Below are 143,730 nucleotides of genomic sequence, written 5' to 3'. Positions count from 1 at the left end.
TGTTTAAAAAAGAAATTTGAGTGGTTGCTGTGGCACCCAAGTGGAAACAAAACAGATGTAAGCCGATGTAGGCAGTGTGTATGTGATAGAGGGGCCTCTGAGATATAAGCTAGACGTGTGGCATGATGCTCCTCTGCTGTTCAGTGATATAGGTTAAATAAACTCCCCGGGACAACTGATGGCTTGCTGTGACATCACTCAACTGTTGGAGGAGATATTTCTGGCACGAGTGCTGGAGGTTCAAGGTGGCCTTGAAACTTTTTCTTTTTTTTTTAAATGTAAGATTTGATTGTATCATCATGAAATAAAGTGCTGTGGCTAAAAGGAGGGGACTGTTCAAGGCCAAATATAGAAGTCAGAGAGAGAGAGAGAGATCATGGGAGAATGTAATGGGCTTTCTAATGTCCTGTCTTTGCCCCGTTTCATCCAGATGTTTCAGTAACGTGTTTGCTGTTTCTTGCCACCCGCATCTCATCTCCTGTCTTTCCACACACTTTACATATTAGCGCACATGCCTGTTATCAGGGAAGACTGCCCACTCTGTGTCCAGATGAGTAATAGTCTGAAGGGGAGAATAGTACTGTGTCATGGTGAAAGAATGCAGACTTCTTCTGTAGGTAATATTTCTATCTCCTGTAAACATGGAGACTGGTCACATGTGTCAGAGTTAAATGCGACGGTGCCGGCCCACCATACGCTACGTGTAAGGTTACATGTGGCTCAGTACAACGTGGTAGGTTGTCAGGAGTTAATGACACAGCATGTGGCTCCCTTGTCTTGCAGCTGAGATATCAACATGGACTGACCACCCCAGACCTGCAGCAGACACTACCCAACCTGAAGAACTTCCTGGAACATGGGCTGATGGTGCGATGGTAAGAATGACGCAGACACTTTCTACAGTGGGTGCTAAAGATGATTCAAAAATCTGCTCTGTATTTGCAGGAGACACATGCAACTTCACACGCAAGCTGTGTTTAGCTAAATTCAAAGTATAGGCCATGCTCCAAGTTAATAGTTTGTAAAGTTTACTAAGCAGGGCAAATGGACATGGACGGTCTCAATCACGCTAACTTTGGAGTAGACTTTCTTGCTGGAGATCCGCTAACAACACACACATTTCTAAACACACAAGCTGCCAATTTACATCAGTAATGACCAGCACATTTTTCAAAGAGCTGAACTATTAGAAGAATCCGTACATTGTGACAAAAGGACAAAGTCTTCAGTCTGACACTTTTCAAGACTCTCACTTACAAACCCTTTTGTCCCTGTTAGTGATTTTAACCATGAAATGGGCTAAAGTAGGCTAATAGTAGCACTGCTGACAAAAACAAACAGACTCTTTAACACTTTAGAATTAGTCAGCTAATCAGCAATAGTGCCATTCATGTTTTGTATCTTAAACCAGCGGTCCCAGGGGTTGGGGACTGCTGGGCCACGGACCAGTACCGGTCCATGAGTCGTTTGGTATTGGGCCGCAAGAGTTGACGCTCGGGTGTGAAATTTATGGTTTTCAGGGTTTTTATCGTTTTTATTGTTAACTTAATTTCCCTGGCTCTTTTCCCACGTGTTATGAATAAATCGTCTTTCTTTTTGGTACCGGTACTGGTTTTATTTTGTTGTATTTATCCGTGACACCTTAAAGGCCGGTCCGTGGCGCAAAAAAGGTTGGGGACTGCTGCCTTAAACAACAGATTAATACAGAATATACAGCGCAGTAGTCGGCACATTAGTAGGAAATGAAAATAAAGATTTGATGCAGCCATTCGTTGCGCTTGGTTTGTCTCATAGACTGTTATTTACAAAAGACTTTCAAAGTGCGTGCTGCTAAAAGAATACTATGTTTTAAGTTATGATGATGTAACGTCCCTGCACATCATCATTCCCCTACATCTAAAAAAAAGGAGTGGGTAATGAGTTTTGCAGCAGCTACTTTGTCTAGTGGAATGCTTAGATCTCTGCTCCAGTCTTATGGCCTGTGAGTAACCCTTTACTAAAACCTGAGAGTTGGTCTCCATCAGACTTCAGCTCCACTTCCCTATAAAAGACAAAGCTGTCTTTGATCTCCTCTCCCAGGGTCAGCAAAGGGGAAAATGTGTATTACACACATTAATTGAATAATCTTTTGTTTTGAAAGGAAAGACGCCATGAAAAGCTCGAGCTCTCAACTCTGTCCCACTCCCAAAAAATCTTCACGGGAAGTGGAAGAGCCCAAAGATAGATGAGATGAAAGCGTGGGTCTGCTAACCCCGAAGCTGTGTGTGCGTGTGCGCGAGCGCATGGAAGGTTTTAAAGAAAGTGGAAGTCTTCTGCAGCGGTTTTCCACAGCCACGCTCTTGTGTGACAACGAGACCACAGTGACAGAGGCGAGAGTTGCTCTGTACTGACTCAGAAGCCATCAGCTGAGTGAAAGAAACTGCCGTTCCCATCATTTTGAGCAGCACTGAGCCACAAACACATGTTACAGATTTATCTGTCATTAGCACTGTCAGAAGATATAGAGCTTCAGCTATGTTGCCGCAGCGATTAGATGGTTCGGCATTTGGAGAAAATACGTACGAACTAGATTGATGTTCACTTTCGTTTCTGTAGAGTAAATATGAAGCAGCCAGCAGCTGATTAGTTTATTTTAGCACAAAGACTGGAAGCGCACTCTGTCTGCCTACAGGCACCTCTGAAGACTAATAATTGATGGCGTGCCACAACACTAAGTCGTTTTTAAACCTCTCGTACATATTGAGCAAAACTATTTTAGTTAAGTTTTGATATTTTGCCATTTAGCTACTCAATACAGCAGAGTACAACAGGAAATTGTAACAGATATTAGACATAAAGAAGATGAAGAAGAAAGTTTAGGACAATAGTTATAGAGTCAAACAAAGGTAACAATTTAATAAGTATATATGTATATATTTAAATGAAACCTACAATGGTATGCTGTCCATGTTTATGTTCTGGGACTCAACTCCACTGGATTTATGTTGGTGTGGGTTCCCAGCCTTACAGGTCATGGTTATCTACGAGTTTCAGAGACGAGTTTGATGGTGTTTCATCCGAGGAGCTTCTTCAGTTCAAAGACCAAATCAGAAACTCAGACATTTACACTGGATCCAGATGAAACCATAGAGCCCTTTGTTGTGGTCTCACTCTTCGCTTGCAGTCCTAAAACTGAGACAGTGGAGACGGTCAGAAAATGACTACAGCAAGACAGCGCCTTAGAAAACAGAATTAGCTTTACCCCCGATCAGATTTGCACACTGTTAGACCTCTGCCTTACAACCAAATATTTTGAATATTCAATTTCAATTTTTCAATTCAATTTTATTTATACAGCGCCAAATCGCAACAACAGTCGCCTCAAGTCGCTTTATATTGTAAGGTAGACCCTACAATAATACATACAGAGAAAAACCCAACAATCAGTGACCCCCTATGAGCAAGCACTTTGGCGACAGTGGGAAGGAAAAACTCCCTTTTAATAGGAAGAAACCTCCGGTAGAACCAGGCTCAGGGAGGGGCGGGGCCATCTGCTGTGATTGGTTGGGGCGAGAGAAGGAAAACAGGATAAATACATGCTGTGGAAATACAATAAAGGCTTCTACAGACAAAAACATGGATGTGCCACGGGCTCCCCAGTGTCACCCACTGTGGCAAACCTTGTGGAAGTGGAAAGTGAGGCTCTTTGCTCTTTTGATGGGACAGTACCTAACCACTGGTACAAATACGTTGATGACAAATCAAAACCCAAGAAATAGAATCCTTCACTGTTCACATCAACTCAGTGAATAGAAACATAAAATTCACCATACAAAGAATAATAGTTTGCCATTTCTGGACTGTGCTGTGTACATTGAGGAGAATGGAAACCTCAATGCTGAAGTTTATCGGAAGCCCACACACGCAGACCAGTATCGACTCTTTGACTCCCACCACTCTCTGGAACACAAACTTGGAGTAATCAGGACTCTGCATCACCGGGCAGAAAACGTCCCCTCTGAGGCAGAAGGGAAAGAAAAGGAACGCATGTAAAGAAAGCTCTTTAAACATGTGGTTATCCCAACTGGGCTTTCATCCAATCAGCAGAGATGCACAGACACCAGCTAGGGTGAGCAGAATGGACGGAACAACATTGGGTCAGTCTTTCGAGGATGCCAATGTTCACATTTTGGACAGAGAAACCAAATAAAAGAAGTCGATTCTGTTCGTCTGGACGTAGTGTTTGTGTTTGCATAGTTGAAGCTAGCACTGCTGGTGAACAGCGGGCTGTGAGGTCAGAAACTGTCTCACAGTGGTTTCCCCTGAAACCTCTGCTGATAATGACCCACACCCGTTTTCACACATTGCCCTATATGATGAGGAACATGATCAATAGTGGGTCGGGGACCCTCTTAAGGAGCAACTCCCACCAGGGCTTAAATACCTCGGACTCTCCACCGAGCTCTTAGAACTGAAGAAGCTTCTCAGATGGGAGCTGAAACGTCTTTGAGAAACCTGAAGAAGTCCACTTTTCTTTCCAAGCTCCTTAGATTTCCATTGGATTTACATTTCACAAAAATCCTTTTAGTTTATTAGTTTCTACTTTTTAGTTTCTTTCTTTGGATTTTCTGCCTCTGCTCTGACTTTCACAAATAGAACCCGGTCCCTGCGAGCACCACAGCCTCCTCTTCCCATTGTGGAATGAATAAAAACAAATTGTAGGCCTCCCAAAAAAATCGTTCCTAAAACTAGATTCATTCTTTAATCATTCCATTAGGTGTTCCACCTAAATTAAGCGCCCCCGGCTAAATAAATGGTTGCTTAAGTAACTTCTGTAGCCTACTGTTACCCGAACCTGCAGTAACTCACAGGAAAAATGAAAATCTTAAAACAGCAAAAAGCAGCTTAGTAACAATGTATATGCCCACTGTCTTGGCTCAAAGTGTAGTCATAAGACAAACGTTCCACTATTTCACTGATGTAATGTTACTTGTATAACTTCTATAAATGGAACAGCCCCGTCTTTTTTGGATTCGCCCAGATGAAAGTCCAGCCTGACACAGGGCTCTGTTGATGAAAGAATCCTCTGTAAAGTGGTGTGAATGAACAAATCTGTCAACTTCTGACTGCTGCTTGAAAAAAGAAACTATCCACCTTTATTGCTCCTTGTACACCAACCGAAACAGCGTGTTCTGAGCAAGAAGAGTAATGTACGTACATGTATGTTTTCAACGTTTTATTTGTTCATTTGTGTTACTTAGTAAGTTGACCAACACATTTTGTCATAAAAGTACAGCTTTGTTAAGACGCACTGCTGCTTTCTATCCACGTCAGTTCCGGTTCTTCTTCCTGCCGGGTTTAAAAAGGCTGAATTCAGATGGAATGCCTGGAGCTGGGACTCGGCTTATGAAATATGGATGTTTGTAAGAGGCTACATGACAGCTGCAGGTAATTTTGCTATATAGCCTGTGAGAGGCAGGCTAATCAGCTGCCTATCCTCCTCTTTGCCACCTTTTTCTTCCTTCCACACATCCAAACAAGAATGATGTGGTGAAGGCTATGACAGAGGGAACTGTTTCCAGAACAGATTTGGAAACATTTCCCTCCTACATATAGAAATAATTCATACCCACACCACGGGTGCATAGTGGGTTCATCTTGGATATTTTATACAGACCGAATGGAAAAGCAGAGTGCGTGTAAGAATCTAAAAGAGCGTATGTCATTTTTATACAGTGGGCTTCGTGATGCTCATCTGGGAAACTGCTGATCATATCTTAATAGATTTCCAAACAGTTCTCTCTCAGAAACACATCATAACATGTCAGAGTATATACAATGCAGCCCTGGTGAAAAATGAGCAGTATAGTTTTTTCTTTTTCTTTTTTCTCCTCTAATCTCGCTGAAGGATGAGAAACAGTGGGAAGATGGTGAATCTATTATCGAGAGGCATATAGAGACAGCACCAGAAACCAGTTCTTTGTAAACTACACAGTCTGTCGACATCAAAGCAAACACGTTCAACATGGTCCCATTTGCCGCTCCACATCCGCTGAGGGCCTGGCAGAAGTTCACAGGGTCCTAATCCCACTCCGGTGCCTGGAAGCAGGGCTACGTACACGTGTGTGGGGGGAGCAAGGTGTGGCAGGGCGCCTAGCCATGCACATTCAACGCCACAGCTGGTGGATGTGAATCTTCCCCAAACCCCACAGTGACTGAAGTTAGCAAAAGGATTTGTGTTGCATGAAGTACACCGAGGGTTGTGATATTTAGACAGCTGCGCTCCTGTCAGTGCAAAAAAAAGGAAGAGAAATTCTTGAGTTATACACCTAAAATAAGCATTTGTAAGGGACGTTAAGCTTGACAGGTTCTCTGTGGAATTGCTGTATTTTTGATCATTCTGAAAGAACTCTAGAACGTTTCCTTTTTCGTGTTCTCCAAGCATCCATTCCTCCTCATTTAGGAATACATTTTCTCTTTCTCTCACCTTTTTTTAAAAGTTGTGATACCTTTTTGTTTTTGTTTTTTAATATCTTACATTCTGACAATATGTAAGATAAATATAAATACCCCTCCCCACCCCGCAGGGTCGTCTGTGGCCCAAACACCTGAGTTTGGCAGCCACTGACCCAACCCAGGCTTTCTATGCATCATAAGTGGGGTTTGTACATGGCCCGTCATAAATAGTAGAGTACTGATGTTTTGAGGGGACTGGATCGCAGGAAGATGATAGCAACATGCATACTGCATACGCAGTATATCAGTGTTGCAGATTTTGTCTTTGTAATTTCTGTAGCACATCAGCACCATTGAGTAGTGCGAGGATGTTCTCAGCTTTTGTTCCACATGCTGTGCTGTGGTCAGTCTCTGTCTTCAAAGGCCAGACAGTCAATAAGAGCCACTCTAATAAAGCAAAAAGAAAACTTAGCTTCCTCCATACCACGTATCAAGTTTTTAGTCATGTTTACTTTAGTCGTTTCACAGGGATTTCCCTAAACCACATCAAACGCACAAGTCTTATCTGCTGTTGTTAGCTTTGGCCCAAAACCTGTGACGCCACAGCAGCATTTGGATATGATCGGGGGCGTGTTGTGAAGCCTGTCAGGGGATTAGACAGTAAAAAGGCTTGACTCACCAAATTCCTGAATCGCCTTGAAATGTGCCAGGTTTGACAACAGCAGTGGAAAGGAAGAGAGAAGGCAAAACGCTTAAGAGGGAAGGCAGCTATTTCTGGCTTGGCAAGTCAAGTTTTCGGCTTGATGATTTAGACAGAGGCCTGTTAGTAGCCTTTATAATGTGTAGTTTGTTTGAGGATGGGGCCCAGTGAGACTTAAATGTCTCCTGTAGGTGAGCAGCTTGTGCTAACTGTGGACAGCATACATTAGGGAGCAACAGGTCTTCTTCCAGTCAGCGTGAAATGTCAAGCTCCTCTTATGAGTCCAAGCTGCACAGAAAGTTTGAGACCTCAAGCCTAGATTACAGCACCTCATCTTCATAAGTGGTGTACACGTGGAGGCCAGTACTCTATATGTACATACTGTATATGTATATTGTGTCGGAAAAGATGGTGTCATCGGTGTTTATACTGTATGTAAAACAATAACAGTTTGTATATACGTTCCAGCAATGCATTCAGTTGGCAGGTTCCTTCACGTGCTGCAGACTACCGAGAATACTGTAAACAATGGAGTCAGAGCTGCATTATGTAATGACAGCACTTCTAAATTACCACCAGCATCATCTTCACTATTATTGGAAAAAGCCCAAAAAAGTATGTGATCTGACTTTGAAATATGTTTAAACAGAGGTAAAGGAGCTCCGAGGCGTGGAAGAATATCTGTGCGTCACCCGCGATTAGTAACTCATCTGACGTTCTCTTACAAAACTGTTGAATTTCAGGTTAACTGTGGTTCTGATATTTTTATATAGTAACTCTAAATGGAAGTACTATAAAGCAGAATTTTGGTTTACTGCACTGCAAAGGTAGTTTACTTCTTACCTGAAGTACATCTTCATATACTACAGACCTAGAGATCAGTGTCTACTAACCAAACAGACAATAACACCCCATTCCTGGAAATTCCTTCTGCCCTCTGTGCACAGACAGCAGGGTCTAGAGTTTTTAGAGAGGATCTAAACTCTGTCTCCCCCCCCCTGTGAGTACCAGTAATAGATACACATTCATAGACGCAGCTTCCTTCCAAGTCTTATCTATGTTTGTGATTGGTCAGATGCTCCTAACACCACTCCTTCTATGTGAAAACACTCATAATAAGCTCTGGATCTATTTAACAACACATAATTATCCTGTGCTGCTTACTATAAGCACTTGGCATTATTTAAATATGACCACTTTAAGTTCCGGCTTTTCCAGACAACTTTAGGAAGTGTTTTCATGGCATGATTAATCGACACACATTCTCACATATGGTCATACATATTTAACCTAATTGCCAGTATTAAATAGCACGAAATAGCTATAACAGTTAAAATGTTTCACGAAAAGAAAAATGTATTCCTGCTCGTAGGTTCTCTTGGCTGGCTTCCTCCCCGACACACCCAGTCTCCTCTGTTGCTAATACTCTGCCGCACAATTTGACACAAGTAATGACAGTAATAGGAGCCTAACCTTGAAACTGAGTGGAACAAAGTAACACGGTCCAAATACAAAATTCCTCATTCTGTAAAAGACTGTATGGTGACCGTGTGATTTTATGCCAGTGTCAATAATGCATTGTTCTCTGGCATAGATGAAATCGGAGCAGGCAGGTTAAATGGTGAGCCAGCTGGAGGGAGGAGTGGAAGAAAATAAGCGATACTAATTAAAGTCAGAGGCTTCTAATCAGCCACTGCCGAACAGACATCAATCGGTCAAACTAGAAAACATAGTAATCGTTTACTAGCTTTATATAAATGATGCGCGGAAATCTTCAGATTTTTACTCAGTCTTCTTCATTTTCCAAATGTGCATTACAATTCAGTCTGAACAACATTTTCCAATTACTTAAATGGAAAATGACTTCTCACGGCATCTGTCTTTATGTGTTTCCACTGGTTCAGGTTTTGAATCTTTTTTTGAACTGGCTTCCAAGAAGGCCATGATGGTTCCATTTGGAAAGTTACAGATAAGTGTTTGAGATGGCAAATCATTCAGCTTCTCGCTCTGTTCCTTCTTCTTATTGATGTTTCCAGAAAATTAGGTGGTAAAGAGCACATTGTTTCCAATTTGCCCAAATACGCTTTGCCTCAGGACTGACCATGTGCCTGTTGGAGGAGAGCAGTTGTAGCAGATGATGTGTTTTGGTTGACCTGTACTGCCAAGTAAAGCAGAGCCTAGCTCCTGCAGACCACACTTGGGAGGAACTCTTTCAGTGGATAACGTCATTACCTCTTCCCTTTATTGTTTTCTAAACCTGGCCTTGTTCAACGATCCAACGTGTACATCTCCACGTAAGCCTCCAATTAGCTTAAATGTGAGCCATGAGGGACAGTATCTCCAGGTTGTTACAATAAGCAGTTTCATACTGGAGCTTCAGACTGTGAATGTTTCTCATTTACTGCATCACAGGCACTTTGAAGTTTGACACGTTTCTCTTAAAACTAGACGAGCTTCTCCACTCTGCTTAGCGAGGTGTCCTGCCCGTGAACCCTGTCAGGACCACCCTGGCAGGGTGCCTGAGAGGGTCAGACCCAAGGTCCTTTTTACAAGCTGTCATGGGTTTGGTGGTGAAACTGTCCATCAGACTTTTGGGTAACGCACGTGTCAGCCAGTGCTGTCATTACTGATGTCAAATGTTACAAAGAAGACTTCCTCGGTGAGTGTCAGCAACAGGAAAACTTTAATAAGGACGTCTGTTACGACTGCATGTCTGACTGATCAGAGATTTGCCCTCGATTCACAGGAAGGCCCTGCTTCAGCTTTAACCCCGGCTTTTCTGCACCAGAATGGTCATTTTAAGCAGAGTATACGTGGCCTTGGCTATCGGAAGAAGCGGCGAGGCGCCTGTTTAAATAGATTGATGGCTCCAGTTCATGGGCGGGGCGATCCGAAGACTGTTATCTGTGATGGAAGAAAATGTCTGACATACTTGGGTCGGCGCCTGCTGTGCTTTTTCCAGCAAGCAGAAGTTGAATGTATAGTGCTCTCACAGACTGCACAAATGTTTTCTGAATGGTGTGAGGAGACGTGATCTACAAAGAGCTGCAGCTGCTGCTCTCCTGGACCAGGGGAAAGTCTTCTTAGGATTTCCCACTTTCTTCTGTTGGCTGCAGAATTGATCTTTGATCTGTTACAAATACGAACAATATGTTATAACAGATTTTAACAAACTGTGTCAGTGTAAAACCGTCTTTTGACATTGAAAAATACTGTTTGGATTTATTAAAGAGGAGCAATGATAAAAGTTCAGGACTGAAAGTTGTGGTGTCATTTGATTCTTCCATAACTATATGCTTTACTTGTGGCATTAGATTGCTCACTTCATCATCAGGTCAGCTCATTCATAATCCTCTGCTTTGGGAGATTGCACCGGTCATTGTTGAATTGACCTGACTGCATATATGTTAACAAAATTGTGTGTTGTTAGTTGATGGCCTGCAGACGTTTTCATTGACAATATCACATTTATGCAACTTCACTCTAAAATGCCCTGCTTACTATAAATGTGGCCAGAGGTTTACAGTACATATAGTCATGGTCATTCTTTTTCCAGGTTTCCTACAACAGGCTTGAAAAAATAGGCTGCAATTTTTCAACGAGGTCAGGCCCTCCAACAAGCTTAATGTTGGCCTTTTTCACTTATCTGAAGGTGACAGTTTCTTCCACAGCATAGAAAAGTGGTGACACATCCAATTAACATGTACTTGCATGCAGTTATTTGATCTAATGATCTTGGAATCAGCAGTTGTTTAGAAACTTGTGCAAATCATTCATTCTTCTTAGATCTCCTGATCTTGGTCAATCCACGTGCTGTCAAACAAATCCCTTTGATGCTTGCTGGCAAGGAGAAACTGCAAATCAGTCATGATCACTAAAAACGGGTTGAGAGGCCTTGGTATTGGTTAAATTAGCTTTGGTTAAATGCTTGAACCTCCAGCACAAGTGCTAAAAAGATTTGAGTGAGTGTATGTGTAGGCCTGTGTACTTTTGACCGTGTGTGGATCAGAGAAAATGAATCCAAAGTCAAGCAGTTGTTGTCATTAAAGGTGTACAGTGTACAATTATTCCTCCCTGGAAAAAGATCCGTTCAAAGAAATCGTTACCATGACATTCACACCAATGATGAGTGCATGTAAAAATCTGAGCACAGCTCTATATTTTATCTTAAATTTGGTACCGTTATATAGAGAGGCACTTTGTTATTGTAGCTTTTTAAATGTCTTTGCTTATTCGATATCTCTCTTTACTCCTTACAGTGACCAACATCATGTCTCTAGCTCCATCCCAGTGCCCACCAAGTCTCAGCTTGGTGTGTCTGCAGCTTCCGAGCTGGCCTATCCCTGCCACACCAGCTCCCCAGACCGAGGCCTGAGGAACAGAGCGAGTTCAGAGGCTGAAGCAGAGCTTAAATACAAGCCAACAACACCTCCACCCAGCTACAATACAGCCATCAGTGAGGGAAAGTCCCAGGTTGGCCTGGCACCGCCTTCGCCTTCACCGTCACCATCACCATCACCCACACACCTGTCATCCTCCCTTGATCCAAGCAAGGCCCCACTTGACCTCTCCACAAATACAGAAACCAATGTGGAGGAAGAGCAGAAGGAAGAGAAGCAGGAGGCTAGAGGCACAGCGGTGGAGGCAGAAGGACGTAAAACTGCTGAACGAGAGAGCGAAAGACATAAAGAGAACAAGAGTGATGAGATGGGGGAGAACCCATCCAGCAGCTCAATGGCACCAAACTCTTCTGCAGTGCAGGACACTGATGAAGAAACGATGCCCGCTGCCCAGCACACAGGTGCCATGAATGGCTCTTTAGTATTAGAACAGGCGCCCATCAGCCTGATCCCAGAGCTGCGCTGCTCAGTGGAACAAGCTGAGGAGATCATGGGCACAGAGGCCACTGGTTTAGGTCTGGGGATGGGGTTGGGATTAGCAGATGAAGCCCGGCTGGATGACTACCGTTGCATCCCCGTAGACCACGCCGTAGCTGTGGAGTGTGATGAACAAGTGCTGGGAGAGCTGGACATGGCTGGCTTCGAGGAGTTTTCCAGGCGAATCTATGCACTGAATGAGAACATGTCCAGTTTTCGTCGGCCACGCAAGAACTCTGAGAAGTAAGGCAGAGGACCCGAGGAGAGACGAAGGCAGGAAACTTGCACAGATGCTTTTGGAAAAAATGTGAGGCAGGGCATGCGAGACTTGGAGGATATGTGTGGCGCTCGCTCCTTAACCATAGCATAAAAACATCGTAGGAGCTCTTCTGGAAAAACAACCAATTTGCACTTATTGTAAACATTTCCATAATAAACCTTTAAATAAGAAGCAGTTGAAAGTGCAAGTACTGGGACAACAAGCAGTGCTCTTACTGTTCATGCAAACTTTAATATATTTTCCAAACAGATTGAAAACAGTGTTAAGACCTTTTAGATTCACAGAAGGATTTAGCCTCAGTTTAAGTAATCCCCCCTCTGTTGTTCCAGTAAACGGGACCATTACAGTAAAATAGCGCTCAGCCTTGACCTTGCCTCGTTTTAGATCCACAGCCAGAGTGCAGCTCAGTACCTCCACAGCTCCCTCCTGATCACTCTGCTAGTCTTTTGAATTAGTGCGGTTTTTCTTTTTGAGAGTCGGATGTCCCAGTAATTCCACCTTTGACTGTACAAGCAAATGTTAAAATGCTTCCCGAGCCTTCATTCAGGGTGTATGACAGTGGGCACTTGCAGGAGGGAGTACTTGGAAGTAAGTGTGTGATTGTGCACACACCTCACATCAGCATTTCACCATAGTCACACAATCACAGTTGGAGTAATCCCACCAATGACCCCGAGGACACGGCAGTATTCTGCTACCACAGAGCGAGGTGGGAGCTGGAACCCGTAGCCCAGTCAGAGACTTGTTAACTGTGACACGCTGCATCTCCTCGGCTTCGACAGGCCGACCCACTCGTCATTCTCCTCACGGGCTCGAGTTTCTCCTTCAGGTCTTAAATGAGGATCTTAAGAGTGGCAGGTTGAAGCTCTCAGATCTTGGCAGGGATACGGTGTCTTTTTTTTCTCAGCTTTTACCTTTTAAGTTTATCGTACCACATCGGCATAAATTTAATGACATGTCCGCTGATTCTTACATTCAGTAGACCAAAACCTGTCATTGCGTGTCCATCGTCTGTTGGAATGTCACTCAGGCTTACTTCTAACTGTTAATAACGAGTGTCTCAATCCCACCGTCTGTGATTCAGCGTCTGCCTGCTCCCAATGCTTTCTTGCACTGGTATTCAGTTTTTGCATTATTTATGTCTCTCAGCAACTGTGTGTGCAAAGAAATCAATATTTAGTTTGAATTCACTCATGAATGTTGTCAAATGTAGTAGACTGATGTCATAACCAGTATCCGGGTCCAGACTTGGACAGCTGCTTTGCACCGCTGGCCTTGATGAAGATGGACTTTCCACTGGCGGCGCACGTCGTGTTTCCGATGCAGTACCGTGTTTGCTGATTGTTGGGATTTATTGTATTTAAAACTAAAAGGTGAACCATATTAGAGCATTTCCATAACCATACAGTTCAGTAAGTGACCATGTACATATACTTTTGTATGGAGATTTTTTGGGGGCGTTATTAAAGACTTGCGGTCCAATGGCATGGGTGTATGTATCCCATTTAAGAGTCGTCTGTTTGCATTTGTTTGGAATATTTCCTATCAAAAGTAGAAACACCAGTAATTCTGTCTCAAGCATCTCATTCACACACAGAAGCATTCACACTTCAATGGAAGTGTTTGGGGAAACTGGAGCCACCAACTTTCCAGTTGCACAACTGCCCTGAGCTAACATGGGAATGCTAAGAGATTCCAAAGATTGTCCATCCATCAAAATCCCCATGAAGCGATTTGTAATAATCCCTTTGCAGCTGACACTGGACACTAGTGGGCATAAACTGACTGACACAATCTTGGTTTTCCTCGTCCACATCTAAGCACCAGAACTGAGTTTTTGAACATTTTCTCCCTGGAGGTGTTTTTCTCTGCTTTCAGTGACCTCAAACACAGTTCACATGTAGACAAAAGGCCAACATGCACAGCCAAAGCTGTTTACCAAAATACCCGTGTAGGTGCTGACGGTATAATTATTTACCACACCAGCATGTAGAGGTCAGTGGGTTTCCTTCACTCCCACTGCTAGTTGCCTCAGAGTGACAGTAAATTTAAAGGTCTCTACACACGGAGCTCGATGGGTAAAAAAACCCAACAGAAATTCCCAAATTTTCCAGATGTGACTTTGTTGTATAATGTATATACAGACCGAGCTTCTTGTGATTTTGCAAGAAAATTGCAAAAAAGGGTGTTTTGTATTGCAGCCGCTTTTGTCCATATTTCAGGATGTCGGGGGGGCAGTTTGAGCTCTTATTAGCAGAGTTGGAGGCAGAGAAATCATTTCAGGGACGGCTGACCCAGAGCAGCGTCTAGCTGTGTGTCTGAGGTAAAATAGGATTATTTTACTGTTTGTATGTTCAGTACCGGTGCGCTTTGTGAGCAACAAGTGGTCTGGTCTGGCTCATTAGCATGCCAAAAATCCAAAAAGTAAATGCCATAAATTTGTTCCGTGTAATTATTTGGTGGGAATGGCTGCATTAAGAATGGGAAAATATTTTTACTGCATGAATTAATATAATAAAAGCCTCAAGTCTCCACCTGCCCGCTTCCATAGACATTCCAATCTGTGTTGATGCATCACTGCTACGTCCTGTGCAGATGCCTCGCAACACTGTAGACTGCCAACATTTAAACTATCATTACTATAACTTTGGGAGACTATTATTTGTGCTTTCATATCACACTCATCAGACCTGAGGTTGGACAAGAATCCTGGGAGCGTTATGCTGCTACGATCAAATGTTTATTTCAATACAAGTCAACCTGACTTATCTTTACTAGCAGGGAGGCAAATCCCTCCCTAGGTGGGCTTTTCCCAAAATTACTGTGGAATCTTCATGCAGTTATTTACACGTTTCACTGCAGACATGGTCTGGTCATTATCAGTAAGCGGCCTAATAATGTGAAGTTTGAGGAGCATGGTTGGGCCTCTTTAATACATCGCATTATGTAGCATGTTGATATGTTTATGGTTAGTACAACACTGCTTCATAATGTAATGCCAGGGAAATGAGTTCTTCCTCCTTTAACATGCAAAAGCACATTAACCTGGCAGGTATGGCCTTTTAATCTTTTGCACTTGTTGTCTAGAAAACATCCCACGTGAAATATTTCACATATGGCTGCGTGCCATTTTATCACCTTGTGCTTCTGACTGGTTCTTTAGCTGCACTTTGTATTCCTCATTAGTTAGTTATTAATTAGTTATTAATATATTGCTTTCAGGGCCATGAATCATTATTTAAACCTTGTTTTACTCTTGCAGACATCTCAGACGAGCAGCTCATTCTCAAATGGAATTCAACTTGTTTTTTTCCTTTTAAATTTGAACTACGTCTGCATGGTGATACATGATAACACCACAAAGAAAATGTGATTTTTCAATGATTCACTCGACAAACTGTATCTATAGATGTAATGTTCTTCTGTGCAAAAGTACACCCATGGCATCAGTAGCTAGTGTTGCCACTTTTAGCAGGAATAATTCCTGGGGTGTACTGTGCCTTTTCCCCCTTTTTTTGCTCTGAGCAAAAAATGTTCTTTGTAGGTCAAATTTCTGCGAATTCTTTCTGATTCTTCCTTTTGCATGAAACTGTCTGCTCCTGAGCTGATCTTGTGTGACCAGTCCTAAACAAACTGGTAGTTATTTGAAACACACAACTCATTTAGATTCTTTTTTTTTTTCATTCCATGCCAAACTAAAGGCATCCACAGCCTTAACAGCAAAACCCAGTTTTTCAGTCATTTTCCAATTGGCTGTGTATTTGAATTCATTTCAGTGTATAGAGACAGACAGACAGAGACACACACACACACACACACACCTCTCCCACATGTGGTTGTGCAGTGCAGTCAGTGCTTGACGTAAGCCCTTTTGTAATGAAATAAACCCTTCTGCTTTCCTTTACCTCATTATGCACTTAACTGAGTAAAGTGCAGCCTGTGTGGTGGTATTACCACATCATTTTTGTCCCTGCTTCAGGTAATGTATCAATTTGTTCACATTAAGAGCCGGAAAACAGTAACTTAAAGGCTTTGAAGCAAACTGAGTGCCTTTAATTCACATCTCCCCGTGGTTCTTTGAAGCAGATCAATATATTTTCACTTATTACTCATGGAAATTGCTCCTCTTTCAGAATCACCGGCTGGACATTTCATAGTTGTTGCCGTGTCCTCTCTGTTTGCAGCTTTACATAAACCAGTTTCCTTTTTCTCAGTCCTTTAAGCTTCTTGTGGTCCTCTGCAGACTATTAGCTCCACAGGTGTCAGCAGGCCTCAACACTTCTGGGAATGACACTTCATTGAGGCCGAGACGGGACATTTGTGCCACTATGGAAGGCAGATCTGCAGTGTGAGTGTGCGTGCCTGTGCACAGGTGCATGGATTTTAGTTTTGAGAGTTTGCAGGTTATTATTGTAGTTTAAAGTTTATGAGAAAAATGAACCGAGGCACTGAGCATGAGAGTAAGCAGGCCTCGTTCCTCGCTCGCAAAGATGTCCGGATATTTTTGGGCTGAGTGCTCAGCTGAACTACACGGTCTGCTGTACTGTTCATCTTCACAGGCACCTCACAAAATACACATCAGCCAAACCAGCACTGCTGGTTGTCTAAGCCCCTGTCTCTGGGCTTTACACCCCTGTGTGTGTGTGTCTTTGCCTCCACAGCAGTGTCCTCATTAACTCAGATCATCGATTTAAACAGTCTGGTTAAATTGTCCTGTCCGTCAAATCCTCATGACCATGCTGTGACCGAGAAGAATCCATCTTAGCAAATATCATAAGCAGGATAAACAGAGCGCACAGGAAGGAGAATAGCTGCAATAAATCAACAGCTCATTTATACAGCAGCCATATCGTCCGACACACAGTCCCAGGTCAAAGTCATTCACCCTCCCTTTGTCAGTCCTAGGTCTCACTGATACTCTGTATCATTGTCATGACCTGTTTCCCATCACACAGTAGGCTCCTTGTCATTAATCCTGTCACACTACACCTCAGACATGATGAGATTTTGGATATTCATTTATGGAAAGCTGTGGGAAAAAAAAGATCGCACATTATGTGGATCAATCCTCTCCTGAGAAGCTAAAAGTTTACATTTCTGAGTTAAATTGTTTATTATTTTAAGCCGATGACTGCAGCGATTCCTCTGAAGAGAAGTTAAATCTACAAGGAATAGTTCAAAATGAAACCATCATTCATAAATCACACCTTTTTTTTTTAGCTTCACACACTCAGCTGTACTCGGCCTTGCTGTGGATGATTAATGTTAGCGAGTGTTAGCAAACCTTGTTATGTGACGGGTGTTGATTCAGGTGACCAACACATTTTTTTTAGAAACCAGTCTTACAGCACCAAGGAAACTGCTTTCCTACTGCCTTTATAGCAATGTAAAACATCCTTCTGTCACCTGATAGTTTGGTGAACTTTGCTTAAAACAAGGTCAACATACTTTTACTCACATTTTTACGATATTATTTTAGCATTTTCACATCCAAAAGCTTTAGAGTCTGAAATTTTGGTTGAACAGGGGTGTCAGCCTTAGCTTTACTGAGGTCCACGTTGGAAAACAGGTGATTAAAAAAGTTAAACTAAATCACAACAACAGTTGCCTCAAGGTGCTTTATATTGTGAATTAAAGGCACTACAATAATACAGAGAAAACCCCCAAAATCAGACAACCTCCTAGCGACGAGCACTTTGTGACAGTGGGAAAAAAAACTCTCTTTTAACACTCGAGCCAAACCAACTTTATGTGTAAAGTGCTTTAAAAACAGCAAGTGCTGAGAAAGTGCTTAACATAAAAATAAAGTAAAAATAACAAGAAGACCCTCCCTGAACCGGAGGGTCAGCCATCTGCTATGACTGCAGTTAATTTTTGTTGATGCATAGTTGCATGTGTCTTAATTTTTTTAGCAGCCTGCATGGGACAGAAATTAAAACAAAAAAGAAAAAGAGAAAATAAGATGCAGCTCACCTGGAACAAACAATCAAACAATAGTTTTCTGGAAAACTAGAAGTCAAACACGACACAGCAAAACATTCAGTTTTATTTATGCAGTGCCAAATCACAACAACAGTCGCCTCAAGGGGCTTTATATTGTAAGGTAGACCCTATTATAGCACATACAGAGAAAAACCCAACAATCATATGACCCCCTATGAGCAAGCACTTTGGCGACAGTGGGAAGGAAAAACTCCCTTTTAACAGGAAGAAACCTCCAGCAGAACCAGGCTCAGGGAGGGGCGGGGCCATCTGGAAGACAGGATAAAGACATGCTGTGGAAGAGAGACAGAGATTAATAACAAGTATGATTCAATGCAGAGAGGTCTATTAACACATAGTGAGTGAAGAAGACACACCCAGTGCATCATGGGAATCCCCCAGCAGCCTACACCTATTGCAGCATAACTAAGGGAGGATTCATGACTCCACGGTTCCTCACAGTGTTACTGGAGGCCAAGATAAGAGTAAGAATCTGGTTAGATACCATATTTCTAAGATTTTCAGGGCAGAGTACAATAACATCAGTTTGATCTGAATTATGTTCTTTGACAACAGAAACTGTCTCATTGTAAATGGATACATAGTCTTCTCTTCACACCCTGTAAATACTGAAGCATCTCTTTGTGTTTCAGTCTCTGGTAAGTAGCCTGGAGATGCAGTAGAGCTGTGTGATATGTGCACAAGGGGTATACTGCTATGCAGACTATGTACAGTATTCAGTGTTGGCTGTATTACTGAATAGCCTGCATCCAAAGTTTTCAGGTCTCTGGCCAGCATTCAACTCTGAGGTTAAAATTTGCACAAAGACATTTCATTGGTTAGTGAGCTGAGACCTCATACAGCGACTGTAACTCTTTAGCTGGCCGAGAGTCACAATATAGCTATTAGGGGACTGCATTACAAGACAGCAGGGAAATGCAGCAGTTCTCGTGTCCTGGCTGAGAGCTAAGGCCAGTACCGAGTGGATTTGCTCATCTTGGCCTGTCCTGGGTCTGGACCCGGCCGGTCAAAATGGTTCTGGCCCACTTCAGCTGTTTAAGCCATCTAAGAAACAAAACTGGCTGGATGAAATCCCAGTCATCTCTCCAGTTTTTACAGCAGTAAAGCTTCACTCCTCTCTATCACTCACAGTGTTTTCCTTTTAAAATGCGAGCCCAAATCTTTCCCAGCCATTCACCAAAGTCTGACTTTTATGGGGCTGACTTATTCTCTCCACATGGTCCAGTTGCACGCCTTAATGAAACGCAGTACTGTCCAGCTGATTTCACTGCAATGAGTGCATAATTCTGAGTAAAAAAAATAATATCACAATGAGCATGACAGATTTATTGTGGACTTATGAAATGAAAGCCAATCGCTGAGAACTGATGTCATCGTGCTCATGTGTGCATTTCATTGTAAATTCATTCTTGTTGACATTGTGGTTCCCTACAATTACCTTCACATCTTTTGAATGACGTAACTGACACCTGACATGCAGAGGAAGACACAATGAGCCTCAGTAACAGTCCCCCTACAGCTAACAACAGGAAACAATAGGTAAAAACATATCACAGCACGGAGGGTAAGATTAGATTTTAGCCGGGTGATCATTTCAGCTTTTGAGGCATTGTGCTGTGTATGATGTACCTGTTCAGAAATAGGTGTTCTTGCATGATAACATCATGTTTTCTCCTCTCTGACAGGAGAGGGATTCCCTTTCTCTGCATGCCTTTAAGGTATTCTAACCTTGCGATTAAATATACTCCACGTTGCTCCCTGTGTCTGTGTTACTAAGTGAAACTTTGTGGTTTTATTAGCCTGTTACTTAGCACTAATTAATAGATATGCATTCATATTCATTGGATATATGCAGTTTATGGCAGCAGCTCACTAACCAAGCAGTTTTCTTTACCTGCTAATGTAGTGCTGAACTAAAGAAAAAATGTTGAAGCCTGGGAAAGATGTCGCTGTGGAGATATTTATTTTTAATACACTGCCAGTGAAAAGTTTGGACACGCCTTCTTTTCTTTATTTTCATGACTATTTACTTTGTAGATTCTCAGTGAAGGCATCAAAACTATGAATGAACATTTATGGGATTGTGTAGTAAACACAAAAGTGTGAAATAATTCAAAACATGTTTTAAATTTTAGATTCTTCGTAACAGCCCCCTTTGCTTTGATTACTGCTTTGATCACTCTTGGCATTCTCTCGATGAGCTTCATGAGGTCGTCATCTGAAATGGTTTTCCAACAGTCGTGAAGGAGTTCCCAGAGATGCTGAGCACTTTTGCCTTCACTCTGCGCTCCATCCCAAACCATCTCCACTGGGTTTAGGTCAGGTGACTGTGGAGGCCAGGCCATCAGGTGCAGCACTCCATCACTCTCCTTCTTGGTCAAACAGCCCTGACACAGCCTGCAGGTGTGTTTGGGGTCATTGTCCTGTTGAAGAATAAATGATGGGATGCATGTGGCTGCAGGATGCTGTGGTAGCCATGCTGGCTCAGTGTGCCTTCAATTTTGAATAAATCCCCAACAGTGTCACCAGTAAAGGCCCCCCCCCCCCCCCCCCCCCACACACACACACACACACACCACCACACCTCCTCCTCCATGCTTCACAGTGGGAACCATGACTGTAGAGACCATCCATTCACCTTTTCTGGGTCACATAAAGACACGGCGGGTGGAACCAAAGATCTCAGACCAAAGCCCACTGTCTAAGCAAAGGGCAGCTACTTTGAGGAATCTGAAATGTGAGACATTTTAAGAGTTACCATTTTTTTCTTTCCAGCATAATTCCATATATCTTGCTTGATATATTTAATGTCTTCAGCATGTATCTACAATGTAGAAAGTAGTAAATATAAAGAAAAAACATTAAATGAGAAGTTATGTCCAGACTTTCGACTGGTCCATGATTCTACCATACCCATTCACATAGTAGCATATGTAAGTGGGCTGTGGTTGGATTATTTTCAGCTCACCCAGCAGAAAGCCTAATGAACTCGTGCCATGGTTGAGACATCCATTTCACCAATATTCCTCCTCGGGTACCGACACATAATGACCACCTAATCGGTATTCAGCCAAAAGGTGCTCAAGGTGAAGGTCTCATTGAATGTTTCAGGGGCTCTGAGTTATGATAGATTTTGAGCCAGATGAGTCACTGTGCCTTTGACATTGTGGTTTTGTATCACTTACAAAAAAACCCCAAACAAAACCCCCCAAATATATATATATAAGTTAAAGACACCACTGTACTTATAAAAAACATAAAAACCTGAACAGACTGTGTGCAAGCACTTGGTGACAGTGGGATAGAAAAACCTCTTTTAACTCCTGGCAGAACCAGGCTCAGGGAGGGGCGGGGTCAGGTCTGCAGAGGAAGACGGCGTGGAATGAAGTAAGTGTGGACCCAAACGCAGACAACGGAGATGAAGGTGGATGTTGAACAAAAAATGAAAAGAAAACGCAGGGAGAGACACACAGAGGGTAAGGAGGAAATACGTAACAGAAGGGAGACACAGCTGAACCAAATCTGAGGAGACGAGACAGCAAAACTCGTTTAGAAACATTATCCTTTGTTTAGTTTACTTTTTCTTTACTTTAACAAACTGACGTCACATTAGAGTCACACAGGTTTTACTAAAACACAAGCACTGCTTTATATTTATCTCTAACAGAGATAGAACTGGTGAACGTTATAACTCCTAAACATCACCTATATAACATGTAGCTCAGAGTGCTGCTGTGCCTCAGCAAAGCCCCGCAGAGCTTCTAGCATAACTATATGTGCTAACTGTGAAATACTGAATTTTCTCACAAGTATTCAAATAAAAGAAAATACGCCTGCACCCTGCAAAATCTGACAGGTTTAGGGTGTCGTTTAAAAGGTCACTAGCCAAAAGCAGTGGAAGTTACTGCTCCAGGGAGTATACTGCTCCTGGAATATGTTACTGATGGGCAACAGAACTGAATCGTGTACATTTTTTTAATGTCATTTTGGCATGGACTGAAAGTCAGGTCCTACACAACTGTTAATCAGCTTTACAGATTTTATCCCCAAAACAACCATTAAACAAGTCACACGCAAGTCATAGTGTCAGTTTTACCACGCGTGTCCTTTCAGGGCACTGCAAAGCCATGCTACCTTTCAAGTATTGAAAACACATGTTGTGCGAACATGTATCATTACTATGTTGGCTTTAAAGGTAACAGAAAAAGCTCTGTATTTAATTTACTTAAGTTTCACAGTGTGTCTGAGGAGGCTCCTACAACCTACATTCATTTCATTTTTAATGGCCAGCAAGCAGCAAAACAAACCAAAAATCAAATAAAATAAACACGTACCCACTTCTGTTACTACATATAATAAGAAAAGGTACCTGAGCTTTAACTTAGTAACCAGCTTTAAAAGGACAAAAATGTCGCTGCCTCTGATTTGGAGCTTGAGCACCGGCATTATTCTTCAGCACTTTATTCCTCAGCGGGCCTCAGCGCCACAGTGCTGCACTTAGCATGCAGGTGCTTCTTCGAAACTGAAGTACAGCTCTTTGAACTGCTCATTGTCACACCAGCACAATTTAGTTTATCACCCAGAAGCTGCTCTTGACCTTTTCACCCACAATTCCAGAAAATACAAAAAAATCACTGATGTCAGGGTGTCCTCTCACAAACTGAGCCACGCGATATTGTTGTTAAAAAAAAACTGATTTGCAAAATTCAGTGGTTATATTGTTTGTTGCAACAACAAAACTGATCTGGACTGGTAAAAATGCTGCAGCAAGAGTCCTGACAGGGACTAGAAAGAGAGAGGAGATTTCTCCTGTATTGGCTTCCCTTCATTGGCTCCCTGTTAAATCCAGAATTCAAAATCCTGCTCCTCACATACAAGGTCTTAAATAATCAGGCCCCATCTTATCTTAATGACCTTGTAGTACCATATCACCCTATTAGAGCACTTCGCTCTCGCACTGCAGGCCTACTTGTTGTTCCTAGAGTATTTAAAAGTAGAATGGGAGGGAAAGCCTTCAGTTTTCAGGCCCCTCTTCTGTGGAACCAGCTTCCAGTTTGGATTCGGGAGACAGACACTATCTCTACTTTTAAGATTAGGCTTCAAACTTTCCTTTTTGCTAAAGCATATAGTTAGGGCTGGACCAGGTGACCCTGAATCCTCCCTTAGTTATGCTGCAATAGACGTAGGCTGCCGGGGGATTCCCATGATGCATTGAGTTTTTCCTTTCCAGTCACCTTTCTCACTCACTCTGTGTTAATAGACCTCTCTGCATTGAATCACACTTGTTATTAATCTCTGTCTCTCTTCCACAGCATGTCTTTATCCTGTTTTCCTTCTCCCACCCCAACCAATCACAGCAGATGGCCCCGCCCCTCCCTGAGCCTGGTTCTGCTGGAGGTTTCTTCCTGTTAAAAGGGAGTTTTTCCTTCCCACTGTCGCCAAAGTGCTTGCTCATAGGGGGTCATATGACTGTTGGGTTTTTCTCAGTATGTATTATTGTTGGATCTACTGTACAATATAAAGCGCCTTGAGGCGACTGCTGTTGTGATTTGGCGCTGTGTAAATAAAATTGAATTGAAAATGATGAAATGATATTACCGCATTGTGAAGTAGCTACTGTATGAGCTCGTGTCCTCTTAACTGTATGCATAACAGCCTGGCTACACTGACAAATGAGACAAAATTGCCGTACATACAATCCACATTACTGCTTCATAGAGCTCTAGTTTATTTCTAGTTTACCATAATAACCTTGACACAAACCACAGGGGTAAAGTCGTGGCTGCTTTGCTCATGCAGTCAAAAGCATGTTAGAACATGTGTAGATTAATTTTAATCATTTTTATGAAACACAGTCTGAAATCCTCGTGTTGGTAATAATGTTTGGTCAGGATCAACACTGCAGCTGACCAATCACATTGTTATGATGTCATTTGTTTCTTGAAAATACAATTCACAGTTTTTTAAAAAAAATTTGTAGCTTTAATATTACTGGATGAAGTATCTTGTTAGGTAACTGAACATCCAGCATTTTGGGTTTGTCCCAACCCAAGTGTGCATGGGAACGTCGAAACCGAGAGCAAAGCCACATCTTAGCTGTGCAAACACATCCGATAATGGGACACACATGGCCACTGCCACTGATAATCACTAAAATCCGGCTTTTTATAAGGAAATCTTCAAGGTTGTTAAATTGACTCAATGTTCTCCTCACTAATCACCTCGTCATGTGGGTAATTGTCTCATCTTGAACATCACAGGTGCGCCCGGTCTTTAGGACCTAGCGGCATTTATGCACATCTGATGTTCATTGTCCTCCTGGTAGGACTGGCTACACAAAAGAGGTAAGAAGAAGTGAGAAAGACGGAGTGAGAGAAATGAAAACTGTGCTTTTCTAAACGCGTGTGTGAAAGAGAGCCACTCGAGTGTTGAGGAGGTGACATTTCCATTGAGGGAATATCCACCCAGCAGGTGGGACCGTCTCTCCTGTTGGATGCACTCAAAGCCTCAGCACGCCTGGAAACAGTGACTGATTTAACCAGAACAAAGCCTCTGAAATCCTCTTTTCATCTGCCCCTTCTAAACCTACTTGCACACAGTCTTCTGTAATAATAATTCCACGTTCACAGACATTATTATCTCACCACCATCGGTTCCTAAAGCTGAGAGCTCATGTAAGATATGTATCTGGTGGTCACATTTTCAGCTAAACCATTCATCAGCCTGTCAAGTTCATTTCTGACAAACTGTCTCTGTTCTTCCTCTCAAACTCAAGCTCTGTGCGGAAACACAGTTCAACATTTTTAAGTCATTCTGGGAGAACTCCCAGTATTTCACCTTGGACTGAAAACTCTGAGAATTCAGGGAGCCAGTGGGGAATAGTTAAACCTACTGGTGGTGAAACTCTAGTAACAGGGCTGAACGCTTAACACCCTTGTTAACAATTTCAGCATGTTACAGGAACAAACACAGTAAATGTCTGTTTATTAGGAGCAAATAAGAGGAAAAAGATCACTTCACACCAGCAGGGTTTAAGTAATTATTATTAAAATGATTGTTATGCTGAAATGACTGTTTGCTGTCATGCACTGTTGTCATCGAAGTAATTCATAAGATTCGGGAACGAATAAGGCGATCCTAAAAGCTGCGACTGAAGTTTGGATAAAAGTTTTGCAGCTTTGTCAACAGAGCCCGTGATACATCCAAGTACGCGAAGCGCTCATTCTCCAAATGTAGCGTCAAAAGGACCTTTCACAGTCATGTGTTATGTTAAATTGGTAAACACTTTCTCATTGGCACATCCAGTACGCTGGGTGAGTTGTGTTTTTTCCACATCTGCAAACTCCTGAAGGTTTGCTAAGGTCAGAGTATTTTTTTTCAGGTTTTAACTGGATTCTCTTTCTGTAGATCACGCCACTGGGCTCGAGAACTGAGCCAGTTGAGGTGAAGTAGAACATAGTATAATAAGAAAACTGCATTAGCACGGTATCTGCAGCTGTGCGCAGCTCTGTACGTCCCCAAGTCTGTTTGTGGTGTCTGCCACCTCTTACAGAAACAGCTTTATAACCTTCTCTAAGATCATTGCTGACATCTTCCCTCCCTGAGTGCTGCAGACCAGCAAACGTCCGACACTTGCTGATGATCAGTTAATCAAGTGCATTTGACTAGCAGATTAAGGTTGCATTTAGCTCATTTTAAGACACGCTAAGGACCCAATTATTTTTATTGTGTCCCGATGCATAAAACCTTAGAATGTAAATTGCGTGTGCTTTCTTTTTACCACCACTGTAAATCCAGAAAATCTTTCCAGGGTGAAGATTTTCACCCTGAAAGGAGTTTTTCAAAAGTTCTGTTTGAGCCCCGTTTATGTATGGAAGAAAGGCCAAAGCGCCCAAGAACAGTACCAGCACTATGAACTGAAAGATGGCCAGCACATGCAGCCTTTTAAGCCTTTACAAGCTTGAAATTTCCTTTTTCTTTTTTTCCGGAAAGAGCCGGTGTGACCGGTGGGCGAGACTAACATAATTCCCAAAGGTTGTTGTGTTGTGTTGTGCTCGGCCTCTTGTGTCGGTCCACGGTTGGCATCCTTCTCTCACCATTTGTCACATTAGGGGTGGATTCATTCTGCTTGTTTTCTCCCTCTAAAAATTTAGTTTTATTTTAATGAATGCATAAAAAAATCTTGGAAACTGTTTGTATTCCATAAAAATGTCACTTAACTTGCCAGAGGCCATTTATTTTTGCTTAAGTAGAGAGGAGGAAACGCATTATGCATAGCTTGGCTTTAATAACAATAAATCACAAGGTGGATTTGCAGACAATAAAACTGGATGTTGTGTTTCATGGCTGCAAAAGTTTGAGTATATAGTGAAACAATACTCATTACTCTCTCATTGCCTTCACTTTAGTTCATCCACCACAGAAATCCTTTGGCTTAATGTCACAAACACATTTTTATTACTCTGTCAGTTCCTTTTAGTCAAAATGCTTTTGCAAGTGCAGTTAATGGTATTATACTGTGTCCCTGTAATCAGGGACTGTGAAAAGCTCAGGCGTTACTGGAATACACCTGTGCCACGTCCACATCTCTGGTTCGGTGTAGTAGCTTAAATAGCATAAAGTTCCTTTAAGTGTCTGAGTGTATACATCAGGACATCAGGGGATACTTCTTTGTTGCACCTTGTCCCACTGCAGCCAGATGAGAGAAAATGTAAAAAGAAAAGCGATTTGGCACATTTGCAACATGACTTCTCATATGGAAGAAACAGGAGAAAACCTGGGAGAATTTCCATTGCCTCAACAATAAATGTTTTACAGTTCCATGCTCATATGTCAGCTCTAACGTCCCAGCAACAACTATGCAGTAGTTGTGTCGCAGTAACATTATGATAAAAATGAATTACCGTACCTTTTGTTGAAGAAACAAGCAAGCGAAAAACATTATCCAATAACTATTCTGGCATACTCTATAATTATAGTATCAAAATGTTATGGAAATTGTACTATTTACAGTACGACTGAAATAAAATACTGTTATTTGTCTGTGTAAAATAAACAAAAGGGTGTTTGTATTTTGAAATTTAAGCAATGCAGTGAAAACAAGAAGCACTTTACCAAACCGCCACCAAAGCAGCTCTGGGCAGTATTCACTTTTAAAGCAGTCGTACTGTGTTGTGGATTATTTTGCTTCCTTTCTTCTTTTTAAACTTACTTTAAGAAGACAGCAGTGCAGCAAAAACAACAGGCTTTTTTAATTTGGTGTTTGAAAAGCTTTTGAGCTAAATGTCTTCATTATTTTTTTATTTATATGGATATAGTACATGCATAGCATTCATTTTATTGTTTAGTCAGATTTGTTCAAATGTGTGTAATAAATATCAAATAAAAAAATATTTTTGCAAGTTTATTGCATTTAAAAAAAATCATACTCATTCAGGAATGTTGTAAATGGCTATAACCTGTTACTGTCATGTATATAACAAAGTCATCATTTATACTCGTGGCACCATATTCCTGTTACCTATTGTCATTTTAAATAGCTTTATGTATCCTTTTTATCACTTTGACCTTCACATCAATCTATTGATGTAATGAAATATTTTTAATCCTTATATGGTTGACAGTACACACAACGCTAAAATCATAATTTACAACTTAAAGTTGTTGTTTTTTTGGCCAATAGACCATGAAGTTGACCTTAAAGACCTTGGTGGATTTCAGTGGTTTGTTAACATCGCCCCACTCTACAGACCTACAAGGTTTTATTCAAAACCTTTTGAGCTGTCATGTTTACAGACACAATGATGACACACAAACGCTACAAAAACATAACCTCGTTTTGGAGCTAACAATAAAGAGCAACAATATACTATACTATAATATAATGTATATTTATTAGTTTTCACAGTATTATTACTAATAATAATGTGAAAACAGTATCTGAAGCTACAATTGAGTCATTACTATTGAATTCTTCTCCTGTTAAATGATTGTAAAAGTAGAACCAAGTTAACATGTAACCAAAGAAAAATCTAAAAGGAGCAAATCAAAGACTGAGACAAGACGCAACATTAATCATCTAATTTTAGTTTTACTTTGTCAGGACATACAGGACATATTTCCATTTGCAGGAAAGTCTTTTATATACATACTTTCTATATTACATAATGTGGATTTGACGTAGCGGGCCACATTAACTTTTTCTAAACAGTATAGTTTGAAAAATATGCTTCAAGGATATTCCTACATGTGTCAACTTTAGGTGCGGAAAACCTGGAATTATCACAATATAACAATTTAAACCATGACTGTGCCGTGACATTTGTAGACCTAACATACTTTCCAGATATATTTCCAGCAGAACAGGATTTTGATGAAAATGTCATCATTCAATGACTTTAACTCAATTTAAATGTTCGTCTTCCTGTCCACCGATGCAAGTGGTCACCTACTCGCATACATCTATGCCTCAAATTAGTTAGGTATTAGTTAATGGTAGGTTAAAATGAAACAGGACCCCCTCTCCTCCCAACAAGAGACAGCTGATTGACAGAATCAGCTGAAATAAACAGAAACAGTCGTATATCCAGAGTAAGAGTTTTAAACAACTAGTATTAATGTTTAATGAATAACAGCTTCTTTTATTACACACTACATCCTTCTGTTTTTCTTGTGTACCTTTTAAGTGGTCTAACTCTAATTATATTACTGTAGGAAAATCAAGTGTTAGCGACAGATAGATGAAATTTCAGAGTTCCAGCGAATTGTTCACAGATTTAACCCTTTGACTGCCTCACCAAGAAAAATACAATGAAAAAATTATTTGTCCATATCTTCTATTCCTTTAGGTCAATAATGATCACAATCAAACAAACAAATGTATATGCTCAACCAAATGGTTGAGCAGGCAGTCAAAGGGATAAAGTATTAGAGTTTATAGAGCCAAACACTCCTACCCAGACTGATTTTCTCCTGTGGGGCTTTTATTTAGTGCTGAAATTTATGTGGGTCAAACAGAATCATCAGTTCAATTCAATTCAATTTTATTTATACAGCGCCAAATCACAACAACAGTCACCTCAAGGCGCTTTATATTGTAAGGTAGACCCTACAATAACACAATAATTCCACCTGAAATATGAGGAAACATTTATAGACGCTTTGGATTATGACGATTTCTGATTATTAGTAAAATATGGAGTCTGATTGTTGTTTAACAACAATTTTAAACAAAACCGAATTAATAGCACACAGCTGTACTTTTCACATCTGTATTAAACACTGAGTAATAATGTGCACAAATGATGACGGGAAAAAAGATCTTCTGGCACTTTGGGTTGATTGGTCTGTATGTGGTGTGTAAAAGTGTGCAGAAATACTGACTTTTCATTACACATTTGACACTATTAACTAGCATATACAAACCATGTATGTAGTAACTAAATAAATTCACTGCCACCTGTGGCCTCTCAGTCTCCGCCTTAGTCAACAGACAACGGACATTTTTTGAAACGTGTCAGCATAGGTGGACTTTTAAACTGAAAGTGTAATATTTGGGATGAATCACAGACATGCTGTAATGTTGGCATAGCATGCAAGTGCAAGAGTACCTGACAATAATGGCAATAATGATAAAGATTAACATTTGGTGAGCTGGTTCATTGTGTTTCAGGGGTTCACTTAGAACTCAGCAGGTAACCCTGAGATCAGATGATTCAGTGCAGGAGAAGGAGACATCACGTGTCTTTTGACCTCACTTGTTTTTCATTTCTTTGTGATTACCCGACCTCTGTTTCCACCCCACCCGTAAATCTATTGCTCAACAATACAAACAAGTAATTCATTAAAAATCATCAGCCTTTATCTGCTGCTCACCAAGTTTTGATCATTAGTTTTGTATGATTTTTTTTCCTTAATATGCAACAAATAATCTATTATCACAACAACATTTGTTGCCAGTGTTACCAGTGGTTGATGGTAAAGATAAAGAAAAATCATCAAAAGACACATGAAATAATTATCCTGAGTGTGGAGACGTTCCAGTTTTTTTTCCCTCGCGTGTTGGATTCTTGAATTGAAATGCATGTGAGTCTGGTGAGAGGCAGGCTTTCATTTGTGAGCGTGAGCCAAGATACTTGATGTCTGTTAGTGAAGTCAGACGTGAAAAAAAAAAAGTCTTATGTATGCCTAATATACAGTGTAAGCAGAAATGACTAGAACATGCTTTTCTGTTCTGGTCATTGCTGTAGGTCCAGGTTTTATGGCTTTCTTAGCTTTTTCTAGCCGAAGTCTGTTTGTATTCATAAATCTGGATGAGATACATTAAGTGATTTTACAGACTACACACATTTTATTATCAACAGGTAACTACAAGACCCGAGGCACCCGAGGGAGATACATTTAGGCAACGTGAGATAAAAGTTGGAGCTGGAAAATACAGCTGCTTCAAAAAATTATAAGGACACTGGAGCATTGAATATCGTGGTTCTGTTTGCATTTAATAGCACTGCTCCTGACTCCAGACTTACACTAGCCTTAGCCTTCTGACTGTTTCGCTGCGTGTTTTCAGCTTACACTGTAAGAGTAACATTTTTGTCATCATCACCATCTGGTTCTAGTAAAAGAACCAGATTTCATTTAATTAGTCTCTTTTTCCCTTGCAAGAATTACCCCCCATGCAACTTGTTAACCGCGTTACTACTGCTAGAGTTAGCTGACAAACCTACGAGGCAAGATTAATGACATAAGAAGCTATGTCAAGCTTAAAGCTTTGTTTCTTTCTTTATCTGGCAAAGCTGCTGTGGTGACTAAGGCTGAACACATCAGCTGTTAACAGCAGGTTATATTACATGTTTGGGTTTAAAATCAACTGCAAGCAGATTCTTTTCCATACAGCATTATGAGCAGCACAGCATCATATCACTACCTGAGGGCACCTGTGTCTGCGCCATCTGCTTCTGGGTAACAAAAAAAACAGAGCGTGCTGATTGGCAGAGCTAACATGAAATTTTGAAAAAAAAAATACCTTGAATTTTTAAACGTATTAACTCAAAGTTTTGAGTTATGGATGACGTTTTTTCACAGTGGTGGAAATGTACTTCCGTTATGAGTGACATAACGGAAGTACATTTGAGGGGATTTGCATGCTGGACTGGAGTCTAATCTGCTGCTGACATTTTTGTACTTTACACCGGAAGGATCGCAGTTACTAGAACACAGAACACACACTACAAAGTACCCATTCAATCAATGAAATCGATTTGATTTTGATCTGTGTGAAGAAAAATCAAAGCAGTTTCCACATCCGATTTAATACGCCCCAAAGGACAGTAAGATTTCATATTTTAAATGTATCCAGTTTAATGTTTCAGATCTCCAGCCATCAAGTTAAAATAAACAGGAGCACTGAGCACTCAGTAATAAAATGTTTATTTTACATCTGATGATTAAATCCCAAGATTAACAGTTTTATTCAGCATTAATCCTTGTCTTGTCTTATTTCCAACAGTGTTGCTGTTTTATCTCTATGTTCTTTATCAACAGTTTGTAAACATTATCTGATAGCATCTCTGATTGGACAGTTACAGCTGGGGTTTTACTTCTTGTTGAGTTCAACTGTGTTGAATGTTGTTTGTAGCATAGTCAGGTGTGTCAGGTGTGGTAGGTTACAGGTACTGAATGGGAATGTTTAACACTGTTTCTTAGTCAAATCCACACGCTTACTCATAAAATATGGTGACATTTGTCTTAAAAAAAAGTGAAAATGGCGACATGCATGGCATCATGGGATGTCTTCTCTTCTTTAGATTTTGTCAAAGAAAACGTCATTATCATAGCTCATGAATAAAGATGACCATTTGTACTTCACTCACTTTCTGTGATTTAAAATTACGCTGTAAAGTTAGCACCAGTTGGTCCTTTAATCATTTTTATTGCTCTCATTGACTCTCCCTTTAATCTATAATTGTATAAAATAACATAGTTATGCAAATACGAAACAAAAGCTAAGCTCCAATGGACAGTCAGTCTGCTCAGTAAAAGGTAGTTTTGTATAAAGAGGACAGCATTTCAGAGCTATGGCAGAGAAATACTCCCCTACTGTGAGACACAGTGAGGATTACTTTCCAGGCACTGGGTGTTATTCTGGAGGGTCTCTTGGTCCAGTGCTGCAGCGAGGCAAAGAAACACGGCTGGCCTCTGTTTTGAGGACCCTTCCAGAAATCTGTTCCTGGGCTCCAGCTCTGCAGCCGCTCCGACAAACAGCCGTCACCACCCAGAGCTTCACCAACCAACTTCCTCTTGAGAGGAACCCAAGCAAATTTAGGCCTATTAATATTCTGGTTTAAATAAGGGAAAACATGTTTGCATCAGGGGTGTGACTTTATAGCTTTTCAGGAGCAGAAGCCAACGTGAAAGCGAATCAGTGCCTCGCTGGTGTTTTTAAAGTTATTTCTCAGCTGTTTGAAACAAGAATAGTTAGAATTCTAGAAATACTGAGGTCAAGCCACAGACAGAAGCTGAAGACGTTCTTTAGAGGAAACTATCCTGTGGGAATGCTTACGAAACCATTTCTAACTACATTTTCCAGGAAGTCCTTAAAATAAGCTTTTGATTGATGATTTGATTTCTCTACAACAATCTCAGTTGTTTCAAAGCCATCTCCGCTGAAGACTTTCAGCTAAAAGTAGTTATTTGTATACAGTATGCAAAGCTCACAAATACTGGCACGAGCCCAGCGTGTTCATGTTTTTTTAATCTTAAATTGAAAGCTTTGGTCCTGCGTCTGTGAACTAGATTTATGTAGCCAAAAATCAAAATACCTCCCAAATTCCTGTCAGCCCATGTGATAGTTAAACACTGGTTTGCCAGTTGTTTCTTGCAAGTAAGTAATGTTGAGCAAATGTAATAAATTTCCGAGGGAAACAAAGTCAGCCAAAGGAACAGTAACAGTACTGAGGCTGCTGTGTCATGAAAAGCCGAGATTAATGTGAGATTAATAATTCACAACGTGAGGAAAGAATGTAGCGATTCCTGGCTCAGCTTCTCCGCAGACAATCCTCTGCAAAATAAAAACCACCAACCGCGTCCAAATTTTTATCAACAACACTCTGTATTAGCATATGTTGTGCAACAGACATGTTTTTCCACACCCATACAGATCACAGCTGTAGGCTTAACTCTTGTTCGGTAGCTGCATGTATCTGCCCCGTGTTTGGAGTTTCTGCTGTTAAACCAGTAGCCCATTACTGGCCCTTGAAATGGATACCCAGCCTCCTCTATCATGAAATAGTGGCATTACGCTATTAACATTACACTCATTACCGGTTTAACACTGAAATCAGACACGGTATCAAAGTCCTTCTGTAATACGAAGAATGACATATTAGGTAATATCATCTTACCTAAGCTTAAGAAAAGCACGTAACAAATCCTTTTAAGGTGTTATTATGTTATTGTATTTTTCATTAGAGTTGTCTGATAGTGTTTTGCGTAATTATCCAACCTTCCAGGGGAAAAGTAGTATATTTTTTGGAGATTGCTGTGTTCTGGAAATGTTTTCCATTTGCCCTCTGGGCTTCGTTATTGTTGGCTGGGTCTATGCGAAAAATGACTTTTATACCAACTAAACGGTCAGTATAACATATAGCTTTGAGACAAAATGCAAAGTTTTGTGATAACCATATTTATGTTGCTAACTGTGTGTAGCTCTTGGAACTTCGATGATTGATGAGTCAAAACTTTGGTCTGTACAGAAGTATGAGGACATTTAGAGACATTCGTGAGGCTTGCTGACTTGGGTGACCTCCTTAATGCTGGATGAACATTCAAAAAGAATGTAAATATTTATTTCTCATGTGCACTCTCTTTTCACCCAGCACCAGCTCAAAACTTTCATTTTCAATACTGAGAATCTTACCTGAACAACATTTTGAAAATTCTAAGCTGTGCTTCATCTTTTGTGGTAGTTACAACATATCAGCATGATAATGCACCAAAATAAGGTTTTATTCTATTCTATGAACATATGTGCATACTCACCAGCAGGAGCTCGGGCTTCTCCTTCCTGTCATACACTTTATCTGGTCTTTAAGTCTGACATCATCAGCTGTGTCTGGACCCAAACTCTGCTTCAGGTCCCAAAGTCAAACGAACACTGCGGCATCACTGAGAGTTAAAAACTGTCTAAATTCTTTCATCTTTAATAAAATGATCAGCGTTGCTGCTTTACCAGGTGTAACAATTAAGTTTAACATCCAGGCATCCATGAAAACAGAATTTGTTACATTTAACAGAGTTAGAAGTTAGCAGGAAGTTAGCTCGCTAGTTTCCACCTAAGCATGATATAGCATGTTCTGACTGAAAGATTTGTGAAAAATTCAAACGTACAGCTCTGCTATCACTTCCAACATAAATGAAGACAGAAAACTAAACAGCAGTGACGTTTGTAGGGTTACTGAAGTTGGGCTAGCTGGTATATAATGATGTGCTACGTGATCGCTATGTTGTGACAGCTATGTTAGCATAAACACAGTGAAGCTGGAGGATGAACGCTAACTTTTTTTCCACTCGATAAAAGTTAACGTGAGGGTTCCTGATGGTTAGGGACAAATGCAATCACATGGCATGATGCTGTAAACGGACCAAACTTCAGTCAGGAGAACAACTGAGATAATCCATCCACAATACCAGGTTAGTCATTAATATACTGCTGCATGTGCTGGGCTGTAGTTACATCGTAAGGTTTTAAAAACTGAGCTTTAAAATGAACAGTGGTAACAAAAACTGAGAAGCCGACAGTGATCACTGACTGTTTTTAGGGGCTTGTTGACATTAAATAGAACAAGATACAAAGCATTAAAACATGTTAAAAACACAACAGCCTTATTAAATGCAGAGTAGTTTGGACCCGGAAGCAGGGTTCATCACGTCAACAGTTAAAGAGTGGATAGCAGCTAGTCTGCTGCCAGCTGCTTTTAAAAGCATTCAGGACAATGGAGGGACAGGTTGCTGTAGAACCCCAACAAACGTGCCCATAGTGGGTATCTGTGGGTGAACTGTAGGGTTTATCCCATGTGGGCTTCAACTAGGTGTGCCAACATAGGGCTAACAACAGTTGCATTTTCTATGACAAACCCACTGTGGGCAACACCCACAAAACACACGCGGGCCCCATTTAGGCTAGCCTTTGTGGGTCCCCTAAAAGGGAACTCTGTGTATTCAGTGGGCTGCCCATAAAACACCCATGTGGGTCCCATGTAGGCTAGCCCACAGCAGTTTTGACATTGTGGGCCCCTAAAAGCACACTCTGTGCTGTCAAGGATGAGATAAGCTGTGTAAGCCAACACCAACAGGCAATATTGTTCTGTTGTGTGACAAAGGCTGGGCTGAATGCTATCAGGAGCTCCGACACAACATGAGGCTTAGCTATAGAAAAGAAGTATAGAGACCACACTTGAATAAGCCGACTGTGGATAAAAAGCATAGACCGAGAGACCACTATGTCATATAACAGGCATCATGGCTGATCCAAAGGTATACTTTTCACTTATAAATGGCTGAATCAGGAATAGTGCACTGTGTGTCCTGCAGCTGTTACAAAGCATGTAAAACATGCTGGAATAGCTGGCTGATCTGAAATCACTTTTCAAAGCTTGAAATTCATTTTGCACCCCCTAAACAGTGTAACAGGGTCTGTTCCAGTGATAAGTTGGATAAATGTCACTTTAATTTATATCAGCAGTGCAACAGATTTCACTATCTATCAAGAGCACATTAAAGTGAGTGTAGACTGATTAACTGACTACCCACACGTAAGTCACTCACTGGCTGTAAAATAGCACTGGACCATTTTAAAGTGCGATTAGTGTCTAATGAGGAGATCGATTCAGTTCAGACTGCATGTCCACTGAGTGTAACCCAATTTAAATCACATTACATCTTTAAGAGTCTCCAGATTAAGCCCCCTGTCTAAAAACTGTCTTGCTCGCAAAAATAAATTCATACTTTTTATATGTTCACTTCTGGTTGAACCTTTAGAAAACGAATAAGCAGGTCAGAGTCAATATTTCGGACCTTACATTAAAAGGGATAGCTCAGTAGGTAGAGTGGTTGCCCCATGATCGTAAGGTCGGAGGTTTGAATCCACTGACCGGCTACCCTGAGGTACCCCTGAGCAAGGTACCGTCCCTACACACTGCTCCCCGGGTGTTGCTTTGGTGGCTGCCCACTGCTTCACTGGGTGAATGGGTTAAATGCAGAGGAGTAATTTCCCTATGGGGACTAACACATACACATGACATTAAGCAGAGCAGGTTAGTGGAGATGCTCTGCTTGGAGGAATAGCACTGCTTCTGAGCCCTATGCATTATTTGCCATTTAATGTACGATCAAATCTTGAGAATAGGGCACAATATTGTCCTGTTGCCAGATGTATGTAAAAGTGGTCTATGTCTGAATGACATGTCATCACTTTAAAAAGCAGGATCACATAAACATTCTAAGTTCACACAATCGATCACTCTGTGTCCCGAAAAGGTCGTTTTTCCCATCTAGTTATTGCTGGATCACAGTGACCAATCAATATCTTAGCTATCATGTACAATGCTAATCATGTCAGATGTGCGTGTAAGGTTTTCACTTTCTTTTGGTGGTCACTACGTTTTCCTGTTGAACTAAAGCATGAATTTACAGGACACAGTGCAAAAGGAGAATTAGTTTCCAATCTAAGTATTACTAAATGATCTTTTGGATAAAAGGCCACAGTGTTTGGCTTGTAAATCTCTGCTCTACAGGGTTGACTCACATGTACTTTTTAACTGCGAAAATGTAAAATGTGAGCTGGAATTGCTCCTGTATCTGTAAAAGTAACCATCGGTGAAAATTTAAAGCTTTGGATCCCGCTTAGGAACATGAAAACCTCAGCCTCACAGGGAATTTGGAGCTTTGATAGGAGGACCCAATAAATAAAGGAAATGTTTTCAGACTTCAAAGGAGACACGCTACAGAGTAGGAAGAGCGGACTGCAGAGTCACGAGACTTGGAGAGAAGACTAACTCCAGCCCTGCTCCTAGAACCAGTAACATCTATACTATGTGCACAGCTAATCTAAAGTTCATGTAGCTTAATGAAGACAAACATGCATTTATGGCCAGTATCAATGTATTTTACACAATATGGCATATTTTCTTTTCCTTTTCCCATCATGATCAAACCTTTGTTGAACCTCTATAGTTAAGCTGTCAGTAGCTCTACAGACAAGATGAAAGCTCCCGTATTAGGTTACACGCCGAGTCATCCATCAGCTGAGGTAAGTTATTTGTTGTTTGTGGACTGAATGGGTCTTGGCAGAGGTGGGGGAGTGCAGGTATGTGGATTCCTCTGGAGGCGGCAGCTGGGAGCAGCCTAACAGCACTGCTGCAGATGAGATGGATGAGATAGAAGCTGAAACACAGGTCTAGTTAAAGAGAGGAGTGATGAGGGTGGGGTTGGGCTGAAGGCTCTACTTTGAGAGCCCCAAGGGGCTGGGGCATTGATCTAGAGATGTTTCCTTCAGGCTCTTCATATCTCCTATCTGACTAATATTGACTTTGCCAGATTTATATCTCTGTCTTCTGATGTTTTGTTGGCTTTAGCTATGTCAACTTTGACCCCCATTTCCCTCCACTTTTTATTGGAGGCATATGTGGATACATCATCGGTATTGGTAATCCTTCTACGTAGGAAACAATCCAGCTGTTCCAGTTATGGTCTTTACGAGTTCAAGGCTAACTGAATTAGCATGAAGACACATGACTTTGTTCAAGATGGGCTTCAAATGGACTGAACTTTTACCTGTAGTTCCTCAGTGTGGCAGGAACTCAAATTACATCTGCCAAAACATCGGATCTAGTTTTGGTACATTAAAGTTCCCCGGTGGAGTGTGTGGATAAAAAATGACTTAGCCAGCAAAACATAAACTGTAAAAAAAATGGTGACTTATTGCACAATTGAGGATGTTAAAGTGGAAGAGGAATGCCTCACTTATTTGATGCAGGGAAGTATTATATTACAGGCACACAAATACACAGTCAGACAAGATGGTGTGCAGTACTGGGCAACGGGTCAAACATTTCTATGAAATGTTTGACCCGTATGAGTATGAAAATGCTCCATCTGATCACCTCTGTGAAAATCTTTGTAGTGAAGCAACATTTCCGGGACTGGATTCTGCAGTTCTGTGCACATCTTCTTCCACATCGTTTGTGGTGTGAAGGGAACAACTGTCAAGTTCAATTTAACATGCTGCTTTCTCGCATTTAAAAATAAATATGGCACACCAGAAGGCACTACAAAGGGTGATTAACACCGCCCAGAAAATCATTGGGCGCTCCCTGCCTCACTAAAGACCAAAATAGACTCAAGGACAGTTTTTGCCCTAATCTGATCTGATTAGCTCCTTTTTTTCCACACACAAACACGTATATTTTTCTGTATACATGCTGATTCTGATAACTGCTTGCCTTCCTTTCAGCACCGATGTAGGACAGTACTCCAGTTTTGTTGTACTATTGTACAAAGTAGGATTTTGCAATAAAGTGTTAATTTCTTTTAAATAGTAGCTAGCTGTTCATATTCTACTATGCAGTATTTTTTAAAACTGTGATATATGGACTCAGTTTGGTAATAACTGAAACGATTAAATTTGATTGGAGCATCATGAATGTGTGCTTTCATCAACACACAGGCATCCTAAAAACAGCCTACGAGTCCTCATCCTGAGTAAGAAGAGAACAAAATGTTCCTCTGTTGTTGCAGAAGCAAGCAGCTTGTTTGCATATTGTTATTGTGTTGTAACAAAGCTTCAGTTTGGTAACATCAAGTCAGAACTGGAATCTTTTTAAAAATCTGTGTGGCTAATAAAAATGATCAGCAGCTGTCACAGCATAAATCATTGGAAGATTAATAATGCACAAGGGTTAAAGTGGGATTTGACATGTGGGTGAACCGTACGATTTCGTACAGTGGTGCAGCTACAGGAAAAGAGTTACTTAGAAATAAGTCACATAATAATTTGTCTTGTGAGCTCGACTGATTTTTCTTTGTTGCACGCTGTGATCAGCTGAGCGTTTGCTGCTACTCTAATATTAAATTTTTTGTGGACTTATCCACTAACCTAAATTACCCTAAATTCAACAAGATGTAAGGAGCTGTTTCCTGTGTTTTATAGGTGATTTCTGGTATAAAAGGTTGCATTCGGTGAATGATTTGAATCAGTCTCATCACCTTAAATATAAAGTGATGTCTGATACCTGTATGTAACCTAACACTGAGCACCACAGCTGCTCTGCAACACTGCAGCATAGTGTACAGTGGAAACCTCACCACAATACTGCAAACTAACCAGTTTAAGTCTGCACTAAAACACAAAAACTGTAAACTTCAGTTCAAAAGCACATGGATACATCCTAGATCTGATGTTAAAACACTAAAAAGAACCGGAGCATTATATGGAAGCTTTAAATGTATCAAATGTAATCTAATGCTGAGCTCTCCTTACCTTTAAAAATAAACTCCCATCTTCCTTGTCTGTCTTCTTTTTCTTGCATCTTATATCACCTCAGTATTGCACATACAGGGAAACGCAGCGACTGTAAAGTTAGCTGCTGGCTAGTACACATATTTTGTGACAAAAACAGTTTGTTTCATGATATTTGCTGAATTTGAAATTACCTGCCACTTAAAACACAGCCCAGTTATGCTCTCTCCTCTTCTGTAGTGCTAGCTAAATTCTGCCACATTAGCTTGTCTTAGCATAAAGACCTGCTGTCCAAACTCCTCTTCAGGTCCCAAACTCAAACAAACACATCACTGAGAGTTTCATCTTTAATGAAATGATTAGTGTGGCTGCTCTACCAGGTGTAACAAAGTTTAACATCCATGCATCTGTAAAAAAATATGATTTATTTAGTTTAACAGAGTTAGAAGCTTGCGGAAGAGGAATAGAGCCACTGTCAGACTCAAAATTCTGAGATTAAAGTAAGAATTCTGACTGTTTTCTCCGAACTCTGACATTAATCTCAGAATTCAGAGAAAAAAGTCAAAATTCTGTTTTCTCAGAATTCTCAGATTACAGTAAGAATTCTGACTTTTTTTTTCAGAATTCTGAGATTAATGTCAGAGTTCGGAGAAAACAGTCAGAATTCTTACTTTATTATATTTAGAGTGCCCGGTAAGAACCCGTACAGACCTGGGCAGAACATGCAAAGCTCCAAACAGAAAGGCACAGGGAAAATGGTGCCATGAGGCAACAGTGCTAAACACGCTCCCACTATGCTGTCTAAAAGTTAAATAAAAATACAAAATAAATATCAATATATTTTTGATTATTTATTCTATACAATTATTGCAAGTTCATAAATCACAATGTTGAACAATTTCTTTGAGTTAAACCATGACGATGCTGATCATCTGATAAGTAACAATTCATCCCTTTATTCCTAATAACAGAAATCCCCAGTCAAACACTCTTCTCCTTTGTGAGCCAGTTCCTGTAGGCCAACATGTAACTCCATGCGGGTGTGCGTGTAAAGATCCCTGTAACCTGCGCTGACCGCCCTATGGTTGTCCTTAGGCGACGGATGCAGTACTTGCTGTAAAAGCCACAGTAGACAACATGTCACCATAATCCCACTTACAAAAGAGCTAAGAATAGAAGCCAAGTGGATACTGGAGATGGGCACGAACAATGGTGAAGATGGGGGGAAATGTGCCCCCAGTAGAGACAATGATTCATTTTATGGCTCGACATAGCTACATCATCCCGATTGCTTACCTTTACAGCACACCTTAATAGCTCCCTTACATTCGTAGCCTCCAGTCAGATCCTGGTTTCCTGTGAATAACAGGGATTTGTACAGTGACTGTGTCTGAGGGTTAATCTTAAAGTTTGTGAGTAGTTGGCTCTTCTACTCTGCCTGTCCATTTTTTTTTTAGGATGGATGTTATTGTCGCTGCTTGCCAGATGTCAGTACTTGAGTCGAAGCCCCCTGCTTGTTAAGCAGCTCAAAGAACACGAAAACCAACTGATATGTGCACCACGGCCGGCAGGCTTGGCTGATTGTAGGGTCAAAATTTTTTCTGACCTCTTTGGACCCTTAACAAATGGCTCCCAAGGCGTTGGGGCAGCAGTCATATCCGATGTGCTGCTCCATCCATGCAAGACACATGTGCTACAACTTAAGTCTGAGGAATAAATCATCTTGTATGAGGGGAATAAGGAGGATTTCACATTAACCCCTGAATGCCTTGTACTCACATGGGATATCCTCCTGGCTACAGGGATAAATAACATCCAGGGAGCCCTATAAACTCTTACACAGCTGAGGATTTATTCTTCTTGAATTCCGCTCGCTGAATGGTAACGAGATCAGCCGTCCTGCAGGGTAAGAGGTAGACATGAATGTCAAGTGACGTCAGTTCAGCCGGACAACAATGCAAACCGCAAAGGCCTGAGGTGTAACACCACACTACCTGCCTGCCAGTCCCAAACATCTTTCAAGGTGGGGACTCCCTTTTGCACCAAAAAGAAATAAATCAGCTGTCAGGCTGGCAGCTACGAGGTGTGAAATACTAAGCTGAGAAAAAAAAAAGCTGAAGCAAAGATAAAATCAAATTTAAAAGGGGTGGCGGGGGTTCAAAATCCACCCAGGTGCAATGTGGGAAAACCATGAGGCTCCTTTTCCTGGTTGCCCAGGATGTGTTTGAGCAGAAGATGTATGTGACCCTCGGATTTTAATACCTCTCCATATATATACGCTGCTGCACAAAGGCAGGGGGCATGTGAAGTAGCTCTGAAATGCCTCTCTGTAAAGCTTTTCCATCTGCTGCTGTAACTTTAACTGCATCCCATCAACCACGGCGCTCAGCAGCCTGTCACTGCCGAGGCAGCAGCGTTTAAGAGCTGTCACATTGTACGCACGCAGCTCCGCGTGCAACTGTAACTCCCCGCTCTCGCTATGTGGCTGTCGCTTTATCAGACAGGTACAGAGAAAACGTTGGGAAGAGAAGGAAGGAATGTAGAAAAGGAACAAATGCCTTAAAGAACTTAAAATGGACAGAACCAAAAGAAAGGAAACAAAGAAATAAATAAGAGGGACGGCACAGCTGGAAAAGGGAAAAACAAGTACTGAAAGAAGACAGAATGAGGAAAAGGAATATACTGAATGCAAGAAAGGGAGATAAATACTGAATACTGAATATGTTAAAGAAAGACAGGCTGAATACCTTTCATAACTGTCGAGCAAACGCAGACTGTTTTCCCTCATTGATTTACTCTTCTCCTACTTAATTAAAAGCCTGCAAACACGTCCGTCTCCCCTCCCCAGAGCATATAAATTTGGCCTCATTGTATAGAAGAACTCTTCCCTCCCCTGTGGTTGAACGCAGCGAGCAGAGTTTCTCTGTTTCTCAGACTAACAGCTTCTGGCATCTCCAGACAGGAATTCCTCCTTGCCCCTGTGATCGCAGCAGGCTGGGATTTCGACACGGAGGGAGCTGCAGAGAAGCATGTTATTATTATTTTTGTAGACGCAGAGTTCTGCGGCTCTGCATCCCTGATCCCTCTGTGCAGAGGGTTAAGCTTTGACAAACTCTAGCTTGAAATTCTTCGGCCACGTGCACATTAGCGTCAGGTCGCTCTGGATTAAAATATACAGTGTCGGGTCATACATTAGTGGCATCTAAGCTCCTTCGTTCACCCCCAGGTGGTGCCGTACAGGCCGATCAATGCACAGCTCGGCTGTTTCTGCGCCTGTTGCTGAAAATCCACAGGACTGAGGAAGAGAAACTCGGGGACATGAACACTGCAGCCATGTATGAGGTGTGTGTGGCCTGGCCCTCTGTCTCCCTCTCCCACACACCACCCCCGCCATGACCGGTTGCTTAGCCAGGAAGGTGACCATGAACTAATAACAGCATACTCCCTCATACAAACACACGCTCATCCCAGGTGGGTCACAGCTGCTGAAGAAACCATTTGCTCCAAAAATACCAGCACTGACACAGGGAGGAAAACAAAAAAGCAAATTAATGAAGTCCCCCGCCCCCCCATCTTTATTTAGTGCCGCCAGCCACGGCTGGAGTTTTCCCATCCTGTGAGATTTCATTCAGAGGCTACCTCACTTTACTTTTTAAAAACCATTTCTCAACATTATGAGCTGAGCCGCTCCTGCTGTGAGTAAGAAGATGAAGCCCTGCAGCTCTGCAGCAACGCTCTTACTTCACTGCTCACTTGTTGAAGAACAGCATCGGTGCAGCTGCTATCTCACCGGCCAAGAGAGCTCTCGCTGGTTTTACGAACATGAAGAATGGGAGATTGTATCGGTGTAAAACAGGGGAGTGGGGAAATTAATGGTTTTTCAGCCATACACTGAGAACAGCGGGATTTTCCACTGTGGGAATGCATGGTGGGCTTAGCCGTAATACAGTGTAATGAGATCTAAGAGGGACCCTTGAGTGTGAAGGGGGCTGTCCACACTGCAGACTGGCTTCATGGACTGCTAGAAAGGTGAGATGAGGCTGGTACCACAAGTCAACAAGTGGAAAGCATGTGTGGGAGTGTGCGTGTGTGTCCTACAGGGAGTGTGTGGCATAGCAGAGCATCCCATATTTTAATTAAAACAGAGTTGATCACCTTTATGGTTACAAGTGGGAAAATGTTGCAAATTTTTGGACTTTTTTGCTCTGCTGTAAACACCAATAAAACAGCTTTTTATGTGCACATTCACATAATGTAGTGTACACACACACACACACACACACACACACACACACACACACACACACACACACACACACACACACACGAATAGCCAATAGCAGTGTTCCTCAATGAGAATGGCTACTACATGCCAGAGGGTATTTATGGAGGGAGCTGGTACACACACATAAACACACACCCACTCAAAAGGACATTAAAGCTCGGAGCTTAGTGTTAATTAGAGGTCAGTCCAGTGACAGCTGGCAAAGGGCACACCACCGGGCTGTAGCTAGAGGAGAGGGATAAAACATAAAGCAAGCGCTCCTCTTGGAATATGTAGAATGCTGAGAAATATCTGCAAAGTAAACAAGCACCCTGCAACCATGAGGAATGGCTTTGTAAATAGGATCTCCCCTCCAACACCTGGTTTGCACTAAGGCCTGCTGTCAATATGCAACTTCATTTGCTTTCTGGTATAAAAAGGAAATGACAATGGCTGCCTGTAACTTAGTTTGTTATACCATCTCCTCTGGATGGTTATGACCTGTGCGATTTTTAACACTGGGCAGTTGGAGCAGTCCGAGGGGTTATGTAAAGTAGCTCCACACCATGAGGTGTAGAACGTTTACTCACAGCCGACCCATCTCCTAGAAATGTCGCTTACACTTCATTTGTGATACGAAGCGCCAGAAAGAGCCTATCACCACTGTCAGAGGGCAAGAAGCAGGGTACACCCTGGACAGGTCAGCAGTCAGGGACAGACAACCATTCACACCTGTGGTCAGTGTAGAAGTTTAGTCCACACAAAAAGGCCCCACATTAGATTTGAAGCCAGGACCTTCTAGCTATGAGGAAGCACTGCTAACCACCACACCATCTACCCCAAACACCTCACAGACAATCCAGTGACTGTCATAACTGTCAATCATTCACTTAATAAAAAAAAAAAGCGGAGAATGTTGATCCACAGAACATGCTCTTTGGCTAGAAACAAGTTATTTCCCATGAATAAGGAATTCTTAGTAATTCCAGGTCCTAGTAAGTTTGAATTTTCTGGTGATATATATATATATATATATATATGTAATTTCTGTTTTACACCGATGTCTGAGCAGTAAGTAGAAGCAATAGTTTTTAGCAACCCATTGTGTGCAGTCTAACTTTCCCTCACAGACAAATAATGGCTTTCTAAGTAGAGCGTCAGAGCCTATAAAACGTGAATGCCTTTTCAGCAGGTCATCCATTGGCAGTGTGTTTTATAGTCTTCTTCCTGTTCCAGATTTTCACAGCCAATTCCTGCCTACTTCATTACACTTTCATTGTGCTCCCTTGTATGTAGTCATTAAGCCTTGAGAACAGCTATGGTTTGTTCAGTATTTCTTCTCTATGCGCAGATTAGCCATTTATTTTTACATACATTTACTTTAGGAGCAAATGAGAACATGCAGCGTATCACTGATTGGCTACAAATTAGGCATCTAGTGTATGCTAATAAAGAGCTGTGTTGTACTCATCCTGTAAACCTTTTATTACACATTTCTAGCACTCTTGAGAGTCTTGGAAACAGATTAGCTACATTTCTGGCTAATTTCAGTGCATACTATAACTCTTTTTTCCCAAGTTGTGTTTTGGTATTCAGTAGCTCCAAAGGAAATATATGACCATCTTACAATAAAATGCGTGTTATGCTGATTATCAGGCTATGTTTGGGTGTCTGCAGCATGCGCTTATTTTGGTGAAATGCCAGCTGGAAGATGGTTTGCTTAACTTCTGAGGTCCATCACTGAAAGGTGGCTATACTCCCTCGTTAATGCAGAAATACTGATAATGGCTACTTAAGTTTAAATTTTGTAAACAAACTCAGTATACACAAGTGAAACTACTGTTAAAACGACTGGTCTAAAATGAAGCTGCTCTTGAAGCCTTCTTTCAGCAGTTTTACAAAATGCTGTCCGGAGGCACGTGGTCAGAAGTGGCAAGAACAGCACCGCGACTCAGCCCCCAAGGCCGGCGACCAAGGGGCAGACCAAAAAGGTGATGGATGGACCGAGTCAAAGACGACGTGAAGAAGATCGGCGCCAACCTGAACGACGCCCTTGATCGTGCTGAATGGAGGCGGCTTTGCAGAAAAGCGGACCCTGCAGAGCGGGAAAAACGCTAGGAGGAAGAAGTCCGGAGTGTGCTGAAGCTTCTCCTGTTTATTTACTGCGTCTTATAAACTCAGTAAAACGGAGGTCTATAGCTAATGTTATTCTGGGATTTTTGAGCAGTATACATGTTTTTGGTCAATGTTTGCTTGGTTCCAGACCTCTGGCTCTCCATCAACAGTTCAAATTTTGTCAAACAATTCAAACAATGTCTGCTCAGTCTGCATATCAGACTGGGTCAGCATCAGATTCGGGCTGTAATTCCAATGGACCTTGGAAACCTTCTGAATACTTTAAGAACATTTCTGGCTTCTTCATCCTCATTTAGAATTGCAGCCAAATCAGATTGTAGTTGGAACCAGAGAAGCATGATCACTATTGAGACCATATGCATTTTTGGAGGGTCTAATAACTTTAAAAGTGTTATACAGATGTTTATTTCAATATTTTAGATTTTATGGTGGGTGCTGGCATTTTTATGGTATGTTATGGATTAAAAAAAACAAAAAAAAAAAACTATTCCTCTGGTGGCTTTGGCTTAGATAAGTGTGGTTTTGACAGGAAAATCAAAGCCTGTGTGAGGAGCTCTTTCCTTACACGGCAAGTATTGAACATTGTGCCATAAAATAAGACATTTAACGCCAGCTGCCCAAGTTGGACAGCTCCAGAATAATGAGACATGACTCAACTTTGAACGGCACTCACACTGACAGGTGAACTGATCTATATTCATTTCTATGTCACGCACCTCTGATGAGGGCCAAACTGGCATCCGATGTTCACCGACATCAGCGGTTCTCTAACATAACACATCCTTTGGCTTGTTCTCTGGATTCAGTACTCAATGTCTTTCAAAAGTAATCTAAAGAAAAACCCCGTTCGCAGCTCTGAGCACTTACAGACTTTTCAGATCAGAGTAGACTGCAAAGTAACAGAAGACAAAAAACACCCTGCTGTGGACAGCTGGGTGTCTGAATGTCATTTACCTCGGGAAGAGCACCATCAGCATTAAGCAAGGTAGCAGATCCGGTATAATGCTCAGTTGACCGGTCTGCCTGTAAACCTTGGATCCTGGCTTTTATGCAGATGCTGCTGTGAGCAAACAGCATTTCCTGATGACAGAGCTGAGATGGCAGAGCTGTTTTGCCATGAGGAAGACCTTCATGATATTAGGCAGTGACTTTAATGTTGTGGTCACTGATGTGAGCGAATGCAGGGCTGGTGGCTAATGTCTTTGACGTCCTAAATGTTTCACAGGGCCATTTTAAACATGTTCATTGAATTACACACATTCATTATTAAGCAGCCTTTTTACCTGCCTGAAACCAAAAGCTATCGATCGACTCCAGACACCACAGTATCCTGTTGTCACATGACCCCAGGTTTAGTGTTTTTACACTGCATGATCCAAATTAGTTTTAGAAATTCAGCACTTTTACAGATCTGACCTCACAGTTTGAGATCCTCGGGTCTTGTATCAGCTCCAGAAGCCTTTGGTGAAAGCTAAAAGGGACAGAGGAACTACCACTGTGGCCTCTGGGCTCCAGAACAGTCTTTTCTTTCTTTATAGAAAACTTTTTCTTATATCTGGATGAATTTTAAATATACGATTTCACAGTTTAAGTTCTTTTTGAGTTTATCAACTTTTTAAAGCCCCTTTCATTAGACAGCCCTTTATTTAGAACTATATACAAGCTGCAGTATTATTAGTCCCAGTATATGAAAAGTTATGGGGCACAACACTTTTATAATCTGTGAAAATGACTCCCTGGTGTAGCTCTGTGCTAGACTTTCTCCACTCTTTAGCATCTCTCTGCTCTTTTAAACGGTCCCTCTGAAGCAGTTTTTTCTTTCTATTTGTAATGTCCCTCTTCAACAGAAAGCAGTATCACCTGACGCTTGCCATGGGGGACCAGCAGCGGGAAAGAGAAGAGATCATGTCTGGATTTGACCTGCAACGGTGCCTGAGAAAGAACAGACCCACTGTCATTCAGACTGTGGTCCTTTTCCTGATTGTTACCCCACTCGTCCTCCTGCATAGTAAAGGCTGTCTCCAAACATTCAAGGGTGACATTACACTTCTTTATCTCCTCGTCACTTCAGTTAGAAACAAAAATAAACTGAGCTCAAGTAGTCCAAACGTGACAGCAGAGAACGGATGCAGAGTAGCGGTGTCTTCGTGCCTACATCCATTAAAATAGTCCAAGTATTTTGTGCCAAAAATAATTGTGTCCCACATTTGCACCGTGTTGGTTCACGTGTAACACACACTGATACACATCATGATGTTGGAACCGGCCAAAAACAGCTACTGTAGCCTAATAGCTGACTGGAAGGAATGACATAATGAATCATGGTCTTATTCTCTGTCCTGCTGAGACGTTGATGAAAAGTTTTGTAATACTTTTTTATCAGTGCTAGGACTATAACGCTGGAGCCGAGAGGCCGTTAGGATTAAAAGTACAGGCTCTGAAGTGGACTAAAAACAGTGATTTTGAGTCCGTTTCCTTGAGTACAAAAAAAGCTCTGTTTTCTGTTGTAATAGAGAATATTCAGGGGCTAAAGTGGTGTTTGACAGGAGGGAAGCCTGAGTTCGGTGCAGTACTATGAGCCGTACGAGTCACAGTGATTCCTATTGTGAGCCCAAGTAGGTTTCGTGTGCAGCAAACTGAATTCAGAAAGATGTAAGCGAATGTTTCGTGCGCGGTGTCGCTGATTTCCATTATCACTTTAAATTTAATTTGATGTCTTTAAAACAAGATGTCTGCAACGCTTGAAGTAACTTAACATTGATCATGAACACCACAGCTGCTCTGCACCAGCCCAGCAAAGCGCATCACTGTAAACTTCAACACAATACTGCAAACTAACCAGAGTCGCCTGCAACAAACATGCAACCTTTGAATAACACAAACTTCATATTTTAGAAATTGTGCTGCAGGATTTCACAATATCAAAAAAACTTAACATTAAGCATATTTATAGATACAATATCTTTCAGGAATAAAAAGCAAACTCCAAAAGCACAATACATATAAGCTTTAAATTTCCAATTTATCAAATGTAACTGAGCAGTCACTGCCTTTCAAAATGATGGCTCTTCCTTGTTTTCTGTCTTTCTTTCATTTTCGTCATTCTCAGTGAAGTTGTCTTGCACTCTTTTCACTCCCTGGGAAATTCAGCAGGTTTACCTTTAACCTTTACCTTTCTCTTTCTGAGCGTTTGTGCTGTCGCCATCTTGTTTTAAAACATTTGGGGGGTGGGGGGTCTGACTATGAATTTGCGGGATCACTTTCTTTTGACTCATGATATTTACAACATGAACTTATTGTTTTATTCAATATACAGTGGCTTGCAAAAGTATTTGGCCCCCTTGAACTTTTCCACATTTTGTCACATTACAGCCACAAACATGAATCAATTTTATTGGAATTCCACGTGAAAGACCAATACAAAGTGGTGTACATGTGAGAAGTGGAACGAAAATCAGACATGATTCCAAACATTTTTTACAAATAAATAACTGAAAAGTGGGATGTGCGTAATTATTCAGCCCCCTGAGTCAATACTTTGTAGAACCACCTTTTGCTGCAATTACAGCTGCCAGTCTTTTAGGGTATGTCTCTACCAGCTTTGCACATCTACAGACTGAAATCCTTGCCCATTCTTCTTTGCAAAACAGCTCCAGCTCAGTCAGATTAGATGGACAGCGTTTGTGAACAGCAGTTTTCAGATCTTGCCACAGATTCTGGATTGGATTTAGACACCAGACAGGTCAGGGATAAAGTTATTGAGAAATTTAAAGCAGGCTTAGGCTACAAAAAGATTTCCCAAGCCTTGAACATCCCACGGAGCACTGTTCAAGCCATCATTCAGAAATGGAAGGAGTATGGCACAACTGTAAACCTACCAAGACAAGGCCGTCCACCTAAACTCACAGGCCGAACAAGGAGAGCGCTGATCAGAAATGCAGCCAAGAGGCCCATGGTGACTCTGGACAAGCTGCAGAGATCTACAGCTCAGGTGGGGGAATCTGTCCATAGGACAACTATTAGTCGTGCACTGCACAAAGTTGGCCTTTATGGAAGAGTGGCAAGAAGAAAGCCATTGTTAACAGAAAACCATAAGAAGTCCTGTTTGCAGTTTGCCACAAGCCATGTGGGGGACACAGCAAACATGTGGAAGAAGGTGCTCTGGTCAGATGAGACCAAAATGGAACTTTTTGGCCAAAATGCAAAACGCTATGTGTGGCAGAAAACTAACACTGCACATCACTCTGAACACACCATCCCCACTGTCAAATATGGTGGTGGCAGCATCATGCTCTGGGGGTGCTTCTCTTCAGCAGGGACAGGGAAGCTGGTCAGAGCTGATGGGAAGATGGATGGAGCCAAATACAGGGCAATCTTGGAAGAAAACCTCTTGGAATCTGCAAAAGACTTGAGACTGGGGCGGAGGTTCACCTTCCAGCAGGACAACGACCCTAAACATAAAGCCAGGGCAACAATGGCATGGTTTAAAACAAAACATATCCATGTGTTAGAATGGCCCAGTCAAAGTCCAGATCTAAATCCAATCCAGAATCTGTGGCAAGATCTGAAAACTGCTGTTCACAAACGCTGTCCATCTAATCTGACTGAGCTGGAGCTGTTTTGCAAAGAAGAATGGGCAAGGATTTCAGTCTGTAGATGTGCAAAGCTGGTAGAGACATACCCTAAAAGACTGGCAGCTGTAATTGCAGCAAAAGGTGGTTCTACAAAGTATTGACTCAGGGGGCTGAATAATTACGCACACCCCACTTTTCAGTTATTTATTTGTAAAAAATGTTTGGAATCATGTATGATTTTCGTTCCACTTCTCACGTGTACACCACTTTGTGTTGGTCTTTCACGTGGAATTCCAATAAAATTGATTCATGTTTGTGGCTGTAATGTGACAAAATGTGGAAAAGTTCAAGGGGGCCGAATACTTTTGCAAGCCACTGTATATACCTTAAAATAGCACCAAAGCCTGTAAAATGATTGGCTATGTAAACTTGTTTTGCAACCAGAGTCATCATCGCCAGCTGGCATTAAAATCATGCAGGTTAAAGGCATTTCCACATTAACTTCACTTTTCACACCACAAAGCTGTCCATTAAAAAAAAATCCTGTTTGCAGTTTTTGTAGACGTTTGGAGCTAACGACACCGGGCTAATGAAAGTGGATTAATGAGTGTGAAAAAAAAAGCTGTACCAGGTCACCTTATAATAATGAAAATAAGATTATTTTCACTTTTTACACTGAGGAGTGAATCTACAGCTTAATGCTGCAGTGGTGGACGGGTCAAAACAGCACACAGTAATGCAGACCTGCAACAAGGGCCGACCCCTGGAGCTTAAATATTAAGCATGAAAGTCTCTAAAACAGTTCCTGTAGGTGCTCCTAGAGGATTGCTCCAAAAGTTAGTCAATCCCTGTAGACTCTCATGTTAAAGAAAGCTCAAAGAACACTGGTGGGATAGTAGATAGATAACATCTGATAATATGGGATGATACGAATCATTTACCTGGATAATTGAAATAGCAGCAGGGCCAAGTTGATCAAGCTGTGCCCTGCAGCTCACAGTCTGATAGGTCTCACCCGCTATTGTAGTCGCTCACTTCTTCACTGACTAATCGTATGGCTTACAGTGTGCTAAGGAACATCCCGGAAGCTGGTCCTTCCGTTTTGGTGAGTGAAATTCTACGATTTTTCTAGTCCACTATTTAACAATAATTATTCTATATGCGTGTCTTTGGATTATACCCTTCAACCATATCAGTTAACTTTTGGCTGGAGAAAACTAACGGCAGCAGCTAAAATGCTAATGTTGATGCGTTAAAATGGGTAACAGGGTCACAGTCACCTTTTATATTATATATGGGCAGCTGTAGCATCAGAGAAGGGAAATTTTGCAGCTTACATAAACTGTACATTGAGATGGAGAATGTGGGTGGGTGTGACGCAGTGCATGAACTAATTTTTGCACCATTTATACAAAAGTTATGAAAAGGTGGCTTCTGCATGTCCCATACCTGCATCATCCCAAATGACAGGAACGCGCGCCCCACCTGTCACAGAAATGTCACACATGTCCAGTGACAGCTCACTCTACCTGTGGCAGAAAAGTGATGGAGTCATTATTCCAGGCGGAGCTCTACAGGCTCCTGCTTCCTCCATCCACACAGAGCCGCAGGCTGCACTTGGAGTCGGGCAGCTTTAAATCACAGGAGATTTTCTGGGCTGAGCTGTACTGTGTCCTCCTTCAGAGCAGACCACGTACATTTGGACAAGGATGAATTAGACTATTATTAATTATCCAGCACACAGGTCACGGGCTCCATAAATAACGAATGACTGGCAGGCAGATTTTAACCAGAGAAACAGGCAGGGTCTTGTGAACTTTAAGAAATCTGGATTATGAGGATATTGCTTCAGTGAAGCGATGTATTTTTTAAAGACTTTAAAGACATAATGAAAAAGAAAAACTTTATTCCTTCAATTCAAGTCTGCGATGTTTTCTTTGTCTGGAGACGTTTTACTTTTTAAAACTTTTTCCTGTAGTTATCCCAAAATACTTTCATATTGATAATAGTACATACTCATTTACTTTAAATATTTAAAGGGCTGATTTCACAGGGTCATCAGGGTACAGCAGCACCATTCAAAGGTGAACATACATTAATGAATGGCTCGCTTGTTTGGAATTTTTTAGTTGAAATTTGCGGCAGGCAGCGCGATCACGCAAAATCCTGTAATTTTAAAGGTATGCTTCAAAAAATAACTGCTACAAAGCGTCCATCAAATTCGATCTCTGACAGCGTCTCAGTGTTATTGCTCCAAACCTAGCCTGGCCCTGCTCTGGTTTTGTTTTTCCCACCCACCAAGGCAAATAGAAGGCGTGTGGGACATCAAAGAGCCAACACGCCCCCGGGGCACGCAGGGGCCAAAGCACGTCTGAGTTCAGGCAGCGTTTCACCCATACAAATCACCTCCTGATTATATCAGTCTTATCTTTCTGCATCCAGCCCGTCAGTCATTTCTTAAAAAAGATAGCGATGACAGTGAGGTCGGTTTGTCCATAAAACGCTACACAGTAGGACACAAATAAACCCAGATATCCGTTTGTTGACTTAGTTCAGGCCATGATTTGTGTGCCTGCTTCTGGTCAGCGCAAGTCAAATATGAGGTCAGTACTATATTTTGAATCTCCAGCCTCCTTTTCAATAGCTCCGGAGCAGTGACAGGGCTTTCCGCCACACATTCAGTGCTAGGAGTCAAATAAACAAATAATTCCATCCTCGTTACCTCAAGGTGCTCATCGTTATACATGTTTAGTGAGGGAAGATTACAGTTTTAATAAGCGCGAGAGGAGAAGGCCTGTTGGCCACCCTGTGTCAAAACATTTATACAGCATGCAAAAAGCCCTGTGGTTTCTCCTGCGGTCAGTGGAGAAAGAGCTGATTTTTATTTTAGTCTCGGGCCGCAGTGCCTCAGTCCTTCCAGGGCAGGACAGTGGGAGCATTTAGCGGAAGAGCCACACGGCTCAGACATACGTATGACTGCGTGCACGTGCGGTGGGATGTTTCAAACTCGGAGCAGAGAAGGTGAAACACCTGCACAATGTCATGCTTGTCCCATCTCGCTTACTGATGCAGTTTAATTCAGCGTACAGCTCAGGAATAAACTGAGACTTTAGGTAGAAAAACAAGAACATGATAAGCCATTACGAGTAGGACAGAGTCTCTTTAGGCTTCCTTGTCTCTTTCACCTCACCCCGACCAGTTACAGTGGATAGTTGCCTCCCATGAGCCTGATTCTGATTCATAGAGGGCTGCGTGATTGTTGAGGTGACCGTTGTGAATTGGTAATACAAATATAATATACAAATGAAATTGAACTGAGTCCACATTTCTTTCTTTCGTCCAATTTTTATTTTTTATTTTTTTGAAACAGCTTGGGTTCATTTGTTTGTAGTTTCTGGCCGTTATTCTCTGCTCAGAAAAGAATTTCTCTGGGAACAGGATGAAATCATGTCTAATGCAGAGCACTCACAAATGGAAAAATCAAGAAAAAAATTCCCAGGAATGCCAGTGCAGCTGATCCTTAGGGGTCACCGTAGAAGAGGTCTATGAATACTGCCTTAAAATATTCTTGTAAACAAGAATACAACCCTTGTTCCTCTCACCCTGAACTGCTCGTGGTTGGTAGCTGAGCTGCCCTGAGCCTGGTTCTGCTGCAGGCTTCTTCCTGTTAAAGGAGAGTTCTTCCTTCCTACCTTTCTTAATATTGCCGAGTGCTTGCTTGCACACTATGAAGGGCCTTGAGTTGACTGTTGTTGTGAGTTAGCTGTAAATAAATACAATTAAAAGTGAATTGTACATTAAAAATTCATTAAAAATGACAAATTCAATACACACCAGCACCAGAAACGTCACTTTTTCCCAGAATGAAATATTAAATTTGGATGAACTCTAATGCAAGAACTCGTATTTCTGATTGCTCGCAGTCATCTTGTGGCTTACTTAAAAGGACAGCATGTCACTTATCACATATAACAGTTCACAGTGATCTGCTGATCCGTGTTCACAAACAGAGGTGAGAATCATTAAGCTGTGATGGAAAAAAATGGACTGTTTGATGCAGCCTAAACCTCAAGTTAGCTAAAACGATGTCCACATTCCCCTGAAGTGAGTACACGCAGTACTTGGACGACTGTTTTTCTGTTTATTTTCAGTGCAAGATGAGCTGAAAATGTTTAGAACAGACTACCTCAAATGCCTTTTGTTACACAATTGATTGACAGCTGTTTATAACAAGCAAACTGTAACCAAATGAGATTACTGGGTTTCAGCTGAGTGCGAAGTGTGTTTCCTAGCAATCTTTTTGGGGTTGGATTGCACTAATTACGGAAGATCTCGTTCAAACAGTTATTCGTCAGCAAGCTGACAGCTCGTGCTTGGATTTGGGGTCCGTGCCAGTAGACTTGGCAGCTTAATTGCTGGTAAATGAGTACAAGGATCTGGAATTGTTTCTACTCTGTGTGGTTGAGCAGTAAATTTCATTCATGAATCATTATATCTCCAAATCTAATAAAACTTTCTGACAAGACCACTATTGATCACAGGCTGAAGAGGCTACACTGAGGCAAGTCAAGCTTCAAAGACTCCCAAGAAAAGCAGAGCATTTTTGCTGTGATTTGGTTACTATGTTGCCATATTTTGATTGTTATGTATGTGCAGTTTTGCTCTTATATTCAGCGTCTCGTGGATGTTGAATTTCGCAGCTTGGCTAGTACGATAAGCAGTTGTGAGGAAAAGATGATGAGCAGACATTAAGCACAGTAGCTCCCAGCTCTGGTGGCTATTAGCCAGCAGCTCCCCACCAGTCATTCTGACAGGCTGTGTTTAGCAGTCATTCCTTTAGTCAGAGAAAAGCATCTCAGCATTTTCTCATAGTAAGCCTCTTACAATAATGGAAAAAGAGAAAAAAAAAAGCCTCGACAAACAAACAGGAACATATATGTCTGTTGTCCAGAAAGAGATCGCACCCTGCGTTCTGGCATCGCGTTATGATGAGTGTGTGAGATGTTTTGCTAAGAAAAATGAACCAGAACAGATAAAACCCAAGACGTTTACTATCCCGTCTGCTCATTTTGTCTCCGTTCCATGGGAATGAGCTGAACATTGACACCAAATGGGAATTCTGGAGCTGTTAAATGTCTGCAAAGGCAAAAATGTTTTGAAATCTGATGCTCTGCCCTCCTACAAAGAAACAGGCACCGCAGTTTCACGCATCCGTGACTTTGACTTCATAGGATACTGCTTTATGGTCATTAGTAGGATGTTTTTTTTCCATGCTGGAAACGATTAGCAAAGTCTGTTGTAGCTCTTTTTCAGGCCAAAAAAGACGATGTCAGAAACAAAGCATTTGCGGAAGAACGGCAGAAACGTGAGCGCCACAGAAAAGCTCCGCGCTCCCCATGTGCTGGCAGCCATTTTGGGTGCAACTGCAGTGCTGTGACCCGATAGGCCCTTTATGTGGCAGCCATTTTGACATACCATAGTAGGATAAACACAGGTGTGATCAATCGCTTTAATTATGCTAGTGTGTGAAAACCATTTTAGCGTGAGGCCATAATTAATGATATTAATTACAGCCGTGTTTACAGTGCAGTGATATGTGAAAACGGCCTTTTGCACACTTTGTGCTGACATGTGCAAATTAGGTCGTAATGTTGACAGTAATTTAAAATAAAGTCTTTTGAAAGTTGGTTCATAAATCTCTGAAAACACTGATTGTCAGTAAACGTGTGCATTCGAATGATCTTCTCTGTGGTATTAAATGCTCTTAACAATCCTTAAACTCAACTTGGTGAACTCTGTTCAAATCTGGAGAGACACCAAAGAAAAGCACGATGCAATTTTATATTTGGGATTTTTTTTCTTCTGAGATGTTCCTGGAGTCTCACTATTGTCCAAGTTTGTTTAAAATGGTTTCCAGCTGTGAGGATCCTCTTTTCTTCTGTTGCGCATTGCATTGTGGGAAAATCAAGTCTATCAGCTCCCTCGAAAAATAAGTGTATTCATTGTGTTTGCTGACATCCTTCAGGATACGTTCTCTGCTGGTTTTGCAGTCTTAGACCGTTTTTTATTAAACTTTCACATCAGTTCAGACGCAATAGAGGAGGCTTGTTAACAGATTTTTGCTGAATGTTCAGTGCATGAATCTCAGACATTTCAATGTGTTTCCATATAAAACGTCTTCAAAGCACACACTGAAACGCAGTAAAGAGTGCTCTGCTTTGCTCACTTTCACAGAACGTCCAATCAAAGCCTCCATTACTGCAGTTAATCTGTTTCCTGTAAAGTCGTGGCAAAGACTTTACGGGATGAATAACACTTAAGGACGGCATCTCTTGCTGAGAGCTTACAAATAACTCCTGAATGAGACTAGATAATCCCACGCAGCTCTCCTGCTTCGCTTCATGGGGAGACATTGTGAAGATGCTTCTGTAGATTCCTCCGACCAGCAGCAGGGGATGGTTGGCTGCAGCGTGGGGTACAGAGGCACACAGGAGCGGCTGCAAATGTAATCCACAGTAGCTAAAGAGGCCACATAGAGTCTAAACTGATAAGACTGTCTTGGGGCTAACGACAGGCCACAGCAGGTACCCGTCCCATCCATTTCCCTGTAATAAAGCCTAACTTACAGCCCGGTCCCCTGAGGCTTCAAAGAAAGAGTCGGTTAAGTCAGGGCAACCCTGCTGAGGGTCACAGGAGCTGAGAAGAAACAAAGTTGCAAACCGAAGAAGGTGGTTGACTGAATGTTTGACTGCTCGTCTATCTATCGGTCTGCAAATGACACCTGTGATATATGTGTCTCTGACCAGTCTCGTGGAGCTGATGGCCAAGGTACAAAGAAGCCATGTGGTGCTCCAGAGGTCAAGGAGGGATATCAGGAGGCCAGCTGCCCCCTGACCCCATGCCTCTAGAGGAGGGCTACAGGCCATTCAGCTCTTGGCAGCATGTGTCCAGGGTCTGACCTGAAACCAAACTCCTGCCTGGCCAACGGTTTTCATCATGGTGGAACTTCTTACAGTGTATCTAAGCAGAGGGATTCTCCTGTTTGTTATCCTCAGACATGGTTTCACTCATCTTTGATTGGTACAAAGACAGAAGACAAAAAGAGGGACTTCCTTAGTTTGATGATGTTGCATCAGGTGATTTGAGTGGAGAAAAATCCGGCTTATCTTTTCTTTGCAGCTTTACGAGCTGAATCATTTTGCTCACTCTGACGACCGCCATGAGAAATAACAGGAGCAATTTTTTAGATGCAGCACAAACTGCCCCCTTGAGCCAAATATATCAGCAGGGAGAGGATATTCAAATTATGACTTCAATAGAAACAGACAACTTCATGCCTTCAATTACAATAAACATTTGTGGAAACTTGGATCATCAGGTCATGCGTGATAAGATGTTGTTTTGACTGAATCGGACCCAAGTATGAATCTAGAAATTGGATGGCGGTGTTGCTCTTTTCACCACTTTGTTCCAGACTGAAATATCTCAACCTTTTGATGCATTACCATGAAATTTGTTGCAGATATTGAAATTTCCTAGCGGAGGAATTCTACTGAATTGGCCATCCACTCTTATTTTGTTTTATTAAAATCCCTGAACAATTACAGGATGGATTGCTGTGCTGTTTGGTACAAATATACATGTTCTCTGGATGAAAGTGGCAGTAATTTAACATTTCATTTAGCACCATTATTAAGTCATTTTTTTTTAGTTTGATTCATTGTTAAACACTGTTTATGCCTAAACACACACAGTTAATGACAATTCCATCAGTCTCTATTATACAGTACTTTGTGTTTAGTTATATTTGCCATTGTTATGCTAGTAACCTCTGGGACTGAAAAATAAAGCCAAATCCAATAAGCAAAAACTGCAGTTCCTGCAGTCTCCACTTGAGGCTTCATAAAGATTCCCTGTGTTAAAAGTGCATGTTGTAGTCTGGAACAAAAATGGTTTGGACTGAGATTTCTCACATGATGTTGTGTGCACATTGCTCACAACTTCTCCACCATATTGGATGTGATACAACCACTGGTTGCATGTTTTTCCCTAGCAATAAACTGATCCGACTGCGTGGCTGTGGAGGAATACTTGTTTTCCTCACCAATGGTGGTTGCCAGATTGCCGTCCAAGGACCAGTCTGCAGGACTGTGTGACAGGGGTCTTTATTGACTCGATCCTGCACTGTCATCACGACTGTCACACGCCACAGTCTGTGGTTAGTGGTCCCTTGCCTTCTTTCATATCAACTGTACTCATTTATTTGATATTGTAAGGCCTGTTGTAAGTTCAGGAGCACGGGGTGGGGAGCTTGATCGATGGGCGTACCGACACAGCGGACTGTAGCTGTTAGCAGACTTCACTTTTAACGTTAGCATGCCAAACTATGATGAACAAAAACATTCAACATTTTTCCTGGATGTTAGCATGCGTATGTAGCTACACCCTTACAATGCTGCTATAATAGTATTAGTTTTATTGGTACAATAAATCTTTGTCTCTCCATTTTCAACTGTGTATTTATCAAGCTTTTTAATTCACGGGGAAAAAAACGCTTATATCTCCATCAACACCGTAGCAAGATTGCAATTACACCATGAAATTATAACGCAGCGTTGCTCTGAAAAATAAACAGAGAAAAAAGCCACAGAGACGAGTCAAACTCTGCAAGGGTTTTGCAGCATGTATGTAGCACCTTTATCACTGCAATGTGATTTATAACACATCATTTGGAGTGTGCAATTAGGACCTGTAAATTTGCTTAGAAAACACTGACTGCTTGTATCTGTGCACAGATTAACCCCTGCAGGGCGCCTCGGGCAGTGGGTCTGAACCCTGATAGCAGCAGCTCCCCCACAGGGACACCGGATAGCACAACACAGCACATCACAACAGGACTATCAAGAGGATCAACAGCTTTGGGGAAGAGTAACAATTAAGCACTGAGTGAAAATCTAGCATGGTGGGCACCGCAGGCCAAGCAAACATGCCTGGGAAACCACTCCCTCATATGGAACCGTACTGGATTTTATGATTTGAGCCAGTTTCTGTGATTTTAGTTCACGGGGGACCAGTAAAGCGCTTTGTAAAAATTCACAGAGTTTATGCAAGTGAAATTCTAGCAGTCTCTCTTGGCCAGCAACTCTTTCTCATCAGTTTTCCCAAGTTCTTGATGCACCTTATACCACAGGTTACACATGGAGGGGGAAAAAGGTGCGAAAGAAGAAGATAAAGCAAAGTGTGTGGGGATAATCTGGTTCACATAGCAGAGCTGAGCTTAGTAACACAGACTGGCTGCGTTCACGCTGGACTGGACGGACTTTGACCAGTTTGGCAAGCTCGCAGCTTTGGATCACATTCAGGAGAAAGAAATGCATGCTGATGTCGGACAATAGAAGATTGGAGATCAGCAAAATATTTGACCCTCCTGTCTGATGGACTTAAACACCTGCTGGATTTAGTCCTGTGGCAGATGCTGACAGTTTCAGTTTATCTCTGTTTTGAGAGTGAAGGATTGCCGTCATACGACCCTCTTCTCTGATCACAGCAAGATAAACAAATCATTCCTAATTGTCAGTTCTGGGTGTTCTGACTCACAGAGCCCAACAGTTCTCTGCTAATAAGTGATATAACAAATGGAAAGTCATAAAAAAGGCTTTAACACGAAAAGGAAAGCAAATTAGGACGATTCTAAAGCAGCGGAGACAAATTACTTCCTTGTGAAAACACTCAGTTGTTGACAAAAGTATTAACTGGAACTGCTTCAGGTGAGAAACAGCAAATGATGTGAATGGCGCAGTGACAGCAACAGCGGTGACTGAAATGAAGGCTCGGAGATTTTTTTCTGCAGGTGTTGCTCTTTTCTTTGTCTTCTGTGATTGTTGCTGTTCGTGTTAATCTCACATTTCCTCCCGTATTATTATAATGAAACCACTGCTGCAGCTGTTTCTGGAGAAATAAAAACATATCGCTTCAAGAGGACCACAGGACGTCTCCCAAGAAAGACTGTTCAGGCATGTTCAGCAAAGCAAATATAAAAGGTTTCATGCACAGGACGACGGCTGATTCATCAACATTTTGACTTCAAATTGCCTGAAATTATTGCTTCCAGCTCCAAGATGTCAGCTGTGCCGGCTTGTATCATGCCAGGGGATTGCACCTATTGTCTGTATTTGCATTTATCAGTGACAGTTGTGGCTTTCACCAGTGTGCTGCAGAGGAATGCTTTTGGGGGCAGGGGCCATCACCACAGACCTGCCTGACCTCCGCAGCTCACTCCAGTAGGTCAGATTGGCCTTCACCCCGTAATCCCGCAACAACAGGGAGCAACAGAGACAGCTCAGCTTCTATAATGGCCAGAAACTCCCTGCAGGGACGGTCTCCAATAAAATCTCTTTGTTCCCTAGTGAGCGCTACATCTCAGGTCCTCATCAGTGCTTTGGTTTGGGGATTTCAAGAGAAACTAAATACCCCGTGGCCGCTTTCTCCTCATGTTGTCAGAGGAGTGAAGGTAAGATTGGAGCGAGGAGATGCAGATTTATTACGCTGCTCACAGAGTCCTGACTGAGTTTATTAAAGCAGAGACCTCAGGCAGAGAAAGACAAACATTGTGATCATAACAGAGTTTACTTTCCCTTTCATGTCTGCCTCACTTTCATTACCGTCATCTTCATTATTATGGTTATTAGTTTTGACGCTGCGCTTTTGTTCCAAGTATCATTATTTATTATTAGTAGTATTATATTATTTTCATTCTCATTAAACATATTCAGTGACAATATGTTTTTCATGTTTTTAATTGTTGGGATCAGGAGTAGATGTTTCCTCAGGAACTCCTGGGATTCATGCTGACATAGAATAAATCATTAATATCAAAGTGTTGCACTGAAAGCACACAGATGTTATTGTGATATTAAAAATATATCAAAATCAGTGATTGAAACCTAGAATGATTACAAACATTAAAATAGGTGAATAGTTAAGGAACAAACTCAGAGCCTGTATATCAAAGATGGCTTCACACTCAGACTTCACTAACTGATTGGTTAATGAAGTGTAATTGCAAAGCCTCAAGCTTTCGCCCTTCTTATCTTGGTCATTTGAAACTAAACATGTGAGTGCCTGAGGAACTGAGGAATGCTTTGAACTGAAAAAAGTTATAATTACTGGTTTTGGTCAAGCAGTAACCTGTTAGGTTGAAAGTGCCGGTGTGAAAGTTTTAAAAAGTGCAGTCCTTCCCGTGGCCTCTCGAGGCAGGACAGTTATACTAGATAAACAAGTGAGCAGCCTTAGTGGGAATTGGATGGACTTGATATTGACTTTAGGTTGTGGCAAGGTAAGGCTTAGCAGGACAGCTATTCAGTTTTTGCTAATTGCAGTCACTGAACTGGACCTGTAGTGTTCCTCCTTTTAGGAACACGGAGAACCATTTGACCAATAATGGTCTGCTGTGTGCAAACCTTACAAGAAGTTTGTGTTTTGTTTTTGTTGAGTGTTGCGTTTTATCATTAGTAGCCATAATTAGCAGGTGTCTGTGCCAATAGCTCTGTACAGTTTACAGTTTGCGTGTGTTAGCTGATATATTAGGCTTCCACTCACATCGGATATCTGGCTCAAAACTTCTAATATGGCCTGAGGAGTAATGTTGTGTATTCACAATGAAGAGTCCAAACCAATAACTTGTGTCACTGTGGCCACATCCATCCTTTATATACAGTCTATGGTGCTGATGCAGCATCGGTCAAATTTCGAAGCCAAAAAACTGTGATACTTCAGTAACAATAGTCCCTTTCTTTAATAAGAGTGCATAAGGGCAGCTAGCTCACCTATTTCACCGCTCAATTGTTGTATTTACATATATCAAAACTGGACAAACTAGTCTTGCTGTGTGGTCTGAAGTTCTTTTTAAAAAACTGTTATTTCACCTTCCTGCTGTTAAAAAATCAGATAATTCCTCACAGGTAGTAAAGTTTGTAACCACACAGCGTGCGGAAGTGTATGAGTGATGGCTTCTCTGTGTGAGATGAGATTTTGAATTGGTGGTTTGTTTGTTTGTTGCTATAGAGATGAAAGATGAGTGTTTATAGCTGAATACCAGAGGTCTGGCTTATCAGCCGTAGAGTTTGGTAGACAACGTTCTGCAACCCCCTAATCATTCTTGAAAACCCTTCGGCAGCACTTTGAAAACCACTTTGATTGAACAGCATGGATTATAATAACTGTTCTTGTGCTGAGTGCCACTATCCTGCAGTGATACCCTGGATATCTAAATATGATTCACATGACTATAATCAAAACCTCGAGTATCACTTTATTTGAAACGTCTTCCAGACTGCCAACGCTCTCTGCTTTTATTATAATAGAGGACTAAACACAAAGGAAACCTGCCAAATTCCATTTGTTAATGATTCTTCAGATGAATCTGTTTACAGCTATTGGATACCTCAGCATGTGAAACAGGAGAGGCCAGCAGAAAAACAATGGAGAGAGTAAATATTTGATCCATCTTTCTTCTCTGCTGTGTCTAGCTGTCATTACAAATAGAGGGTGAGATTCAAAAGATTGCATGCCTTGGGTGTATAATGACTCATAAACAGCTTGTGTGAGAAATGAAATATGGTTTTAATTGAAGTATAAATGTTTATGACAGTATGAGAAACATCAAAGCCATAACTTAGACTCTGTGTATGGCTGTGGTTGCTATCAGAGACTGCTAATAATGTTTATCTGAGTTGATGACCAAATTTTCATTGTTGCCTTTTTCAAGCAAACAAACACATCTTTTTGAATGGCTGTCTGTCAGTAGAGTGTGTCTCAACATCCACTTCTCATTATTCAGGTCATTTTCCATTCAAAGGGGGAAAGCGGGTTACAGAATGCAACCCCACAAGCACAGAGAAACACATAAACAGCAAGCACCGGTGCACAGCAGCAAGTTGCAGCTTTGCACTGAACTTTTGCACCACGATTCGGTAAAGGTGCAGAACAGAACATATCTTTGTTCATTCATGCATATGCTTAATAACCGATCTCATAATCTTGCGAATTCAGTGTTCAGTAATCACTTAAACTAAAGCTCGGAGTTTGTATGCCTCCGAGTTGAACTCATTTTTTTTGGGGGGGGGGATGATTTGTCTTTCAAATCTTTTCAAAAACAAACCCCTCCACTCAGAATGTGCTCTGCTTATTGTTACCTGGATGCTCGAGCAGTGCAGAATGATTTATGCTCAGAGTTTAACAGCAAAACGCTGCGCACACACACACACACACACACACACACACACACACACACACACACACACACACAAAAGCACACACAGGCTAACATGGAATAGAGCATTACTAATGAGTCATTGTTTGTTAACAGTAAATAGCTACAGCGGTGCATCATTAACAAATACAGTTTGTTAATGATGTCTATTATAGAGTGAAACTGGGTCCAGTTCAGCTCAGGTGACAGTGACTGATCGATCGAGGACTTTGCGTGTTTGCGTTGTGCTAATTTATCAGATAAGCACACAGAAGGCTGTAAGTTAGTTTGACAATTGCCAGTCGGACCCGCTTCACCCAGTAAGGCTTGTGCTTAGCGCCGCTGTGCTCTGCCTCAACCGTCGCTGGCATCCATCTGTCTGAAAATTCTGCACACGTGTAAACCTTGAACATGAGAAGGAGTAGATGTAATCCTAAAAATATTTTTCTAACAAAGTAATTGCACAACATATATACCGGACAGAAACATTACTCAAAGCAGAATGTGATTGCATGTGTTAAAGCGCAAATGTGAATGAATGCACTGCATTAATTTCATCAAGTAAATATATATAAATACTTTCAAATTGCTTATTCTAAACACTGAAATAATTACATCATTAACAGAATATTTGTCTGTCATTTTTCATATCATATTAAACTATCAAATTCAAAACTCTTGCTGGATGTCTCCCTCTGTAATAATACAGTCAGTTTAACCCAAATGACATCACTGCTTAATTCATGCTTGAAAAGTCAATTTAAAAAAATCAGTGTCAAAGATAAATGCCAAACCAAACCGGATCAGTCATTTATTTTTTTCCAATCAATATTTTTAATCAGTGATTGGCCATGAAACATTCCCACTGTTATCTGTATAAACCTTTAAGACAGAGCTTATACAGATAACATAGAGGCTATAGAACAGGGGTCTCAAACTCACGGCCCAGGGACCATTTGCGGCCCTCGTCACCTCTACTTGCGGTCCGTATATTGACATGAAAAAATAAAACGTAATTTGGCCCTTGAAGCTACTTTTTCTGTTTGCTGTTGAATGCAATGTTAAAATAAATTCTTTAAAAAGCAAAAAATGATTTAATATGAAGACGATATGAGCAGAGAGCACAAACATGCTGAGGGATTGTCTGTGTTAGTTCAGTGTGAGAGTCAAAAACTCATGACTACATTTTGATTTTGTTAAATCCGAATTTTTGGAGTTTTGTCTTGTTATATAATATTTTAAATAAAAACAAAAAACCCACTAATATTTGTGGGCTTTTTCTTGTTTTTTTGTACTACCTGAACACTAAAGTGGCCCTCCAATGAGATGACAGTGTCAGCAGTGGCCCACAGCTCAAGCTTCTGTGTTAGATTACAGAATACTCTAATTACTTTTGAGCTGAAACAATTCTTTTTTTCTTTCAAAGTGCTCCACAAATTAAAGGATGATGATATTTAACGTTAAGACAAAAAAAGAGGGTGTGCTGCAATTATAGGAGCATCTGGACACTTTGCATCACACAGAGAACATACCTGAGCAAACACACGAGGCTGCGTGTTATCTCTACTGATGTTTGTCATTTTGATGATTACAAGCACATGTAGGTTTGAAACACGCCCGAGGGAAGTGAACATGCTCCTCTGTGTCCCGGTATGACATCCTATTCCACACTTCCACACGGATACTGAACCGAATAGGATTCAAGCAGCCTTTCTTTCTACATCCCCTTCAGCCCAGTGTGAGTTTCTGGCATCGATCATGACTTTTTATTCCCAGAAGTGTGTGGACTTGTTTCCATTAGCATGTGGGAAAGCAAGTAATCTCAGTAGCAGCAGTAACGTTGGAATATGTTGCTTATTTTAATACGATAAGCTAACTGTGCCATAGAAAACTCCAAAATTGCCACTGTTGTTTGTCTAAATAGATCAAATAAGTTATGGAGGTGTAGGGCTGTGCATGCAGGTGGTGTGTTCTGGTTTTTATTGCATCCAGCTGTTGCTTAACAATAACAGTTTCTCACCATAACTGGGACAATGGCTTGCAGAAAGATTATTTCTACCTTATGAGCTTTTAATGAGCAGCTCCCAATCAAGAGCTGAACATATGAAAGTGGAGACAACACAGCACAAATCAGGATTTCGGAGTTCTAAAATTGGCTATGGTATGCTGGTAGCTATTTCTGTTTCAACATATTTATCGCCACAGTCATGTAACATCTAACTAATTGTAAGCAGCCACTTTTCGAGTGAGCCGGCTGAGGGCTGGCCCAGGCGCGCTCATTCATTTCTGGCTTCTGTGGACGACATATGCATTTCAATTTGGATAATACGTGAGCTACACGTTTATCTGTTCTGCGTGTTTTAAGAAGCACTGCTTCACGCGCAATGTGTGTGTGTGTGTGTGTGTGTGTGTGTGTGTGTGTTATTTATTTCAAGAAGCCCGGAGTCAGAAATAACCCATTTTCCATGTAACCGCTAAACTCTTCTCCAAAGCTCGCTTCTCCTCACCGCGGCAAGTCAGCCAGTCTGTTCCAGGATGTCCACTCAGTGAGTCACGGAGCAACACGGAGCTCGGCTTTGATATCACACGGAATGTCAACGTTTTAAGCAGTGGACTGTGTTATACATACACATATATATACATTTGTACTGTACGCAATGTCTACTACTGTTTGACTCCTCAGATGATCTGCAGTGAAAACAAACTGAACCTGAGGCGCATTCACGAGCTCAGGTTTACAGACGCACGCGCTCTGCAGTCACAGGGTGACAGGTACGCACGAGTGATATTTATTGAATCGAACTGATCATTTTCTCGTACCGAAGAACAGAAAAAATAATGCAATTTATTTACATTTATTTAATTTAATTTAAATTAAATTAAATTAAATGACGTGTTTTTCTGCTACACACGATGTAAAAAAAAGCCATTAAAACATAAAATTACTATAGGTCCTGCATTTTAAAACTCATTGTTAGAAACAGTGTACGTTTGTAAAGTAACCTTAGTATTTTTACTTTAGTTTTGGTTACTAGAACAGTGTTAGATAATGTGCTATTCTTTGTCTGCTAGTTAATATGAATTTTTCATTTAATTAATTTAATTAGCTACTCCAAATGTAAAGTTTAGAGAAAAGAATAATAACATTTTGTCCTAATACATTTAACCGTACTGTGTGTACCTACATTAAAATTTATTCATTGTCACTCTTTGTTGGTGGTGTGAGCTTCCTTCTGTTTACAGTAAATAAATACAAATAAATGTAACTGATGGATTATTAAAGCATTTTAATAGCATGAAAAATGTGTTTTTTCATATTATTTTCTTACTAATTTTAATACAAAATGTTTAGTATCTTAGAGGGCTCTGACCAAAGTCACATGAGTTTTGCTTTTTTTTTTTTATCGTTTTTGGTGAAACACAAGTGAAGCAACAATCATAAGGTAATAATTTCCATTTTAAAAGTAATGCTTCCCACTGCTGGCAGGCTGCAGGCAGGCAGAGTGCAGCCAGAGGGATTAGAGCCACTGTAAGCAAGAGAAAGGGCAGAGGGGTGCACAGGAAATGATCATGGCCCCATGGAGGCAAGTAGCACCAGACAAGCTGCAGCAGCCCAGGCCTGAGGGAAACAAGGAAAGTGCAAGGTCAGTAGAGCGTTTAAAGAAAGAAAAAGGCTGAGCACAAATAACTACAAGAGAAACACGCAGAGACGTACACGAGAAAGTGGAAAGATTCCCAGAGCAAAGATTCTCCTCATACATTTAGGAGTTTCTTCATGACCTGAAGACTAACGTTCAATTTTTAAACCCTAGAAATAACATCGTCCTCTGGTCTGTATATGAGGTCAGGCAGGGGAGACTGGTGCATAGGTGCTCATAATAAATCATTTGTGTTAGGGATGGCTGCTCAAACACATTGCTCTGGCATGCAGAGAAGGAGGAAGTATGCTAGTTTGATTCCCTGGCATATCGCTCCATGTAGAACCAAGGTGTTTTCTGACTCACTGAGCTTTTATTAAGAGCAGCTGCAGCTCTGAAGGTGGTAATTGATTCTGGCAGAAGGACTATGGCAGTTAGAGCAGCATCTAAAAGTAAACAAGTGCAGCCCGGCTAATGTGGAATTTCTTCTGTGGCCACTGAAAGCATCAGTGCCATTCTAATAACAGAAGATCGAGAGATCGTCTGAGGGTTGTTTTACTCGTTTTAGTCCAGTTTCAGCTTCAGAAAGACAGAGCATGAAGAGCAGACGACACTGAAAGCAGCTGATTGTCATCTATCAAATGGAATATAAGAAATAAACAAACAAAGATGCAGCTCGAGATTCCAAATGTGCAGACATGAAATGGTTCCTCCCAGCCAGGGCCAGCAGTGATTAAAGCACAAAGCCATGCAGGGTCTTTCATGTGGGGACCATCTCATGTGCCCCTCTCAGCTTCAAGGCCAAAACTTCTCTTTTACACTGACTGGCAGCCGCTCAGACAGATAATTTCTTCCGCTACACCCTCCAACCATAAGGTTAAACTCATGATGAAAATTGTCGTTGCAGATAATTGGTTTCTCTTGTCCCTGTGCTGCCACAGCTGAAGTGCTTCAGCACCCCTGGTCTTGCTTGGCAGACAGAAGGACAAATCTGAGAGCAATTGAGGTTTTGCCACTTTCCAGGATTACGGCCCAAAGAAGATTTCCGACCTTCTTCTTCTTCTCGGAATCTATTTACCTTCGGCAAAAATCACTCACTTGCAGTTAAGCAGGAATGATATTCATTGCCAAGGTTTGAGGCGCAGATGTTTGAATCTAATTTTACAAATTGAACAAATGCACACTGACACAGCAACAGCTGAAAGACTAAAGGAGAATTCAGGATGAATGGAAAAAAACTGACCGACTCTACATTCCAGACTGAGGAGGATGGCATAAGGGAGTACTGATATCAAGATTTCTGCTTTTAGATGCATTTCAAATGGTCTCCAGTCCTCTGTTAATCAGCTTCTATTAAACCGGTTCAAGTAGCATCTGTGCTTTGACCTTCACCCCAATAGAAACCAGCCCACTGAAAGTGTGCGCATATGTGAGAGTGTGTGACAGAGACAGCTCAAAGGACATATGCAAAAGCAAAAACCTTTAACAATTTCCATTCCTGAAAACCACACTCGCACCAGCGCACACCCAAAACGCTGCCAGAGTTAAGAATGTAAACACACCGATTAAAAGTCTGGCAAAGACGATCAGATAGACCAAAGGCGTATCTGTGAGATATTGCAAGGATGAATGATTCGAGATTCATTCCAGGGTCCTCATCAAAGCACCCTCAAGTGTTCGAGCCAAAATAGAACTGGACACGCAGCTGCACCTCGTTGAGAAGTTGGGCTGATTTAATCTTTGCTAAAACATGATCTAATTTAAAACTAATGTGAGTCTTGTGTGGTCGAACTGCGGCACATCTTCAGTCAATCAGACTGATAAGAAAAAGTGACCTTTGAGAGGAAAGGAAAACATTTGAGAGGTGGTGGAGGGACCTCTCAGGGCAGGATGCCTCCTTTCTGTTCTCTCTGCTCATCTAGTTTGACATCTTTAATTAACTTGGTAAAAAAAAATAAAAATGCATGCATGGCCTCCCAGTGAGCACTCAGTTCAAAGTGGCACCTCAACACCACTGGCCCTGTGTCCAACTGTCACAGCCAGTGATTGGTGAGCAGCAGTAATTGTACCACGCTGGCATGAAAGCTCACAGGAAATCCCTCCAACAAAACGCCCGCCAGGCTGGAATGTTGGCACTGCGCTGGTACTCGGATCTCTCAGACCGAGCTGAGCTCGAGGGCCATGTGATGCAGCGAGGAATGCCGGAGGCCGACGTCGGGTCAAAAAGGGGAGACAGAGGGTCAGTGTTTGGAGGACAGCGGTGGGGAAACCGCAGAAGTTAGCAGAAGATTTTGAAAGAGGATTTGGGGCCAGCAGTCGAGGCTGTAGTGTTAATCCACAGCTGGCCGGCTGAAGAGAAGTGTGAGGACGCCTGTGCTGAGGGGGCCATCCATCACTGTGAAGTGCTCTGGGTCTTTTCTGTCAAACGTACTTAAGGCGTGAGGGATAGTCCACTTTGACGGTTTTCAGAGGTACACAACAAGAGGCTCATGTAAATTCCCTCTCATTTCAAACCGAGTAACTGAAACGAAAGTAAAAGTCACACGCTTTTTAGCTAATTACATTTTATCAGATGGTAGATTTCATTCTTTATTTAAACTAACCAAATGATTGAGAAACTTGCAGAAAAAAGCACTCATGAAAGTAGAGTCATTTATACGAACACCACCATCAGCTCTTATGTTGTGAAATAATGTGCCATCTTTATGCAAACAGAGCTGCTTGTTTCAGTGTGCGCACCACGACATAAAAATCTGTCAAAATCAGGCACAAGCATCTACCGTCGGTCTCCATGAGCATGGCTGCCTAACCTGGACAGCTGTGAACTGTGGAGAGAAGATTGCGATTCAGATTCTTCGGGGAACAGATCCGTGTAGGAATGCGCTCTATCAGACCTCACTGACAATAATCTATCTCTACCTCGGAGAAAAGAGGAAAAAAAGGAAAATGACGGAACTGGAAAACCAGAGGAAACAATCTGTCACGCGTCTTCATCTCAATTTGCCAAAGTTAAATGGTGTGATGGGAGGAGGCAGGGGTGCTGTAATAATAAACACAACACATGACAAATCTGTACACCGTTTATGACAAGCTGCGCAATCACACGTGCAAACCTCGACTGAGAAGACGATGTTAATCAGACATCTGCGAGCTGCGGGCCGTTCCACACAGCAGAAAGTCGGCGTGTTCACGGGGTGCAGGTTCAGCGGCGAGAGAAAAGGCTTCCTTCATCATTTACTCAGCATTGGATAAACTTTGCTCCACAGAGCTAATTTAGTGGTTGCAGATTCATTTCTGTTCGGGTGTGTGTGTGTGTGTGTGTGTATGTTTTGTACCAAACAGAATTCTGCTCTTTAGTCTGTTTTTGGCTGACAGGCAAGCATGGGTCATCTAATTAGCCCCTAACCCTAACCATGAAAAGCGAATGCCTAGCCCTGACCCTTACCCTAAACCTAACCATAACCCAATTGTAACCCTGATACTAAAACCACATTTTCAGTCTCAAAAATGCCCTCAAACTTGTGGGGACCAGGATTTTAATCCCCACAAGGGCTGTTGGTCCCCACAAGTATAATAAACTTCCCATTTTTGGTCCCCACAAAGATATGACTACACGCTCACACACACACACACACAGCTACAAACTCCACACAGGGCTGCTCCAGCTGTGCCCTTTCCAAAAGTCACACAATGCCCCGAAAGGCCAAGTGTTTGTTTCACTCTGTAGAATTAATGAGAGCATCAGTTCCTGCCACCTCCATCCTCCGCATGGACCGACTGCGCCCAGCTCCCGCTCTGCCTGGGCTTTGAAAGCAAGAAGTAAATATTAGGACTTGACTATTTAGAAAGAGCTGGAAATGTGCAGCCTGCAGCAGGGCCACGAGAGGGGCAGCGGGAGGAAAGAGGAGCGAGTGGCTCCGCTGGCAGAACATCTGAATTTTGCTCCCCAGCAGGACGTGACAGAGATGGGTGCTAATCGCTTTGACCCTTCACACCAAGTCGCTCCTCGTAATGGCACTCTGGTTATTCCTCTTCAAATACAGATTAGTCTTCCCTTACTTACTCCTCACCCTGCTCGCCCCGTACCTAATGCCTTTGCTCATTTCAAGTATCTTAGGAAGCAGATGTTCTCCGTAGCAATCACAAACCTCACTTCCCACCAGTCAGTGCGTGCAGAAGACGTGCACATCATTTTCACATCAGTAACATCAGTATTGTCTTCCACATAAATGACATTTATTGTGCTGCTGCTGTATGTGTTTCCTTCATTGTTGTGTGTTGACGTGGACTGAATTGGACCTTATTGGGAATATGATGTATACTGAGTGTGGAAACACAACCTACTTGTGTTCACACACATGTTACACTGTATGCGTGTCTAATGTGGGCTGGAAGTACTCAGTGCTGTCCTGTACTTACTAACACTGCAGTCTTATGTGTTCCAAATGTGGTTTGTGTGATTAGATTCGCGGTGCATCTTGAATGTATTCGCACTCCTATTTTTAGCTGTGCGGTTGTCATCGGATCCATGTCTAAACAGGTTCGCATAGACTGCCGTGAAGCTCTTTGTGTAGTTTTAATGAGCATCGATACAAGATTGTAAGGCCACACACAAGCAGTGTTGATAAAACTAGCCAGGATGTATCTGGAAGTCGAGGAGGTGAGGCTTTTGTGTAGCAGCCTGTTCTTGCCTGGCTACATCACTGCGTAGTTTTAACAGCCGAGCCCAGGGTTCAGTCCACTCCCAGTCTCAGGCATACTGTTGCTGAGGTCTCTAGGTCAGAGATGCCACAGCAGAGTCTTTCAAACAACAAAGAAAAACTTTGAATTGTCAAAAAAAGAAGGGATTCAGGATATTAACCAGGGGTTAGTAACATACTGGTAGGACACGTGTTTGCTGCAACATTGTTAGAAGGTGGCTTTAGGTGGCTCTGTGGTGTAGTGGTTAACCAGTTCACCTTACACATGATAGAGTCCCACTGTAACACCAGCAGGAAACACAAACTTGGTCCCAAGCCCAGATAAACACACGAGGAAGGGCATCTGGCATAAAATATGTACAAATATGTGGGTGCATCCACTGTGGCAACCCCTCGGGAAATAAGGGAACAACCAAACCAACCTTCTTTATTCTTAGAGGATATTTTTAGCCATTGCATATGTCAGATATTACATCAATTTGGCGAGGATGGTGTTTCACAAATACAGAAAGCACTGTAAGTTCCTTGTCAGTTATATGCTTTAACAACTAAACACAAGTGAATATAGATATTATGTAAATATATCCTGGAACTATTAAAGCACAGCATTAGATCGGCTGTAGTCCCAGCAGATGGATCAACGGATACCCATCTAAGTATCCACGGGGTGGCTGGTAGCTCAGGTGGTAGAGCAGGGCACCTACTAACCGGAAGGTTGGTGGTTTGATCCCCTTCTGCTCCAGTCTAAATGGCTGTAATGTGCTTTGAGTGCTCAGATAGAGTAGAACATGTAAAAGAACCAGTCCATTTGGCAAACCTCACCATCACCACCTTCAGTTAATCATGGCCATATCTGTTGTCAGTGATGCCTGCTGTCCTCCGTGGTCGGGTCTTAACTGCAACTACAGCTTCTGTTTGTCATGCATGCGTGTGAAAGAAAAGACCTATGTTGCCATGTACATACTACTGCAGATTAAACTAACCATTAGCTTAGATAACTAAGACTTAGCTGTCTTAGTTACACAAGTCTAGGCAATATTTTAGAGATACTGTACAATGAATGAAGGCAGCTTTTATTTGCTTAGAGAGCATGCTGAAGGACATGTCCCGATCAAAAATGACTCAGGAGGCCACGGTAATGCCAGTGAGTGTTATAGTAAGTTAAAATACGTCTGTGGCCGTTCAAAGACTTTTCAGTAGCAGATTATTAATAATTGATTATTAATTCCTCCTTGCTATTTCTTTAGCTGAACAATTTTTGCTCTTTTCCCACAATGCATGTCACCAATCAGACAATTCACAAATCAAATCAGTGCTGCAAACAGTGCTAATCACATATAATGGCTTTGCTGGCTGCCCTTCCTTCTCAGTCCTCTGCCAGATAAATGGTATTACCTCATACAGCCCGAGAAATATGGAAGCAATTAAAGCAAGCGGGTAATCTGGCTACCACTCAAAATTACCCTTATGTTACAAATGAAGGGGAGGCTGAAATAAATATGCGTGTATATAAAGTTGATTCCCTCAACACATCTATTGGTTTTTCTTCTGGTTAAAAAGAAAAGTTGTCCTTCAAATGAAAGCTCAAGATGAAAGATTTGCGAGGGCAAAAGATTGATTTACTGTGACGCGCTTGAACTGCAGCAAGAGAAGAAACGTCTGAATTATATGCCTCGGCCATTTATTTGAGCAACTTGAGAGAACGGCTGCATTTCTAACTGTATGCCAGGCTCACATGGTTTATCTGCTTTAAGGCAAAGCTGTGCGTATGGATGAACGTACAGTTTTAGCACTTGGGCCTGAACTCGTCCTCGTGCTCTAGTGTTCGCCCGGGTTGATGAAATATTTTAACAAAGCTGAACGGTGATCGTCAACCTCCTAAATTTTCTGATGCAAAAAAAACAAAACAAACCTCAAAGAAGAATGAATTCAACCTTTGGGCCACAGTCACAATGAGAGTGGAATATTTGCTCGAAATAAACAGCACCCACATCTGTTTTCAATATATCAGTATATATGACAAACAAAGTCCTTTCCCAACAATATCCACTTGTGCATTTATTTTATAAAACTGGACACTGAAACAAAGAAACACAAAAGCTGTGCGGCGCTTCAGATGAACATCCACAAATCAGCACCAAGTGGGACACTTAGTTTATCCCAAATGTTTCGAATCCATCCACTTTTTTCGTTTTTTTAAAACCGCTTATCAAACTAGCGTTGCAGTAGGAGGTGAGGAGGCGGGGTACACCCGGGACAGGTTGCCAGTCCATTTTGTTTTGAATTTTTCTGTCATAAAGTCTCTGTCCTGTCTGTCAGAAATATGAAAACTGAGCCATAAAAAACCAAGTCTGGACATCTGGCAAACACATCCGAAAACAGAGAAAATATAATCGCCCTCCTCGTTTCCTTTGCATAAACTGACTGATGAAAAAGTAATCCAAATCTCTTGCATAACCTCACCTTTGTCCCCATGTTTTCTATTATATCCACTCCCTTTCTGTTCTACATATAACAAGATTCCTTTGATGTGCTTATATGACATCAGTCAACTCGGTGTGACAACTGCCCGTTAAATTAGGATACAGACGAATCCTTCATGCAGGGTGATGAAACGCCTCGCACAGGCGATTGGCCTGATAACTTATCTGCGGCTGGTGTGTGTGTGTGTGTGTGTGCGTGTGCCAGGCAGCTGATCTCGGCACTGCTGGCTAGGTGAATGTCTTTCATTACTAGTTCTTTCAATCTGGCCTCAAACGGTGGGAGGTTTTATGTCGGCCGCTGGCTAAAATATCCTCAACCATACTCTCCACATACAGCCGGCCTCACAGGGCACACACTTATAGTGCAAAACACACCTCAGAAAGTGCCATTAAAGTCGTCTTTACATTTGTGATCCTGAATTCTTTCCATGAATCATATGCCGAGAGTTTACATAGTTTAACTCAGCCAGACACTGGGTAAACACGGCGGTGTTTCACTGATCTTCATGTGAATAAAACTGCAACGCTCTCCTCTTTAACCCCTCTCAGTAATGTTAGCTGTTTCTTTCTCGGGGTTTGTTGACTCCTCGACTGAGGGCACAGCCTGCTCCGTTGACCCCCCAGACAGATTTACCGTGATTACACGGACCAGTGTTTACTTTTCCCAGCATACTTAGCCGGCTGTTTCTTTTATTCATATTAATTCACTCTCGCTCGTTCCCTCTCCACGGCTCCCATCGTCTGTCCTGTCTCTGGTAGCTTTTACTGAAGCTCTGCCATCCAGATAAGAGCTGATTCATTATCTTTATGTTGAGATTATGAAAGTTTATAGTTTATCTGTTTCAGGGTTTTAAAATCCTGTTTAGTCTGAAGATTACGGCAAATTTGTAGTTAAACCGAACAATATGACATGCCGTTTAGCTTTGGTAAACTAGTGTGGTTCTACTCTTACGGACGGTGTGTGACCCGTTTTTTACTTTATAGTAAAGTAAAAGTTCTTTGACTTAATGTGCCAGGCTCTTGGAGATTACTCGTTTACTATGTTTGTGTGTTAAATCATAGGCTCAATGTGACGCACTGTGATTCATGACAGGAAAATAATGTGCGTTGGAGCCCGGCTTCTTTCTGAATAAATCCAAAGAGTTAAAAGAAATAAAGTTACAACAGAAAACTGATATTATAAAGTTACAAAAATACAACACAAAATAAATGAAAATAAATAACTGATTTTATTTATTATGTTCACTCTACGTTTCTTATATACTATTTCATGGTATATATGTGTGTTTTGGTTAAGCAGCATATTTTGGCCAGGATACTCGGAAAAGCAGTTTTTATCTTGGGCCCCGTTTTGCTGCTCAGATGACGCTTAAACACTTTTTTTTTCTAAAACTCAAAGAAAAGGGGTTGTTTTTTCTACCAATAATAACCTATAATATCCACACTAATATACACAGAAAAGAAAACCTAAGCCAGTTAGCACATGAACCTTTAAAAAGCCTATAAACAGACCTTTAAATGACCTTTAAACAGCTCAATAATACAGGAATAAAAACATATTATATTTTTTATTATTAATATTATTTCTGCAGTGGAATCCAAAATCTTCACTTGCATTCACGTAATGTTCTTCTGTGACCTCCTGCCGCTGTCACTGTCTGTTTCTCAGCTATCCACTGGGTTGTTGTTATCTAGAAAGGCGCATGCTTCGCATGAACTGCTATCTCCCAGCAACATGCCTGAGGACACACACACACACACACACACACACACACACACACACACACACACACACACACACACACACACACAAAAAAGGCCTTTAACAGCACAAACTGCTGGGTTCCTTTTAAAGGCTGGAGGCTGAGGGTGGGGGTGGGGTCCTCAAAAGTCCATTTACAGTACGGGTCAGTACATCTCAAAGCCTTTACCACTCCAGCCAAATTCTTTGTTTCCCGCCATTCACAGCTAGTTATCTGGACTGCAGGCTGCACAAAAGCCAATTGGCATTATATTGTCCGGACTGACATTAACCCCTGATATTTCCACTGCTCTCTGTTAGAGTCCCCTTTTCCTTCTCTATTACCAGGCAATTCCCACAGAGCGAGAGGTCAGACCAACCGTGGAGAGATACTTAGATACTCTGACAACAACAGAAAGAAAGAAAAGAAAAGAAACATAAACTGCAGCAGCGATTAGTTCCGTTTTATCTTTGGCATCGTTTCGGACACAAAAGTCTTTAACAGGCCGGATGAAGGTGGGCCAGAATAAGCAGCCCATTCACGTCCAGTTTACTCACACGCTCACTCTTCTGCTCAGCCACATCTTTATGCAAACGGATGAAACAATTGAATAATAACTGATAACCACGGGCTCACAATTGCCATGACACACTGAGGCAACATAAAGTTTTTTAGCATGTGTCTAAGTGAGATATTTCCATAGGGTTAGCGAAAGGTCAGCCGAATAGTTGCACGGCTTAACGATAACAATGGTTGTTCACGGGGTCAGTTGGCTGCTAGCTCCAGCCTTTCCACACTAAAGCAGGTCAGAGTAAAGGCCTATCTAAGCTTTAGACGTGTAGTGCACATACTCTTATGTCAGCATTTTATAACTATGTGTTTTAGGAGAATTTCTCAACTTCACATAAACATTAAAGTCACTTTTACAAAACTGTTAAACATGACCTTTTTTTAAATGCATTCAAATACCCGGGTTGCATCCTCTGCAGGAATGTCTCGTCCTCTGTGGAAGCTTCACTCGGCAGGTGAGGCTTCACATTTCTGCAGCATTGAACTCGGTGACAGACAGCGGTGGGTGGACTCGCAACCTATTCTCTCTAAATGCCAGGCTGAGGAATGCCATTGACTGAAGGGTCCTCGGGGCTGTTGTGTGCAGATAGAGCAGACCCCCGCTCACCTGAGCAGAGCACATCTTCCCTGCCCCCAACCAAAAGTTTGCAGTACCACCGCCTGTCACCGACTTTAGACTGTTCCTGCAGAACAGCAACCTCTGATCAAATGTTTGTATGTGTGAGACTTTTTAAGAGTTTGTTGTTCAGTCACTACCCTGAGTCACACTGTCAATATGCATCATCTTTGGTTCTCTGCTGAAACACTAAAGAGGTTTGTGTATCCAGGCTCTTGGCTTTCGATCCAGAGTCACATTTCTCCTCATTACCTGAAATAGAAGTGGCTAATCAACTCTTCTTAACCTACCAAAAATGAAGCTAAATTAAGAGGACAGCTCTGAAAGGAGTCCAGCGTCATAAAAGAACCACTAAAATCTAAATGACTGCTGATAACATTCCCTTCAGCCTCACTTTTCCAGAGTATGCAGGGCTGTTTTGGCAGTTTCTCTGTGTATCCACAGGCTAGGGTCAAGTAGTGTTACAGCTTGAGTGAGCGCGCTGCTCGGCGCCGCGGCGTATCATGTGAGCGCCCAGCGTGTACTCGACGTCGTCCACGGCTATTTCTGTCAGTGTAAAATCATGAGAACCGCTTTATCCAACACAAGGCTGGTCAGAGGGTAATGTCTCTGCACAGCACTGAGTCTGTTCCCTCTAACAGGGCGGCAGGCTGCCTATATGTTCAAACTGAATTAGATTAGTCTTTTTTTAAAGACGCCATGTTTGCACGTTGGAGGTCTGGGCCTCAGACAGATGAGTGTTTGACTGCTGAAGCCGTGGTAGGAGTGACAAAAATCCTTTTGCAATGGGCTTTGTGAGGAGGTGGAATGTCCAAACAAACAGTTTCCCAGGGTTTGGGTAATTCAGAGAGGGATCCCAATAGGCTGTTGAACTCTGCAACTCATTACTGACTGTGCTGAGCTGATTTACAATCACTGCACAATATGATTTGTGGTTAACTGGCATTTTATGACCTTTTGGAGTTGAAGTGAGCTACACCTAAATTTGCTAAGCCTAAAACTAATTACTCTATCTAATGAGTCTTGAAAAAACACATACAGTATCCAAGTAAAGATGATAGTGAAGATCATTTAATTATTTTATAAATACTTCTTTCTTTATTTCAGTATACAAAATAACAGTATGTACATCCACACAAAAGTGGTTTACAAAAATCCATGAGTTCAGCTCATATGCTCTGAAAAATAGAATATATTTTGAATTGCCTGCATGTCAGACAAAAATGAGATAATGCACCATTTCAGAAAGTCCTCTCAATCCACAGGGATGCAGCCATGTCACGATCCACACGGGATACATGCTGAGAATCCAAAACATCAACTGCAGATATGTTCCGTGAATGAAAAATGCTCAAGTTCCCTTTATGTTGCTTTTCTTCCTCTATTGTCCATTGCTGAAGAGGAAAAAAGTTGGAAAAGTACCTAAAAAAAAGGATGGATCCATGGGAACCCTTCGATTTCTGTGGATTAAAGCCAAACGTAAGCCTTTGTCTAGTCGGGAGAGAAGGCGACGCTCTCTCCTCCAGCATCGAATCCAATATTGTTTCTTTTTATTAGAGATAGAATGAAATAGACTTAGACCCAGTAGCCCTGTTTGGGGGGATTTATAATCATTAATAAGAGAAAGAAATTACCCAGGAGGACGGCGGTCTTCGCATGAACTGACTGGCACTGTCTCCACACTCCAGGTTTGTGAAGCGCAAAAGCTCAGAAGCCCAGTTGGTAGTTCAGAGATTTTGGTGGGAAACAAAAATGACACTGACACAAGAAGGGACCGCTTCTCACTGAGAGACGCATGCTAAAGCTTAAGACAGAAGTAAGCCTTCTCTGTATTTTTAGTGCTTTGGTTGATCTGAAGCCTCGGCCGGCTGGCTGCTGGTCGGGGCGGCAGGTTGGTGGACTCATTTGCAGACGTATCTCTCCACGTTGCGCTCGCACATCTTGCAGGTTACGTAGCAGCACCAGTGATACTTGCAGTGGCAACGCTCCACCAGCTTCTCTGTGTACGCGTTGTAGCCACGGCCGCAGCACATCAGGTCACAGCTGTCACTGCCTGACGAGGTTTTGTTGCACTGCCTGACAGACATGAAAAACATGCAGTTAGACTGTGACTTTAATTTTCCGTTGCAATAGTTGATTTCTCTAGCCGAGGCAAGGACAAAGGAGGCGCATTTTGGAGCGAGCAATCAGCCGTGAAAGCTAAAATATTTCCAGTTCCTGCCCGAGACAATTAAGTTAACAGCTCCATTCTAAAACGTTTTGCACAATCTCGCAGCCTGTCGAGAGTCAACAATAGTCCTTTAAAATGGCTTGACCGAACTCTGCGCTTTAACCTTTGCGCTCTCCTTCTCCCAAACATTTTTTTCTTCCATTTTTTCTTTTTGTTTCCTTGTCTTTGGCCAGTGGATACTCTGGAGCCTCTCGTTTAGAAGCCCGGGCATCTTTTAGAATGAGCAGAGAATAGCCCCGCCATAAATCACACCGAGTACACAGGCCTGCCCTCCCTCTCTTTATCTGGCCCTCTTCACATAATTGCTTTGTTTTATGATGGCAAAGTGTTAATGACCAGCAGGGTGAGAGAGCTACCGAGCTAATGGCTGCTGCGCTGCGAGTGAAAGAAGGGGAGGAAGAGGGACAAGAGTCATTGAGAATGCAAGACAGGTTTATGACATCGGTGGGAGCTGCCACCCCGGACAGTTATGTTTTGTCAGAAGTACGATCTTCTGTGGTTTCACATCTGCTGGTTTAAAGTCATTTGAGACAAAAGCCCAGCCTCTTTCTGGGGACGTGACTCTCTTTTGCACCGGTGATCACGCTTTATCCATTACAGAGTGCGGCTCAAATTTACTTTGCCTGTCCCAGATTGTCTCAGAGAAAAACTGGCAAACCGTTGCTGCTGCTTTAGTCCAAAGACGTGCATGTCAGGTGACTCTAAATTGGCCCTAGATGTAAGTAAAGTCTATAAAATAAAGAATGCAAGTAAATGTGGCTTGTAGTGCAAATCACATTGAGGGTCACAAAGACTAGCAAAGTGCTTTTAAATGCTCTTTCATTATATATACCTGACCACAGAGCAGCCATGAGGACTCAAGCACAAAAACGCTTAAAGTCAAGCAGCTAAAACGATAAAGAACAAAATAGCTCCTCGACTATGAAGCAGGGAACCAGGAAAAATCTGCCTACATACTAACAGAAATAATTAATAGCCACACAGGAACGCTTAACAGTTAGCATCAGCGTCAAACATTTAAACTAATAACAACAGCAAAACGGCTGTCTGGTGACTTTGCAGGAGCGCTAATGCTGCAGACTGTGAGGCTGCTGCAGTTATCAGCCTGCCAAAAGGATGCAGCGAGCACAGTGAGTGTCCTTGACATGAAGCATGTCCATGTTTATCTGTACAGTGACATCAGGCTGAAGGACGCATGATTTGCTAGTCACATGCTGTATGTGCACACATGTATGGTGGTCTTATTTATATCCTCCATAGCTCATACAGCCAGGATTGTATTCTGGTAGCATGAAAGTATTGCAGTCCACAAAACTACATGTGTTCCTGTAAACCAGTGCGCATCTCGTCTCACATACCATAAAAGAGGCATGGCACTCCTGAAATCCTGAAATCTGCTGGAGAATTGTGCAACAACAAACATTTTAAAACCTTAAAACAAAAAAAAGTCTTTTTGAGAGGTTTTTATAAGCATTCAGTGGTCATTGTTCTTTTATCCGTTTAGTTTAAACGACACTTCTGAAAGGACTTGAAGTGAATCTGTGTAAGATCAGGTCTTTACAGCAGGAACTTTAGCCTCCTGTACTGTGTAATTCACAAAGAAATAATGGACCTGAACGGTCTCCAGCAACATACATTAGAGAAATGAAATAAACATACAACTTATGTGTGTCTTATTTATCTGGTATCTCTTATCCCAACCTCTCCCTTTAACTTCTAACAAAGGAGCACCATCCCCTGTCAAATACTGAAGGTGAGCAGCCAAAGTAAATCTTTATCTGTGTGGCGCAATGAAAGATTTCCCTGTTTGTGTGGCCCTCTCAAATCAATATCAGCTATAGTGCCCTCGGCCCTAAGAATAACCACATTCGTATTCATTTCAGATAGCGGGACAAGGACCCCAGTCACAGTGGGCCTTTCAGTGGCACATGCTCAGACACACCACAGACGAGGCTCTCTCAGGGGCAGGCACTTGTTATCAGCCAGCCTGTAAATCAAACACTGCCACCAAGCAGGACAGCACTTGAGTCAACATCCTGGATGAGCGGACATTCAGAGCTGATCATTTCCTCTTTGTCAGCTACATAGCTCTGGCGTTCATGTGACTCATGCTCAGAGAGCTATAATAACCACACACACACACACACGTACGCACAAACTGGTGCATCGCGGCTGTCTTACCTGCCCTGCGTTCCAACAGAGCCCTGTTTTTCATTCTTGGAGCAGAAGTCCGGAGAGCTCTGCAGGTAGACGAGCTCATTGTCCCTCACCGGCCTGATGTCAATGTCTTTGGGCACCAGCTGCTTACGTGTCCCCATGGGCCGGTGAACCACTTTGGTGGCAGACAGGTACTTGGTCTTAAGGTCCATGGCGATATCCCTAAGGTCTTGCAGTCCTTTCCAGCAGGTCCTTATAGAGCAGGATCCAGACACACCGTGGCACTTACACTTCATCACTACTGACTCTCTCAGTACCTAGACATGAAGATGGAGGAAGTTAAACTACGATATACGGAACAGGCAAATATGGAAACAAGTCTGCATTTTATTCACTCTTCTACTATGTACCTGTCTGCCAACCTCACTGTTGTGTAGGTGCATCAGTTTGTTGGCATGGGAGCTTGAGCGCTTCATCTTCATGGGAGCATCAGAGAATTTGGAGCCCATAATCAAACCGTAGTGCAGGTTGTCACCACAGCCGCCCCAGCGATAGCCAGGCTCTGGAATCTCAGCCGGGACGGGACCACACGAGCAAAGCCGCAGATCTCCAGTGGTGCACGCCCGCGCTATGGTGTGGCTGATGGTAGCCGCAGACAGGGCGTAGACGAACGCAGCCTCCCTTGTTCCTGATGGAAACAGAAACAGCAAAGGTGAAAAAGCAAAATATGCCACGTAAAATAGCAGAGCTGACATTCAAAGCAGTTCAACAGACACCTTTTGCTCTCAAATCAAGTGTTCAGTAATCAGTAACCCTTGTTAGTATGAAACCAGTGATTACACTCCCTATCATCATCACCAGGCTAAAGACTAGTGCGATGTCATCGGACAGCTTCTTCTTTTCCAAAAGTTTACAAACAAGAAAAATGAAAGTAATAAAACTTAGCGATACTATAATCAAAGAAGTAACCACGAGGTTTTAGGCCTGTGCTTCAGGCTTTCCCTTTAGTAAAGCTAACAGGACATACTGGGTCAGGTGACCCTGACCCATTATTTTGTTATTCTGCTATAAAGCTCAGGCTGCTGGTGGGATTCCCACGAGTTTATAAGCCTTTACTGCTTGTTAACTTTTCTCTCTGTGTTTTGCCGTTTTCTTCTTGTTTCTCTACAGTCCTATTTTTTGCCATCTCTTGTAAATAACTCCGAGATAGCTGCTCCTTCATCACCATATCCCAACAAACTAAATGTGGAGCGCAGAGTATACTTATGTATAGCAATGTGTCACCAAATCTAAGGGTGAGTCTGAAATTTCGATATATCTTCGTGATAATGTGAGATTCACATGTACTGTGTCGTGCTATCCTTCTGTGAAATTCAAAATAACTGAAAAAAGCAATAAATAAAACCAGAGAATCGCCTTCCACCCACTTCCCCTCATCTTAGTAGTTTTTGTTGTAGCTGGATTTAATTTTCTTTGTGGTAGTGGCCATCGCATTTATGCAGAAATCTGCATACATTCTGACTTTGTGGTGACTTGTGATTTTCTTTTGCGCATAGCCAATGAAAATGTGGAGTCTTCTCTCATTATGTGGGACCTTACAAGAAAAAGTACCTTAAAGTCTATTTACACAGACATATAACGCTCAAATCTTCCGTATAATCGTTGCAAGATTATTTATGTAAAATGATTACTTTAAACAAGACAAAAGAAAAAGACTCATCAAGTTTCTTCTGCATGGCCACCTTCTCTACAGTCTGTGTTCAAGCTCTCTATTTCTCTCTCGGCCTCAAACATCGGTGGTCATGCTCTAACACAGAGTGAGCGCTGATGTAATTGGTGGTGATGTGCGCACATGGGAAGCACACATGCTATAGGATGGGGGGCAATTGGAAATAAGGGGAAGAAATCACGTATGAGCGTGGGCTGTTAGATCAAAGCCTTCCTGGGACAGAGATGAGCCATTTCCTGTTCATTTGGCAAATGGCAGCCATGGCTACCCCTCTCGCCCTATCCAATCCCATCCCCACCTGTTGCTGGTTCAAAAAGCCTTTTAGCAAAATAAAACAGCAAAATCACACTGTAAGCAACAGTGCAGCATGATTTTTTTTTAGGAGATTTCAGAAATAGCGACATAATTTATATATCGCTGAACGTACAGCTCTGCAGGAACACATGCTGGCAGTAAAAGAAATTCTTTAAACTAGAAATTGTTTACAAAAGGCCAAAATCTGTTTCAGGGTTTTTTTTAGACAGGAACCACATATGCAGCAGACATGTGTATGCCTTCCCCGAGCCCGGACGTTTCCTCCTGTTAAAAAGGGGTTTTTCCTTCCCACTGTCGCCAAGTGCTTGTTCATATGGCATAGTCTGATTGTTGGGGTTTCTCTGTTATTATCTATTATCGTGGGGTCTTTACCTTATAACATAGAGCAGCTTGAGGCAACTGTTGTTGTGATTTGGCTCTCTGTAAATCAAACTATATAGAATCGTGGGCATAAAACACGAGGAGCATGTTTTTAAAAGCAACAGCCCCTTCTGCCCTGTTCTTCTGTTCGGTTTATAAAGCGTACCTCGGTCGAGGTCTGGTCGGTACTTCGGGGCATCGATGGGTATGTCAATGGAGGAGCAGTTCCAGCGCATGTCAGCGAAAGTCTTCTGACACGTCTTCTTGACTTCTCGAGCAGCTTGGATGATGGTCTGCATGAGTTCCAGGTTGCTGCGACACAGCTGAGCTTGGGAGGACACCATGCCGGGCAGCTGCTTACAGTGCTGGGTCTGGTTGATGTGTAATGATGCGGGAGTATGAGACAGCGCTCTGCGTGGAGTGGAAAGAAGCAGAAACAAAAGTTTGTGTGTCAGCATACATTATTTAGTACTTATTCTTTTCATTGCCATGATGACGGCAACAAAGGCTTGTTTTATGACTTGTTAAATTATCACGTTTGTGGAAATGCAGGCACGCCGTGAGTTTTATTTGGAATGGTGTGTAAGCAATTTGAATTCCCTACGCAGGCACAATTCAAGCCCACAGTGAGACACGTTGGCTGTTAACAAACAATTGGAAAACTGCAGCAGATAACGCTTCGGGCAGGGAAACATTTTTGGCATGCGTTGCAGCAGAGAACCATCTTATCACAGTGAGAATTCCAGAGGAAAGTCAGCTGCAGATTCATAAAATACATGTGACACGTTCTTGGTCTTTGGTTAAAGTGCACGAGAGGCCTCGAGGATATGCCAAAAAATCTAGAAGCCAGATAGAAAATTGTAGATCCCCTTATCGTCTGAGTGTTTCTGCAGGAAGCATTGCCCTCTGTGGCCTCGGTTTGACATAAATCACTATTAAAGGGAGCACATATTTGATTTGAACAATTTATTGGGAATGAATGTAACAGAGGAAGCACAGGTGGAGCAGGTCAGTTTTTGGCAGTGACTTTTATATAACCTTTATTTATGCAGTTAAAAAAAAATCTCATTAACATTAAAAATGTCTTTTGTAAGAGTAAGTTGGCCAAGAGGACAGCAGCAAATATTACAATAGTTCTGTAAAAATATTTTAAGTGGGGATAAAGGAGCGGATTGGTTATAATGTAAGTACAATAAAACAGAGTTATAAAGATACTTGAAACACAGATAATTTTTTAATTCTATATATAACCCCTTTGTAAACGCTGTTCACCGAAGTCTATTTACCAACATACGTAAAGATATTACACATAAAAAATACACAGAAACATTGGAAATCACTTCTTGGCAGGCAATCTCTTTTTGGCACAACCGGCACCCACAGGTGTTTACAGCCGCATCTGTTTTGCATTGCACCTCCGTCCGTTATGAAGACTGTAAGACTTCTCACTGGGATTTGGTGCGTGACATCCCACCGCTCGTTGGCACATCTGCTCAAGCGCTCCCACTATGAGCATTGCAACTTTTCATTCTGATAGGAAGTCACAGATATTTTTGCTACAGCTAAATGCAGACTTTAGTTTTCCCAGAAGGTCAGAGAAACAAGACAAGCACCCAAAAAAGACAGAAAATGTTAACACACAAAGCGACATGAAAACTGTGAAGAAAACCTTCCAGGGTTCGTAAGATTGACGAACATAAATAAAACCTGGATGTTTGTGGACTTGTTCGTTGGGAAGTTATTGTTTGCGTGTACCAGAAAGTAGTTTGCAATGGTCCTTTCTTTCAGCTTGCACGGCGTCTTTCTGCAGCGAGCTGTTTTTATGATTTGAGGAAAAAACTGGACTACACGCAGAAAGCAGTGACATCACTGCCTGCGCCACCATGACGCCTCGCCATCCCGATTTTATTTCCTGCTCTCTGCCTTTGTATACAGTGGATGGTAAATTAAATCTGGGGTATTAAAACTGAAATATTCATGCAGTCTTTTCTTCTTTTTCTTACTTAGGCCACATTACAATCAGTGAAACAAAATAATTGCTGGCATAGTTTCATACGCTGGAGCACTCATCACCACACATGGACAGAGCACACAGTCCCCCCCCCCCCCCCCCCACCCCCCATCAGAAACAACTGCAGGAATGCTGGGGCCCATTTCAAAGCTGCCATGAGCCCTCCCCTCTATGAAACATGCAGCAAAGAGCAGTATGGTGTATCTTCATGATGTCATCTGTTTTGACGCTCCTTGAAAGCAAAGCGTTGTGTAAAAATGGCAAAACGACCCCACGAAACGACAGAATACTTACAGCCATTTGATGCCAGAGCAGACCTGAGACAGCATCAGAGCCGCGATCACACCAAGAGGCAGGACATGAGAGCTGCCCCTCATGGTTGGACAGTAGCTCCGGCTTACGCAGGACACAAAACACAAAAGATTCGATGAACTTCTCGGCTCAGACTCAAAGGTCAGCGCTCATGGCACGACGCCCCTTCTTCTAAACCCTGTGATAAATCACAAAGAAAACATCAGTGACTTAGAGCTGCCGTGATGCGCCAAGCTGAAGCATTTCCAGACTTTTTGTGAAGAGGGAGATGAAAACGCTGCGTGTTTGAGTTTTGAAGCAATGATCATAAAAAGGGATGAGATGAGTTTTCTGACAGCAGTCTCACACACGCACAATACCAAAGACAGACAAAATGGAAATGAGCAAGCCTGTGCTTCTTAAGAAAACAGTTTGACATCAAGGCTAATGTAAGCACTCAAGGACAGGACAGAGAAAATCCATTCAGCTTCCTTAAATATGCAGATACACACACTAGAAACTAAAGAAGTTACAGTAAAACTTTAAAGTCAAAATTATTTCTTGCCTACTTTTAATCATTGATACTAACCACAAAGCACAGGATCATTCCTGATGTGATGTTTAGGGAGATATTTTTTTTTAGCTTCGAGGCAGAAGGAGAACCTTTAATTAAGCGCTCTGGAGAAAGTTATATTTTTAGTTTTTATATTTAAGATTATTTTGTTTTTTTGCTCTCTTCGGCTCTAAAAATTGCGGAAAAATCTCAACAATTTAGACTGGCATTACGAGAACACCAGCGAGGATCAAGGCAGAGATGGAGGGCCAGCGGACAGGGAGCGCGTCACAGGCGTTTATCTGCCCGCTGATTAGAAAGCTCTTTGAAGGCAGCTTAAAGTGAGCGCGTTATCGCTGCAGGTAATAAACGGCTGATAAATGGCGCTCTGTGAAGACACAGTTCCGCTCCTCGCCGCTCACTGGCCCCTTCAAAATTACACATATTAATTAGCGGTGTGACTAATAACCTTTCAAACGCTTACTTTATGCTCTAAGATTTTTAAAAATCGAATAAAAATAGTTTCCAGAACAGCGTCGGCCCTTGTTTGCAGTTTGGCGTCAAATGCGTAATTCCCTCTGTCCAGATTTACTTCTGCGGGCCCTGCTGGTTAAAGCGGTATAAGGGGCAGCTCGTGTTTCTGTCTAAAAGATGACGGCTGATAACCTTTTTTTTCACTCTCTCTCTCTCTCTCTCTCTCTCTCTCTCTCTCTCTCACACACACACACACACACACACACACACACACACACACACACACACACACACACACACAAGCCTATCAGATGTGAGCCCCTCATCACGCCGAGATAGGCTAAGCGAGCCAGGGCGCATCGTGGATTATTTAGTCCTTCTTTTTTCCCCCCGCGAACGACTGTGGCCTCTAAAGCTTGGCTACTAACACTCAATGCAAAACAATCATATTTTAATGTAATTAAATCTAATGTCATCTTATCATCAGTCTGTAACGCTGTTAGTCAAATCTCACGACGCACGCTGATGTCGACGTTTTTATATTTTAAACACCAAATTTAAATTTTAATCTGTGCCAGCAAACCAAAGTAACAGGGTTCAATAGTCTTCATATATTTTTAGTAAAAATTCCCCCTGCAGTTTTTTTCCCAGCAAAAACTCCCTTCCTCTATTTCTATCCTAAACTTTTACGCACTGAGCTCTCAGACAGCCCGTGTGGCTTTTTCTGCAGCCAGACAAACTGGGGCTCACCTTTGCCGTCGATCTCGGCTTTCCCGTTCAATAAATCAACAGAAGCGGAGAAAAGTCCAGTCCCAGTCTCAGTATCCTTTCAACAGAGCTGTCCGTGTCGCAGTCAGCCAGACGCTTTAGTAAAATCCAGCACGGGGTGGCAGAATAGCTCCGGGCAGGTACGCATGGTGTGTACCACAGCCGTGTCGGTCAGTGAGTGCGAGCGGGACAGAGCAAGGTTGGGCTAGAGGAGAATGAGTGAGTGAGCCTGAATGAGGGCAGACTCAGCTCTAAAGTACCCCTGCCCCACTTTGATCTCACTGCTGATGTCAGACCTGCATTAGCATAAGAAAGCAGTCCAGAGCCGAGCATGCAGGGCTACTGGGAAATAATGAAATGTTGCTGGACTGAAAGTGCTCCGGAACAGGGAGCTGGACTGACTTACAGCGTGTCACTGATGATGAATGGTCCACGCGCTGATCTTATTTTAAAAGCATTTACAGTGTCTCAGGCTTGTCATGCTCCCGCAACATCCCGGTATTCCTGAAGCTTTTTAAACACAGCCTGTGGCTGCTCATCAAGATCCGCGGAAATATTCTCACCTCAAATATTAGACTTCATATGAACGGATTGTTTGTGGATTCTTATTCGCATGCCACAATCCTGCTCTGTTCTCATGTTTTAAAGTAATAAAGTCTTTTATTATGACTTATTTATTATATTAAATGTAGTTAAAAATAGAAAGAAATTCAAAAACTGTGTCAAACTGGTGATAACACGTGGACACTTTTATTTTCTATACTTGATTTTGATGCAAAACATGAGACAAGTCACCAACAATACAACAGGGGCATGGCAGGAGAATATCTCTGTTTGGTCCTTCTCTCTTTTTTGTGTTTGTATTAAATCTTGGAAATAATGGAATAAAGGAAATGTCCTAGCGGTGGACACGCCCTGACGTGAAATATAAATCTTCACTAAAACTTTTAAATTCGAACCAGTGCGAAAGGTAAACGATGCTCTGAATTCACAGTGACAGCTTTTATTTATTAAGAGTGGATCCCATAAAAATGTTACAATATATATACTATAATACAGTGTGACATGATATTGTGGTACTCACACACACACATATGCACACAGACAGAAATGCTCTCCAGCTTATATTGTTTGAGAAAAAAAATCAAATAAAAGCCTCCTAAAGTTACAGCAAGTTTTCCTGCACTGGCTGATTTCCTTAAATCTTAACCACACTGAAAGTGATACGTCGCTGAGCCAGCTGTGGGAAAGTAATGTATAGTTTCCCTGAGAATCTCCTGCACCTCCAACGCCCAGACAAGAAGCCAGTACTGAGCTGTTGTCCAGACCTTGACCTTGCAACTGGTGCAGCTAAGCACGGCTGGTCTCGTGCACTGCAGGGAGCAGCAGGCCAGGTGCTGTCATGCTGTCCTCTGGAGCATTTACAGACCACAACGAGCCCTCTGCCTCTGATCTCTGTAAAAATCTGTTTGCCAAACAGATCAAGGCATATGATAGCGTTGCATGTATGTATCTTTTTCATAGGACAAAGGTATGCGATCCTCGGTTCCAAGAGAGATTCGATGTGTTTTACATGGCAGTCAACTGTGAATGGGCACGGCGTCGGGGTGTGTGTGGGAGTCGTGGAGCTTCCAGCAGGACCGGGCCCGTCTACAGAGACATTTTACACACAGGCTCTCCATTCCTGAGTTTAAGATCAACACGCTGGCCCTTGATCTCCACATCTTGTCTTCCAAGCAACTCTTCTGACTACAGAAGAGAGCCACTGGAGTTCATGATAGCGAAATAACTCATGTCATATACCAGCAGAGGTATGACAGATAATCTACATCTCAGATGAAAACCAGCTTTACGGAGATAGGGTTACACTTACATGCTCTTTTTTTTTTTAAACTGTCACTGTAATCAGCTTTAGACATGCTGGGATCACTGGTGAGCAAGAGTGTCTATGGAAATACCTACTATAATTACAGTTTCCAAAACCGGCATTTGTATCGCACTGTTGTTTAACCCAGTGGCTTGAGCCTGAGCTTGGGAGTTTATTTTCAAATGAGCCAAGCAGCAAATGAGATAAATCCCCTCAGATTACAGTGAAATACTTCTAAACATGTAAAATGTGCATAAATAGAAAGGATCATTTATCAGCCGTGGAGAAATATTGTATGTGCAAATTGCATATCGCAGTTTTTGTTTTGCAAAACTTTCGCCACAGTGTAAATGTTTGAGTTTTTTTCTTTCTTGTTTTTGCTCTGTCGCGGAGTTGCCCGACTCCGGCTGAATAAAGTATTAATGTCTGATGAAGAATGAGTCTCACAGCGCTGGGCCATTGTCTCGCGGATCTCAAGAGGATCGAGCCAATATCGTGAGTCAGCAGGCTCACCGGGGGAAGTGGAATAAGGACACTCAACTTTCACCCAGGAGGATCAGGCGCTGAATGGGTGCAGAGCTGCTATTATGCCTGGGGAAAATATTCCCATGCTGCTGCAGAGTTGCAAAACTAAACCTTCGACCAAGGGTGCAGTGCAAAAGAAAAAAGTTTCATGTTAAAATAAAGTGCAGAATTAATTCACGCGTTCTAAATGTTTCAAGATGATGTAAAATAAGATGAGATTTTTTGATTTTAGTACAAATGAAAAAGCTCAGTCATGTTTATATTTTTTAAATCTGGTCCCTTTCATTTTGTCTGTGTTTGCTAAAATGACAGAAATATGCAAAGTGCTGTGATAAAAATGATAAAGGTTTAACTCTGATGAGGTGGCCCTACATACACATCTGCCTGTTCACCAGTGTAATTGCTCTCACAACAGATAGCATTCCATATTAAAATTCAAACCAGGAGTCTGATTAACAGCCATCATGAATGCAATAAAGCCAAAAACTTGAAAGGGAATGTTCAAATGGAAACAGTGAACCATATCGTTTAGTTTTCATTTTGCCTCTCATCGCCGACCAAACACTGAACAGCGCAGGGCTCTGCTCTGACTGACTATCGACGAATAACGAGAACGGGATGTCAAAGCCTCCTCGGAGGGGTGAAAATCATCCAATTTGACGTGGCAAGAGACCGTGACAGCTTCACATCAGTCAGGTGAAAATCCCATCACTCTGTGGTGTCCCTGCTGTGAAGGCATGCCATAGCTCACAGTGGGGCTCACCTCAGAAACGGCGACCTTTGTAAAGTCTGTGCCTCGCAGCACAAACCTGGGCCCACATCTTTCGTATGCCATGTGTTTACAACCCTGGTCTGTAGTAGGCTTTGAAGACGGGGCCCTTTCATCAAGCGACAGATGGGATGCACTTTTTGAAACATGTCATGTGGTCCTCCAGGAGCGCTCGGACTGCGCTTCAACCACGATGAGCTATGTGTTCGTGAAGCCACCGCACGATCATTCCCGAAATAAATACCATGACTATGGATGCGGTGACCTGAGCTTGGGGCATAAAACTCGCCTACATTATGGGTTAACCAGCCAAAGGAGGAGTGGATTCCAGTAATACAGCTAATCAAACACATTGCAGGCCTGCCATATCATCAGAACATCATAAATATCAGAGCTAAACGAGTCCAGTTGTGGCACGGAAAAGAGCAAACACGCTCAAATACTTCTTTTTCTCTGCAGTGAGCACAAAATACTGTCACCAAAGATGGAAATGAGAAGATCAGGACAATTAACGATTTCATCACAAATGCCTTTTTTATCCTCCCCTGCTTCACGTTATCCGAGCTATACTTAAACACAGAGCCGCAACCTACAGCTGTGAATTACAATATGTGTCTATAATCCATTAAAATGTCTCAGGATCTGTTCTGTTATTTACCGTCTACAGAGCAGCTGCAGGATTTGTCTCCTGACATCACCGCTACAGTCTGACTCGTCCCTGCTCGGCCAGTTCGAGCCATCAATTAAAACGGAGCTTGAAAACGAACAAATGTGGATTCTGTTTTTTGGGGCTTGGGGGGTTGAGTTCCCCCTTTAAAAAAAGAGACATTTTTTCCGTGTCGAGGACAGCAGCGCCGCCTCGCACGGATCCTTAATCACTGCGTGTGTGACGCCATCTCAGTGTGTCTGCAGAGGTGCTGCTGAAGAGGAGCAAAAGGTGCTGAGGGCAGAGGGGATTGAAGTGAACCCCGTGGGTGGGGAGATGACTTCAGCAGCTTGGGACGCGCTGTCTCTCCGCCCGCGCCCCTCCTGGTAAACAGAAAACCCAAGAGCGATAGAAGAATCACAAGGACAGGCACCAGCCTGGCTGCAGGCCTCCAAACAGCACAATAGATAAATTGTGCAGATACATCTGGTTCTTATGAATATACCCCTTTAGATTGTGGTTGATGGAGGCGTGAGAGCACCAGAGCATCCTTATAAATGATCAAAGCCAACTTCTTCAAGGAATACAAAAGAATTTGAAATTGCGAGCTGTGTGCCCGTTGCTCTGTGGAAACGGTTCAGGGCAAACACCAAGTCGCGCTTTGCACAGGTTCAGGAAGCGAGCCGACCTGACACGGGTCATTTCAGAGACACAAATGAAGCTTGTGAGCATAGAATCATTATTCATGATCAGAGGATCTCTTCTACAACTTGCTGGTAAAGGAGCACACACAAGGACAAGCCTTCACATATTACTTACTGTCTCAAACAATATAGTTTTACAATGGCAAGTACAGATGAAGTGTTCTTGAAAAATAAAATCAATAAGCTGACATCTGAATAATTCAAACCAAAAGTTTTGCTCTTAGTACAACGAGGATCTGAATTCTTGCCCCTGCTGCCAATTTTCCCTGAAAGGGAACCTTGAAATAAAATCCACTTAAGCCCTCTGTCTTCCCCTCCAGAGTGCAGTTAAATCCTGGCTGTGTATGGACATAATTACAGAGTGCCACGGATCTTACATCAGCGCAGAACCCTGACTTCCAGCAGGAAACCCGGTCCACGGGTCAATTATGGCAATACCTTCTGCAGGATGTGCTCTTTATGCTCAAACGTACGGGCCACACCTGAGAGTAACAGCGTCCAGCTCCACATCCAGCATGTAAATAAATAAAGCGCAGCTTGTAGGAGGTGTACAGCTCACGGGGGAGTGTGGAGAGTTATTGCAAAACGGCATATATACGTGCTGCTGCAGCGAGGCCCTCAAACCCTGTGGCTGGTGGCCCACAGCAGAGGCAGAATCAGCAGCTGAGAGATGACGCAGAGACCCTCCTTACACACTGAGCTGGGCACCGACAATTGGGCCATTGTCGGGGAGACGTGCTGTTCCAGCTCATAGGAAGAATACATGACTATTTTAAAAAAGTGATAGATGATAGAAGCTTTTCATGTCAGCAAACGTGTTTCAATAAGTCATGAAACCTGGAAATGTAGCCACTTTGTCACAGAAACAATCAGACACAGAAGTCATTTAGTCAAATCAAAACACAAACTGAAAATCTGATCAGATTTGAAATAAGCTCTGGTGTTTTGTCAGTATAGATTCTGTCAGTAAATAAGCAGGTTCCCAGGAAGATTTGGAATAACCCAGAGGAAATTAAAATATTGTGCAACGCCACTTTAAATTTAGTTTATAATGTGGAGCAACAATATTGCCATTGTTCCAACAGCCAGACAGAAAGTATTAACCTACTGCTCAAACAAAGTCTTAAATGGTAACAGCTACATAACCTTGTTTCTCCAATTTTCAGCGCAGCAGGGTTTTTTGAAATTTTTGCTTCTTCACCATGTTGGAATTAATAGCAAATAATTGACAAGAAAGTCAGACAATGCCCTGCAGCAGACCTACACAATGCATCTATTCTGAAAACATTACACATTAACCAAAGCGTAGTTGTAACAATGCAGGCAAAGAGCGCCGATTTGCATCACTAGCGAAAAGTAGCCGGCAGTCTCTTACATGCCAAGCGTTGCAGTGCCTTTACTCATCGCTGGAGGACAAACAGAAATTGTGTAACACACATTTACCTGCTGTCCACAGATAACTTAGTGGTTGTATGACCTTAATAACAAACCTCCCTTTAAACCCACATCCTTGTTGATCAGTAAGTGAATCATGCAAGTCATGCTCCACTGAATACAACAGTCTGACCAGCATTTAGCAATCATGAATGCATCATCAAGTAGCATTCTTCAAGAAGAACGCATTGTTATTATAAGACCTGGCTCAGAAGAAAACATACATATTATAACCAATCCCATAAATCCCAGCATTCACCAGTCACTTCATACCACGGTCAAGTATTTCTGATGGCCCCATTGCGCCATCTTGTGTTAACACACTGATATGGCAACAGGCTTAAAGCAGTTCTTACCTCATGTACAAAGACAGGAAACCACAAGTCCAAGACCCAAAGCATCTTTTTGGAGCATTTTATTACTTTTTTGACAAATATATATGAAGGTTTTCCTATTAAGGAAACATTCTTTCAAAGATAAGTTTACAGCAAATTCATTCCTGCAAAGAGACAGGAAACAGATATGATGGAGCTAACCATTTCTATTTGTGCCCAGTAAAACTCAAGGGTGAAATTTAATCATTAGAATCAACTGATAACAGTGACACAAAAGTCAGTATGGTCATTTCTGGTAATGAAAAACAAACAAACAAACCCAAAAAACAAGTATTTTTGAATGCCAATTGGACGTCTTTAAACATCCGTGTTATGATTTGGTGGGGTGAATTATTAGTTTTGCATCAAGGCACACAAGCATTGATAACTGTCAGTGGAGCATCATTTGTTTTCTTGATTTTTTTTTTTTTTTTGCCAAGACACTGGTCCCACTTGGCAGTACAGCTGTACAAACTACAGAATAAAAACAAACCAAAAAAGCATAAGATAGGACATTGCATGATTATAACCAAAGGGAATCTCAAAGAATTCAGATCAATAAATGTACACAGCAATATTGAGTTCAGATCTTGGGACCTCCACCTGTGTCGAGTTCTTCAGTATGGTAGGGGGTGACATCGCACTGACTCTCACTGCTCAAACGTGCTAGCCGTTACAGAGGATGCAGCTCAGCGAGGGATCTCTTTTCCTGTTCACAAAACTCCTGTAAACTCCTCCTTCCCTGCCTGAAGTTGCTCTCCCTCCTTGAAAATGGTAAGATGACCTGAAGTCGGAGGAGAGTTTCAATGTTGCTGAAACTTCTAATGTGTGACGTCTTGAGTGTGTCGAGCACAGTAGTCGGAAGATAGCCTGCCAGAGGATCCAGCCATTTCTCCTTCCATGACTTCATCTCAGAGTGAAGGGAGGCCTGATCTGGCAAGTCCTCCTTGTACAGGCGGAACACAAGACCACTAAGAATGCTGGTTTCTACTTTGGACATTGCGTAAGGCACAATCTCCAGACACCTTAAGGTATCCAACACCTTTTCTGCGAAGAGGTCATCGATTTCTGCTATTGAATGCTCTACAATTTTCATGCTTAAAGATTCTTTGTAAAACTCGCTCAGCGGCTCGAGGAGCGCTGAATGCAACATCGTAACGTGGAGTTTAGACGCCAGGGCAACAGCTTCCTCAAACCACACTTTGTGATGGCTGTCAAGATCACTCTTCAGTTTACTGAGGGATGCTTTGACTTCAGGCAAGTTGTTCACGGCCAGCAACATATCTAAGGGTTTGCCCTGAAGCGACTGGCTTAGCTTTTTTGTAACAACCAAGACGTTCTTCTGCACCACCGTTGACAGAATGAACTCAAAGTTTCTGATTGTGTCAAAGAACTGAGATGCTTGTTGCTGGTTTGAAGTACTGCCCTCCACTTTCAGCTCATTCAAGCACAGCATGATTGCTTCTAGGATATTTACAAACACCTCGTGCATGTCGTGACTCTTCTCCCAGTTCTTCATGAGCCTGTCCCTCAACTCGTTGCCCTTTCCCTCATCGCGCTGGAACACTTGAATGATCACGTCTTCCAGCTTGTTCTGGCGTTTCGCGTCTTCTGTGAGCCAATGCAACAGCTTACCAATGAGAACTGCTCCATCGGCTGCCTCTTCGGCGGGACAAGACCTAGCGAGCCACACGTTAAGAGACAAAGCAGAGCTGACAGTTCTAATGGCATGCGGGTATTTCTTAGCTATCGCTAAACTTACAGCCCTCATCTGAGCTCCCACTTCACCAACACTCAGCGAGGCCTGACCTCTACAGTACTCCATGTTGAGCCCCCACTTCTCCGACAGGGCGTTTTCGATAGCATTTGCAAGGGTGACTGGGTCTTCGCTAAAGGGGATAAAGGCCAGCGTTTCCTCACATTGGATGTCCTCTTTGTTCAAGTACCTGATGCACAACGGGACATAGAGCTCACCGTCAATTGCAACTGCTTGCTCAGTTATAACTGTGAAGAACTGAGAGTCCCAGAGTTCCTTGAGGATTTCTTCACGTAGCTGGGGTTCGTAGAAGGACACTGCTGTTCTCGGTCCTGGAACCATCTCCAGTATCACGTCATCCTCGGCGGATTTCACCTCACCGTCTTTGGCTTTCTCTGCTACACTGGAGCCATCTGACTCTGTTTGGGCTGCTGGTTTTCTTTCAATGGCGGCTATTTAGAAGGTAAAAAATGTATTCAAATATTAATTAACACACACACACACAAATTGCTACTCTTGGTGTCTGTTAGAATTACTGTACCGATATTTTGTTGCCAATAAAGCACTTACCGCTGTACAGCCTGTGTTTTTGCAGAAATTCCATTACCTGAAAATAAATGTGCAACCATGTGAGTTGTGTTGTGCAGACTGCTATGATGGGCAGTTTGTTTAGCAATGAAATTATCCACATTATGAGCTATGGCTGCATTAGTCGTTTGAGCTATAGAATAGCAGCTTTTTCCAAACTAGCAAAGATTCTTGACTTGAACATTTGGTGGGATGAATTAATGGCAGGGCTAGTTAATCAAAATGAAGAGTGTATTAAAGTTACCTGGGAAAGGCATGGACTGCTCTCTGGATCAACCTCCACGCACTTCTCAATGACCTCTGGCAGCCTCGTTAGTGTTGTGCAGTGAGAGAGGAGCATCACATGATCTGTTTTGCTTCCTTTGCATACAGTGTTTCTCAACAGATCCCTCATCGAATTCAGGGTAGTCTTCATCAGATCACACTCCATACTGACACTAGGCAGGACAGCTACTAGCCTAAGCAGTAAGGTAACAGTTGGATGGCTCTTGGACTCGGGATGGACTAGTGTTTCAGCGATGGATGTTGGAAGAGCAACATCTTGGTAGTTCTCCCTCCACACGGCTGCCCAGGTGTTGAGCTCTTGTTCGGCAACTTCGGGCTCGGGTAGATCTGTAAGGTAGAGGCTGAAAGGCTTGTATGTGGACTCGGACAGTACAGGCTGTGGATTGCAAGAAGGCAGCAACGACAGGACTGACAGAGCCTTTAGGTGGCTGTCTGAGAAGCTGTACTTCATTTCATCAATTAGACTTTGCAGAAGAGGGATGCTGAGATTTTCTCTGTAATATATTTCTGGTGATTCATAGCTGTTGGCTTCCTCTGAGAAGCACACTTGCTCCGGTGCGACCCTGGTCGCCAGCTGGAATGCTTGCTCAAACCAAGTGGAGTGCATAGCGCTAACATTTTCTAACATTTTGTTGAGAATCTCTATGATGGAGGGGATTTTTTCCACTTCACAGAGAATATCAGCAGGGTTTCCACAGCGAAAAACAGTGCTACAGTTACGAAGAGGAGCGCACGCGTTCTTCAGTATTACAAGGGTGACGATGTAATCCATATTTCTCAGAGCAGTAGACAAAACTTGTGCATGCATTGATTTGGCACCTGTGGCAGTAGAGCTCACAGCATCTAGGCAGCTAAGAACACCCTCTAATGTGTCAGCGAGTATGTCAAAGAAGTCCTCCCTCTTTTTCCACCTCGAACAACAGGTTTCTGGAATTTCCTCCAGGGCCTCCCTCGGCATATTTAAAAGCCCGTCGATAGCCTGTGCCAACTGTCTCTCCAAACTAGGAGACTCGTCAAAGAACAGCAGCAGGTCTTCTGTAACATCCAGCATTTTTGCAACCGACGGGCAAGGCACACTTCTCGCCAGCCAATGGGCAAGGCCACAAGACTCACTGGGTGTCACAACACAAAGCGGGTAGCTCCTGAGGAATTCCAAAGACATTTTCTTCAAGCTTTGATAACCTGGGCCCAGCTGCATGAATGCCTGCCCCCGGCACTGCGACATAGGCAAGCCCCAGTCTTCAGTGAGAATCTTTGCGAGGTTGTTCGCTTGTCTATCAACATGGCAGTTTTCATCGAACGGCAGAAAGCCCAGGAGCTCGACTTTTGGAGCCGATTCTCCAACGTACCTCACAAAAACAGGTAGATGGGTCTTGTCACCAATTTTAACAGCCTTGTCTGTGATGAGCGAGAAGAAAGGAGATTCCTGTATTTCTTTCAGTATGACGTCTCTGATTCCATTCATGAGGAGCTTCACCATTTCGTCACTTCCTATAGAAGATGTGTTTTTTCCCTCACATCCAAACCAGTGGCACATCCTTAGTTCCTGGATAAAAAGTTCTTGGTCTTCTTCTGAGAGCTCACAAAGAGTGCTATTCTTTTTCTCCAGTAGTGCAGCCAGCCGGAAAAGTGTTGCCAGACTCTGACGATTATCACCTTTGCTCCCATTCTCATCTGCCAGTTTCAGCTCGGGCTCCTCCATCTTGTCTGGAGATTGGGGGATTTGGAGCTCCTCAGCCTCCTCCTTTATGTAATCAACTAATAAACGAGAAAAAAAACCAAAACAAAACACAGTGACTTTGACAAGTATTATAAACAAGGCAAAAAAAACCCCCAACAACAATGTCTCACAGCAACCGTACCTTCCATATTATTTTCAGTGTTCTTGTTGAAGCTCTTGGATTCCTTATCCTGTAAGAATACCAAGGTATATTATTCTGGTGTTCATTAAAGAAATCCAAAATAAAACAAACTCTATTAAAAAACACAGAAGCACATACCAGACAGATACCCTCCAAGGCTTGTGGTGTAACCTTCAAACACTGGGTCACCATGCGGTCCAAGTCTCTGCTGAAGTCCGTGCCCACCTGCAGCAGAGCCAAGCACGGCGACCTATCTTTGGGATTCGTATCCCTCAGGTACTCTTGGAACTTCTTGTGGCGCATTACAACGCCGCAGTCCTCCAGCGCTGTGCTGGGCAGCACCGACATAATCCTCAGCAGTGTGTTGATGTTCCCAAAGTACTGCATGAGCGGCAGGCGTAACGTGTGAAATATGGAGCTCGGGATGGTCACGGACGCCACTTTGGTCTTCCACGTCACTCTCCAACAGCACAGCTCGGTGAAGAAGTTGTCGGCGTCGGGCAGATCGCTGCTGTAGAGGGGCGGCTTTGATTTCAAGCTCTCAAACACGTAACTCACTGTGACCGAGCACGGGACCAGGGAGAGGAAGTTCAGAGCTTCTTTGTGGTCTTCTGAGAAATGATCCTTCACAGTATTGATCAGGTTGTCTACCAGTGGCACGCTTAGGCCATCTTTATAATAACCGACCGGCTTTATCATGCTGTCCCGTGGTAAAGAGTTCTCAGGCACTTCAATCTGCACCCTCAGACTCTGTGCCATCGCACAGGCCTCGTCGAACCAGTTCTGGTGAAACACCTTCATGTTTGTTTTCACTCTGTTCAGAGTGGCCACAATACCGCTGATCTGACAAAGCTGGGATGCAGCAGTGAACTGGTCCTTCTGGATACCAGCACTCAGCTCTCTGGTAAAAGAGGACGCGTTCTTCAGCACCACCATGGCGATGATGAAATCAAACTCCATGACCTTGTGGAGAAGTGCTCCAGCTAGTTCCGATACAGACGCTTTCCATCTCTGTGGGTTGTTTTTGACTTTCTCCAGACATTCGACCAGAGGCTCCAGCATCTGCACAAACACCTCGTAAGAGTCGTGCTTCTCTTGCCAACAGGAACAGAACTTGCCCTGCAACTCCTGGACTTTTTCGTAGCTCTCTCTGAGACCAAAGTCTATCACGTGGTCGAGCTGCTTTTCTAGAGCAACGCTACTGCCAAAAAACATCAACACCTCTTCAAATGTATCCAGGGCTCTTTTAACAGCAGGCACTGGGATGGATTTTGACCACCACGTGTTGAAAGAATAGCAAGAGCAGTGTGTGCTTATAGCCAGAGGATACTTCTCTTGCACTTTGCAAGCAAAGGCTTTCAGCTTGTAGGAAACATCACCAGAGCCCAGGTACGCTTGACCTCTGCAATTTTTCAAATCAAGATGCCACTCCACGGTGACTATTCCCATAAGACGCTGTACCATGACATCGCATTCCAGATCCGCCTCGAGGAATCCCATCAGTTCTAAGCGCATGACATCGAAACTGTCCACAAACCGCAGAAAGAGCGGAAGATAGTCTCTCTCGCCCAGCTTCACAACGCGGTCAATAAACAAGGAAAAGAACGAGCTCCCCACCTCCATGATGATTCCCTCCCTGACAACGTTCTCGCACACACTGAGAACTTCTTTCATTTCAGACTTGGTCACGTACTCGACTTCTCCATCCTGAGGAGGACACGCGTCACCGTGGAGCCTGCTTTGGCTGCTGTATGCAGAGGTCACTGCAGCCTGTAGTGCAGACTTCAGAGCTTCTCTGTCGGTTTCTGCACATTTCATCTCCACAAGCCTGTCTGGATCCATCTCTAGGTTTATGAGCTGCAGTTCTTCCTCAGTGTCCTTCTCTGCGTGGTTTCCAAAGGAAGTCACTGAAACGACAGGGACAATGTTTCTGATTTGACTTTGAAAATTTGAATTTGAAATATGAATGAATGTAACCAGAGTAAAGTTTTACACTTCAACCTCATTGAGTTGGTTTGGAGTTAGGGCTGTGCGATATGACCTAATTTTTTATATCCTGATATAAGACATTTATCATCCCAACGACGATATATAATCACAAAAATTTTAATTTTTTTAAAAAAAATTTTATACTCAACTTGCGTGAAGTGTTTTCAGCTGGGCGTCATGTACCTGGAGTCGAGCATACAACTTATGTCTAAAAATGCAAAGTTTTAACAGCCGCCATTTTCTTTGTGAGTATTTATTACACGGCGTGCTTTGGGGAAAGGCGTGCTCTAACGTTTGAGTCTGAGGTTTATTTGGAGCACCTGACGGCTCTTTTTTTGCTTCTCGTCCGTAAACTCTCTCCACACTCTTTCACGTGATTCCTGCGTAGGTGGTTGAAGAGGTTTGCTGTGCTTGAGTCTGAGGTGGGGGCCGGTTTCCTGCATAATTTGCAGAGTACAGTTTTCTGGTCCGTGTCAGACTTTTCATAACCAAGCCATGTCCATGCTACAGAGGCAGCCCCTTGTTTAAAAGTAAGGTCCTGGATTTGTTTTGACTGGTCTTTCCGTTTGTCATCATTTTAGTTTATTTTGAAAAGACTCAACAGGATCTTCAGCTTTATTGTGAAAGGTTTATGTGGAAAATAAACAAGCGGACGGCGGAGCCAAACGCTGGGTTTACCGTCGTTGTTGCTAATGACAACGCGTAAAAACAGTGACTTGTCCGTCCGTAGTGTGGTTATATTATATATAAGAGAAAGAGAGAACTTTAAGAAATTCATATAGCCGGTACAGTGACCATCAAAACCAGGAAAAAAATATTGCCGTAAAGAGTTTATTTTGTGATACCACGAAACAAACGATAGCGTGATATGAAACGATGTTTTTATATTGTCACCAGATATATATCATTATATCGAACAGGCCTATTTGGAGTCACCAAAGTTATACAGCAAACAGTTTATTTAATGTGGTTAATTTGTTTTTATTACATAATGAGATTACTCTATACTCTAAACCAGCGGTCCCCAACCTTTCTTTGTGCTACGGACCAGTTTAATGTCGGTCAATATTTTCACAGACCGGCCTTTAAGGTGTCGTGGATAAATACAACAAAATAAAATGATACTACCAAGACAAACATGGTGGTATTTCATAAATATAATAATAAATGCGAATTCAGTGTGTAATTGTGTAACTTTATTAGCAGCGTCCTCCTGAAATGCACCAACAACATTGAGAGTAACATCCTCCTCTCTGCCCCTTAATGCTCTCTGGACGCTATGGTAACACGTAAATATTTCTTTCAAAATAAGACACACAACTACAACACGGGAAAAGACCCAGGGAAACAGAGTTAATGATAAAAACCCTGAAAACCATAAATTTCACACCTGAGCCTCAACTCTCACAGCCCGGTACCAAACGACTCACCCGGGGGTTAGGGACCGCTTCTCTAAATGATGGTGTGCATATTTGGCTTACATTGTTGAGTCAGTGACTTGTGTACGTTGCAGTAGTTATTTTCTTGGAGGAGGCTGAGCATGGAGCTGGTTCAAGTGCAGAGGCCAACCATGCTGACCGTATTTTGTTGTGAATAAAGTTCTGTTTAATTGACTTGACTTCTGTTACAGGACCACTTACTTACTTACATTGTGCACAATGAGCACTTTTCCTATATACAGCTGCATTTAACTATATTCATTGGCACATAAATAATGTGTGAACAACAAGCAGAAAATTATTTCATGATTTGCATTTTCATAATCTCACCTTGTGGAGGCTTCTCTTTTGTATCATCATCCTGTAACACAAACAGGCACCAATGTGACGTCATGTCAGGATAAATAAACGATCACCACTGATTAAAGTCAGATATGAAATCTGTTCAGCTTATCAACTCACCATTTTCAGCATCTGTAGGATGTCTGGGTGCTTCTGGACATACGAATCCACCATTTGTTCAACACTGAAGTGCACGTCCTGGTTAACGTAGACGTACGCCATGCTGCACTGTCTTTGATCCTCTGGCGTGGCTCTCAGGTACGAGTGGCAGCGCTCCAGCACCATGTGGTATTGACCATACACGTCTGCCTCCGCATTTACGCAGGGAACAGTTCCCAAGACCCTCAGCAAGCTCTGCACGTTCGGGTAAAATCCGATATCTGGAATCTTGAGGGTAGCAAAGACCGTGGTTGGAAGAATCCTGCGCTTGCTCGCGTGCCTCCACTTCACTTCCCAGCAGCCGAGCTCTTCGTAGAACGTGTCGGGCCGCGCGAGGTTGTTCAAGTTGGCGTCTGCTACTTTATCCCTGCGGATGCTGAAATTATGGTCAGCCATGTAAGACGGCACCAACGAGAGCCATCTGAGAATCCTCACCATCTCTGTGCTGAACACTCTCTTCACCTCTGCGACGAGGTACTGCAAGATGGGCCGGCTCAGAGTTTCTCTGTAAAAGTCTTCCAGCGGCGTCTCGGTCGCGTCCCCTTGAGCCATTTCCGGTTTGGTGACCTCCACTCCCAGCTTCTTCGCTCGACCGACTGCGTCTGAAAACCATTTCCTGTGGAATATTGCAAGCTCTTGTTGGTATTTGCTTACCAACTTTAAGGCATTGGAAATTGTGTACTGCAAAGTACTGCTGATGCTAATTATTCCCCTGAGACTTGAGTTGAGTATGCTCACACAGCAGAGGGTGTTCTTCAGAACAACGAGTGTCATAATGAAATTGAAATTCTTCAAAATGGGCTTGAGCTTGGCCATCTGCTCAGCAGTGTCTTCATCTACCTTTGAAATGATCTCATTGATGCAGTTCAGGAATGGCTCAAGAATATCTAGCATGGTCTGGAAGGCATCAGTGCCATATTCCCAGTTCCCACTAATAGCTGCCTTGATCCTGTCCACTTCCCCTTTTATGTGCCCGTATGTCATCTGGATCTTTCCCTCCAGTCGCTTGCACAGCTCTGGTGTTCTCCTGAGTAACGAGGCCACTTCCTCTACAGTGTCTGCAACCGTCTGGATGGAGGGCACGGGCATGCAGCGAATGATCCATATGTTGAAAGCGTACGGGTCGCTTGGCGACAGCACGACTTGTGGAAACTCCTGCAGAATTCGGCAAGTGAGATCTCGCATTTTCTGACACATACTACCTGTAACGAGATAAGTGAGTCCTCTGCAGTGCTCCATTCTGAGCCCCCACTTGTTTCGCAGCTCAGACAGGAGCAAATAAAACAGATTTTCTCCATCCATGTCGCACGGCAAGAACCCGACGAGGTGCTTTTGTGGAAACCCAGCTACTGTGACGGACCTGATGAACACCGGGATCTGTTCCTTTCCTTCTATCTTGGTCACATCCTGAAGCAGAATGGAGAAGAACCTTGCCAGCCTGAGGCTGTTCTGGATCTCCTCTCGCATCAGATCTTCGCTGAACTGCAGGATCTCTTTCTTGTCGATCTTTTCCAAACAGACCTGATTGAGCGCCCGCTGACCCCTCGCACCTCCGATCGGCTCGTCGGCATTGATGTTTGCACCGTTGATGCTGAATCCCGTCAGTGCCAGGATTTCCTTAAAGTAGACTTTCAGAGTCTCTTTTGCTTTGGAGGTGGCTGCATCCTCTTGGGTTTGGTTTTCTTTTTGCAGTTCACTTGCTGCGCTGTTCTCTCCACATCCGCTCTCTTCTTTCGTCTCCTCCGTTACTTCTGCGGCTGTGTTTTCTTAAGCATGAGAAGACATACTGATTTCAAAAACACTAATTCAGTCAGTCAGTGTTTACAACATGAGCATATACGCTAAAATACACGAAACCTTGAGGAAATTTAAAAAAATGAATCGAAGCAGTTACTGTACCTTTTGTCTTTTTCACAGCAGTATCATCCTCTTCTGACTAGTTTGGTGAAATGGATAATTAAACATTTTTAGGATGTTAATGTTTGATTTAAAAAACATTCCAACAAGAGCAATTCAAAGAACTGGACAGACACTTACAGGATCTCTGGCTCGCTTCCTGCTGTAGGTTGACTGATTGTTCGCAGGCCTTGTGACGTCAAATATTGTTGGAACAGCATCTTCCTTTAACACACAACTGGATGAACTCTGGATGAACAAACATGCACACAAACAAAAATATGAAGCAGACACACTGATGCATTTCTCTAATATCAAAATGTCAATACAGGGGATTATAACAAAGAAATCAATATGATCTGACATTTGTAAACAAAGCAGTTTTTTGCACTTATAGTTTGAGTGGTGTTGATAAAACTGTGAAGAATCTTTTATAGTTTTATTAAGTTGCATTATGCTGATTGCACAGATGTGCTTGCAAAAAAGCACTTGTGTTTGACATCAATAAGCTGCACAAATATGGGGATTTTTAATCTCCCGTTGTATGATATCAGGCTGCCCACGTGTACCTAATGAACTGGAATTCTCTACTAGCACCTACTCGACCCACACTGAGTGTCACCTCAGTGTGGGTGGGGCTGAAAGCCCTGTGACATCATTTGCATGCTACATCCTTACAATCCCTCTAGATTCTGTCGGCGGCTAGCACAAAAACCTCTGCTTGCTTGGAACCCCGGCTGTGTAGGTACTAAAACAGTACCCGGTACCAGGTTCTACCACCTAATGGAAAAGTCTAAAAACCGAGTCGAGTAGGTGTTACTGCAAAAGAGCCTTTTGTTTAGTTAGTTGATCTTAACTGAGAGCAATGGGCAGCAGACCCGCTTCTCACCTGGTGAGAGATCATAGACGGCTCAAAGTGCTTTGCACAAAGTCTGTAAAGCTTATGCAGCTGTTCAGGAGGTTCTGAAGCCAAATCTGGACGATGACAGTTCTCCAACCATTGATTGCAGCTGCAAAACACAAGAGGACAAAGGTGTCAGTTGTTGGAGGCACAACCAAATACAGAGTAAAACGGACACCAGCGAAACACCGAACATAAACAAAAAAACCCATAAAAGCCCCCAAACATCATTCGGGTTCTCAAAGGATTGAAATGTATTGGAGGTATTTAATTATGCACTGTATCCAAGCACGGCCGTCACCCACCCAACTCCCCTGATGAACTTCACTCACAGTGAGCATAATGAACAGTTTGTCACAGCGCCCAAACTCGTCTCTCTCTCTCTCTCACACACACACACACACACGTATTTGGAAAGCTCTCTTAAGGGGCACAATGAGGTTCATGATTTTATGCATTGTGGTTTAACTGAGGCCATTTCTGGAATCAGTGGCACACACACACACACACACACACACACACACACACACACATATATGTCGCATAGATTAATGAATTACTTAACGCAGGGACAGCAGCTGCTGAAGAGGATTTGGAGTGTAGTGTTTGGGCGCCGTTACCGTGCTATGCTCAGGCTCACCTAGCTGCTAGGTGATCACAAATAAACTGGGGTCCACGTTGGGAGATGTGGCACAGTTCAGATCACCTGGCCTAAGCAACCCCTTACTCTTTAGCGTTATGCAGTTTACTTTCACTTCAACGCTGTTCACTGTGAAGCAGAACTATGGCTGCACTGCTTGTGTTTTTATGGACACTGAGCCAATGCAGTTTTATTTTTTTGGCTGTCTTTATTTCTTCAGAGTGCATAATTGCACTTTGCCTCACTGGTGGCACTACTGGAACAAATTAAATGAATTAAGTGTGAATGACTGCCGAGACTGTAGCTTTGGCTGATTTACATGAGCTCGTTTCCTTCTGACACAGCCTTATTATTATTCATCTCTACTAAATTGCTTTAGTAGTGCATTATTAGCTGTTTTAACATCAGATGGGCGCTTATTTACACTTAAGCCAAAGCTGGAGGCAAACTCCTTTAAATATGTCTTAGACCCCATGATCTGCTAGTAGGCAGTATTTCCTCTGGCATGGAGGACTTCCTGTCCACAGACACTGTACCTTGATTCAGTCAGCTAGCGTGCATCTGTCACTCAGTCACAGTCCTTATTAATTCTCGAATTTATTTGTAAGTCGGTCAACAGAGCCAGTTATGATTCACGACAACAAAAAGCTAAAAGGACGGACGAGATAACTATTAATTCACAGGGCGATCACATGGACACTGCTTAAATATTGTAATATTTATACGCTACACAATGAGCTGTGATGGAAAATTACTATGGAGCTGCGCAGCTTTGTGAGCAACAACCAAAACACCACCAAAAGCATTATTAATTACAGGTGTTTTAATTGTGCTAAGCTAACGCGAGTCATTCTCATATTGCCGCACCGCTGGGATGGTGAGTGCTGTGCACTGATGGTGATTTAAATAGAGCACAAAAAAAAGTTTTTAACTAAGGCTTCTCAGCGTGTGTGAAATGACTGAACTTAAAGGTAATCCCCAAAAGGCCGTTTTTCACGTCGGTGTCCGTTTCTGAGGCTGAACGAGTGACCGGAGTCTTATTTCACACGGACTTTTCTTTCAGGAGTAACGTTAAGTCTGCGCCATTTTCCACCGAGTTGTGTCACTATTAGCCAACATGATGTTAGGCTAACGCCAGTGCTAACAGCCTGTAGCCAACACATTTATTCTGCATGCTCAGCGGCTCGTTTCTCTAGCTGCATCTCAATGAAATAAGCATAAGTCTTACCGCTCCGGATCCAATGGAAAGCTAAAAAGTGGAGTGGTCTTTTCGGATCCCCGCTGCTGGTAATCACAGTTCGCTGCGGCGCAGCAGTCAGTCATTTTGGATTGCAATGAAGCTAGCAAGCAAGTTAGCTAGCTTAGCTGGCGGTTGCAAGCTGGCAAGCCTACTGTGAGCAAACCTGTAGGACAGTCTACAGAGTCATGCCTTGGGCAAAACCTGCAACCGACACAGTTGACTTTCACTGTTATTCTCGCTTATTGCCTCTTTGCCAGACTAAGAACCTACTAATTCCATGCTTTCAAAAGTTGATGCTGCGTGCTGAGCCAAAGTCGCCAAAAGCGTGTTATCCCATCAACCAGGAACTAAGTGCTGCAATAAAAACATTCACCAGCAGAGGGCAGAATACCATGACCAAAGAGCATTATTGTCAAGATGAATTACTCCCTATTCTGATGTAGCCTGAAAATGCGCGCAGGAATTAAATAAAATTAAGGTTTGTTTTGTTGGGATATACAAATAAACGAGGTTTACATTCACAACTTTTGGCATGGCGTCGTTAAAATCCTCCGTATGCGTCAGCTACTGGTACAGTTCAATAAAATGTCATTACACAAACATTAAGCACAGGTGTCGTATTTTTCTTGTTCTAACTGAACACTCTTTGAATTTGACTTGGCGCTTCCTTTTCTTTGAGCACATTTGATTGTTTTTCATTTCAGTGATATACCTCCTGTCTGTGAAACGCCAGACAATGAATTAATTAAAATGTGGAAATAAATAATTTATGAATACAGTTTTCCAAAATAGAAATTAATACAAATTTGACATATCTAATAATTTAAAATTTTAATTACTCAATTGTTTCTGTGCTGCATCATGAATTAATTCTATCCTTCAACCTTACCAGTAATGGCCAATTCAAAGTAATCAGCCTTTGAATTGGCCAGGAGTTGTTTTTTTCAATGGGCGTTTGTCAGTTTAAAGTGCAGAGTTTGTCCTTGCATGCTCGCTAGTTCCTCTTTGGCAAGTACACTCAAGAGTCCAGACTTCTGAGGACACAGCTCAGTTAGACAGCAGCAGATTTGATGACTATGGCTCACCTTAAGTATACTTTACTGGCTTTTTACCCTTATAAGTAATATTTACAATGAAAATAGCATGTAATTGACCTAATTGTCTTCTTTTAAGTTATATATACAATTCTATAGGCACTCCAGCAAGTTGTTTGGCTATAAAAGAGTCACTGATGTTAAATTATTATGGAGTGAACACTGGGTTTATTTAGAAGAAGGCGATAAAGAACTATGCCAAAATTCTTCTTCTGCTGTTTTAAATGTCCACAGTAAAAGGGGATATATTCAAGCAAGAAATCACTCATCTGAATAATTTTATGGCTTTATTTTTTTAAAACAAAGAAAATGCATCCAAATTATGGAAACCTGTGTAAAAAAACAAACAAAAACAAAACCTGAAAAGTCCACATATATATTCAGGAAAGCAGACAGCCACCTCCTATACACAAATTAGAAATTCAAAGCAATTCTCTTAATAGCATTTTTTTCTTTCGAGATCAATCTAAAGAAAAAGGAAAGGTAAAAGAAACATTTCAAGAACTCAAAAATGAAACTTTAAACTAGGTTCAAGCTCCGGTTTGGGAATGCTCAGTTGCAGCCAAGCAGGCCAACACTGAGTTCTGAGTCATATAATATTTCATATTTAATATTTACACTGAACTCTACAGAGAAAATGTAGTTTAAGGGCAGACAAGTGACTCAGCACACTCCACTCAGACAGGGAAGACGGATAGTGGTAGGTACAGTGTGTCTCCAAAGCACCATCATAGCTGGATCAGCATTTGAAATTTTGTTCAGGACAACAAAATGTAAAAAAAAATCAAAGAGCCCAATTCTTTACTGACACATTCAGTGAGGGATTTATAGCTGAACAATATTACCTGCTTTAACAGAGCTTACAAAACTGTGTATTCATATTCTACCAAAGATACAGTTTGGAACAAGAAACTGTAGCAAGACTGCTGGGATCTTGATCAGTAATTTATCTGATGATGTTGGAATCCTTCCATTTCCCCCCAAAGCCAGATTACATAAATATAGCATAAACAGCAAGACTGACTGGTGCACAGATTACAAGAGGTTGGGGTTCAAACCACTTCTCTCATTTCTAAATAACAAAAAACTTTTAAATTAGAACTTCAGAGTTCAGGGCTGCACTCAACGTTCACCAAGCACCCACGCTGCAGCATAGGAGGCTGTTTTCCTGTAAATGGAGGGCCGTCATTGGCAAAGCAAGATGGTGAACTTGTCATTTTTTTTCAGTTTCTGGAGCCAGCACAGTGACGCTTGTATGTGTTAGGAAGTATCTAACACCTGTCTCTGCTCCGCTGAGCGTGATTCCCGACTACAACTCCTGCTGCACCTCAGGGTATGTCTTCATGTAGGTATCAACCAATGAATCCAGATCAAACCTAACATCATAGTTAATGTTCAAAAGAGCAAGGCTTTTGGATTTAAATCTGTCAGGCGTGTTCTCCATGTACATTGTGAAGCGCTTGTATGCCACGTTGCAGTTGTCCTCCAAAGCCAAGGCAGGCAGGACACCGATCAGTCTGAAGACCGCCAGCATGTTTGGGAAGAACTTGACGTCAGCCAGCTGCAGTGTTTCATGGAGACTGGAGGGAAAAGTCTCACCTTTCCCCTTTTTGTTCCATTTAACCCACCAACAGTGCAACTCTGCAGAAAGGGTTCCTGCATTTGGGATGTCATTATTAAATGCTTGCACATTCACCTCTTCGGGCTCTGTGGATTTGTGCTGCTCTATGACAGCAGGGATCAGCGACAGACACCTGAGAAGCTTCAGGTGGTCTTCACAGAAGAGTCGATTCATTTCTCGGATGGTGTGATTCACCACAGGAACAGACAGGTGTTCCTTGTAGTAACTCTCTGGCCGAATGGATCCACATTCTGCCTGATGCTTCCTCAAGAACGACCGAGGAAGCTTCGCTGAAATTTCCATGGTTGCAGCTATGGTAAGAGCCTCATCGTTCCAGAATTCGTGATACACGTCGATGTTGTCAGACACCTCTTTCAGAGAATGCAACACAGCTTTTAAACTGACTGCAGCTAAATGGGTTTCTGTTGCGTTCCCTTGTATATTTTTCCCAAAGGCTTGGGTGAGCGTCATCACGTTTTTCAGAACAACCAACGCCATCACGAACTCAAAGTCGGTCAGTGCTTTTGAAATCTCTAAAGCGTTTTGTGAGACTTGATCACTCCATTTCATATCTTCATTGTCATGCACGCTGTCTATACAGAGTAGCAGTGCCTCCAGGATATCCACTGCCACTTCAAACGCATCATTTCTTCTGGTCCATCCGGTGCGACAGATCTCTTTCAGTTCGTTGGCTTTCTCCTCGTTGTCAGGGTAGAAAATCGAAATTGCGTTCTCGAGCTCCAGCTGCAGTAACGCTGACTGACCGAAAAAAGACTCAATCTTCTTAAAGGTAAACATGACAAGCTGAACCCCTGACGAAGCCATACCACTGGCCAGCGACATGTTCAAGGACTGACTGGAGCTCAGTGTGAGCACAGCCCTCGGATGCATCTCCATTAGTTTGGCAGCCAATATTTTTATTTGATTAAAATGCGTCCCTGAGCAGGAGTGAGCTTGTCCTCTACACTTTTCCATATCTAATCCCCATTTGTCAGTCATTTCAGACAGCAGTTTCTCTGCAAGGATATCTCTATCTCCTTCGAAGCTCAAGAATCCGACAAACCTTTCCCTCTGAAAGTTAGACCCGTCCACGTAGCGAACAAAGACAGGGAGCTGCCATTCTCCCGAGATCTTCACTAGATCACCAGTGAGTAAAGAGAAAAAACTGCTTTGTTTAATTTCCTCCACAAGCTTACTGCGGACGAATTTCTCACACACCTCAATCAGCTGATTCAGTTGTTCGGTGGAGCAGCACTCCTTATTGTCATTGTACCTCTTCTTTAGGACTTCATCTCCACACATGATGCGATTATCTAGCAATGCCTGAAAGCTGCTGGACCCAAGGCCTTGGTCCTTATTATTAGCAGGCCCCATAGGAGGAATGCTTTGCTCTCCCAGCAGGAGAAGGACTTCAAATAATGACTTCAGATACTCTTTGTATTCTTCTTCCTCTGATAACGTCGGGATGTCTTCCTTAGCTGTTGCTGCCTGAGACTTTTTCATTTCTGAAAAAGAAAAGGAAACGCTTGAAGGAGAACTCAATAACTCCTCTTGTAACAAATGAGCCTGTGGGATGTTTATAGTTTCATTTTTCATTAATAAATATCTGTGTGTGTGTGTTGATATTTCTACTTACTCTTCCTTCCCTTACTTTCCATTTCATTGTCTTTGGTCTACCAAAAAAGAAATAAAAATGGAGTTAATATATACCACTTAAAATGCCACTGAGATACAATGATAATATACACTTGTGGTCAGAACTTTACAAACATGCATGATTGTTATGGTAATTTTAGGCTTTTAATAATTCCTTTAAAGTGTCCTTTTCCTAAGATGAATAAGAGAGTAATTCATTACAGCATACATCTGCAATGAATTCCGAAAATACAAGAATTTGGTGCAGAACTTTGAATTTCTTTTGGATTTTCTTTAATTCACACAGGTTTGAAATTGGACATATTTGATTAAATAGCAAGTTTCACCTTGACCACATGCCTTTGGTAGTCATTAACAAGCATCTAGGATAGTTCTGGTAGAATATTTGCTCACTCTTGGCAGAACTGGTTGGTTTCCTGGCATGGAGCTGTTTTTTTACTACTATAGTCCACAAATATTCAGTAGGGTTCAGTTCTGGGCTTTGGGCCTTGCTTTTATCCACAAAGGAAGACATTTTCATGTGTGTCAGGAATCACTGTCCTGTTGATCATACTCTGTTTAGCCACACCAGAGTGCATTATCATCAACACATCAACATGCACACTCTCTTTCCTTGTAGTTCACTAGGTTTCTACTGTAAATAAGCTTATATACTAAAGCTGGGAAACTTCTGTAATATAACTGTGCTGCAAGTGTTTTGTTTCCTTCTTTTTGTTTGGTGTTATCTTCACTAAAGCCAAAAACATGTCTGAATAACAGGCAATGCTTTTTATTTGGCACAAGCTCCTCAAGTTGGGCAGTCAGTTAAGTACTCTGTTTTAAAGGGGACAGTACATACTGAGGGGAGTATTAACAGATTTTAAAAACCAAATAACACCAAAATACCAACATGGGTGGGAATGTGTCAATTAGAGGTTTCAGATGTTGGCTTTGATTGACTTTTTATTATTTGCCCCGCCCTACTTACTACCAAAGAATAATAAGAAAAAGACCCTATTACTACAAGATCCAGATGTTTAATTAGGAATAAAGGTATCTGTCCTTTCTCAGCTGTCTTTGTAATGAATATTAAAATCTTTCCTCAATTTTAAAGACATAATGTTAAACATGAATAAAGTCTTCATTTGTGTAATGCTGGTATAAATTTTTTTGTGATATAAAAAAAGTCATTTTTCGACTTCATTGCTATAACACTGCCATGCGTTTACATTTCATACTGTGCAACCATGAGACAAGCGCAGACATGTCTGAGAGCTGGGTGTCAGCCTCTGCTGACCATTCACTACAAACAAAGCACAGTACTTTGAAAAATGTGTAAGAAAACTATTGTTGCTATAGGTGGAGGCAACAAGGTGTTTCACCACTTGGGCAAAAAACAAACCATCATATACAAATGACTCCACCGAGCACTGCTGGAGCACGAGAGAGTTACACTCCATAGGACAGGAAGACCGAAAGGCTCATGGAAACTACTGTTGCAGTTAAATGGTGGACATGCAGGGCTTTAAGCAGCTGGTTAAAAAGCTCAGCCCAAGATACAGCATCCCAATCCCAATATTTTCCAGTTTTATTGTGTTACAATATTGTTCAAGCTTCTGAAGCGTTAGACGTTTACTTTAGTTACTGTTTAAGTGTCACACAGTTATTTTCTACTTAAAATGTGTAGCAAAAAAACTGCCTACGCTTACATTTGTTACTGGATATACTCCTGTGTCTTTATGATTGCACTATAACGGTGCTGTTGGGGCCGTGTGTCAGTAGACTCACACTACAAATTAGGCAGTCTGTCATCACTGACAGTAGTTCAGTGGAAAAGAAGGATGGAAATATCGTGATATAATTTTGGAGCTGTATTGCTCACTCTTATTGCTCCATACAAGAACTGTTGACTATCTTTTGAACCACGTTGTGTTAAAAATACAGTAGTTATTCATTCTTTTTGGTTTGTATAACATACAACGGCTACTATTATCTTCACCCCTTATATGCAAACATAAAATGCCTCTCTCACTTTGTGAGAGCACAGAATGACTGCTTTTCCTCTTCCTCTCTTTTTGTGCTGACACACACTAAATGTCACATGCCCCATGTAACTGCATTTATCTCATTTTGCTTTTGTTAGGCATTTCTGTCACAAAAATTCCTCTATTTATCCTCCCATCCACCAAGATGGTTTGCTCGTTTAGTTTTTGGTATGCTCTATATCAAATATATTTTCATGTATATTTATTCTTTTAACTTTGGTGCATTAAAGCCTGAGTATACTGCAAAACCAGAATAGATCATCAATAATTAAAAATGTCTGACTTTATCAGGGATTCGCATCCCTGATGGGAATCCCTGAACACTTCTGATTAATTTAACCCACCGTCGGTTTAGTGCGCTTCGCCTGTCCATTCTGAGGTTGGCTTGACATATCAAAAGCAGTTGGTATGGAATCATCCTTCAGCACTGTACTCTGAGCATCCTGTAACCAAAACACATACGATGACCTCATAAAACTGTTAATGAGGTAAAACCTGAACTACAACAAAAATAAACTGAAACCCCAATTTATTTTTTCAGATTTTACACAAGGACTGAAAACTCCATTGTTTCTTGTAATACGGACAATTTGGACCAATAGTACTTACACTGTCAATCAAAGACGTTTCAAAATGTTTCCCACAAACTCTGTAGTATCTGTACAGGTGCTCTGGTGATCTGTCAATGAGGTCTTGCCTCTGGCATTTTTCAGCCCACTTCTTGGACCTGAAACAAGGAACCAAATTGTGGACAAACTTCAACAGTACTGTATACTAATTAAACAAGATCCTTTATTGCACATTTGCAGATATTAAAATGATACAGAGACTGACTGAATATACAATGTTGAAAAACAGAGAGATTTTTATTGAATTTGGAAACAATTGCTAGGTTGGGTTAGAAGTATAGTGACTATGTCTTACAAGAGATGCTTTTACAATGTTTTGAATATGAAAGCTATGAATTCACACTGAAGCTTCAGTGCATATAGATCACACAAGGCAATTTTCAAAAGCTGCCAATAACAAATTCAACGTTATAGCTTTGTGTATTCTCGAGGAACGGTGCAGGAGATCGGCAATTAGTTCTTAATTATATACTAAGTGAACCAACATGCTCTACACAGGATACTGTATGATACTTCTTTGTGAGACTATATGTCTCAAAAACGATAGAAGCTGCTGGTAGAGTTCAGACACTAATTAAAGATTAACAAGAATTGGCCGGTGAGTTTGAATACCTAACTGCCAGTGACTCGTTGATGTTTACATTTTTAAAACTTTATTTCCTACCCTGCTTAAATCTTGTAACACTGCTTTTACCAAACTGTTATGACAAACCGTGATATTCCAGATGTGCTTAGCAATATGCAAAAAAGTGAACCTATGAACATTTTTACTACCAAATGCTTTTGAATAAAAACGGTACTAAATAGCTAAATGCAAAGGTTGCAAAAAGCGTGCCATAGTTTCCTCTGTAACAAAGTCTCACTTCTTGCTAGCTTGGGGTTACTGTTTGCGATGCTAACATCAGTTACCTTTCTGCATCATTCGGGAACCGGAAGAGGGGCTGAGGGTCAGATTTGCCACTGGGACAGTTCGGCACAGCGCAGTGATTTTGCATTCTATATATTTTACGAAAGAAACCCTTTTTTTTAAATCGTTTTATTTTCAGAGGGTAGCAAAAGAACTGCTAACGTCAGTAGCGGAAGTATAAAAGAGCTTCCGAGTTGTGCTTTCAAAATAAAATACTCTGGGCTAACTGGGTAATAATTTTATATAATTTTATAAAATAATTTTAGTAATTTATAATTCTTCTACTTTTTAAGAAAAAGATTTTTGTTCCTTATCAACTCAAAAATTACTGTACTTCTTTACAGTTTTCAAGGCTTTTTTAAACTACTCTATATTTCTAGCTTACGCACAACAAAAGTTTACGAATTTAAATAGACCTAATGAAAATGCCTAGAACGCGACACATATAAGCAAACAAACAACAAATGCATGGATAAAATTACAAATTGCCGCCTCGGTATGCAATATATGCCGTTATAATTCACGTGCTCATACGACTTTATTCTGAAGGCTGTTATTCTAGCACATGATTAGTTTGACTTGGAAAATAACGTGCATCAAATGAGCGCGCGTTTCTTTTCTGTCCCATAATCCTCAGCGGTCTTTTCAAACTCTGAAAACATGCCGAGGCATAATCCCAAATGTATCTTGTGTTTGTGCTGAGGCGTGGGATCCGTAATATTAATATATCACACACAGTCATTGGCTGTTATGCTTATTTTAAAAAGATAATTTGCTTTTATGTACTTGTGCAGAAAACAAAGTTAAAGGCTTGTGAAGACTGACATAAAAGCACCGCTTAATACAGTAGAGGCTTTCATAAGTCACACTCTCATGTATTCGTTTGTTCCAACTCTATTTCCTGACAGCTGGTGTTTAACTGTCTCGACTTCTTTTTTTAAGGGCAACATTGGGTGTGTATCGGTCAGCACGGACCGGTATTACAGGAATTTTATTTGGGTTCAAACATTTAAACAGAAGGGGGGATAAAAACCTAAGGGCTGGAAGAATGACGTTATCTGTTGTTCTCGCTCTTAGTTTGGAGATATTTTATTGGTTGGTTTTGGTTTCTCGCGATACAGAGGTGACCAATTGGAGCGCTGCAGCGCCAAGTCAAATCCTGAAGAAGCAAAACGAGGTGTGTTTTTCCCTCAGATTGAACTGTGGCGCTGAGGTGGAGGGGTTTCTTGGAAGATTATAACGAAGCGCAGAAGGGGTAAGTCAGTGTTTCATATATAAGCATTACTTTAGCCCACTATCGGAGACTAACGGCAAATTTTCATTATGTCCAACCTGTATTCTTTAACGTTATATTAGCTAGCTAACCTTAATTTACGACAGAGTACTGCATATGCGTATTCAACACGTAGAGTGAAATTTAAGTTCTTAGCTTTTACTAAATGATTGAGTTTCGAGCACTTCACGTGCAAGATGATGTTAATAACTAATCACGCAGTGTATTCCTTGCTTTGCTCACATTCCAGCATTCCTGACTAATTTAAGCAGTTTTGAGGGGCTACACAATGGAAGTTGCAGTTTCAAGACGGAACCACATCAGTAAGAAAGTAAGCTGAAATAACATGACATTTTTTTTTGAAAGCTATATTATCCAGAGATGCCCATCTTGAATTTAGCAGATATCATGATGTAATGTTGTTGTTGTTGTTGTTTTTTGTAACAGGAAAACAAGGAAAATGCCCAGCCTGCACATGAAAGAAAGTTAATTATAAAAGGAGAGAAAACATCTGTTGTGCCATTCCAACTGAAAAATGGCCCAAAACAGCAGACCCTACCAAAGAGTCAGCCCCTTAGAGCTAAGGCTAAACAAACTGACACTAGGTCAGTGCCTGAGGCCCAGAAACCGGTACCAGCTGCTGTGTTGTTATCAAGGAATGCTCTAGGAATGTATAAAGGAAAGATTGTCCAGTCAAAAATTGGGTCTATTTGGAAGGCAAGTGCAGGTATGATGGATCCTAACCCATCAGCACTGAAAATGGAGAACCAAAGGCCTGGAAAAATAGCAAGAAGAAGGTCCAAATCTGCTGCTGAGATGCAGAGACATGGTACTCAAAAACCTGCACCAGTGAGGTCCAAGTCGGTGTCTGATGGGCCTGCTCAGGTTTCCAAGCCTGCTGCCAGCAGTCGTCATCCTGCTGGATTCTCCTCTGCTCGCCCCCCTGCAAGAATCGTCCCAGCAACACTAACCACTGCTGGCTCTAGAAACACTACTGTGGCTCCCACCAAGACAGGTGGGACTCACAACCCAAAGACACAGATTTCAGAACCTGACAAGAAGGTCAGCAAGCCTCTTGCCTCAAACACTATCAGTCAATACAGATTTACTATGGAGACTGCAGAAGAGAGAAAGTAAGATGGTCCACACATACATGCGATGTTTGCTGTATTACAATAAAATAAAAAAACTTAATTTATTTATGTGCTTTCTACAGAGCAAAACTGGCTGAGTGGCTGGCTTCAAAGGGTAAGGCTCTCAAGAGACCAGCCATGTCGACAGCAAAGCCCTCCAAAACCAAAGTTTCTACAAAACCTGTCGTCAAACTTCCATCTCAGCCTGCTGCACGCCACATGCCTGAGCCAAGACTGGAAATGTACACCGCTGACACTGCTGTAGGCACTGTTTCCTGTGGAGATACTCGGAGGGCAGGACCAACAGCATCCAGCCAAACTCCAGTGATCATGAACACTACACTAGACCTAGAAAATTCTGATGGGGATCTGTCTGCTGAGTCACAAGACAGAGTGGATGATGTAAGCAGAAATGGAGCATGGTTTCATCTTCTAATTAGCTCGATTAAAAGGTATAATATTGAATATCAAAGATCTCCTCCCTTTGTTTTATAGATTGTTGTGAATCTCTGTGATGCCTTGGAGGCCATGGAAACGCCATCGAGATGTAGTGATGGTAAAATAATCAGCATTATGTCAGTTCTTTAATTATCTGATGCCTTTGTTTACATATTTGTCATTTGTGTTGATAAGAACTCACAGGTTTGACAGATAAGTGCAACAGTGAAATGGAGGATAGCAAGCCTATAAATGAATGTAAAGCGGAGGAACTGAAGATTGACATGCCTGAGGATGCTGGTAAGCAGGTGAAGGATGAAGCAGAAGAAAGCGATGATCAGAAAGTGGAGATGGATTATGTAGAAAGTGATGATGATGTGATGGAGACAACTCCAGAGATGGAGGATGCATCAGTGATCAAATACAGTGTGAAAACAACGCCATACTTGCAAAGGTGAGCCGGTCAACTTTCTCTTAGCAAATCTATTCAGTTACTTGATTATTTGAGCCACTTCATTCTTAACTCTTACAAAATGATTCTCTCAACATTTCAGTGTCAGAAAAACAATTGAAGGCGAGGTCGGCACGAGTGCATCCAGGAGAAAGAGCAACATTAATGATCTCAAGTTTCTGACACCTGTGCGCCGCTCCTCCCGCATCCACAACAAATCCAGCCAGCTGCCCAAGATGCTCGTCGATCACGATCCCTGCGTGTCATCGCTGGCTGAGCTGGTGAAGCTGGATGATAATCCTAACGCCTACATCTACAGAAAGAACACTGCACTCGTCGCAGATCTCCCGGACGAGTCCAGCCTCTAAAGAAACCTATATTTGTACTATTTCTAAGGGGGGGTAATTCAGCAATGCTTGGTACTCAACCTAATGGACACTTTAAAGATGATTTTAATATTGAATTGTCCTAATATGAAATATTTTACTGTATTTATGTTCATGCTGTCCTGCTTTATTTCCTTGAATACTAACTTTTCTAAAGTAAACACTTTAGAAAAGTGTTTAATTGTCGTAAAGTTGTCTTTAAAAAATGAAGTCTTGAGTGCATCTTTTTATAGAACCTATGTAATAAATTGAAACTATCTTCCATCTATAAAGTGGGCAAGAATTAAAATTATGATAAAGTAACCCTACTTTCAATAAAAGACTCAGCTTTCTGGCAGCTAATTGGCTGTTGTTCACTGATGTCGGACCATCACATTTCAGAGCTTCGAGAGTAGCTCATGGATTATTTGTTCCCTGGCAGAAAATGAGTGGGGAGAATAAAACGAAAGTAAATCCAATCATTTTCTTGCTTTCCATATCAACCATTACCTGCTCAAGCGTGGTTGGTCAGCAGTAAACTGTCTACAAACATTTTTGCTCCTAGCCTACTGTTCAAAGCATGAGAAACAAGAGGATCGGGCAGCCAACGAAACTGATCCAACTGAATATCAACAGCTGACTACAGCCTGCACTGCATTTCATTTCAGTGACAGGGAAGAAAAAAAAAAAAAAGACACTCAGTTGTATTCCGATTTAATCCCACTTTAATTGACCACATTGTAAAAATTCCAACCGCTCACAAATGACCACCTCTTGGCAAAATACACTTCCTAGATCAAACTGGACGTTTTGACATCATCTCCCTCTGATCCCAGATGAGATGTTTCATTATAAACAAAATTTAAAAAATGAAAATCACCTATAAAGAATAAGGAGAAATGTGTGATGCCATTTTCTTCCCCAAAACAAAAGGCATATAAAAAAGGTACTCTTTTCCCGCTTGACTGCTGACCACAGAGGAAGGCGTTCAGTGCGCTTAAAGGCCGTTTTCACTGCTGTCTGTGCGCCTTATGTCCTTGAAAGACCCCGATTGTCCAGATCTTTCACCTAAAGAACAGGAGAACACTGTTAGCTTAGAAAGTTCTGTTCTAAAACTGATTTTAGATGTTTACACAGTTTAGCTATAAACTGTGGAAAGGTCACTTTATTAAAAAGACAAAAAAAAAGCCCGCCCTTAAACAAACTAATCTTTGAGTGATTTAAAAGGTAAAGTCACAAGAATTTGCATTAATCAGTAAACTTAAGCTTTTATAGTTTAGTCATATAACATTTCATTAAATTAAAAACAATGTTTACTATAATGTAAGATAAGCATGTGAGAAGCTTGAGGCAGTTTTAAGCAATAATTCCCCTACAATGGAAATAATCTGGAACCAAACACTCAGCATGAAAATACAGAACTATAACAACTGTTATAGAGACAAAGTTAGCTTGTTTACCTTGTATATCCTAACCAGCCAGTGCTCTGTTGTGTAGGCCTCCTCCAGTACATCCAGTTCAAAGTCTTTGTTCCCAATCTCGGCATTCCTCACTCTGTCATAACCAGGTGGGCGCTCTGCAAAAGAGGGAACCAGAATTAATCAGAAAAACCATCACTGGCTGTGTATTTGTTTTGTTTTTTTAATTTCTGAATCACGTTCCTCCAGTTGGAATTTAAGAGGCTCATATAAAGTGATAAATAGATCAGACTAGGGGTAGAAGGTACTAGAAGCACTCACTGGCCTCTGTGTAGACCTGGCCAAAGCGGTAGTAACACATCTTGTACATGAGGCAGTTAAGCAGGATTGGTGAGCCCTCGCGGTCCACCCTGAACTCTCCGGTGGGAGTGTAGTAGTCGTGCTCCTTGATATGCTTGCCTGTGTCTGTACTTCCTCCAATACGGACCATCCACAGAAACTTGTTGATGTCTGTCATGCAAACACATACACCAATTAGAAAGGTGCTTATAACCGTCCAAACAGTAATGTCTTACTTCATGTGCTGAATGTTTAATGAGTTGACCAAAAAAAAAAAAAAAAAAAAAAAAAAAAAAAAAAATGGAACTCCTAAAATTCAATTACACTTATTTAGAAGCTTAAAAACACAACACCTTAAGTGCTGCATTAGTTATAGAGTATTAGGCGGCGTACCATCTGAAGAGTAGCCCGTCAGCCCTCCAAAGATGACCAGAACATAACTGACGTCAAGCTCTCTCATAATCTCATAGGCCCTTTCCTCTGTCGATGCCATGGCCTGCAAAAGAAACGGCAGCATGGTCAGCACAGCAGCATTTCATAGACAATTTCACCTTAAAGGTCACCCAGCTCACCTGTCCAACTCTGGAGATGTGAGTATTGTTCCATGTGTTGTTGTCCACTAGAATGGTTCGATTAGCCATGGCAGTTATCTGATATCCGTAATCCCACCATGACATGACTTTGGCATCCTGGATAGGAAAAATAACACTTAGATACGTAGATGGAAAATCTGATCAAACGGCTGTGACTGTTGATCACTCATGACAACGATCTATAGTTTAATGATCAACCTTTTCTTCCTCACGTGGGGATTAACTGACCTCAGGAGTGTTGTGGCGCAGCCAGTAGTAGGCCTCTCTGAAGTCATCAAAGATGATGCGGCTGCCGTCACCTCCACGGGCTGACAGGACAATCGATGGAGAGGAGTAGGCTTCGCTGGTCACCCAGGTAGAGTGGAACGTGTACGTGATGAGGAAGAAAGCCATTACCAGAATCATGCCACTGGCAACCTGGTAGGTTTACACAGAGCATGTCAACATGCTTTTATATTCATTATTACTACACTTTATTTGGGATCAGGTAGTTTAAAACTAGGAACTGGGCCACTTAACGGGTAATGGAATAAATTGAGGGAGTGTGAAATAAAGAATGGGAGGAGATTTCTCTGATCTTTGAGTTTTGTCTCAAAGGTGAAAACAGCCAAATACTCAAGTGAGAAAGTGTGGAGAGAACCTATAAAGTGGATCTGCTAAAGTCTCATTTGTGTGTTTAATTCCCTCTAGTGAGTAACGTTGTTGTTGCACTTATAATTTTTGTGGGAGTGTCTGCATTGCTCTGCAGGCACAAGTAAAATGGAGTGCTTATGTTGACTTGGAGCAAACAAATTTTGAACAACATTTACTGACACTGAGACACACGAAGGAGGAAAGACTGAGTCTATACATTTTGTCAACAGCACATCAAGACTACTAACATTAGCACAAACTAGATACAATTGCAGCAAATTCCATTTTGTTTTACAGAGGTCTCATCTTTGTGCTGTCAACACACTGAGGTCACACTGCATATTACCATCAAACAGATCTATCATAGCTGCTGAGATCTGTGTAAATGCAATGCATAGTTATATTTCTTGGCAGGTGCAGGTCAGACTGCGGTGTAGCTTTGTACTCATCGCTACACTGAAAAATCATCTAAATCATGAGGAAGAATCTCAACTAAACACACGTTTTTTTTAATTGGTCAAGGTTGTGAACCTTCAACAATGCAGTGTACCTATCCCACAATTGTTTGTAAACCTAACAGTAATTATACAACAATTCACTTTTAGGTGTAGTATCTGTTTCAAGTTGCATGAAATATCAAATACAAGAAGAGAAGAAAGGGTTTGTGTTCTCTTGGACAAGATTTTAAACTAGACATGAAAATCAAGACTATAAAACACTGAGCTGAGAGCTTGACAATGATGGATTATTTAAAATAATCAGTAGTTGTTCTTTTTTTTTTTTTGTACAGGTTTAACCTGTCCGAATGCACAGACTTTCATGTCACAACACGACCATGGCATAACAAACGTCACTGTCACCACCTTACACAGCAAGCTTATCCTGTCAGCCAACTCACCTCATTTTTGATTGGGTAGGTGGAATCCTGCTGCTTCTTGCTCTTTTTGTCTGGCCGGCTGACGTCCAAATTCTTCATGTAAGTGGTTAGAACCTGGGACACGCCGATGCCTGACAGGATGCACATGACCGGAGCGAGTACCAGCATCAGACGCACCTGAGGAGGAAACAAGCAGTGCAGTTAAAAAACAAAAACTCAAAAACAACCAACATATGACACAGACGGGGCACATACAACATCCTAGACACCATTTCTTGTTTGCTTCGGTTACATTTAATGGTGTAAAAGTGATGCCATCAGGTTGCTTTTAAAATCCCAGAAGCAAACAACTGTCTCAGATGGCATGTGTAACACACACACGCACACACAGGTTTACAGAAAAAAGGGCATTTAGGCAGCAGTACCATGACAGCTGAGAAGTACATGCTGGTGACTCCGTACATGATGATGAAGATCCTGGCATCCGACAGGTTGTTAAAACAGTAGTACAGACCGACTGTAAGAAGAGAAAGGTAAACTGGAATGAAATATGGAGTGATTACAGAATATTAAGGCAGTGCTACTCTGTGCTTTTGCTGACTTGCCTGGGAACATGAAGACTAGGAGCTGCAGATCAAAGTAGTATGAGGACCAGGTGGTAGGCTGGTGCTCGGACACAGAGGCGATGATGGGGATATTGTTCTTGGCATAGGAGGGGTCCAGCAAGGAGTAGAAACGCCCGGTCCACGGAGAGATTTTACCTGACAGAAACGTACTTATCATGTCACGTCAAAAGCTTTTACAAAGGTTTTCCCATTCATTACTGTTATTGTTAATCCTCTTACCTGTCAGCATGAGAACAGCACCTACAGACAACAGGATAAAGCCCACCAGAGAGATGACGCTCTTGAACAGCACCTCAAATTGCTGAGCATTGAGTTTGCTGCGCAGGTAGTCCACAAAAGCATGGATCTGGCACAGACCAAACACGCCAAAGGCTGCCATGTGCTCTGATGACTGCACCGGCTGGTAAATGAAAAAAGGGAGACAAGGAACTGAACAGTGTGACACAAAGCAAAGTGAAACTTCTCATCATGAGAATATCACTACTTTTTAATCTTTAACAAAAAACCGTCCTGGAAGGAGGGTGCGTCAGGTGATGAAATGAGATGGTTCTTTTTACCTGGAAACCAACAAAAGAGATTTGCATGGAGAGGATGGTGCCCAGGCAGTAGACTGTGCAGTAAGCCACATATATGCGGTGTGAGAATCGGCCTGTGAGCATCAGAACCAGGACGTGGAGGGGAATAAGGTTGATGAGGAACACGTAGCCACCCCAGGAGGAAACCTAAATGCACACAGAGACCATTTCATGACCAAAGTCACCTCGTAATGCACTCAGTACAACATGCAGATCAGCTGCATCTCCTCACCATGTAGAAGTAAGCCAGCGCACACATGGACGACCAATACACTGAGCCTGTTTTCACAGCCTTGATCCACATGTAGTAGGTCAACAGCATGCAGAAGATGGCAATACCTGAGCAGGGAGGATCATTTTCTTATTATACTATTTTGCACTTTCAGTGTATATCCTCTAATGCTACAGCTTTACTTTACTTTCATTATTGACTGAATATATAACATAGTTTACCAGGGAAAGAGCCTTTTCTGACTGATGAATAAAATGAGCAGCCACTGAGTTTCTGTTACCTTCATTATCGTAGGAGCCAGCAACAGAACGAGAGATGTAACCAGGCACCACTGCAATCATGGCAGCTGCCAGGAGCCCAGCACCTGCATCCTGAAGAGACAAAAACACACTTAGTTAAAACTAGTGCAGGTTAACACCACAGTCCTGCAATAAAGAGTCTTTACCATGTTCAGTTTTGTTCTAACAGTCTTAAGCCACTTTCACACAGGTGCTGCCACTCTTAAATTCTCTCTACCTGCCAGAGGTGCAATGAGGATGGAAATACCCCACAGACACTTGGTGAATACCATTTAAAGTCCTGGATTCCTAGTGTGAAGTCTGTTTTGATGTCTAATTGTGTTTATTTGTTACTTTGTGTTCAGAGAGCAGGTAATAGTCTGGAATGTGCAGCTAGCGAGTGGTCCACCTGTTTGCCTCCTTCAGGCTTTACTTGACGAAGCATCCTCATAAAGAAACCAAACTGAGCATGTCCACTGTAAAAACACACCTGATGTCTACCATATGTGGGACAGAGACAAAAAAAAAAACCTTATACTGGTCCCTACTAAGCCAGATATAAACTGTACAATACTGAACTGTCCCAGATGAAACATATCCTGGATTATGTCCCTAACTCTTTGGTTACGTTCAAACTCAGCAGTTGTATCAGGCAGTCTTGGGACTAAAGATAGACGATAATCCCAAATCCCTATCCTAACAATGTAACTGCTGCTACAGCCTGCGAATACTGACCAGTCATAAGCAATGTAACATGAACTAATACACTGATCAATGCAGCTGTTATTGTGCCTGTACTGAGAGGGACAGAGCATGGAAACAAATAATGAGGAACTGGAGCCTGGATATATCAAATCAAGTTATTAACTTTGTGTAAGTTGCAATAAACTTAAAAAGTTTGCTGAAGTCTCATGGTGTGTAACTGCATTTATACTGACAAGATGTTCTTTTGTATTGTCCATTTTATTCATAACAAACAAAGTAGACTACTTAACTATAACATCTCTCTGTATAATCCATTATCAATCCCAATGAAAATGTTTTCCTGTAACATGTCTGTGAAGGTTCTCAGTCATCCAGGTCATCATAGTCTAAGGAGCTTGGAAAGAAACGCGTCTGGACTTCTTTAAGTTGCTTGAAGACGTCTCACCTGTCATCCGAGAAGCTTCTTCAGTTCTAGGGTCAAATGGTGGAGAGTCCCAGATTTAAGCTCTGTGGGAGCTTAAGTCTGAGAGGGAGAATGGACCCCCTAATGATCCTCTACCTAATCACATGAGCCAAGGTGTGAAAATGGGTGTAGGTCACAATCAGCCAAGGTTTCAGGTGAGCTCATTGGGAAACCTAGCCCCACCCTATCATGTGATTTCCTAAGGTCAGATGGCCCAGGATGTGAGTAGGTGTTAAGGCGTCTGGGAAGGGATCTCAAAACTGGATTATAGATGGCAGACAGTTGGCGTCGTAAACCACCGCCTCCGTTTTTCTGTAACATGATTCTTAATGAACAATGTGTCTGTGTTATAGGGTGATTTTCTTTTTACCTTCAGCTCCTTGGTTAAGTGGTACGTGACTATGGCGGTGAATGAGGAGAACAGGGGAGCCAGGAAGACGCAGACATTACGGATGTCAATTGTGATGTGGAAAAAATGTAGGACATGGTACAGGACAGCAGACGTGATCATCAGTCCTGGAGAAAGAAAACAGAAGCACACCGTCATAATTTGACGTGAGCCTTCAAAAACTCACGTAACACACAAACTGCTCCACACGACAGGAGAATCTTACGACAATTTATGGTCTTACCCGGATAAATGGTGCCACCAATGATCCTCCCCAGAGGATACCAAGCCCTGTCATCAAACCAGTTGTGAAACTTATAAAATCCTTCTTCTGCCAAGAAGCGGGTGGTACGGTAGTTGAAGTACCTGGTTGTGACATTAAGGTGAAGGTGAGACAGGACTCTTCAGGAGGAAAAACTATTAATGTAATAAATGATGATGCAGACAGTACTTACGGGTCAAACTCATGGATGACACTTTCAAACCTCAACACGGAGAAGAGCCTGGTGGAGAATGCTGAGGAGGGGAAAGAAAAATCACATGGATCATTGTGATGTGTGTGTTGTATAGTGTTGTCCATGCTATCATATAGAGCGAGCAGAGGACTCACAGAGGACAGCGGCCATAGACAGGATCAGTAGCTTCAGCAGCGTGTCCTGTTTCTCATAGGACAAACGCAGGAAGCCCAGCTTGGTCATCTTGGCGAGGTTAGGGAAAGCTACCCGTACTACCTAATGGGAGAAAGACAATGGTTCTAAGCACAATAGAAAAGGCACTACAAATGCACTTTTAGACATATGTTTATGCATTTATTAAAAATCCAGCGGAATATGTTTCCAAGTCAGGTTCTAAGAAACAGAATCAGCAATCCAGATGTCAGGAGTTAACTTCCACGTCCAGCCCAACCACATAAGGCCACGCACTAACGTGTGGCGTCACAAAGCAGGAAGTAGACAGTCTGGAAACCCTTTGCATGGATTTGTGCCCTTCTATTTCACATGTGCATTAAAAAGGTTTTACGAAAAGTGTAAAGTCGAACCACTAAGCTCCAAAGAGCCCTCATGCTTTCAAGACAGCACCACTATCAGAACGAGCCTCAAGTGCTGACAGCTAACCCACATGACAGAAAGAGCAAATGAACGGCAGCTAATACGGTTAAACCAGATATTAACAACTGCACATATAAAGTGCATTCAGGCATAGTTGTAGTTTATGCAGCGTCTTATTGCTAGTCAGCGTCAGGCCGGCTTGCATCCACTTCAAAGTGTGTTAGTTGCTAGGCTAACCTGCTAGCCTCTTTTTAATGAAAACCACAGTCACGCACCAACTCCCTGGCTTATTTTTTAAAAAGAAGCATCTGCGTCTCCTTCACATATAGCAACAGAAAATAAAAACTGGTAGTCCTGGAAAAGCTAACGCTTTCTAATATGTAATCTTCGGACACTTACCCGCTCCGCTCCTGCTACTCACTTTTCACACACAACCCTCACCAAGAGCTAATCCCGCCCCGACTAGAACATATTGCGTGCTTATTGGTTATGTGTCATTCAACGTTTTACTTTCTCGTATCTTATTGGTTCTTTGGATGTCAATCAGATTTTGTTCCTTACCCCGCCGCTGTAGTGTAGTGACGTGTCCTTACCAAGAAAAGAACACAGCCCCCTGTTGGTTGAAAATAATTTCACCTCATTTCGTTGGTGTAGATTCATTCTCATTATTTTTCACGTTGTTTCCTCTTACAAATCAACTTGTTACTTTTATGTAAAGTTTTTCTTTCTCTCTCTATTAAAATAAAACTACCCAAAAAATTTGGAAACTTAATTTCTCTGTACATGAGCAATCTTCCAAATTGAACAGGGGATCAAATAATTAATCCTCCCACTGTATCTTTTGGTGATCAGTTAATCACAGGTCTTTTTAGCTCAATCAAGTACAAAAGTCCATCTGCATCTGTGTTAAGCCAGAAACATTTTTTTTAGTCAACCATGAACAATTTGGAGTACAACCCAAGGACCCAATCTGATTTTCAGTGATATAAATCATTTATCCATCCTTATCTTTGCAATGCTGAGTTTGAAATGTCGTAGAGAAACAAAAAACACAGAAACACAAGAGCTCAAATATTGAATACTGACCAATTTTATTCAAATTAGAAGTATTACTTTTACAAAACCTCACTCACAAATATCAGTCTGCACAAACACTATGCTCTTCTTACAATAATTGCACACTGTTTAAAATCATGGCCCCTCTCCACATCCACGAGCTCTGATGAGACAAAGGTTGGGGTGGGGTCACTGTGTGGCGCTGGGCTTCTGACTGAACATTCAGGAGGTATTAACATTATGTACAGCACAAATAACCAAACAGCCAATGATCTTTGGGGATCAGTTATATTTGCATCAAGCTCTCTTTAAGGTGGAAGGGGCACTAGAGCAAGCGAGTCGAGGCTGATCACCCATCTGTTGTAAAGCTACGAGCTACATGACTCCTTTGTGACAGAGCTTAGCGTTGAAGTGGTCAAAGTAAAGTTAAAGATGTAGCGGTTTGGCAGTGTCGTCTCATCTATCAATACACTAACAGCTCTAATGAAGCTTGCCCTTTGCCGGTGTAGCCGTGTGCATTGTGACGTTAGACAGCAGAATCCAGACTTTTTAATTTTGGGATGGGACACACAGGAACAGTTTTGTCATCGCACACAAGTGAGTTTGTGGTTGATTTCCGTTACAAAAAGGTCACTCTGCCTTTTAATAGCAGCTCCTGAAACGATGCTTGTACTCTACTGAAAACAAAGCTGTGGGGATTTGAAACTAAAAAGCCTCCCTTTATAACTGTACAAGGTTGCAGACGGGACTGTGAGGAGAGCAGGATTTAATAGAGAAACACGTCCGTGTGCAAGAAAGTGTTGGATATGTGAGGGAGGAATGTGACTTTTAAGAAAACACACCTGTGCTTTGCTTCTGAACACAAAAAAGCCCCTTCAAAGAGAAAAATATCCTTCTTTAGTCACGTTTGCTTAAAGAAATTAAAACTTTGTGATGTCTTGTGCTGTAATTTATTAAAAGGAGAGTCACTCAAATGGCACATTATGCAAAGAAAGAAAGAAAAGTCAAAGTAAAAAGAAGTCTGGATCTTAATATTTAAAGTGTTTTGAGTGTGAGGCACAGGTCAGTCGATTTTTGTGTCACACAGAAAAGGTGGATAAAAATGAGTAACTGAGGCGGCACAGATTACACAAAAACATGTAAACCCTTTGTCCTGAACCACATGAACCAGCTGAACTCATCTTCATTAAGGGCGATCCTTCTAGAAAAAGAAAAAAAAATCAATTTTCAGTGAAACCGCTTGTTGGTGACCATCCTATCTCCTTCACTGGGTGGGCAGCAGCCTCTGGCGGGCCGGGGAGGTGTGAGGTGTTGACAGCCTCTCTGTGGAGGCAGATGACGTCAGTGATGACTGCAGGTGGACAGTCTTGTGGAAAAGCTTGTTACTGATCAGCACGACCAGGGAGAAGAGACGCAGTTGGAAGTGGCTGGAAGAGTGAAATCGACATCAGTCACTTGTGAAAGAGATCCTTTTATTTATTGTTCTTACAGTGTGTTTGTTGGACACTCACTACAGCTTTGTTGGTGTCTTTGCCTCATTAGCACTGATGATGAACAGAGGAAAAAGGATGGAGAACAAGCAACCGCTGCATAGGAAACAAAGATAACATTTAAAAACCATTAAAAACAGAGCAGAAGGTCCAAATTCCAGATTCCTCTCTATTAGAAAGTTCTGACATGTTTGGTGACTATTCATTATATTTATTTATAACTAATTACTCCATTTGTAATATATTGTAATTATAAATAGTGGAGTTCCTCTCCTTCTCAAAGTGAAGGGGATGAGCAGACTGTTTCCTGAGGAAGCTCAGGAAGCTTTAATGAGTGCAGCAGGATGGTGGAGATCTTCTACCAGTCTGTGGTAGCGAGTGCCATCTGTTTTGCTGTTATATGCTGGGAAGAAGGGTCAGCAACAGACCCAGAGATGCTGGAACCATCACTGGCCAGAATCTGGAGGCGTTTGAGTCAGTGAGGTTTAGGAGGTCGCTGAACAAACTGCTCTCCATCATGGACAGCCCATCTCTACTCCGCACTTCTGAGGCAGCACAGCTCCATCTCCCTCAGAATAATTCAACAGCGCTGCCATAAAGAACACTTCAGGAAATCATTCCTATCATTATCTATAAAACTGTACAGTAACTCCTCCTTGTTACAGGTGAACACACCTGCCAGGCATCAGTGTGGACTCTGACGCCTGGCAGGACACAGATGTTTGCTATCTGTCATTGCCATACTCTGATGATGATGAGACAGCATAAAGGGTGGAGGTAGAAAACTTGTCCCGATGGTGCTCAAGAAATAACCCGAAGCTGAACGTCCTTAAAACATAAGAACTCATAATGAACTTCAGGAGACACAGACAGGTCCACTCCCCTCCCCTCTCATTATAAACGCAGAACATGTGGAATCTGTCTCCACCTTCAGTTTTCTGGGCACACCACATCTCCGCTGATCTGATCTGGACCCACAACACCAACGCGCTGGTAAAGAAGGCCCAACAGCAGCTGCACTTCCTCCTGTCCTGAGGAAGAATAACCTGGACCAGAAGCTGCTGCTGGCCTTCTACCGCTCCTCAGTGGAGAGCGTGCTCTCCTACTGCCTGGGTGTTTGGTACACAGGGGACAATAATGAGAACAGGACAGCTGTACTGAGGGTAATTAACACTGCCCTAAAAATCATTGGCTGCCCTCAGCCACCCCTGGAGGCCATCACCAGATCCTCCTGTCTCAGGAAAACCAGGGCCATCCCACGTGACCCCTTGCACCCCGCCCAACAACTGTTTGACTCGCTGCCCTCTGGTCGGCACCTCAGGTCAATCAGGTCCCACACCTCCACACTCACAAACAGCTTCTTCCCCTGGGCCATTCAGACTGTTAACAAACACTATCCCCCCACCCTCTTCACCAATCTGAGCCATGGTCTTAGTAACCCCCATCACTCAGGCCACTCACATACGGACTCTCTACTCAGACCAAGTCCTTTGCACCTACTTCTGAGCACTTTGTTCTCCAATATGTGCCTTTCATTAGTTTTGAATATATTTCTGTAGTTTGTGTGTATGTATAAGGTGTAAAAAAACAAAAAAACAAACAAAACAAAAACATGACTGGAAAATGGACCTCACAAACAAAATAATACTTGTAATAATGGTCACAAAAAATCATGCAGTGTTAACCTGATGATGTATGATGAGGGCATGGCGGTCAGCAGAGCCATGGGTAAGCCGAAGCCAAAGTAATATGGCCAGTTCCTCTCAATGTTGGACAGCCGCTGGTGCATCTCGATGCCTTAGACAAACACAAAAAAAAACACATCGTTTAGAGGTTCACATTGAATTCAGATGAGTCTGTGTCTGTATAGAAGCTGACAGAGGACTCACCATGGTTGAACCAGCGATACTCAAAGCAGTACAGGGAGTAGAGCAGAGACATGTGGAGGAGGCTAACCATCTGTCCAATGGCATCGATGGGGAAGAGACTAACGATCATACCCTGGAGGACCACAAAAATACACACAGCGACACTAGTTGGAATAAAGCGAGAAACACAGGCAGCTATGCAGATTTATTTTAAAGAAAGGATAAAATGTACCTGAATGAGGAAGAGCGCCTGGAGGAGGAGGTTAAAAAGCATGTCTGCGATGATCTTACTGACACTGGGGAATGGCTGAGCTTTACAGCCAGACACTTCAAATGCAAGGTCAGCTATGTCCTATAACACAGAGCAACGTAATGACATCAGCGTCACTGCAGCCAAACTGGAGGTTTCATTTGGAATATAACTGCTTTTAACTCTGTAATGGACATCTGACCCTGCTGGGGAAATGTTTTCCAGCTCTTATTTTCGAATATCATCCTCTCAAAATAACCACAACAACAAATGTTTGTCAGAAGTTCATCGACAGGTCTGAGGTTTTGTATAGAACAATGTGATTTGGCATTATTGTGCTGAAAACAGCCCGGTCTTGTTTGACAAAGATGTCCTTTTTTAAGATCTTAATAGATTGCTCGTTTCACATTGATTTTCAGCCTTGTATATTGTGCACAAAGACTTGAATTAATAGAGGGAATATTTGAATAATATTATGTGCCGTATTATTTTACATCCCATAGTGCTTCTGCTTTCTCCTGTCTCTTCATGTATCACCCTTTCTGCAGCTCTGTGATCGAGCACAGTTGGTTTCCACTTGCTCATCAGAGTCAGGAGTATGAGACTGATGAGAGTCGCAGGCAGCACCAGTGGGCCATTTCTCTGACAGTGTGTGGCACTGTGCTTGTTCCAAGAAGAAGGGTGTGTGATTACCCCTTTCTTGTGGAAGCAGGGTGATGAATCTGTTTTAACTATTAAAAAAATACTTTACAATATTTTCGGTTTTCTGTTGTTGGTGTGGTAGTCACAAATTGATTCAGTTAGATGAAAGACATAATGCACACATGCCACTAGGTTCTGCTGAATCGGTGAGTGCTCTGGAGACCTCTTTCCTTTCCCTGGCTCATCTGCTCCTACATGTGGAAACCACACCTGATGATGAGCTGGTAGTCTCCTCTGGTGGTCAGCAGTGTGGTATGTTGGATGTGCTACTTCTGGTGTTGGGTTGATTAAAGTTATTTTTTAAGCTGTGGGACCCTAGGATAAACCAATCACGAGTTTGTTCTTTTTGGAGGGGATGACCTCCAATGTATTTCTCTACGATCAGCAAACTGCTAAAATGTCTGCTTCAAAGCGATGTTCACACTTGCTGATGAACAATTAATTAGCTCCTGGCTAAGTCCACCCTTACTACTTTAAATTCCTGTGAAAGCAGTAGGGGTGGACTTAGTTTTTCACACGTTGCTTCTACATTTTAGCTTAACTGATGTTTAAAAAAAAAAAGTCATCTGTAGTTTAATTTCAGCTTGTACGCTCTGATACCTGAAGATATGTGAAGGTTTGAAAGGGAAAATGAGTGCTTTCTTTTTCACATGACTTTCTTTACTGTGAGAAACATTATTCTGTAACCGTATGGTTGAGTTATTAAAAATCATGACCCCATTCTAACTTACCAGGATGCTCTGTTACACTGTTACTTACCTCTCGCTAAAGAACATAGTTATGAGGTGCACACAGCATTGCATAACTTCAGGGTTTTTTTATTACAACATTTTTCAGTTTGTAATAGTTGCTTTTATAATATGAAAATAATCATATTTAGCTTTTATTTCCATTTTACACAATATCCAAATTTGTATTAAAAATAGTTGTACAGGAAGGACAAACAAAAGTTTAACCTTAGACTGTTTCTGTATAATTAAACGTCACATATGGCCTCATCCATGAATAGAAGCAACATCTGTGTCTACAGCTTCTTTATTAATAAAGCCCTGCAATGCCATCTAACAGCCTACTTTATTAAACACCAATGTTCCCTCTAATTTTTTAATGTCTGAGCGAACACACAAACTCCCTGAGCGTCCCTTGGACCACTGTGAGCAACAGCAGACGTGTGCACTGTGGTCACGCCAGCATCCAATCCATCCAAGTTACATGGTTTATTAAAATAATCAAATTATAGCATTTACATTTATGTTAGACGACTTTTAATTAACTGCTTTAGCCCACTTACAATGAAAATTTAAAAAAAATCTTGTTGATGACCTGTGTAGTATGTTAACACTATTGGAAGTAAAAATAACTTGAACTCCAATTTTGAAAACACAACTTTATTTTATTTTTTTTAATAAAGCTCTGACTTGTATTATGAGTCTGAGTCTGTGGTCTGGGAGAGAGTCCTGTAACTCTCTGTCTGCAAAATATAGTATATAATGACCAATGTTGGGCAATTAATTATATAGTTACTTCTTCAAAAAAGTAACTGAGTTATGCAAACAAAGTTTTTTGCAGCTGTTTACCTAAAAATGCAGCCAAGGCGTTTTTTAAATAAACATTTCAAACTATTTACAGAACAATCAGCTGTTCTGCATCAAATTTGATGCCACACAAATTATTTGTGCCACTCCAAAAATAATTTCTGTCCACTATGAGATAAAGGAGAACAACAGCCTGATACCTGCAGGCCTGACAACAGGAGATGTATCACTCCTGTAACACCTGTAACATTCAGCAGTCGCCTCATTGTTCTGACACACACAACAAAACTATTGACTACACTACACACTAACTACACAAGATTTGCGCTAAATGTCGCAAATCTCTCACATCTCAAAACACCGCCGTCACTCCTAAAACTCCCCCCCCCCGGCACCTCCCCCTTCCTAAACAACTAAATGCCACGTTGCCATATCATTGTTTGTTTGGTCGACATGGTACTTTTTTCGACCAATAGGAAAGGGTGGGGTTTTTTGGTTTTGTTTTTGCTCGCAGGTGGAGAGTGCCTTCGAGCGTTTTCCTTATAAAACGCTGTTTTTACCGTTTCTTCCGCAGTAAATATAAACAACGATAGTATTCAGGAAGAAAACCAAACATTGCATATATTTTTATCATAACTCTGGTTTTACGTGGCCTATCAACACATCTTCATGCATTCTCAATCATCCAGGAAAGTAAATCTCCAAAAGTTGAATCTGTTCATCTGGACGTAGCGTTTTGTGGGAGAAACGTTTCGTCACTCATCCAGGCGACTCCTTCAGTCTCAGCTGACTGCAGGTTTCCCCAATCTTATAAACAATACATTTGCATAATGACTGAAACCAGCCCACTGAAGGAACAATGGGCTGGGAGGTCAGTTCCTTAATCATAATTATGCAAATTCTCATGACCATTGATCAACAACCACTGACCAAAACCCACTGATCAAAGACCACTGATCAATGGCCATGAGTACCATTCACAGAGAGTTGGGGAATGGCTGCAATCACAGCATTGTAAGATGGCGAAAGATGTACCCTTAGGCCCCCTCCTCGATTCAGAGATGGAGGAGGGAGCCTAAGGGTACATCTTTAGATTTTTTTTTTGTGCACAACGCAGATTTTCTGTGCGCAGAGACTGTGCCAGCAGTGTGCAATTGCGCACGCGCGCAGCTTAGAGGGAACATTATTAAACACCCCTTCAAACTTCTGTGTATCCTCTGTCTTTCTTTACATTTTGGGGCTATTTCTGATGAGAGACCAGCCTGAACCATTGCAAAGGAAGAGTCAGCAGCCCTTGAGGCAGCGCTGGCTTTATAAATCTCAGCAGCTGACACTGATTCAGTACAGTCTACTGCGCTGTGAGCTAAAGTGGAATGCTACTACAGAAAATCGTACACCAGAAGTAATAACAGTCTCCGATGCCTGAAGGGGACAAAAAAAGTTACCATCTTGTGTGCATGGCGTGGAACTCTGATTTTAAAGAAGGGCCTGACCTGGAACCAGATGGCATTGACGATCTTGCTGAGGACAAACAAGGGGAGGACCCAGAGAGCACTGAAGACGGACGTCAGGATGAACTCTAACCAGGACCACACACTGCCATGGAGGGAGGGGTCACCTGGAGTAAAAACAGCTTTGTTAATTACCTGCTTCCCGTAACATACCGGAAAACTTGGTCCAGATTGAGCAGCAGCCATACATACCAATGATTTTTGCCGTGAGAGCCTGCAGGAGTGGAATAAACACCCGGTAAAAGAGAAACAGACTGAGCTGAGAAGAGAAAGAGAAATACCGTTGTTATTCTTTAACTTGTGCTTCCCTGCATAGCGTGGTTGTTTAACTTTGGTATTCAGCTTTGATACTTTAGTGGATAATGATGTTTCACATTTGAGGCAGTAACAGTCGGGTTTAAGCTTACCCAGAACACTCCTCCATTCCAGGCACAGCATTGAAAAATCCTGCTGCCTACTTTGGGTTCACTAGAAGAGAAAATGAACAACACTAATGTTTCACTTTCGCATGACTTGATTTCATTACTTCTTAACAAACTCCTGAGAACTGTCAGCGTGTTGCAGTTTGCAGGGTAGATACGATGATGGCCCCAACTAGATAACATATTGTAATTCACACATTATTATATTTACTAGTATTAGGGACACAAAAACACAGAAGCATTTACAAACAGCTCTTTTTCATAAGCTCAGCAATTACTTCCCATAAAAGACTTGCTCTTCAATTGCATTTACAGAATAATCTAGCCAGCTCTTTCTCTTAAAGACATCTGATTAGTGAAGAAATGGTGCAAAATTACATCTATTAAAAAGGGTGCTAATATTTTCTATATGAGATGTGACGACAGACATAAAAAAAATCATCTATGCTGACATCTGACTCTGGATGAGTGAAGAAAACAAAATACGACCAAAATGTGTTCTGGTGCTTACTTGTCCGGTTTGCGCTCCTCACTCTGTGCCCGTCTCTGTGCCAGGGCCCCACTGGCCCTTCTCCTCCGCTGCTCTTCCCTTTTCTGCTGGATACGAGCATCCAGCTTGGAGATTGTTCCAATCCCCAATATGGAGTCCTTGATCCCCTGTAGAGCATAAATACAAAAAGAGACAGTCGGAGCATTTCTACAAGTCTTAAATCTTCTCTGTAATGAATGATCCCCATGAGGTCAGTAAAGAACATTTGACATTATTTCAAAGACAAATATTATTTCTGGAGGCTCTTGAAGTAACCCGGACACGTTCAGGCTGCACAGGTTCAAAGTATAGCTTAATAACACCGTCACTGGAGCCCAGCTGTAGTTACAGTAGTGCAAACTGCGCTTTGCATTGTCATGCTATGAATTAGCATAAACTAAATAGACAAAAGCATTGGGCCACACATCTTAATCTTTGAAGTCACACATTGTCAGTCTCATGGCCATGCAGTCTGGTTTTACCAACATTTGTAAAAGAATGAGTCATTCTAAAGACCTTACTGAATAATGCCTAAACATTGCCAATGATCTGCTGAATCAGTAATTGCAGAGCAACATCCACCTCTGGCATTAACATCAGCTCAAACTGTGTGATGCAAGCTTCATTGCATGCATTTCCATGGGTGAGCTGATGATGTCCTGATTTGACCAATGCCTGGGATTTTAGGTTTTGTGAAGCCAGCTAATCCACAGAAAACCTGTCTATGATGAACTTGCTTCACAGTAAACACCTTTAGAGAAACATATGCAAACATTATTGTGTCTTTGAAGGTTTTGTCTGGTTGAGTTTGCTCTTCTTCTTACACTTCAGTCACAGATTCAATTTCTGATGAATATTTCTATGCACTCAGTGAGTGCTGAAACTGGAAACAATCTCGTGTTTGCACAGATGCATGGACACAGCAGAGGTTTCAACACAGTTTCTGCTGCATGGAGGCACTTCTCTCTGCTCATTAGCACAATAAGGCAAATGTCCCTACTGTGGATCCACATTGTGAATTAGCGTGACATTTGTTGAGTAGAGAAGCTGTTTATTTTGGCTCTGCACTGGACCGTTACTGAAGCATTAATGATGTTAAACAGTGTAACTTAAGAGGCAAAAAAGCTCTTTAAACTTAGAGCAAAGTTTCCAAACTTGTGAAATTGTTTTTATTGAATATGACTTGTGTTTCTGTACAAGCAGTTTTTCTGTCCCAGTGACCACTAAAATGATCGCTCTACTTTTATATAGAAAGAGACTTAAAAATGAGAGTCTGGGCTAGGGCTGTGCGATATGACCAAAATCTCATATCCCGATATAAGAATTCTATCGTCCCGATAACGATATAAATCACAAAAATGTAACATTTTCTGTAAATTCTGTGAATCTCGGGCAGCTCGACTTGCGTGAAGTGTTTCCAGCTGCGCGTCATGTAGCTGGAGTCGAGTGTTTTAACCGATGCATGAAACGATACATTTTTAGACATAAGTTGTAACGGCCGCCGTTTTCTTTGTGAGTATTTATTACACGGCGTGCTGCGGGGAAAAGCCTGTTCTAACGTTTTAGTCTAGGGTTTATCTTTTAGCACCTGGCGGCTCTTTTTTTTACTTCTTATCCATAAATAATCGGCTCTTTCACGTGATTCAGTTTATTTTGAAAAGTCTCAACAGGATCTTGAGCTTTATTGTGAAAGGTTTATGTGGAACATAAACAAGCGGACATGCGATGCTATTACCGTCGTTGTTGCTAACGACAACGCATAAAAACAGGCGCTTGTCCATCAGTAGTGTGGTTATATAAAATATAAGAGAAAGAGAGAACTTTAAGAAATTAATATAGCCACTACAGTGACCATCAGAACGATGAAAAAATATTGCCGTAAACAGTTTATTTTGCGACACCACGAAACAAACGATAGCGTAAAATGAAACGATAGACGTTTTTATATCGTCATCCGATATATATCGTTATATCGAACAGCCCTAGTCTGGGCTTATTCCAAGATGTCGGCTGCCAAGTTTCAAAACTGGCTACTAGCAGAACTTTAACATCCAATACTCTGACACCAAATGGATGGAACATACTATCTACATTAAGATTGCTAAATCATGTGTATGTCACTGAAATCAGTCAGAATTACGATCTTCAGCTGGCTCTTTCTACTGTTTCAACCAGCAAGGCTGAATGGGTCCATTGTTTTGAATGTTTCTGTTTCAGTTTGCATACACTACATACTTGCACGTTATGTCATAAATTATTTATGGGTGCAGTGTCTTTGTGTTTGCTAACCGTCGCAACATCGCGGAGGAAAGCCCTGACGCTGTCTGTCATCTCTGCACCAGCTGCAGATCCATCAACTGCAGAAGGAGGGGGGGCTGGTGACCTGGTGGTCCGCTCTCATGGCAGGGAGGGGCTCACCCAGTAACCTGCAACAAACCAAAACCCAAGGAAACAAAGTGAGGGGCTAAGCTACTGAATGGAAAACCTTCAACCTTTGAAATGCAGATGCTAACAGCTCTTGCTACTTGCTTTGCTAAGACACACAACTGCTTGAAGACCTATTTTCTTGTGATTTTTGTTAACTCAACTGTCACATAATATTTAATGTTTTAGTAGCCTTTCTAAACCTGGTAGTTTTCCATGCACATCCATAAAAATAAACCTCCATTAGTTAGTGTTTTACATACATCAGAAAAAGCCTTCTAATACTAAGAAAGTTCAACAATACAATGTTTGGCAAATTCTCTCAGTTTTGATATTTGGTCACCGTTTTTACTGTTTCACAAGCTGATGATGATGTAACTCTTTAAACCATACCATTATCAGCCACATTTGACAATATATATATATATATATATATATATATATATATATATATATATATATATAAATAACAGAGTCTTTCTAAAATACTTCTAAATCGTTTCTTTGCTTTGTCCGCACACTAAACACGTGCTTTTACAGAATACCTAACGAGTTTCATATAGATCACAACTTAATAACTTCTGCACAAAATCTATCAGCATCTAATGCCTTGCTAAGAGAAGCAAAGCTTATGTGCGTTTCATAAACGCTGCTATCGTCTTATTTGTTGCATGGTGACATTATACACCAGCGATGTCCTCTTCTTTGTCTTAAGATGCAAACGTTTGTCCACCTATTGTCTCTGTGCGATACTGTTTTATTCAACGCTAGCAAGCTGACTCAGTGGGTTAGCGCAAAAAGATGATAACACACACTCAGGGCTAACTGGCTCATTGTGGTCTGCTTAAAAATCCTCTAAAACTGGCATAATCTCATATATAGAGTTCAGCATGTTGCCTATGGCCCTGTAATCGATGAATTTCGCTTCTTTAGTGTTCAACTAGCTTGTCTGTTTGTGATGCTAGCTAAATTATCGCTCATCAACTAATTTAACTGTAGACTTTTTCTTCCTGATAACGTCCATACAAGTGATTAACAGACAGATAGAGCACACATTTAACAAAGGTCTGGTGCTTACCTCATGCGACAGCCACGGTGTTACAATAACTTGGGAAATTCTTTCTTTCTCTTCCTTAATGTAAACACAACAAACAGCATACAGCCACTGCCAGCAGCTAGGGCCGTGGAAAACAAATTGCGCAAGCTCCAACCTCGAAGGAGCATGGGAAGCGTAGTCCTCAATACTGGAAGGCGAAGAGAGAAAGTGGAGTAAAAGCTCATTAAAATGCTAAGGGGTGTGTCCACATTATGACGTATTTTATTGTTTGTCGAGCATTAATTACGTATTTATAATAAGTTATTAAGACGACAGCGATATTTTATTTTCTATATCTCTGATGTTATATGATTGTGAGACAAGCTAGATAAAAAGGGTTTTTTTCACCTTTGCTTTGGTTAGCTTTGTTATAAGGTTGCAGAATTAAGTTAAAAAAAAGGCTTTGCTGTGTTGCTATCGGCTCACGATGGAATAAAAGGAAATACATTTAGAACATATCCACATGCAACTGCAGCAGGTAGTGAATAAAGCAATGATTAGCATGACAAGATAAATGGAATTTTTAAATCTCACATGCAAAGTACGTGGTGTTAGAAAAATGCAGCACAGCTGGGCCTCGGGCTGTATAACAATGAAAGTTAACATATTCAAATTCACGGGTGTGTGTTTGAAGTGAGGACGCCTTGGAGAGACCTCATGCAGAGAAAATGTGTGAAAGTCTGGGAACTGACTGAGGAGCAGATAAAGAAAGATTGCTGAGGTTACGGGTGGAGGTAAAAGACTAAAAGCTACAGCACATATGGGCTTGTAATTGAAATGGAGAAACTGCAGTGGGGCAGAGAAAGAGCAAGCTGCTTTTGAAACGCTGACTTATAGCTCCTGAAATACCTGCAAAGTGTCTTTTTTTAAAGCACTGAGAACTTCAAGGAAAAATATAAAGCGAAAGAAGAGGCCTACAGTTATATAAAAATACTACAACAACAAACATAACTAATGCAAAATGTGTTATGATCAATCTTAAATTCGATTTGATTATTTTAATAAAGCACCCAAGAACTTTACATCATTTTTTCAATGTAAATATGGGAGTTTTATTATAATAACTTGATAAGGAGCCATTTCTATCACAGAGACATAAACAGCATATTGCTTAAAATTGAAAATGCACTGTTGTCTAGCTGCTCCACCTGTCAGGGATTTGTTTGTTTGTAATGATGGTGGGTCCGTGTATAACACATGAACTGTGGCCAGACATCACCTTCTTTTATAAATTAATCCACGGCATACTTTCCTAAAGAAGGGAAAGAAAGAAAGCAATGAAGCAGCATTCCTTAGTTTTTAGAGAATTCCACCAGCTCTTGTGGCCATGCAGATAATTCCAGGTCATGACAATTATTTAGGAACCTTCCTAAATAAAACTCATTAAGAGTTTGAGAAATTCTATGAGTGAGTGTGTTTTCACAGTGGAAGAGAAAGAGCACACCAAAAAGAATAGGAGGGCAGGTTTACACACGTGACTCTAACAGCTTCTACAACTGCATATTGAAAATTGACATGACCACTAACCACCACAAAGTTGCGTGTGCAGGGCTATTCCGACTATGAAGCCAATAGAAAATATTAGCTGTAGCTAGTGACTCTAACAGCTAACCCTGGTTTGTCTTCCTTTTCTGAGGAGCACAAATAATCATCTTTTCTGTCTTGAAACCAGAGCAGTAGCAACTAAAGTTGAAAAAAACGCATCAGGAAAGTATTTACAGGGGTCATAAGGCAAGGGATCGAAGAGCCATTTTCCACTTACAAGAGTTGCTGCTTGCTGGCCACTAGCGAAATCATATATGAGTGTTGTGGTGGTACAGAGCTTGTGGGAACCTGGGTGGATCGTGAGTGGCTGGGAGAGGTTAGGAAATGTACAGGCCTGTGCAGAGTCTATTGGAATACTAATTGCACTTAAAGGTAGGGATAGTAGAGGCAAACAAAGCAAAATACCCCATTTCAACATGTGTCAAGTGAAGAACATGAACTGGGCACCACTGTGGGGTTGTTATGATCCCCAGCACATGTAGAAATAAGGACCAACTCAATAGAATGAGTTATGAATGACGAATGAAGGGCAGCAATATGCATTAGCTCCACACATCTAGACAAATTTCAAAAGAAGAAAGAAGATAAAATAATGAACACTTTGGAGATAGTGATATAACTTGGCGCAGTCCTCGTTATTTTTATATTTTAGATTACTAGACACTATTTTTAAGATGGAAGAAACTTTTTCAGGATTAAATGTTTTCATTTTGTTTGTTGTTTTTTTCTGGTAAAGCTCTAAAAAAAGAAGAAAAGAAAAAAAGAAGCTGTGTAGTAATTCTTACAAGCCAAACAATGCCAAAGACAAACCCTGCTGCTAATGAGGTGAGTTAGATTTCCATGGCTCCACGCAGAGGCACTCCCACGAGGCGGTGCACTGTTCAGACCAGCATCATGCGTTCATCTGCACACAGATGCTGCTGTGAACTTAACTCGACTGTTGCTTATGTTGCCAGAAGGGATCTCGCTCTCCATCCATGGTTGTCCTCAGGATAAGAAATGTGCACAAAAGGAAATATGCACTCATCTGCCTGTGCATTGCTGGATTCATCATGTACAGATATCTTGGGTAAGTTCTTAAAATGTTACATATGTTCCAGTAAGAGGCTGTTGTTTTCCCCTCTAATGCAACGATTCAACTTGATGTAGTTTTCACAGACACACAATTCAAACAGTCTCAATAGCAATATTGTTTGTGTGGCTACTATAACAGTACAACAGTGTCACTGTATTACACACAGTTTGATGGTTGTCATAAGAAACTTTATTTATTTTGGGAAGTGAATAATAAGAAACTAATGGATGATAAAGAAAATGTAAAAGAAGCCCATATGAGTTTACTGAAGTCTGATGTCCTCCTGCTCAACTCAAGACATCTGCAAATTCCTGCCAAGCATGTCATGTGGTCAGTTAGAGTACAATAGCCTATGTTAGGCATTAAGTGACTGTG

The 143,730-nt window shown here is 41.9% G+C and overlaps 8 protein-coding genes across 11 annotated transcripts in view; 3 read left to right on the top strand and 5 right to left on the bottom strand.

Annotated features, from left to right (window-relative positions):
• uvrag (UV radiation resistance associated gene) overlaps positions 1-14,481 on the top strand; it is a 95,600-nt gene extending 81,119 nt beyond the window's left edge. The window contains exons 14-15 of the mRNA XM_063487353.1: positions 784-875; positions 11,395-14,481. Of these exons, the coding sequence (XP_063343423.1) occupies positions 784-875; positions 11,395-12,259 (957 nt within the window). The 3' untranslated portion in view covers positions 12,260-14,481. The remainder of the gene's footprint in view (positions 1-783; positions 876-11,394) is intronic.
• A 64,425-nt stretch (positions 14,482-78,906) lies between these two features.
• On the bottom strand, positions 78,907-88,863 carry wnt11 (wingless-type MMTV integration site family, member 11). The gene is made up of 6 exons (XM_063486752.1): positions 88,652-88,863; positions 86,878-87,073; positions 84,739-84,983; positions 82,579-82,856; positions 82,193-82,485; positions 78,907-79,857 (listed from the first exon to the last, which is right to left on the bottom strand). The coding sequence occupies exons 2-6, from the start codon at positions 86,958-86,960 to the stop codon at positions 79,683-79,685; spliced, it is 1,074 nt and encodes a 357-aa protein (XP_063342822.1). The 5' UTR covers positions 86,961-87,073; positions 88,652-88,863; the 3' UTR covers positions 78,907-79,682.
• A 6,163-nt stretch (positions 88,864-95,026) lies between these two features.
• Positions 95,027-108,457, bottom strand: si:dkey-250d21.1 (uncharacterized). Its single transcript, XM_063485656.1, has 11 exons — positions 108,074-108,457; positions 106,194-106,314; positions 105,446-105,553; positions 105,308-105,344; positions 103,370-105,174; positions 103,238-103,268; positions 99,618-101,386; positions 99,480-99,528; positions 97,577-99,375; positions 97,315-97,351; positions 95,027-97,196 (listed from the first exon to the last, which is right to left on the bottom strand). The coding sequence occupies exons 1-11, from the start codon at positions 108,166-108,168 to the stop codon at positions 95,662-95,664; spliced, it is 7,386 nt and encodes a 2,461-aa protein (XP_063341726.1). The 5' UTR covers positions 108,169-108,457; the 3' UTR covers positions 95,027-95,661.
• A 1,022-nt stretch (positions 108,458-109,479) lies between these two features.
• Positions 109,480-116,175, bottom strand: thap12a (THAP domain containing 12a). The gene is made up of 5 exons (XM_063486087.1): positions 116,019-116,175; positions 115,090-115,207; positions 114,825-114,923; positions 112,437-112,473; positions 109,480-112,305 (listed from the first exon to the last, which is right to left on the bottom strand). Exons 1-5 carry the CDS (start codon positions 116,102-116,104, stop codon positions 110,489-110,491), a joined length of 2,157 nt encoding a protein of 718 aa, XP_063342157.1. The 5' UTR covers positions 116,105-116,175; the 3' UTR covers positions 109,480-110,488.
• Positions 116,176-117,179: 1,004 nt separating this feature from the next.
• si:ch211-266i6.3 (cytoskeleton-associated protein 2) lies at positions 117,180-120,094 on the top strand. Its single transcript, XM_063487350.1, has 7 exons — positions 117,180-117,271; positions 117,540-117,620; positions 117,737-118,422; positions 118,506-118,824; positions 118,918-118,978; positions 119,056-119,314; positions 119,415-120,094. Exons 2-7 carry the CDS (start codon positions 117,579-117,581, stop codon positions 119,677-119,679), a joined length of 1,632 nt encoding a protein of 543 aa, XP_063343420.1. The 5' UTR covers positions 117,180-117,271; positions 117,540-117,578; the 3' UTR covers positions 119,680-120,094.
• Positions 120,095-120,378: 284 nt separating this feature from the next.
• Positions 120,379-128,308, bottom strand: stt3a (STT3 oligosaccharyltransferase complex catalytic subunit A). The gene is made up of 18 exons (XM_063487281.1): positions 128,252-128,308; positions 127,414-127,534; positions 127,259-127,319; positions 127,048-127,169; positions 126,786-126,931; positions 125,250-125,340; positions 124,970-125,076; positions 124,720-124,884; positions 124,382-124,562; positions 124,142-124,297; positions 123,962-124,053; positions 123,558-123,713; positions 122,255-122,443; positions 122,006-122,122; positions 121,827-121,929; positions 121,416-121,604; positions 121,137-121,252; positions 120,379-120,744 (listed from the first exon to the last, which is right to left on the bottom strand). Exons 2-18 carry the CDS (start codon positions 127,499-127,501, stop codon positions 120,706-120,708), a joined length of 2,118 nt encoding a protein of 705 aa, XP_063343351.1. The 5' UTR covers positions 127,502-127,534; positions 128,252-128,308; the 3' UTR covers positions 120,379-120,705.
• A 611-nt stretch (positions 128,309-128,919) lies between these two features.
• ei24 (EI24 autophagy associated transmembrane protein) lies at positions 128,920-140,844 on the bottom strand. The gene is made up of 11 exons (XM_063487890.1): positions 140,718-140,844; positions 139,505-139,641; positions 137,198-137,343; positions 136,672-136,732; positions 136,457-136,523; positions 136,247-136,371; positions 132,499-132,618; positions 132,288-132,399; positions 132,084-132,195; positions 130,420-130,494; positions 128,920-130,335 (listed from the first exon to the last, which is right to left on the bottom strand). The coding sequence occupies exons 2-11, from the start codon at positions 139,544-139,546 to the stop codon at positions 130,173-130,175; spliced, it is 1,023 nt and encodes a 340-aa protein (XP_063343960.1). The 5' UTR covers positions 139,547-139,641; positions 140,718-140,844; the 3' UTR covers positions 128,920-130,172.
• Positions 140,845-143,184: 2,340 nt separating this feature from the next.
• Positions 143,185-143,730, top strand: part of LOC134637533 (beta-galactosidase-1-like protein 2) — a 10,549-nt gene continuing 10,003 nt past the window's right edge. For 2 of the 4 annotated variants that reach the window (XM_063487983.2, XM_063487982.1), the window contains exon 1: positions 143,187-143,349. In XM_063487983.2, the coding sequence (XP_063344053.1) occupies positions 143,258-143,349 (92 nt within the window). In that variant the 5' untranslated portion in view covers positions 143,187-143,257. Of the gene's footprint in view, positions 143,350-143,730 lie in introns of all 4 variants that reach the window. The other 2 variants (XM_063487984.1, XM_063487981.1) reach the window with 2 other exon arrangements.

Source organism: Pelmatolapia mariae, linkage group LG10_11 (assembly GCF_036321145.2).
Source record: "Pelmatolapia mariae isolate MD_Pm_ZW linkage group LG10_11, Pm_UMD_F_2, whole genome shotgun sequence".
Taxonomy (NCBI): domain Eukaryota; kingdom Metazoa; phylum Chordata; class Actinopteri; order Cichliformes; family Cichlidae; genus Pelmatolapia; species Pelmatolapia mariae.
The sequence above is the reverse complement of the archived record's forward strand: the minus strand, read 5'-3'. Positions and strand labels throughout refer to the sequence as shown.

Bases quoted from the DNA above. Each gene is read 5' to 3' on its own strand.
- ei24 (XM_063487890.1), bottom strand. From the start codon at position 139,546: ATGACAGACAGCGTCAGGGCTTTCCTCCGCGATGTTGCGACG. The intron at 136,372-136,456 runs GTATGTATGGCT...TTTTTACTCCAG, and splicing joins TCTCACGGCAAAAATCATTG to GTGACCCCTCCCTCCATGGC. The intron at 132,400-132,498 runs GTACATTTTATC...GTGGTCCTCCAG, and splicing joins AGGCGCTCTTCCTCATTCAG to GGTATGATCGTTAGTCTCTT.
- wnt11 (XM_063486752.1), bottom strand. From the start codon at position 86,960: ATGAGGGGCAGCTCTCATGTCCTGCCTCTTGGTGTGATCGCGGCTCTG. The intron at 84,984-86,877 runs GTAAGTATTCTG...CACTCCACGCAG, and splicing joins TGCTCTGGCATCAAATGGCT to AGCGCTGTCTCATACTCCCG. The intron at 82,486-82,578 runs GTACATAGTAGA...CTTCATGTCTAG, and splicing joins ACAGTGAGGTTGGCAGACAG to GTACTGAGAGAGTCAGTAGT.
- stt3a (XM_063487281.1), bottom strand. From the start codon at position 127,501: ATGACCAAGCTGGGCTTCCTGCGTTTGTCCTATGAGAAACAGGACACG. The intron at 127,170-127,258 runs GTAAGTACTGTC...TGTCACAACCAG, and splicing joins GTCATCCATGAGTTTGACCC to GTACTTCAACTACCGTACCA. The intron at 126,932-127,047 runs GTAAGACCATAA...TTCTTTCTCCAG, and splicing joins TGGTGGCACCATTTATCCGG to GACTGATGATCACGTCTGCT.
- si:dkey-250d21.1 (XM_063485656.1), bottom strand. From the start codon at position 108,168: ATGACTGACTGCTGCGCCGCAGCGAACTGTGATTACCAGCAGCGGGGA. The intron at 105,554-106,193 runs GTGAGAAGCGGG...TTGTTCATCCAG, and splicing joins CGTCTATGATCTCTCACCAG to AGTTCATCCAGTTGTGTGTT. The intron at 105,345-105,445 runs GTAAGTGTCTGT...TCACCAAACTAG, and splicing joins GGAAGCGAGCCAGAGATCCT to TCAGAAGAGGATGATACTGC.
- si:ch211-266i6.3 (XM_063487350.1), top strand. From the start codon at position 117,579: ATGGAAGTTGCAGTTTCAAGACGGAACCACATCAGTAAGAAA. The intron at 118,423-118,505 runs GTAAGATGGTCC...TGCTTTCTACAG, and splicing joins GAGACTGCAGAAGAGAGAAA to AGCAAAACTGGCTGAGTGGC. The intron at 118,825-118,917 runs GTAAGCAGAAAT...TTTGTTTTATAG, and splicing joins CACAAGACAGAGTGGATGAT to ATTGTTGTGAATCTCTGTGA.
- thap12a (XM_063486087.1), bottom strand. From the start codon at position 116,104: ATGCAAAATCACTGCGCTGTGCCGAACTGTCCCAGTGGCAAATCTGAC. The intron at 115,208-116,018 runs GTAACTGATGTT...TCCTTGTTTCAG, and splicing joins TTCCCGAATGATGCAGAAAG to GTCCAAGAAGTGGGCTGAAA. The intron at 112,306-112,436 runs GTAAGTAGAAAT...TTTCTTTTTCAG, and splicing joins GGAAAGTAAGGGAAGGAAGA to AAATGAAAAAGTCTCAGGCA.